This window comes from Lepidochelys kempii, chromosome 17, assembly GCF_965140285.1.
Source record: "Lepidochelys kempii isolate rLepKem1 chromosome 17, rLepKem1.hap1, whole genome shotgun sequence".
Taxonomy (NCBI): domain Eukaryota; kingdom Metazoa; phylum Chordata; order Testudines; family Cheloniidae; genus Lepidochelys; species Lepidochelys kempii.
The window spans coordinates 25376417-25518796 of NC_136396.1; the positions used below are offsets into that span (position 1 = coordinate 25376417).

The 142380-nt window shown below is 51.4% G+C and overlaps 2 protein-coding genes across 2 annotated transcripts; both read right to left on the reverse strand.

The window, feature by feature from the left end:
• Positions 1–5227: 5227 nt before the first annotated feature.
• Positions 5228–30836, reverse strand: TBL2 (transducin beta like 2). The gene is made up of 7 exons (XM_073316025.2): positions 30640–30836; positions 28000–28130; positions 19402–19586; positions 16293–16444; positions 7247–7373; positions 6378–6530; positions 5228–5800 (listed from the first exon to the last, which is right to left on the reverse strand). The coding sequence occupies exons 1-7, from the start codon at positions 30749–30751 to the stop codon at positions 5344–5346; spliced, it is 1317 nt and encodes a 438-aa protein (XP_073172126.1). The 5' UTR covers positions 30752–30836; the 3' UTR covers positions 5228–5343.
• Positions 30837–33955: 3119 nt separating this feature from the next.
• On the reverse strand, positions 33956–94652 carry MLXIPL (MLX interacting protein like). The gene is made up of 17 exons (XM_073315439.1): positions 94357–94652; positions 74038–74144; positions 73628–73710; positions 73078–73167; positions 71940–71984; positions 69608–69806; positions 67923–68003; positions 55918–56117; positions 55115–55685; positions 52480–52547; positions 45374–45548; positions 43380–43492; positions 42996–43115; positions 42373–42500; positions 40936–41059; positions 36693–36822; positions 33956–35751 (listed from the first exon to the last, which is right to left on the reverse strand). The coding sequence occupies exons 1-17, from the start codon at positions 94650–94652 to the stop codon at positions 35630–35632; spliced, it is 2652 nt and encodes an 883-aa protein (XP_073171540.1). The 3' UTR covers positions 33956–35629.
• Between the last annotated feature and the right edge of the window lie 47728 nt (positions 94653–142380).

The following is a 142380-nucleotide window of genomic DNA, read 5'->3' on the forward strand; positions in this document are numbered from 1 at the left end:
CCCTCACTCCTCCTCCTTCCCCCCCACCCCCCGAGCCTCCTGCACGCTGTGAAACAGCTGATTGTGACGGGTGGGAGGCAGAGGGAGTCGCTGATTGGTGGGGCTGCAGGCAGACAGGTGGCACTGGGGGCAGGAGGTGGGGAGCTGATGGGGGCTGCTGACATATTACTGTGGCTCTTTGGCAATGTACATTGGAAAATTCTGGCTCCTTCTCAGTCTCCAATTAGCCACCCCTGAACTAGATTAAGCAGTTTTTCTCACCCCACTGGATATTGCAGTCTTTAACATATAGGTTTGTTCCTTAAACCTGGGCCAGTCTCCTGTGTTGTCTTCTCAGTGTCTTGGTTGCTTGCAGTAGAGGTGGGGGAAGGAGAAGGGCCTTGTATGTGTCCAGTCTGTCTGTTTTATGCTCTCAGTCCACGTCCTTGTAGAACACAAGTCCAGGCATGTCTGTGGGGCATTGCTGAGTCTCTCCCAGCAAGGCTGAGCAATTCCCCTGATGGGGCTTCTTGCAGGTGAGTCATTGCACTGTAGCTCCCTTGCTGGACAATAGCTATTGATGGGCTGTGTCATAAATATAAAGGGAAGGGTAAACCCCTTTAAAATCCCTCCTGGCCAGAGGAAAAATCCTCTCACCTGTAAAGGGTTAAGAAGCTAAAGGTAACCTCGCTGGCACCTGACCAAAATGACCAATGAGGAGACAAGATACTTTGAAAAGCTGGGAGGAGGGAGAGAAACAAGGGTCTGTGTCTGTCTGTATGCTGCTTCTGTCCGGGACAGAACAGGAATGGAGTCTTAGAACTTTAGTAAGTAATCTAGCTAGGTATGTGTTAGATTATGATTTCTTTAAATGGCTGAGAAAAGAACTGTGCTGAATAGAATGATTATTCCTGTCTGTGTGTCTTTTTTGTAACTTAAGGTTTTGCCTAGAGGGATTCTCTATGTTTTGAATCTAATTACCCTGTAAGGTATCTACCATCCTGATTTTACAGAGGTGATTCCTTTACTTCTATTAAAAGTCTTCTTGTAAGAAAACTGAATGCTTTTTCATTGTTCTCAGATCCAAGGGTTTGGGTCTGTGGTCACCTACGCAAATTGGTAAGGATTTTTACCAAACCTTCCCCAGGAAGTGGGGTGCAAGGGTTGGGAGGATTTTGGGGGGAAAGACGTGTCCAAACTACGTTTCCCAGTAAACCCAGTTAGAGTTTGGTGGTGGCAGTGGAGATCCAGGGACAAAGGATAAAATTAATTTGTACCTTGGGGAAGTTTTAACCTAAGCTGGTGAAAGTAAGCTTAGGAGGTTTTCATGCAGGTCCCCACATCTGTACCCTAGAGTTCAGAGTGGGGGAGGAACGTTGACAGGCTGTTTCACACCTCACCTGGACATTGGTCACTTTCCTTAATGTTGCCTCTGGGGAGCTAATATCTTGCTGATTCCCCCAACTTACAGCATGTTTTGTTAACCATACTACACAATTCTCAACTTCATATGCGTTAATGATACACATACATGGATAGAGAAATGACTTTCAGCAAATCATAACCTTTCCCCTGATACATATAAAGCATGCCTTGTAAGATAAGATCACAATTATATGAAAATGAGGAATATGGGGTTACAGCATGCTCCCTCAAGGTATAGGTATTGAGCTCAGTGGTTTGAGCATTGGCCTGCTAAACCCAGGGTTGTGAGTTCAATCCTTGAGGGGGCCATTTAGGGATCTGGGGCAAAAATTGGGGATTGGTCCCGCTTTGAGCAGGGGGTTGGACTAGTTGACCTCCTGAGGTCCCTTCCAACCCTGATATTCTATGATTCTATGATAGTGGGTCACACCTCCCCCCTTAGTTTACTGCAAGAGGGTTAGTCACTGACTACTTTGAAGGCAGTTTGTTGTTATGGTTCTCTTAGCATCCAGCTATTAAGGCCATGAGGCAGTGTGCCTCAGTTTCTCCATTCACACTCAGCAAACCAGTTTTTTTTATGGTTCCTCTGCTGTGATAAGCTTTAAATCTGTTTACATGTATTAATTGAGAACTAGCGTTACCATAACATTTAACATCTGTGTCAAAATTCTTATCCCCAAAACTTAACATTAATATCAAAATTTTATCTTAGGGCTTGGCTACACTTGCAAGTTACAGTGTATTAAAGGAGCCTGGGTGCAATAGTTCATTACCTATCCACACTGACAAGACACCTAGAGCACTCTGTCTCAGCGGCTACAGTGCTGCTGGTATTCCACCTCAGCGAGTGGAATAACGTCTGCTGCGCCACCGCTGAAGCAGCGCGACGCCAGTGTGGATGCCCTGGTCTCTTGTTGTGCTGTGATCTGCCTCCAGAACTGTCCCACAATGCCTGTTCTAGCCACTCTGGTCATCACTTTGAACTCTACTGCCTTGTCCTCAGGTGACCAACCATCAGACCCGCCCTTTAAATTCTCTGGGAATTTTGAAAATCCCCTTCCTGTTTGCTCAGCCAGGTGTGGAGTGCTCTCAGCAAATCTTTCCAGGTGACCATGCCTCCATGCGCCAGGCGATCCCCAGTATGGAGCAGTGGCAAGGTGCTAGACTTCATCAGTGTTTGTGGGGAGGAAACTGTCCAGTCCCAGCTGCGCTCCAGCCATAGGAATTACAATACCTTTGAGCAGATATCAAGGGATGTGATGGAAAGGGGCCATGACTGGGATGCACTGCAGTGCAGGGTTAAAGTGAAGGAGCTGTGGAATGCCTACCAGAAAGCCCGCAAGGCAAACCGCCGCTCTGGTGCTGCCCCTGCGACCTGCCATTTCTACAAAGAACTGGATGCGATACTTGGGGCCGACCCCACCTCCAATCTGAGTACCACTGTCAAGGTTCCTTCCCCACCCTGAACTCTAGGGTACAGATGTGGGGACCTGCATGAAAACCCCCTAAGCTTATTTTTACCAGCTTAGGTTAAAACTTCCCCAAGGTACAAACTATTTTACCTTTTGCCCTTGGACTTTATTGCTGCCACCACCAAGCGTCTAACAAATATATAACAGGAAAAGAGCCTCCTTGGAAACGTCTTTCCCCCCAAAATCCTCCCCAAACCCAACACCCCCTTTCCTGGTGAAGGCTTGATAAAAATCCTCACCCATTTGCATAGGTGAACACAGACCCAAACCCTTGGATCTTAAGAACAATGAAAAAGCAATCAGGTTCTTAAAAGAAGAATTTTAATTGAAGAAAAAAAGTAAAAGAATCACCTGTGTAAAATCAGGATGGTAAATACCTTACAGGGTAATCAGATTCAAAACATAGAGAATCCCTCTAGGCAAAACTTTAAGTTATAAAAAGACACAAAAACAGGAATATACATTCCATTCAGCACAGCTTATTTTATGAGTCATTTAAACAAAACAGAATCCAACGCAAATCTAGCTAGATTACTTACTGAGTTCTAAGACTCCATTCCTTTTCTGTTCCCAGCAAAAGCATCACACAGACAGAGAGAACCTTTGTTTCTCCCCTGCTCCAGCTTTGGAAGTATCTTGACTCCTGATTGGTCATTTTGGTCAGGTGCCAGCAAGGTTATCCTAGTTTCTTAACCCTTTACAGATGAAAGGGTTTTTCCTCTGGCCAGGAGGATTTTAAAGGTGTTTACCCTTCCCTTTATATTTATGACAACCACCATGGACACTTCAGAGCCCAATTTAACAAGGCGGGAGGAGGAGGAGGAGAAGCAAAGCAGGTGCTGAGGTGGAGGAAGATACCCCAGAATCCCTAGATGCATGCAGCCTGGAGCTGTTCTCAAGCCAGGAGGAAGGTAGCCAGTCGTGGCGGCCGGTGTTTGGGGAAGGACAAACACCAGAGGAGGTTCCTGGTAAATGGCTTGTATTTTGGGAAGGAAGTTATTCGGTGCGGGCTTTTGGGGTGAGGAGGGTTAGGGCTGCATGCATGCCAGATGCGGAATAGGGCACTGATGTGCTCTCTCACATCGTGGTAATCGGCCTCAGTGATCTCTTCAAAAGTCTCATCCAGAACTTGGGCAATGCGCTTGCACAGGTTTCTCAGGAGAGCCACTGTGTTCTTTGTCCTGGTAAGGCTAACTTGTCTGCGCCACTGTGCTGTGAGGGGAGACCATTGCTGCAAACAGGCAAGCTGCATATGGGCCAGGGCGGAATCCGCATTGCTTCCCAGGTCACCCTTAGCAGTGAGTTATCTTCCAGGACTAACTCCTGTGGAAAATGTGGGGACAATTCAAGCTCAGCAGTTTCTCGTTGGAGTCTGTTTTTGAAGCTTTTCTGAAGCAAATACTCACCAGCAACCACACACCAAAAACACTAACCTAGGAACCTGTCCTTGCAACAAAGCCCAATCCCAACTCTGTCCACATATTTATTCAAGTGACACCATCATAGGATCTAATCACATTAGCCACGGCATCAGGGGCTCATTCACCTGCACATCTAGCAATGTGATCTATGCCATCATATGCTAGCAATGCCCCTCTGCCATGTACATTGGCCAAACCGGACAGTCTCTATGCAAAAGAATAAATAGACACAAATCTGACATCAGGAATCATAACATTAAAAAACCGGTAAGAGAACACTTCACCCTCTGTGGTCACTCAGTAAAAGATTTAAGAGTGGCAATTTTGCAACAGAAAAGCTTCAAAAACGGACTCCAACGAGAAACTGCTGAGCTTGAATTAATATGCAAACTAGATACCATTAACTTGGGTTTGAATAGAGACTGGGAGTGGCTGGGTCATTACACATATTGAATCTATTTCCTTAACTTAAGTATCCTCACACCTTCTTGTCAATTGTCTAAATGGGCCATCTTGATTATCACTTCAAAAGTTTTTTTGTCCTGCTGATAATAGCTCATCTTAACTAATTAGCCTCTCACAGTTTGTATGGGAACGTCCAACTTTTTTTCTTACTATATATTCCATTCTATGCATCCGATGAAGTGAGCTGTAGCTCACAAAAGCTTATGCTCTAATAAATTTGTTAGTCTCTAAGGTGCCACAAGTACTCCTGTTCTCATTTGGCACAAAATCTCTCATGCTGTGGCTCAGGCTTGAGGTGCAGTTTATCAGTAGTCTTCCTTCTCTCAGTTCTCCTCCCCAGGCAGCTAATTCCCAGTATGGAGCCCCACTAATCTCCCCAGCCAAAGTAAAAAGCAGCAGCCACTCAGCTCTGTAACTCTCCATTCAACACTGTACAGAAATGACAAAAGGCAACCGCAAGGTGGCTGAGGCTGTCAGTAAACTCATTTATTACAACTCATTCAGTTATTAAAAACCCACCACACAGAGCATGAGGCTCCCTGACCTGGAGGAGTCTGCACATACCCAGGTCCCAGAGGGATTTAGTCCTTCTTGGCATAGATACCATCCAGCGCATTCTGGGCATCTGTGATCTGCTGCTGCAGTCTCTCTCTGGTAGCCTCGTTAATAGCTTTTTTCAGCATGCCTTTCATTTCTTCCACGACAGCCCGGTAACCCGCCGTGTTGTGGAACACCCGGATGGCCCGATCCCCACACGACACAAGGTAGCGACTGTTAATGTCAAAGGCCAAGTCCGTGATGTACTCTCCATGGACGTTGACAAAGTGTTCCTCCTTCTCTCCCCTCCGGGTGTTGTACACAGTGATGCTGGTGCAGCTCGAGATGGCCAGCACACGAGCATCAGGGGACAGGGCAATGCGACAAGGCTCCATCACTTCACACTTCCCTGTCAGGAGCAGATAAGGATCCTGTTGCTTCTTGTATTCTACATCTGTGTCCCACAGCTTCCAGGTGCCATCCTTCGAAACAGTCGCCATCCTATGGCAGGAGAGAGCACACACATCACAGCTGCAAAGAGACGAGGCGGCACCATTCCTCTCTCCACCCCCACAAACCACAGCCCCTGGTATGGAATAGAAAGAAGAAACAACTCTCCTGAACAGTGCAAGTAGAGAGCAGCTGACCCCATTATCTGGGGAGAGGGGAAGGTTAGTGCTCATAAAAGCAATTCCCTTCAAACATGAGCATATGGGCCTGTCACCAATTGGGTCAAAACTGACGGAAAAGGAAATCTCAAATGTTAATATAAACACGAGTCTTCATTCTCCATCCAAGTGGGGAAGAATGGTTATGTACCAAGGTTAGCGCAATCTATCTGGAGTGGGGGAGGAAGAAGTGGGACCCTCCCTGGGTGAGCGCAGTCTCCATGCTGACTTAGAGATTTGCTTCCATGGATTTCTTTTCCCAAGCTTCCTATTGGTCAGGATGGACAGTTTTGGGGCACACTGCTGAGAAAGGGGAGTCCATACAGACTTACAGCTTCTAGACATTAGAAGGGGCCAGCTAACAAGCCACAAGGGAATGGGATACCGGTATTTTTCGGGTAGCTCCTTACCGTCTGGAGTCATTGGAGAAAGAGAAGAAGTACACACCAGCAGCATGGCCCTTCAGCTCAAATGCCCTGGTCACCTCCCGGAAGTCTCCTCCCTTGCCAAAGCACACCTCCCATACCTTCACATCAGGGGTGAAGCCACATGATGCTACAAACCTTGGGAGGGGAGAAAGAGCATGTATGTTCATCAATTATGCCAGCCCAGTCACTAAGCATCTCCCAGGCCTGTGACGGCGTCAGCCCTCAGGGGTCAGATCCTCTAGTGCCTAAGCTTGGAGCCTAATGAGCCCATGGTCTCACTGGTGAGAGATCATTACAGAGTGATCTTGGTTAGTGGACAACGTCCACTACGAAAATCACATTTCCATCAGAAGATTTGGTAAAAGTAACCCCTACAATATTCTTAAACTTGAAAAAACAAACACAGCTGCACCTCTAGCACAAGTCTAGTCAGTCTCAGATCTGATGACGTAAGCTCTTTCCCAGACTTCAGAAGAGTGGTTCGCAGTAACAGCAGCAGCAATGCTGAAGGTGAACAGGCAGCAAGCAGATGTAGAAAGGGAAGGAGAGATGAGCCAGAACATGCCTGGTGGTACCACTTTTAGACCTGCCCAAAGGCCCTTCTAAACAGGCAGGGGAACATAACCTTCCATAATTTCTCAAGGGCTTTTAGGGGTAGGATGTACTGTTTAAAAGGGGATCTTTGAAATTTTAAAAAAATCAATCAACTGCAAACAATTCGCGTTGATGCCCCTTTGGGAAAGGAGTGATGCTCCTGGCCCGTTCTATTTCTTTTGCCCCTCACACTCTCCGATGGGAGCAGATAGCATCCTAATCCCCCATCCCCTTGGCAGCTATCTTGGGTTCCTCACCGCCCACAAGGAGATACAGCTGCAAAGGCATTGTTCATCTGGTTAGTGTTGATGTTGGCCAGGACTTCACCCTTCAGGTCCCAGATCAGGATGGTTGTGTCGCTGGAAGCTGTCATGATGAACTTCCCTAGGGAATGAAGGACAAAGATTAGTAGTCTCCAAAGTCTTGTGTTAGTCTGGCCACACAGAAGAACATGCTAGCAGCCAAACAGTCAGATCACTCAAGCTTCCTATGGGCTGTCCCACCCACCGCCAGGAGAGGCATGTCTAGTCTAGAAAGTGATCCATTCCTAGACATCAGGGAGGGGAAGGAAAAAGCAAAAGAACCCCACAATTCTGAGTGCTGTGGGGTGGGGGAGAGATCCACTCTGAGCTCCCCTCTTCCTGGATGCAATAGCAGAGAGAGGCACAAGGCTAGCAAATGCTCATTAAGAGAAGGCAGTTTCAGCTGCCCTAGGACCAAAACTCTCCCCTCTGAGCAGGACCGCTGCACTTGACTGGGCTTAACATTTTTTGGAGGGGGGGAGGAGTTGTAAAGAAAAGGGCAGGAACTAAAGGTCCCAAATGCTTCTGTCCCGAGGCATGCTCCTTTTTGTAGCTAAGCAGACCATGGCCTTTCTGCATTCAGCCAGATAAACTTTCCAATAGTGCACAGAATATGCCAACCAGATTCTACAAGCTTCAGTGACATAAGGCTGTAAGTATGTCCTCCTTGCTCATCACAGTCTTGTGAAAAGCACTTGCAAGAAGGCTCAGTTCCTGAGTCTGCACTGATGCTCAGTCCCTTTAGTTTCCACAGGGTGCACCAGGCTAGGAATGGTTGACTTTGAAATAAGACAGTTACCTTTTTCCGTAACTGTTGTTCTTCGAGATGCACTGCTCATAGCCATTCATTCAACTTAGGTGCGTGTGCTTGCCACACGCACCGGTGCCGGAAGCTTTTCCCTCAGCAGTATCCATAGGGGACCAGCTCTGGTGCCCCTTGAAGTGGCGCGCACATGTCACAGCATATAGGGCACTGCCGGCCCCCTCCACCTTCAGTTCCTTCTTGCTGGAAACTCCAACAGTGGGGAAGGAGGGCGGGTCATTGAATGGACATGAGCAACACATCTCGAAGAACACCAGTTATGGAAAAAGGTAACTGTCTTTTCTTCTTTGAGTGATTGCTCATGTCCATTCAACTAAGGTGACTCCAAGCAGTACCCCGGATACAAGTAAGGAGTTCACGGACATGTAGATTACAACACAGCTCTGCTGAACCCAGCATCGTCCTTGGCCTGCTGCGTGATGGCATAGTGGGTAGTGAACATGTGAACCAAGGACCACATCATGGCTTTACAGATGTCCTGGATTGGAACATGTGCCAGGAAGGCTGCCGAGGATGCCTACGCCCTAGTTGAGTGGACACTTCCTGTTCTGCCTGGTGGTGAACAGATCCACTTGGGGAGATCCCCACCTCTGGAAGATCGCGCAGGCTACCTCTGGGTGAAGCACCCACTCGAGATGAGAGGAGAAGTCCCTGCTTAGGTGATCTGCTAACGTGTTCTTGACTCCTGGGAGGTGACATGCTTCTAGATGGATTCCGTGGTCGATGCAGAAATCCCAAAGACGGAGTGCCTCTTGGCATAGGGCTGAGGACTGAGCTTCCCTAGTGTGTTGATATAGAACATAGAGGCTGTGTTGTCTGTCAAGACTCTGATTGACAGGTGACAAAGGAAGACTGCGCAAACCCCGCAGACCACCCTGAGCTCTTTGACATTTATGTGTAACGTCATCTCTTCCGGGGACCACGTACCCTGGGTCTGGAGATCGCTGAGGTGTGCCCCAAACCAAGATCCGAGGCATCCGAGACCAACTTGACCAAGAAGGGAGTGCTGTCAAAGGGGACTCCTTCCAGGACATTCCAAGGGTTGGATCACCATTGGAGTGAGGTATCGTTGTGAAAACGGTGACAATCTTTTCCAGGTGGTGCCTGGACTGGGAGTAGACAGTTGCCAGCCATTGCTGCAGGGTTCACATCTGTAGCCTGGCATGGTACACAACATATATGCACACTGCTATGTGACCTAGGAGGTGCAGGCAAACCCTGGCCGTGGTCAGGGGAAATGCGGAGATTTCTGCGATGAGGTCTGCTAATGCCCTGAACCTATCCAGCAGCATGAACGCTCTGGCAGAGGCTGAGTCGAGCACCGCTCTGATTAACTGTATCCTCTGTACCTGAACCAATGTGGATTTTGTGTTGTTCACCAACAGTCAAGGCGATGGCATGTGCCCAACAGAACTGCAACATCCCCTTGGACCTGGAGTTGCCCTTGACGAGCCAGTCGTCGAGGTACGGGTAGATCTGGATACCCGGACATCTGAAGTAAGCCGCCACCACCAGCATGCACTTGGTAAATACCCATGGTGGTGTTGCTAGGCCAAATGGAAGGACCGCGAACTGACAGTGGTTGGGACCTACCTTGAACCAGAGGAAGCATCTGGGTCCCTCAGAGATGACGATGTGGAAGTATGCATCTTTCAGATAGAGGGCAGCGTACCAGTCTCCCAGGGAAGGGATGATGGAGGCCAGGGAGACCACGTGGAACTTCAGTTTCACTAAGTAGCGGTTCAAGCTCCACAGGTCTAGTATGGGCCACAGACCACCCTTGGCCTTGGGGATTAAAAAGTATCAGGAATAGAACCCCTTGTTCCTGTACTTCACAGGAACTACCTCCACCACACCCAGGTGCGGTAGACCCTCTGCCTCCTGCATGAGAATACTCTCGTGAGAATGATCCATGAAGAGGGACGGGGAGAGAGGGTAGAAAGTAACCGTAGGGTGTAACCCTGCACCACCATATTGAGAACCTGTCGGTCCGATGTTATAGACGCCCAGGAAGGAAGAAAGGTGATTGGCAAACACAGGGGAGGAAGGTAGTCTGCATTGTAGGTATCAGAGCTTATCCTGCAGCTAGGGAACCTCGCTCTGAACCCGAGCTAGAGCCCAAGTGATCTCTCCCCTGGGACCAAGATGGGGCTGAGAGGTGGGTCTGTCCTGATTGGTATACCAGTCACGCCTCCCGGAGTTGGATCTGGTTAACTTCAACGAGCGCCTGGATCGGGGCCTCAGTGACCAACGGCGCTCGGCAGATCCGCGACGGCTTTGGGCCAGCAATCTATGCCTCACGCTTAACGAATGGTACCAGGAACCAGAGCGGGCATGGCATCATGAAGATGAAGCTGCATGCGGTGATGCCGCCCTGGAGGATTGCTAATGGTCCAGAAAACGGTATCATCGGTTCCTCGACCTATCCCTGGAGTGGTACCAGTGCCGCGGAGATTCCAGGCACTAACTCCGAAACTCCTGCCAGGGGACGCGTGCCTCCAGAAGTCTGCACCCGGCAGAGCCACACCTCAAGTCTCTCTGCCCTTGTCCGAGGTCTGAAGACCAGATGGGGATGCGAAATTTCTCCCTATCATGGTCAGAAGCGTGTTGGCTGCGAGAGGGCGAGTGTTGGCAGGATGTCCCCAGTGACAGGGAGTATTGTCATAGAGGTGGAGACTGGGATGGTTCAAATGTGGGTTTACTCTGTGACTGGGACCCCACAGAAGCTGGAGTGGGAGGAACATAATCTCTTGCGCTGCTTGCAGGGCCTCCGGTGTGGACGGCACCTGGAGCTGACAAGGACCTCCATTGCTATCCGGGGTAGCCAGCGGGGAGAGGGCTGGGCAACACCGCTCAACGTGAGCTGGGGCCTGAGATCCTGAAAGGGATGAAGAGGTGCCCAAGACAGGGCCTTGATCCACCCCAGACTTGTCCTTTCCCTTGCGGGAAGCTGGAGACCTTCTTCACTCCGTCTTCTTGGCTAGTGCCACGTAAGGGGACCGGTGCCAGCTCACAGATGGTACTGACGGGGCACTGCGCACCGAGGTCACAGTGCTCGGCATCAAATCAGAGCGCGGTTCCGGCATCAGGGTAAGGGCAGACTCAATAAAGGAGTGCTTTCAAGCGAATGTCACGCTCCTTCTTCATCCTGGCTTGATTCTGCAGAACTTGCAGATTCTGCACGTATCACTAACGTGACCTTCACCCAAGCACTGTAAACAACTGTTATGTGGATGGCTAATGGGCATGGGCCTTTTACAGCAATCGCAGGGCTTCAAGCCTGGGGACCGGGACATGCCCAGTCCCGATGCAAAGTCCCATTCGGGACCGACTAAGTCTCTAACAAATAGGGAAACTAAAACTAGAGAGAAACTATATACAATAATATACAACAGGTAAATGGGTTTGAACAAATGAGACGCAACAGTGCTAGCTAAAGCAGCAACAGTTCTATGCACCGTCACTTGTAGCAAGAAGGAACTGAGAGTGGAGGGGGCCGGCGGTGCCCTATACGCCACGGCATACGCGCACCACTCCAGCGGGCACCAGAGCCGATCTGCTCCGGATACTGCTGAGGGAAAAACTTCCAGCACCTGTGCATGTGGCAAGCACACATACCTAAGTTGAATGGACATGAGCAATCACTGGAAGAAGCCAATGTACAGGCTGCCATCAGTCTGAATTCTGAGCACTGCCTGGGAAGTCACATCAGCTTCTTGGGCCTGGTGCCTCTCAGAATCCATTGTCAGAGTTGGAGTCTACAGAGGCGGCAGGATAACGATGCAGTTAAAAGACTTGACTCCCCACAAGAAACTCACCCCAACAGGTGCAGGTAATTGAAGGGACACTGCCCTCTTAAAAGTCATGGATAAAGAAACTGATTTGGTTACAACCCATGCTACTAATGCACTGCAGATTGCTGCTGATGCCATTTACTTCGTGTATTTCTCTCAGCTTGGACACAATGAATGTTTCCCATTTGTTCAGAGACAAAAGGTGGATGATGTAATGGCTTTTATTGGACCAACTTCCATTGGTGAGAGAAATAATCTTTTGAGCTTACACATAGCTCTTCTTCAGGTCTGGGAAACTTACTCAGGCCATGTCTGCACTTGGAACGCTGAATCAGCGCAGCTGCGCCACTTAAGTGAAGATGCTCCTACGCCAATCGGAAAGAGCTCTCCCATCGGTGTAGTTAAACCACCTCCCCGAGAGGAGGCAGCAACTCTCCCATCAACATAGCACTGTCTACATGGAGGATTAAGGTCAGTGTACCTATGTTGCTCAGGGGTGTGGATTTTTAACCCCCCTGAACAACTTAGTTATACTGACATAGCTCTGTAGCGTGGACCTGGCCTCAGAGTGTCACAGCTAAATACATGGTGAAACAAATTGTTTAGCGTTAAGTAGGTAGTTAACCCAAGGGACCATTCAAGGTGAAGTAGCCCATTAACACCCCTCCAATCACAGAGAGGAAAGGAAGGGTGGGAAGAGCAGTTGGGGGGCGGAGGGGGTGTGTTAGTGGGCTGGTTATAGATTGTTATAATAAGCCATAAATCCAGTGTTTATTCAGTCCATGATTCCTAGTATCTAGTAGAGTTGATTTTAAGCTCCCAAGCTTGTGTTTTGAAAGTGTTGCATAGGTTTCCTTTGAAGATGAGGACTGACAGGTCAGACAGAGTGACTGTTGTGGTGAGAGGGTCTTTTTGTCTGTTACCATTTTCCCATGTGAGTTTATTCAAAAGCATAGCGATTGTCTGCCTTCACCCACATAGTTGCTATTGGGGCACTTAGTGCACTGGATGAGGTACACTGCGTGTGGCGATAGGCATGTATAGGACCATGGATCTTGAAAGGTGTGTTGTGGGGGGCTGTTGATCGCTGTAGCAGTGGAGATAGGTCTGCAGGTTTTGCATCTGTTGTTCTGGCAGGGTCTGGCGCTGCTTTGCATTGGGAGTCCCCTGGGCTGTAGGGAGCTTGCTTCTGATGATAAGCTTGGAGACATTATCTGAAGGCTAGAGGAGGGGGTTCAGGAAAGATTTCTTTCAGGATGAGGTCCCCATCGAGTATGGGTTGTATTTGTTTGATGGTACCCCACATGGATTCCAGTGTGGAGTGGTAGATGACAAGTGGGGTATGTTGTCAGAGGCGGTTTTATTTCTGTATCGAAGCATGTTCTCTCAGGGTAGCTGGGTGGCCTGTTCCATGATGCGATCTATTTCTCTGGTGGAGCGTCTGTGTTTGGTGAAGGCAGTTTTGAGTGTATTATGGTGTATATCCTGGACTTCTGCCTGGGGAGCATTTTTTGTAGTACCTGAGTGCCTGATTGTAGATAACAGACCACTTCACCTGAATGGTCCCTTGAAATATGCGCTAACTACCTATGCTAAACAATCTGTTCCACCTAGTATTTAGCTCAGACACTCTGGGTATGGCTATGCAGCAATGTAAGCATAGGTCTACATTTAGAACTCCCCTTGCATCCACACACCAATTGTTAAGCTAAGGCTCAAACCTAGAGTCCCAGGACCCTGCAGGGCTAGAGTCTCCGAGCCCTACTGCTTTCCTGTGTGTACATGGCCCCAGCTTGCCATTTCTCAGGTCCCAGAGGTCCTCCGGATATACCCCAGAGTTCCATGGGGCAACTTCGTTAGTCCTCTTCATGCCATTGCACTCTATTGCAGCAGAAGCCACACCTCCCTCTGCAATTCAGATCACCGTTAACCCATTGTCTTCTGAACACTAGTCTGCAAGCACACTATCAGAGTGCCTGCACGGTTTTCAATGCAAAGAAACTTTTTGCAAAGAGAGCTGTTCCCTGGTCACAAGAACACAGCCAGATTTTGCATGCTCCCCAGGTGCCCTGCATACATAGTCCCTGCTCCACTCTCTGCCCCCCCCGCCCTTCCTGGGGCTAAGTGGCTGCATAGCAGTGACTGGATGCAGCAGAGCTCCCAGCTCAGCGGGGGGTGGGGAAGACCCCAACACCCTGTCCACTCCCCCTCCCTGCAGGGCAGCCCAGGTAGTGCGCACTGTGAGGGCGGTGAGTAGGAGCCAGCCCCAAAACCTCCCTGCAGCCTCCTGTGGCGGTGGCTCCAGCTTCTCCTCGCTGCTGCACAGAGCTTGCTCGGATCAGGGAGCAAAGCTGACAGGTGGGAGATGGCTCCCAGCTGCCAAGGTGTTGGGGGTCATCCGTCCCCCAGCATGCTCCCCTTTCCTGCAGGGGAGCTGCTTGGTGCCTCCTTGCTCCTGGGTCCCTCTACCCTCCCTGGGGCTGTGTCCAAGGGCACCCAGGCAGCATGCACTGTGAGGGCAGTGAGTGGGAGCCAGTCCCAAAACTTCCCCACAGCCTCCCGGGAATCCCTTATCCCTACCTCCCGGGGTGTGGCAGGAATAAGGGAACCCCATGGGGTACTGGAGCACACTGCACCCCAAACCCTGGGGAAGCCCTTCACCTCTCTGCAGCTGGCAGCGGAGAGGTGAAACATACATTTTATGTCAAACTTGAAGTAAAAAATAAATAAAAAGCTAACCAAACAAAAACAATTTAACTGGATATCCCATTTTAAAAAATAAGAATTGCAACGTTTCATTTTAATAGTTTGACAGCCCTGGAGACGGATGTGCTAACTATCCTCAGACAGAAAGAAAAGGAGTACTTGTGGCACCTTAGACACTAACAAATTTCTTTGAGCATGAGCTTTCTGTAGCTCACGAAAGCTTATCCTCAAATAAATTGGTTAGTCTCTAAGGTGCCACAAGTCCTCCTTTTCTTTTTGTGAATACAGACTAACACGGCTGCTACTCTGAAACCTATCCTCAGACAGGTGCACACAGGCATTTTCCTGCCAATGTGACTCAGTCTAGAGCTGGAAAGCCCAGGTCTCAGGTCAAACGGTAGTTCAGTATAAAGCCTTCTCCAACTGTAGTCATTCTAAGGAGACAGCCACCAAAGGAGCTAATTATGCAGTTATGAGCTTCTTATGGCACTAGAGTCCCAACAATAGCACCTCACAGTTGGGAAACAGGGTGGACAGTAGAGTTTTCCCACAGTAAAACACATTCATAGGGCTAGAGTGATGCTAGCCACTCTGGGATGAGGTTACTTTGACTTGGGTCTGTTCACTGCACAGCCCTCAGTTTGAGCATGGGACAGAAAATCCTTAGCTTAGGGTTAAAATGCAGTGTAGATGCTCAAGCCCAGAGTTCTCCGATACAGGTCAGCTGACTCGAATCCCACTAACCCTAGGCTTACATTGCTGTGTAGACATACCCTCTAAGTTTCCCAGACTTGAAGTAGAGCTCTGTATAAGCTTGAAAGCTTGCATCTCTCACTAACAGAAGTTGGCCAATGAAAGACATTACCTCACCCACCTTGTCTCTCTAACATCCTGGGACTGACACAGCTACAACATCCCATTTGTTCAGTCAGGTTTGCGCTCAGATTGTTTGCTGCAATACTTGGGATTCCAACATCACAGCCAAGTGCTGTATTAAAAACTAACATTTCTCCACAACTCTAAAAACAGAAATCCAGTGAAAACACTCATTTCACTCGGGAGTCACACACAGTTCAACAGTGTCCCTTGAAATGCTAAGGCTCCTACAAACAATGACGTGACCCCTCTTGCAGCCACAACTCTGAGCAGGGTCACAGTACGTTCAGAGGTAAGTCTTAATCCATCAGGACCTGTGTGTATTAACAGTACAACAGCTGAGTTCCCACCGTTGGGAACAATGTTTTGTTACATGGATCCCAGAAGCTCACGGTGAGCACCCCCTTCCTCATCCTATTAGCCTGCACTTGGAGATTCTTACCAGTTAAAACCACATCTGTGTGTCAGAATACAGCGTATACAGTTTGAGAGACCAGACCTCTTTGCAAGCAGAATCTCTGAAGAGTCAAGAAGAGAGAACATGTGCACTAGGAAGTGAATTTGAATGTTCCTGGTTCTTACAGGAAGAACTCTCTTTGTGGACATTAAATATAAGCACTTAACACATGAGAAGTGGAGACAGAAGCGTTAAGTGATTTCTCCAAGGTCACTCAGTCAGTTACTGAGCTGCAATTGGATCTGAGGTGTGACCAATGCTCAAACCAGCAGCTGCTGCTCTTCAGAAAGTACAAGGCAGATGGCTCACAAGCCCAGATGAAAGGGGGCAGCCCTGTCTCTGTACCTGTCTCGGCAATTCCGATGTTGATGATGGGGGCTTTGTGCTTCTTTGGGAAGTCTTCAAGGGCTGCAGTGAAAGTGAAGTTGCCATCCTCCTTCTTGGTCATTTTAAATACACGAATGGTCTCTCCGTTTGCCAGCCAGGTGATGAAGGCTCTGAATGAAGGAAGGACAGTCATTTCCTGGAGCCAACACAACGAACAAACCACTGCAGAATATCATAGACCACATGTAGGCGTGCTCATCTCACACTAAGTTTATTTTTGTGCACCTTGCTAGATTGCAAGGGATATAGCTGGGTGACTAGAGGCAACCAATCCAGGAACTTGCTTAGAGCTTTCCTAGCCTGTTTCCCATTTGCAATGGTCTGAGTGTAGCTCTTTATATAGAATTTAGTGCTGGTGAGAAGTGCTAGATGGCAACTCTGATGACTGAATCCGCAGTTTGTCCCCAGAGTATGTACAACATGGGCAGCAGCAGCAGGACAAGCTTCCCCATCACTACAGCTCTGAGATGCCTCTTCTCAGACACAGTCAAATAGGCCCCATAGCTCCTACTCCCTTTGTGAGAATGCCAAGTGTGACGCCTAGTGCCCATTTTGATGGTGGTTTTGATGATAACCCTAACCAAGACCCCCAGCTCACTCCATACAGGTCAAACAGTCATAGAATCATAGAATATCAGGGTTGGAAGGGACCTCAGGAGGTCATCTAGTCCAACCCCCTGCTCAAAGCAGGACCAATCCCCAACTAAATCATCCCAGCCAGGGCTTTGTCAAGCCTGACCTTAAAAATATCTAAGGAAGGAGATTCTACCACCTCCCTAGGTAACGCATTCCAGTGTTTCACCACCCTCCCAGTGAAAAAGTTTTTCCTAATATCCAGCCTAAACCTCCCCCACTGCAACTTGAGACCATTACTCCTTGTTCTGTCATCAGCTACCACTGAGAACAGTCTACATCCATCCAGTCTAGATCCATTCCTCTTCCATCCTGCGGAAGAGAAGAATGAGGTGGAATTTGATAGCTGCTTTCAACTACCTGAAAGGGGGTTCCAAAGAAGATGGCTCTAGACTGTTCTCAATGGTAGCAGATGACAGAACGAGGAATAATGGTCTCAAGTTGCAGTGGGGGAGGTTTAGATTGGATATTAGGAAAAACTTTTTCACTATGAGGGTGGTGAAACACTGGAATGCATTACCTAGGGAGGTGGTAGAATCTCCTTCCTTAGAGGTTTTTAAGGTCAGGCTTGACAAAGCCCTGGCTGGGATGATTTAACTGGGAATTGGTCCTGCTTCGAGCAGGGGGTTGGACTAGATGACCTTCTGGGGTCCCTTCCAACCCTGATATTCTATTCTATGATTCTTTGGAACCCTCTTTCAGGTAGTTGAAAGCAGCAAATCCCCCCTCATTCTTCTCTTCCGCAGACTAAACAATCCCAGTTCCCTCAGCCTCTCCTCATAAGTCATGTGTTCCAGTCCCCTAATCATTTTTGTTGCCCTCCGCTGGACGCTTTCCAATTTTTCCACATCTTCTTGTAGTGTGGGACCCAACACTGGACACAGTACTCCAGATGAGGCCTCACCAATGTCGAATAGAGGGGAACGATCACGTCTCTCGATCTGCTGGCAATGCCCCTACATATACATCCCAAAATGCCATTGGCCTTCTTGGCAACAAGGGCACACTGTTGACTCATATCCAGCTTCTCGTCCACTGTAACCCCAGGTCCTTTTCTGCAGGACTGCTGCCGAGCCATTCGGTCCCTAGTCTGTAGCGGTGCATGGGACTCTTCCTCCCTAAGTGCAGGACTCTGCACTTGTCCTTGTTGAACCTCATCAGATTTCTTTTGGCCCAATCCTTTAATTTGTCTAGGGCCCTCTGTATCCTATCCCTACCCTCCAGCGAACTCTCCTCCCAGTTTAGTGTCATCTGGAAACTTGCTGAGGGTGCAATCCATGCCATCCTCCAGATCATTAATGAAGATATTGAACAAAACCGGCCCCAGGACCGACCCTTGGGGCACTGCATTTGATACCGGCTGCCAACTAGACATGGAGCCATTGATCACTACCCGTTGAGCCTGACAATTTAGCCAACTTTCTATCCACCTTACAGCCCATACTTCTTTAACTTGCTGGCAAGAATACTGTGGGAGACCCTGTCAAAAGCTTTGCTAAAGTCAAGGAACACCACGTCCACTGCTTTCCCCTCATCCACAAAGCCAGTTATCTCGTCATAGAAGGCAATTAGATTAGTCAGGCATGACTTGCCCTGACTTGTTAGTCGACTTGTAGAGATAACTTTTGATTCCTACAATCTGTGCTGGATTCAAACCAATAAGGTACAGGGTTACAGCTACATGTGATCAGGCATAACCTAGGAAAGATGGCTGGGGTCATTACTACAGTTAAGGGGTTTGGCCATTTTTTATATTTAAAGACCACAGCTTATCATGCTGACCAATATTCTCGCATTGTTTCCTTGGGTACACAGAGATGGGAATACATCTCATGTCTCGTCTTGCACTTCAACTGTAAACCTCTTGAGGCAAAGATGGTCTTTTTGTTGTTTGTACAGCGCCCAGAACAATGGGGGCTGGGTCCATGGCTGGGGCTTCTAGGAGCTACATTAATACAGGTCATAAAACAAAGACTCCAGGATCATTTGCACTTTGTGTGATGTAAACATGCTGAGAAACAGCTGCAGCTCTGCTCACAGCACTGGCCTGAGAGTCTGGGAAGTGCTGCAGCTCGCCAGCCTGCATAGTTAACCTGTTGCCAGGCCCAGACAGTGGGGAGAGGGAAAAAAGCTGAAGTCAGAGCCCAGCTTCTGGGACACTGGAAGCCTGCAGGAGTAGGAACGGGCCAATTCTGAACTCACTAAACCCTGTGAAAAAAGAGGAACTAATTTTCAGGTAAGGGAATTTATTTGTTCAGATCAGCAAGGACCTAATAAATCTTCAGGGGCAGAGTGTGCTGGACAAGATCCTGCTCCCCCACTTAGGCCTTTGGTAATAAGAAGAGCTATCCTGTCAAGCTAGGAAAAGAAATCCCTTCCTTTTTAAGTCTCGTGCTTTGATTTCCCAGCCCCACCCACAGCAGTCACTTCTCACCTGGAATCTGGGCTGAAGCAGACCAGTGTAGCATGGTCCAGTTCCACATTGGCTCGCATGCAGCGGTGCTCACGCTCCAGGAAGTCTTTGGTGCTCCAGATCCGGACAGTGCGGTCATCAGCGCAGGACACCAAGTACTTGCCGTTGCTACTGAAGTTGAGGCAGGTTACACTCCCACTGTGACCCTGTGGAAAACAAGCATGATCAGCACCAGCTTTTTGCGTGATGAATGGAACAGGTAATCTGCCTGTTCCATCCCAGGGCTCCAAGGCCTGCTGAAAGGAAACGTGGGAAACAAGCAGAGAGAACTGGAAGTCCTGACACAGTCAAGGAATTATGAGGTGATTGGAATAACAGACTTGGTGAGATAATTCACATGACTGGAGTACTGTCATGGATGGATATAAACTGTTCAGGAAGGACAGGTGGGGCAGAAAAGGTGGGGGAGTTGCACCGTATGTAAGGGCATGGCTACACTTGCAGATGCGCAGTGCGTTAAACCCGCCTTCATACAGCGCAGTAGAGAAAGCGCTGCAGTCTGTCCACACTGACAGCTGCAAGTGCACTGGCGTGGCCACATTTGCAGCACTTGCAGCAGCACTGGGAGCGGTGCATTGTGGGCAGCTATCCCACAGAGCACCTCTTCCCATTCTGGCACTGTGGATTGTGGGAAGGGGGCAGGAAGTGCAGGGCATTCTGGGTCCTGTCCCAATGCCTCGTGATGCATCGGTTTGCATCCCAGCATTCCCTTTGCTTCTGTCCACATTTGGCGCCATCTTTCAATGGTTTTTGTATGGCGCGCTCTGTCTTCCCTTTCGGTCTGCGGGAATGGAGCCCGAACTGCTGAGGAATATGCTGACGAGTCTCACCAGCGTGTCACGTTTGGCAGTTGAGTTATTCCTTAAGATCCAAAGTGACAGTGAGGACTCTGACGAGGATATCGACTAGAGTAACGCAAACGACACAAGTTTGCTTGCGGCATTCACGGACATGCTCACCACCGTGGAACGCTGCTTTTGGGCTCAGGAAACAAGCACTGAGTGATGGGATCACAGCATCATGCAAGTCTGGGATGACGAGCAGTGGCTGCAGAACTTTTGGATGAGAAAAGCCACTTTCATGGGACTGTGTGAGGAGCTCGCCCCCACCCTGCAGTGCAAGGACACTAGATTGAGAGCTGCCCTGACAGTGGAGAAGTGGGTGGCTATTGCAATCTGGAAGCTGGCAACTCCAGACAGCTACCGATCAGTCGCTAACTAGCTTGGAGTGGGGAAGTCGACCGTTGGAATCATGTTGATGCAAGTTTGCAGTGCCATTAATCGCATCCTGCTCAAAAGAACCATGACTAAGTAACGTGCATGACATTGTGGCTGGCTTTGCACAAATGGGTTTCCCTAACTGCGGAGGGGCGATAGATGGCACACATATTCCAATTCTGGCACCAGCCCACCTAGCCTCCAAGTATGTTAATCGGAAAGGGTATTTCTCTATGGTTCTACAAGCGCTTGTGGATTACCATTGGCCTTTCATTGACATTAACGCAGGCTGGCCCAGAAAGGTGCATGACGCACTCATCTTTCAGAACATTGGCCTGTTCAAGAAGCTGCAGGCCGGGACTTTTTTCCCAGACCAGATCACCGTAGGGGGAAGTCGAAATGCCCCTTGCGATCCTTGGAGATCCCGCTTACCCTTTAATACTGTGGCTCATGAAACCCTACACAGGGAGTCTTGACAGCAGCAAGGAGTGGTTCAACAACAGGCTGAGCCAGTGCAGAATGACTGTGGAGTGTGCTTTTGGTCGTTTAAAGGGCTGCTGGCACTCTCTGTATGGGAAGCTGGACCTGGCTGACGACAGCATCCCTGCAGTTATATCCACGTGCTGTACCCGCCATAACATTTGTGAAGGGAAGGGTGAACAATTTGCTCAGGCATGGAACTTGGAGGTTCAACACCTGGAGACTGAATTTGAACAACCAGAGAGCAGGGCTATTAGAGGGGCCCAGTGCGGAGCTGCAAGGATTAGGGATGCCTTGAGGGAGCAATTTGAGGCTGAAAGCCAACAGTAATGTCTGGCGTGGTGCCCTGCATGGGAGTGAAGTGCGGTAGGAATCTGTGTTTGCTACGTATGATACACTGACTTGCAGTGCCTGTTGCTTTCCTGGGCTAAGGTTTCTTTTACATTATGCTATAATAAAGAAGGTTTTCAAAGCCAAAAAAAAAATCAAGAAACAAATGCTTGGGAAACAGAAAGGGCAAGGGGGTGGGGTAGGGAATGGTAAAATCACAGATTTGCGTATGGCCTGTCTGGAGTGCTGTGCAATGCAGGCTGCACTTCAGGATGGCTATACTGCATGATGATGGGGGTTGAGTGCTGTGGATAAAGGCTGTAGTTTTCAGGGCTGGGTGGTGAAGCTACAAGTGTTGGAGGCAGTGGGTGGAACCCAGATGTTGGGGAACATGCTGGCACCAGGGCTGCAGGGGGTGCAGGCGTGGTAGTGCTCTGCCTGCATGGCTATGAGCGCCTGGATCAAGTCTGCTTGGTGCTCCATGATGCTTATCAGCTGCTCTGTGCTTTGATGCCGGTGATCCGCATTCTGCTGGCATACCCTCCTTCCACTCTCCCGCCACTCCTGCACTTTATTTTATTTTCATTAGTTGAATGCTACATGACTTCATGTAGCATGTCCTCTTTGCTTCTATGTGGCCTCTTCCTGATTCTTTGCAGCCTCTTGGCCATTGATAACACGAACGGCTGAGATCTCAAGGCTGCATCTGTAAAGGTAAATGCAACACTTAACAGAGGCAACATTGTTCACACCAGACAGAGCAAGGATCCCCCAGTACTCAAGCGCAAGCACAGTCTACACAATAGCATAATTTGCTCGTCCCAAAGCAAGCGCACATAACCCACTGAAGCCCCAAAATGGAGAGTAAGCACAGGGGCAAGCGTGACTGATTGTTTCACGGCTGTACTGTCCTCTGGGCGTCTATGCCTTGGGGAGAGCCAACAGCGGCAGGGGGCCCCTAGATTGAACACTTTCCCCACATTTTTCACAGGAGTTCATCCTGGAAGAGATCTCGCTGCTAAGCGTGACCAGGGAAGCAAGGGAGGGTCTTCTACTGCAATGCGGATTCCGCCCTGGCTCATATGCAGCTTGCTTGTGTGCAGCAATGGTCCCCCCGCCCCTCATGGCACAGTGGCACGGACGAGTTAGCCTTACCGGGACGAGGACAACAGTGGCTCTCCCAAAAAACACATGCAAGCCATTGCCCAAGTTCTGGCAGAGATCTTTGAAGAGATCACTGAGGCCGATTACCGCGATGTGAGGGAGCACATCAACGCCCTATTCCGCTTCTAGGCATGCATGCAGCCCTAACCCTCCTCGCCCCAAGAGCCAGCACCAAATAACTTCCTTTCCAAAATAAAAGCCGCTTACCAGGAACCTCCTCTGGTGTTTGTCCCTCCCCAAGCACCGGCCGCCGCGACTGGCTACCTTCCTCCTGGCTTGAGAGCAGCTCCTGGCTGCATGCATCTAGGGATTCCAGGGTGTCTTCCTCCACTGGAGCACCCTCACTCCCACTTTGCTGCTCCTCCTCCCACCTTGTCGAACTGGGCTCTGAAGTTTCCATGGTGGTACTCAGAGTGGAGGTGGGGTCGGCCCCAAGTATCGCGTCCAGTTCTTTGTAGAAACGGCAGGTCACAGGGGCAGCATCAGAGTGGCAGTTTGCCTTGCGGGCTTTCCAGTAGGCATTCCACAGCTCCTTCACTTTAACGCTGCACTGCAGTGCGTCCTGGTCATGGCCCCTTTCCATCACATCCTTGATATCTGCTCGAAGGTACTGTAATTCCTATGGCTGGAGAGCAGGTGGGACTGGACAGCTTCTTCCCCACAAACACTGATGAGGTCCAGCACCTTGCCACTGCTCCATACTGGGGATCGCCTGGCGCATGGAGGCATGGTCACCTGGAAAGATTTGCAGAGAGCACTCCACGCCTGGCTGAGCAAACAGGAAGGGGATTTTCAAAATTCCCAGATAATTTAAAGGGCGGGTCTGACAGTTGGTCACCTGAGGGCTGGGCAGTAGAGTTCAAAGTGATGACCAGAGTGGCTAGAACAGGCATTGCAGGACACTTCTGGAGGCGGATCACAGCACAACAAGAGACCAGGGCGTCCAAACTGGCGCCGCGGTGGTCCAGCAGTGGCTCAGCAAACGTTATTCCACTTGACGAGGTGGAATACCAGCAGCACTGTAGCCGCGGAGACAGAGCACTCTAGGTGCCTTACCAGTGTGGACAGGTAGTGAGCTCGGGCGCCGAGGGCTCCTTTCTTGCGCTGTAACTTGCAAGTTTAGCCAAGCCCTAAGAGAGCAGTATGACTGCTCAGAGTTCCAGTATGAAGCTTCAGAAAAACCTGAGTCTCTGGATTAAGTTTAGAAGTATGAACAACAAGAGTGATATCGTTGTGGAAATCTGCTATAGACCACCGGACCAGGGGGATGAGGCTTTCTTCAGGCAATTAACAGAAGTTACTAGATTGCAGGCCCTGGTTCTCATGGGAGACTTCAATCACCCCGATATCTGCTGGGAGAACAATACAGCAGTGCACAGACAATCCAGGAAATTTTTGGAAAGTGTACGGAACAATTCCCTGGTGCAAGTGCTGGAGGAACCAACTAGGCATAGGTCTTCTCGACCTGCTGCTCACAAACAGGGAAGAATTAGTAGGGGAAGCAAAAGTGGAGGGGAACCTGGGAAGCAGTGACTTTGAGATGGTCGAGTTCAGGATCCTGACACAAGGAAGAAAGGAGAGCAGCAGAATACGGACTCTGGACTTCAGAAAAAGCAGACTGAGTCCCTCAGGGAGCTGATTGGCAGGATCCCCTGGGAGAATAACATGAGGGGGAAAGGAGTCCGGGAGAGATGGCTGTATTTTAAAGAATCCTTATTGAGGTTGCAGGAACAAGAAAGAATAATAAATATGGCAAGCGACCAGCTTGGCTTCACAGTGAAATCCTTGCTGATCTTGAACACAAGAAAGAAGCTTACAAGAAGTGGAAGATTGGACAAATGACCAGCGAGGAGTATAAAAATATTGCTCGTGGATGCAGGAGTGAAATCAGGAAGGCCAAATCACACTTGGAGTTGCAGCTAGCAAGAGATGTTAAGAGAAACAAGAAGGGTTTCTACCGGTATGTTAGCAACAAGAAGGTCAAGGAAAGTGTGGGCCCCTTACTGAATGGGGGAGGCAACCTAGTGACAGAGGATGTGGAAAAAGCTAAGGTACTCAATGCTCTTTTCGCCTGTCTTCACAAACAAGGTCAGCTCCCAGACTACTGCACTGGGCAGCACAGTAGGAGGAGGAGATGACCAGCCCTCTGTGGAGAAAGAAGTGGTTCAGGACTATTTAGAAAAGCTGGATGAGCACAAGTCCATGAGGCCGGATGCACTGAATCCGAGGGTGCTAAAGGAGCTGGCGGCTGTGATTGCAGAGCCATTGGCCATTATCTTTGAAAACTCATGGCGATCAGGCGAGGTCCTGGGTGACTGGAAAAAGACTAATGAAGTGCCCATCTTTAAAAAAGGGAAGGAGGAGGATCCAGGGAACTACAGGCTGGTCAGCCTCACCTCAGTCCCTGGAAAAATCATAGGGCAGGTTTCTCAAGGAATCAATTCTGAAGCACTTAGATGAGAGGAAAGTGATCAGGAACAGTCAGCATGGATTTACCAACGGCAAGTCATGCCTGACTAATCTAATTGCCTTCTATGACAAGATAACTGGCTCTGTGGACAAGGGGAAAGCAGTGGACGTGTTATTCCTTGACTTTAGCAAAGCTTTTGACACAGTCTCCCACAGTATTCTTGCCAGCAAGTTAAAGTAGTATGGGCTGGATGAATGGACTATAAAGTGGACAGAAAGCTGGCTAGATCGGGCAGCGATCAATGGCTCCATGTCTAGTTGGCAGCCAGTATCAAGCGAAGTGCCCCAAGGGTCGGTCCTGGGGCCTGTTCAGTATCTTCATTAATGATCTAGAGGATGGTGTGGATTGCACCCTCAGCAAGTTTGCAGATGACACTAAACTGAGAGGAGCAGTAGATACGCTGGAGGGTATGGATAGTGTACAGAGGGACCTAGACAAGTTAGAGGATTGGTCCAAAAGTTCAACAAGGACAAGTGCAGAGTCCTACACTTAGGAAGGAAGAATCCCATGCACTGCAACGGACTAGGGACCAAGTGGCTAGGCAGCAGTTCTGCAGAAAGGGACCTAGGGGTTACAGTGAACGAGAAGCTGGATATGAGTCAACAGTGCCCTTGCTGCCAAGAAGGCTAACGGCATTTTGGGCTGTATAAGAAGGAGCACTGGCAGCAGATCGAGGGACATGATCATTCCCCTCTATTCGGCATTGGTGAGGCCTCATCTGGAGTACTGTGTCCAGTTTTGGGCCCCACACTACAAGAAGGATGTGAAAAAATTGGAAAACATCCAGCAGAGGGCAATAAAAATGATTAGGGGGCTGGAGCACATGACTTATGAGGAGAGGCTGAGGGAACTGGGATTATTTAGTCTGCAGAAGAGAAGAATGAAGGGGGATTTGATAACTGCTTTCAACTACCTGAAAGGGGGTTCCAAAGAGGATGGATATAGACTGTTCTCAGTGGTAGCTGATGACAGAACAAGGAGTAATGGTCTCAAGTTGCAGTGGGGGAGGTTTAGGCTGGATATTAGGAAAAACTTTTTCACTGGGAGGGTGGTGAAACTCTGGAATGCGTTACCTAGGGAGGTGGTAGAATCTCCTTCCTTAGATATTTTTAAGGTCAGGCTTGACAAAGCCCTGGCTGGGATGATTTAATTGGGGATTGGTCCTGCTTTGAGAAGGGGGTTGGACTAGATGTCTTCCTGAGGTCCCTTCCAACCCTGATATTCTATTTCTATGGCCACAGCTGAGAGAGAGAGAAAAAACCATGTACATGAATCCCATCTGCTTCAAGGGCAAAAACCCACAGGACAGAGACCTTCTTCCCACCCAAGCATAGCAATGACCATCCCTTGGTCCTCACACCCATTCTCCTTCCTCCTGCTCTTCTTCTGTTCCAGGGCATACCTTTCATAGCTGATTCTCCAAGGCACTGGGCAAGTGAGACAGAGGGAATGGACACAGGATTGTGTGTGAAGAATGAGATGGGCTACAATAGGAAGAATAATTTCTAGCACTTACACAATGCTAGATCTCAGAGCACTTCAAAAAGGAGTTTGGGATAATTATCCCCATTTTACAGATGGGGAAACTTAGGTACAAGCAAGTCAAGGTCACTAAGCAGGCCAGTGTTAGAGCTGGAAACTGAACCCAGGTCTCCTGAGTCCCAATCCAGTGCCCTCTCCACTAGGCTACACTTCTTTCCAAAAATACCACCAAGCTGTTATGTAGCATTTTTCATATCATGTCATGCTACCCCTTGCCTGTGTGACTGCCTACAGCACCTCCTGCAGCTTGATTTCAGGAGGCAGCTGCTGACAAAACGAGACATATACCCATCATTAATGACAGGTTTCAGAGTAACAGCCATGTTAGTCTGTATTCGCAAAAAGAAAAGGAGTACTTGTGGCACCTTAGAGACTAACCAATTTATTTGAGCATGAGCTTTCGAGAGCTACAGCTCACTTCATCGGATGCATACCGTGGAAACTGCAGCAGACTTTATATACACACAGAGAATATGAAACAATACCTCCTCCCACCCCACTGTCCTGCTGGTAATAGCTTATCTAAAGTGATCATCAGGTGGGCCATTTCCAGCACAAATCCAGGTTTTCTCACCCTCCACCCCCCCACACAAATTCACTCTCCTGCTGGTGATAACCTGGATTTGTGCAGGAAATAGCCAGACTTGATTATCATGCACATTGTGTAAAGAGTTGTCACTTTGGATGGGCTATCACCAGCAGGAGAGTGAATTTGTGTGGGGGGGTGGAGGGTGAGAAAACCTGGATTTGTGCTGGAAATGGCCCACCTGATGATCACTTTAGATAAGCTATTACCAGCAGGACAGTGGGGTGGGAGGAGGTATTGTTTCATATTCTCTGTGTGTATATAAAGTCTGCTGCAGTTTCCACGGTATGCATCCGATGAAGTGAGCTGTAGCTCACGAAAGCTCATGCTCAAATAAATTGGTTAGTCTCTAAGGTGCCACAAGTACTCTTTTTCTTTTTACCCATCATTAAGGAACTCTCAGCATTTCAGTGGGGACTGAAGAGAAGAGAAGAGCCTAGCAGAGGAATGCAGAGGCAATGAGCTCTGTGAGGAGCTGCAGCAATCACAGACTGGGATGGGGACAGGGACGTGACAAGAAGTGTTCACTTTTCAAGTGCCCAGGAGGAGCTGCTGGGGGTCACAGACATTAAACGAAACAGTCCCAAAGAAGGCACATCCGGGAATGGGCAGGGAACTTGTGCCTCATACTTGAATGGCAGATCTCTGAGCAGGTGTGCACAGATGCATGGAAGTCTGTTGGTACCTGTCCCCGTGCATAACAGTAGGTCAATGTTTGTTGCCATGCAAAAAAACAGGTGCTGATGCTCACAAACTGATACGCCAGTTACCTTGAGAGCAGCAGCTAGGAGTGGATGTGTGAAGTTGTGTTGCTGGGGCTTATCCTTGCGGCTTCGTTGGTGCTGCTTCTGTCTCTTTGGTCCTGATGTCTTACTTACTGCTTCTCCATTTACTTTCTGGTCTAGAAAAAAACAAGAGGAGAGACAAGCATCAAGGTGATTTCCTGACATCTGTATCTCATTAGGAAACAAAGAGACACACAAATCGAGTAAACCAGAGCCACCATGCGCACCGGGACACACAAAAGAGTTATGAAGCAGCTCGGATGCTAAGACGTTCTCTAGAAAGCCTGCTCCCTCCTCTTTGCTAAGAGATTCCCACTTGATAGATGGCTTAGACAGCCCCTAAAATGATATTCTCACAGTAAAGTGAAATACATCAGTTGTTTTTGGGTAGGGTGTGAGAAATTAATTTCCCCCTTAACTTGCCCTGACTTATCTAGGTATGAAAGCTTGTACATAACATAAGGAGCAATTGCTTGCACCACTTACTGTTAGAAACATAAAACTGCAAATTATTCTCAGTAATTAACATACCATGCTATGGTATGCTAGAGTTCGGGTTGAGAGTTTTTAATCCGTAATTTGCAGATGCAAAGTTGTAGAAGAACATTGTAGTTATATGAAAAAAATCACCACTAGGAATTCAGCCTAGACTCCCCTTCCCAAGCTGACGGTATTCCACCAGTCATCCTGCACTCATATCCCTGTCCTTCTCCACATGTAGTATGAAAAAAAAAAAAAGGCTCTTGGATTTCCACTTGAAGCAAAAATGTGACTAAATAAGTCTACTGGTCTCTTTTTATCCTGGACACTAAGGCAGACAGGCTCCTGCCCTAAGCAAGGAGAGCAGAGTGTATTTACTGAAGAAAAGAACACAAAACAAGATTTTTCCAGAGGTAAAGAGAATAAGGTGATGTTAGCAAATTAAACACACACCACTATTCCGAAGAGTCACCTTGCTCCAGGGTGTGATGGAAACGATTTAACTCAGGTTTGCCTGGTACATTATCCTGCTCCACAAGCAGTGACTGAAGCTACATCAAGGTGGCGTACTGCACTATTAATGTCAGTCCTCCAGATTATGAGGACTGACATTAATATTCAATAGCTTCTGGGTCCCAGACCCAAAGAAACAGATAGAAGGCTTCTCTCCAGAAGGAAGAAAGCACTCACACCCTGGCAAGCAGATCTGGATCTTCCTAGAGGTGGGTCATGACACCCAGGGCCAGCCACCATCAGTTCTTGGCAAACATTTACTTTTTTAAGCAAAATAATCTGGCTAGCACCAGCAAAGCTACAAATTCCCACCAGAGCAAGAATGCATTTTTGGGGATCCCAGGAAAGGTACAGTCCTATTAAGAGTGTAATCAAGAGAGGGCAAAGGTACAGTGTAAGGTGGTGTCTCAGAGAAGGACTAAAACATCTGCACATGATGCCCTCTTGCTATGAGGCCTGTTAATTTAGTGGGTTTAGGCCTTGTCTACACTTAGAAGTTTTGCTGTTTTAACTGTAGTTAAGGCAGCAAACCCCCCGTAATGTAGATGCAGCTACACCACTGTAAAAGTACTTCTGGCAGTTAGTGGTATAGCTCATTTAGGTTTGGCAAAGTACCATATACCAGTATATCAGATCTACACTAGCGCTTTTATCAGTGTAACTACACTGGTTAAAAACAAAAAACAAAAACACAAAACGGCTTGCCTTGGTCTGAATGCTGCTGTTACCAATCAGGTGGACAACAGAAGGTGGATTTTTGAGTTCTGTCCTTCATCAAAACCTGCTATCCATTCTAGAGCAAGTGGTTTTCAAACTGTGGGTTACGATCCAGTACTCGCAAAAAGAAAAGGAGTACCTGTGGCACCTTAGAGACTAACCAATTTATCTGAGCATAAGCTTTCGTGAGCTACAGCTCACTTCATCGGATGCATTCAGTGGAAAAAACTTTCAACAATTTTCTTCAACTGGGTCGCCAGAAAAAAAGTCTGAAAACCACTGTTCTAGGCAGCTTTCCTGACCTGGAAAGCAGGCTTGTTTCACAGAGCAGGGTGATTTCGGGACTGTGGGTACACAGGCAGGCAGAACTTGGGGAGAAGGATGGCACTGGGGCTGAGGTACAGAATTAGGGGGTCGGAAACTCGGGTCTCCCAGTCCTGGGTGATTAGAAGAGCCCGAGTCTCTGGCTCCGGGCTGCAGGATACCCTGGCTCTGCCGGCCGGATGTCTGGGAAGCGCTGAGAGGAGCTAGCACCCTGGCTTTACCTCCAGGGGGCCTTCGCCTCTCTCCGTCCCCCTCGGGCTCTGCTCCCGAGCCGGAGGATCCCGCACCCCAGCCGGGCGCACCCAGCCACGTTTCCCGGGAACCGCATCCACCCCGGCAGCCCGCGTGCCCCTCAGTGGGGGCTGGCCTGGCTCCTCGGGGGTCGCCCGGTTCCGCTGGCTCCCTCGGCAGCGCCTGGTCCCCGCCGCTCTCGCAGGCGGCCCGCTGGGCTGGATGGTCCCAGCCTGGCTGGGCATGGAGCCGCCTCCACCAGCCCGCCCCAGGCCCGCGAGCTCCCAGCCTTGCCGGGCTGGCGCGTCCCGCCCCCTCCGCGCACGGGGCCCGATCGAGGGCGGCCGCGGCCCCGCTTACCGGCCGGCTCCCCGGTACCCGGCGGCGAGCCCCGGCCCAGCGCCGCCAGCAGCAGCAGGATCAGGGCGCCCAGGAACAGCGAGACCGCGATCAGCGCCTCCGCCGCCTCCATCTTCCCGCCACCGCCACCTCAGCGCGCGGGGCCGAGCACGGCGCGGCAGCAACGCGCACGCTGAGGCCACGCCGGGGGCATTGCGATCCAATGGGCAGGAAACGACCCGCGCACGCGCAGTTCCCGCATAGTCTGGAAAGAGGCTGTCATCACCAGCGGTTGTTTATACGCCTGCGCGGAGAGGCTACTGTGGGATGAGCCACTCCTCCGGACAAAGCGACCCGTGCGCAGCCAGTCCCCTTTGGGCATGCGCTCTGGAGGCAACGGGGGGACGCTTGGTGCGCGGCAAGGGTCCTGTGAGGAGCGAAGGCTGGAAACGGGGGTTCGGATACCAGCTCCGCCGCAGACTTCTGTGTGACCCTGGCAGGGTCTGTCCCGCATCTGCACCGGCGGGGAAGGGTGTCGTGTGGTTCTTGGTAGCAGTGCCCTGCGCCCTTCCCTCACCCTCCTACACAGCACCCTCCCCAGGAGGCTGGTTCCATTAGCCTTGTTTGGCAGAAGGGGAAACTGAGGCACAAAAATGATGACATGACCCGCCACGACTAGAACCCAGCACCCCTGTGTGCCAGACCAGTACCACCCTGGGCCACCAGAGCCGCTCTCCTACCTGCTGTTTTCTAGCTTCATGCCCTTCCCTCTGTGCACAGAGACAGTGGTAAAAACTTCAAACCCACTGTGACGTTGCACTCCATATGTTTTATGGAAATATGTTTATGTGTGAATATAATGTAACTGGAATATGCTTTATGCAAAAAGTCTTTTGTAAGGTATCATTACAAAGCTTATAATCTACTAAGTGTTTTCATCCTATTTGTATGAATGTATCATTCTTGTATCTAAAGCTAGAAATATGAAGTATTACTCTGAAGTCCTATTGTAACTATGCAAAGCGTGGGCCATTAATGCTGGCTTAGGATCTTGATGACTGCCATTGACTAGGACAATTGGTTGTGAATGGGTTTATTTACCTGCAAGCCTTCCTGTGTACCTGACATGTGTAATGAAGAGTGAGGTCCACATGATATTGGAATCCATCTTAAACCAAGTGCTTTTCCATTTAGAAGGAGGGGTGGGGACCCAGAGAGACCAAGGATTCCTGCCTTGTGCCAAAGCTATAAAGGGGGTGGAGCAGGACAAAGCGGTCCCAGTCATGAAAAAGCCCCTGCTTTTCACCTAAGATGCCTGCTGGAACTAACAAGGACTGTACCAGGGGAAAGGATTAGGCCCAGACTAGGAAGGAGTCTGGTCTGTGAAAGAAATTGGAAAATCTCTGAGGGTGAGATTTACCTGTATTCAGTTTCTTAATGTAGACGCAAAAAGAAAAGGAGTACTTGTGGCACCTTAAAGACTAACCAATATATTTGAGCATAAGCTTTCGTGAGCTACAGCTCACTTCATCGGATGTAGACGCTTACACTTGCGTGTTTTTGCTTTATTTTGCTTCGTGACTTACTTTGTTCTGTCTGTTATCATTTGAAACCACTTAAATCCTACTTTTTATACTTAATAAAATCAATTTTGTTTATTAACAAACCCAGAGTAAGTGATTAATACCTGGGGGAGCAAACAGCTGTGCATATCTCTCTATCAGTGTTATAGAGGGTGGACAATTCATGAGTTTACCCTGAATAAGCTTTATACAGAGTAAAACAGATTTATTTGGGGTTTGGATCCTACTGGGAACTGGGTGTCTGGGTGCTGGAGATAGGTAACCTGCTGAGTGGTTTTCAATTAAAGCCTGCAGCTTTGGGGACGTGGTTCAGATCTGGGTCTGTGTTGCAACAGGGTAGCGTGTCTTGCTCAACAAGGCAGGATTCTGGAGAGTCCCCAGCCATCAGGGAAAATGGGTTCAGAGGTAATTTCATTATGTCAGGTGACAGTCCCATGCGGGGTCTCTGTGACCGCGCCCATCACACCCACCCCGGGCTGTTCTCAGGAGACGCCATGGGGAAACACCAACCCTGTAGGCAGCAATGCCAAGCAAGGGGAGCTCTGGGGGCTCCAGCACATGGGTGGTGAGTGTGGGAAGGAGGCATGGGGAGGAAAAGGCACAGTCCAGGAAGGAGGGTGCAGGGGTGCATCACTACTGGCAGAAATGGCTCTGGTCTGGTGAGTGGCTTCCCTATCCTACTGCCCCGCGTGTGGCCTGCGTCCCTGGCTCCTCCTCTCCCAGAGCTATTATTATTCCCTGTAGTTGGACTTTCTCCTAATTTGTGATTCTTTTGCACCTTATATAATATGGGAGCATTTCCCCTGCTTCTTACATAGGTTGTGGCTCTAGCTCTTGGACCAGCAGGTCATATGCAGGCACAGTGTGCCCTTGTTGCCAAGAAAGCCAGTGGCATTTTGGGATGTATAAATAGGGGCATTGCCAGTAGATCGAGGGATGTGATCGTTCCCCTCTATTCGACACTGGTGAGGCCTCATCTGGAGTACTGTGTCCAGTTTTGGGCCCCACATTACAAGAAGGATGTGGAAAAATTGGAAAGAGTCCAGCGGAGGGCAACAAAAATGATTAGGGGACTGGAACACATGACTTATGAGGAGAGGCTGAGGGAACTGGGATTGTTTAGTCTGCGGAAGAGAAGAATGAGGGGGGATTTGATAGCTGCTTTCAACTACCTGAAAGGGGGTTCCAAAGAGGATATGATCTAGACTGTTCTCAGTGGTAGCTGATGACAGAACAAGGAGTAATGGTCTCAAATTGCAGTGGGGGAGATTTAGGTTGGATATTAGGAAAAACTTTTTCACTAGGAGGGTGGCGAAACACTGGAATGTGTTACCTAGGGAGGTGGTGGAATCTCCTTCCTTAGAAGTTTTTAAAGGTCAGGCTTGACAAAGCCCTGGCTGGGATGATTTAGTTGGTGTTGGTCCTGCTTTGAGCAGGGGGTTGGACTAGATGACCTCCTGAGGTCCCTTCCAACCCTGATATTCTATGATTCTATGACAGCAGATGGAGACACCTGCATAGTCATAAGCACCTGAAATCTGCCTGGGGCTGGTGCAGGGTTACTCTGCACGCTCCTTTGCAAATCATCTATTCACAGTATGTTCCACTTGGAGTATTACAGAGCCCAGGGAAAAGAGGAATCCTTTGTTGCGGGCTTTTGGCAGCAGGAGCCCCATTGCTCAGTTCTGTGTATTTTTCCAGAGGCAGCAACAGGGTGAGAAATGCTGAAAAACTTAAGAAACACACCACCAAAATGGGAAGGAACAAAGTCTCTTTATCACAAAGGATCTGCCATTGCTTACAGAGCCAGGGCACGCAGCATGGGATATAGGAACAGGACATTCCTTTGGCAACATGACATCAAACAACATTCATGGGAAAACTCCTGCATCCTAGAACATCCTAAAATTAAAAGACAAAGAACCTTTACTTGGGAAACACCCATGAAGGGGAAATCCAGCAGCTGCCTTTGAGCTACTGTTCCAGACATGAGAGACAAGAAGACACGTTGCTCACATTACAGGAAAAGGAGCGAAAGAGCAACAAAATGCAGCAGGAGACAACCGAGCAGCCCAATTAGTCAGCTTAGCACAACAACAATATGACCAAGAGCTTTCTGTTGATTTGTACAGTATTCTCCACTCCAGAAGCCAGCTTCTGAGTTCAAATTGGACTGAAAGGGAGGTGGGGATTGACCAGATGTGACCAGAACCACCACTGCTTAGAATTTAACACCCACCAGCCAGAGTCGCTCAGACCTAGTGTGGACATGGGAGCTATTAACAATGGGCCGGAGACTAAAGCAAACACACACAGACTCTGGATAGAGTTGGTTATCCAGAGTCTAGGCCCTCCCATACTGAATGGAAGCAGCCATATTTGTGAAGATAAGGCTTGGGCAATGAGAGATGCTGACCTTCTCATGGGGCATCCTCCATGGAACCACAAAGAACTTCATGCACTAGCCTCATCATCAGCAACTCTCCAGGGGCCCTTCCATCCCTAGGGCCAGTGGGGGATGAGGCACTAGCATCTTGCTGCTGAGGTGGGCTTTTCTGCAGCTCTTGTGGTCTCTCTGTCCCTTGATCTCTGGGGATGCAGTACCAGGTTCCATTGCTTGCTTCAGAAGGCGAGGCTTCAGGAAGACTGAAGGCCCAAATCTTTCTCCTCAGGAACCAGAGGCAGCCGAGTAATTCCCTCCCATGGTCAGCGGTTGCTGCCTCTAGAGCTGAGCAGTGAGTAGGGGAAGGTGCTCTCCTCTCAGTGGGCACCCTGGGCTCCTCTGAGCTCCTTGGGGCCCTGCTCTCACTGGTCATCATCATAGCTTGTCGCTCCAAAACTGCAGCCAAGACCTGGTGTTCTCACTAATCTCAAACAGTTCATTGGGAGTATAGGATGTTGCCAGGGCACTCCATCAGGCAGTGTTCAAATGTTTGCCTAAGCTCTCCACGTTCACATCTGGGGTCGTCCCTCAGCTTCCACTTGGTGATAGTCACCAGCCTTTGCCACTCCACCTCTTGTTCAAGTTAGAGTACACCAGTGTTTTTGTTCGAAGTCAGCACCTGGAGGGAGTTGTTGTGAAGGAACCAGGTTCTCCAAGATCGTCAGCATTTCCCATCATTTTGTTACTCTGTAGCCTTGCACGGTGCTATTTTCAGGTAAGGAATTTTCCGAGGGAAAGTTCTTCTGGACGTCAGCATCTTGGGTGGTGGAACGTGTCCATGCAGCAGGTGTCCTGGATCATGCACTGATTTTGTCTCTCCTTTTGCTGATGGCCTCCCGCCGCATGGATGGGGGTGCAGTCCCCGGGAGACAGGATGGCAATGGTGGGACCAAGACTGCAATAGGAGACTCTTGCTGGTGAAGGTGAATGGTTGTTCTGCAGAAATGAAGCATCTTACCATGTGTGAAGGGCCCCTCCCTTGTAACTAGGAGGAGTTGTTGCTGCGGTCTGTCCCCATCACTGCCTGGGTGGCCTGCTCGGGTACACATGCCGGGTCGGTCAGGATGGAGGTGGAAATGCTCAGCTGGCGGAGAGAGCTCAGGACAGCTGCGGAGACCAAACCAAATGGGACAAGTCAGTGTTCTCTGCTGATAGGCTCTGAGCTGCTTCAGGCAGTCTGTCTACTCACCACAGGGCCCGCCATGCCAGCCATCTAGCCCATATCCCAGCTCTCACACTGGCCTGGGCCAACTGCTGCACAGGAAGATCCCTGTTAATGGGCAGCTATGGCATAACCTGTCCCATGGGAGGTGTCCTCCCAACCCCTGGCAGGGCTTAAATCCTGTCCCATGTACTCATGGCTCTTCTCATTATCTGCACCTTTGTCCAATCCCCTAATTGAATCCTGCTAAGCTTGACCTTGGGGAGCTCATGTGGAAGGGAATTCCACAGGCTAATTGTGTGATGTGAAAAGTATTGCTCCTCCCTCTGGGTTTGCCATGTGCAGCCTTTCCCTTTGCCCACAGTATGAGACTGGAAAACCATTGATGTCTCTGTGCCATAGCTGCAGACCAGGAGACTGTACATCCAACAAGCCAGTCTTCCCTTCCCATCCTTCCAATCCTGACCTTGCTCCCGGAACCACATCCCAGTGTGGCAGGTCCCTGCTGCTGAACCCCAGCTAGAGTAGAGATTGAACCTCCCTCTGACCAAGCTCAGGAGCCGGAGAACCAGGGCTGAATGGAGCTAGGAAGTGAATCCCTTGCTGACCCCAAGGAAGGGGGGAAGAGCATTGCCAGAGCAGCTTTGGGCAGCCCCAGAGCTGGCCCTGAGAGCACCACGCCTCCAAGACAGCATCCCCCCCTCCATGCAAGCACAGCCCCCTCACATGTCCCCCTCACAGTGCAGTTCTTCTGACCACGGCACTTAGCCGACCTCCCACCCAGCTCAGGCACGAACAGCAGGGGTTGCAAGCTAGGAGCAGATGGCAGGCAGGGCCAGCCCCTGCCTTCTCCAGGGCAGGCAAGGGACAAAGTGGGACTACGTACTGGGCCGAAGTGCTGGGAGGGAGCAATACTGGTCCAGCCAGGCTAGTGATGTCTGGCTGAGGCTGTCCATGCTGGCTGTGGAGACCATGCCATTGAAGGACTCAAACAGAGGCCGGATGATGATGCTGAACTGATGCAAACAGAGCAGTTAAGGACTCCCCATCACAAGGCAGAACTGACTGACCAGCCCTCATGTCCCTCCCTCTGCTGCTGCCCCTTTCCTGCTGACTCCTGGCACTTGGGGAGTGACATGGCAGGCTGCAGAGTTAGTGCCACCCCGTGTGGTGCCAGACCAGGCCAAGGCTCATCTTGGGGGCAGGAACATGAGCTCTAAGCCCACAGCATCCTGCTGGGAACAAGAACAGGTGTCCTGAGACCAACACCGGGGGGGGGGGGGTGAACTACAGGGGATGTGGATACCAAGAGTGGGGTGGGGGGGGTCAGGTGATACCCTGTACCCCATGTTCACCACTTGTGTTCTGATACATTTTGTACAAAACATGCAGTGCAAGGTATCATTTGAAAACTCAGGATCTACTGACTATCGCTGTGCTGTTAAAATGCGTATCGTCATTGTGGAGCGAGGCATGAGATTTTGCTATATGTTTGTTACTGAAAAACACTGTGAGTCTGAAGAATGCCCACAGACTAGGTCCTTCAAAATAACGAAAGGGCTGTAAACAAAGGCCTTGCATGTCATCCCTGAAGACACTTCAAACGTCAAGAACACAGATGGTGTCAGCAAGAAATTTATAATTTACCTGAAAGGGGCTTCAAATCTCATGTACACCAGAGTGATGGTCTGCACCCCAGCTGGGGGTGGGTGTTCCTCACAGAGAGGAGGAGGGTATAAAATAAGACAATGGCTTCCCCATTACCTTTCCTCTCTCACCTCCGCACATGGAAGCCAGATCATTTGAAAGAGGGAGAGGGATCATTGAAGGGCGAAGGGGTCATAGGCACCAACTGCCTGGGTGCTCTGGGGCTGGAGCAGTGACGAGGCAGCCCCTCTACCAGAACCACCCACCCCAGCGCCTCCCACCCCCCGCCCGGCCTGTCCCTCAGCGTCTCCCGCTCCCTCCCAGGCCTCCCGGCCTCTCCCTCAGCGCCTCCCGCTCTCTCCCAGGCCTCCCGCCCGCCGGCCGGCCTCTCCCTCAGCGCCTCCCGCCCTCCCAGGCCTCCCGGCCTCTCCCTCAGCGCCTCCCGCTCCCTCCCAGGCCTCCCGGCCGGCCTGTCCCTCAGCGCCTCCCGCCCGCCCGCCCTCTCCCTCAGCGCCTCCCGCTCCCTCCCAGGCCTCCCGCCCGGCCTGTCCCTCAGTGCCTCCCGCCCGCCGGCCGGCCGGCCTGTCCCTCAGCGCCTCCCGCCCGCCTGCCGGCCGGCCTGTCCCTCAGCGCCTCCCGCCCTCCCAGGCCTCCCGCCCGCCGGCCGGCCTGCCTCTCCCTCAGCGCCTCCCGCCCTCCCAGGCCTCCCGCCCGCCCGCCCGGCCTCTCCCTCAGCGCCTCCCGCCCGCCCGCCCGGCCTCTCCCTCAGCGCCTCCCGCTCCCTCCCAGGCCTCCCGCCCGCCGGCCGGCCTCTCCCTCAGCGCCTCCCGCCGGCCGGCCTCTCCCTCAGCGCCTCCCGCTCCCTCCCAGGCCTCCCGCCCGCCGGCCTCTCCCTCAGCGCCTCCCGCTCCCTCCCAGGCCTCCCGCCCGCCGGCCTCTCCCTCAGCGCCTCCCGCTCCCTCCCAGGCCTCCCGCCCGCCGGCCTCTCCCTCAGCGCCTCCCGCTCCCTCCCAGGCCTCCCGCCCGCCGGCCGGCCTCCCCTCAGCGCCTCCCGCCCGCCGGCCTCTCCCTCAGCGCCTCCTGCTCCCTCCCAGGCCTCCCGCCCGGCCTCTCCCTCAGCGCCTCCCGCCCGCCGCCCGGCCTCTCCCTCAGCGCCTCCCGCTCCCTCCCAGGCCTCCCGGCCGGCCTCTCCCTCAGCGCCTCCCGCCCTCCCAGGCCTCCCGCCCGGCCTGTCCCTCAACGCCTCCCGCTCCCTCCCAGGCCTCCCGGCCTCTCCCTCAGCGCCTCCCGCCCTCCCAGGCCTCCCGCCCGGCCTCTCCCTCAGCGCCTCCCGCCCGCCGCGGATCAGCTGTTGGGCGGCGTCAGACTCCGCAGGCGTGGGGGGGAAGCAAGCGCAGCAGCGTCGGGGGCGGGTGGAACTGGGCACAGGCGGCAACTTTTTTCTGCGCCAGTGGGTGCTCGCCCTGCCCCCGCCCCAACTCCCCCCCCGCGGTCCCTATTGGACCCCTCCCCCAATCCCCGCCCCGGCCCCGCCTCCTCCCCCGAGCCTGCCGCGTTCCTCCTCCCAGGCGTGCCGCGCGCTCGGGGGAGGGGGCAGAGGTGAGCTGGGCCGGGGGGGAGCTCAGCACCCACCAATTTTTCCCCCGGGTGCTCCAGCCCCCGAGCACCCACGGAGTCGGCGCCCAGGGAACTGGGTGGGGTGAGGGCAGGGAGCGATGGGGCGGGCCAGAGGCGGGAAGGAGCCTTGGGGGAAGGATTAGGAGGGGGGCTGGGCGGAGCCAGGGAGAGCACCCCCCGCAGATTAGAAAGTGGGCGCCCCTGGCAGGATTGTCCCGGGCTGAGAGGAAACAGCCTGTGACATGTGTCGCAGTTTACGCTGGGACAAGCGGGTTTGCTTTTAGCTCTCTTGGCAGGGCCGGACTAAGGCAGGGGCTTAGGGGCCGCGGCTCAGAGCTGCGGCCTGCGGGGGCCCCGCAGGCAGATGCGGCCGCTGCTTCTTCCATTCGGCCCGCGGGAAGTCGGCGCGCTGGCTGCAGCCGCGAGCACCCACTCATCGCTACGTCCCTGCGGCCCCTAAGCGAGGGGCGTCCGGGGAGTCTCTGCGCGCTGCCCCCGCCGCCAGCACTGGCTCCGCAGCTCCCACTGGCCTGGTACCGCAGCCAAGGGGAGCTGCGTGGGGCGCCAGCGGGCACGGGCAGCGGGCACTGTGCAGAGTGGCCTGGCCCCCCCTGCAAAGGGACCAGACATGCCGGACATCTCGGGGAGCAGAGCAGCGCGGAGCCCGGACGGGCAGGGATCCTGCCTTAGCCCTGCTGCAATGCTGACCAGGAGCTGCCCAAACTAAGCGCCTCCCGGCCAGAGCCTAGATCCCACACCCCATCCTGCAGCCCAACCTCCTACCCCAGCCTGGAACCCCCGCCTGCACCCAAACTCCCTCCCAGAACCTGCACCATGAGCCTCCTGCTGAACCCCAACCCCCATCCCATCCCTGGCTCCACTCCAGAGCCCACCCCCATTCGAGCTGCACCCCCTCCTGCACCCCAACCCCCTGCCCTGAGCCCACTCCCCCACTCCAAACCCCCAGGGGCCCCACAAAATCTAATAGCCCCGGGCCCACAGGAGGATTAATCCAGTCCTGACTATTAGCTTACATTGGTCAAGGGGGTCTTGAGCAGTGCGAGATGCACATTTCTGAGGTGCAACGCTGGGGCTGGGGGATTTGCGGATGTCATCCTATATACAGTTAATGAGTGGCTGTGAGAGCATTCATGTAATTTGCTGGGTGTGCCTTCACATGCTTTTGGCTGTGTGAGTAGAGCCTGGATGGGCTGCTTTTCATCAGCAGAGCAGTGTAAGAGACACCCTGGGCTGGAGCAGTAAGGGCCTCATCCTCCCTGATTGAACTAACCTTGTTATCCCTAGCCTGATTCTTGCTTGCATATTTACACCTGCCTCTGGGAATTTCCACTACATGCATCCGACGAAGAGGGTATTCACCCACGAAAGCTTATGCTCCAATACGTCTGTTAGTCTATAAGGTGCCACAGGACTCTGCAGCTTTTAAGGGGACACTGCTGTTCAAAAGTCCAGCTTGGACCCTAGGTGATGTCACTGGGGCTGCAGAGGGGATCTGGAGACTAGCATAGGGGAGTGGGCTTCAAAGTCTTGAAAACCTCCAGCTGGCTCCAGGGAGCAGGCTGATACCTGTGGTCCCAGTGCGTGGGGTGCATGAGCGGGGCATAGAAGCCAGGGACTCAGAGCCATTTTCTAACACCCAGACTCTAGCAGGCACAGGGAACACAGGGCCCTGGTGTCTCCCCTCTAGAAGTGATGGAAGAGGGGAGGAGCTGTGAGGGGTCTGCCTCCAGGAGGCTGTCACCATGGTAACATCTTTGGCCCTCCTCAGCACCCTAAGAAGCTGCAGTGACCCCACATGTTTGGGCAGGGGGCAGCGGGGTGGGGCGCCCATCTCCAAAGGATACAACCCAGAACTTCCAGTTCTTCAGCGTGCAGGAGCGGACGTACTCATCAAACATGTCACGCATCTGGTCGAAGCGCTGGCGGGTGATGGGCACTCCTGTAGCAGGCAGCTGCTGCTGGCACAGGCTGCAGGGGCACAAGAAGATGGTGCCTGTCTGCCTCGGTTGACAGGCCCACACACAGAGAGATCGGCACTGGGGAGAACAGTCAACGTCCCGCCCCCAGGCCTAGCTCTCCAGCCACCCTCACCCCCTGCTGTGCTCCAGCCTCGTCCAGGAAGGATGCTGTGGCAGGGAGCGATTGACTGGCACCGTGCCCTAGGCATGGCCGAGCTGATCACCAGCGATTAGCAATTCCATGGCTGATGGTCACCTGGGGAAAGCCCCACTTCTGAGATGTGTCAGCAAGAAGTGGTGGTGGGCAGCACCCCCATTCCTGTGGCAGCAGGCGGCTCCTGCCCACCTCCCCGTGCACTTTCTCCCGCTGAGGGCTGCCCCATACTGATGGCCATGCCAGGCTCTCTAAGAGGTGCCAGGCTCCTGGTGCCACCCTCCACCTGGCCATGGGGGACAGGGCTATGGGGGTGGGGAGAGGGGGCTAATGCTTGCATCCGGGTGAAGCTGGCTGGGGCCCACCCATTGCTCCCCTTCCTGTACCTGCCTGTGCACAGCATCCTGCTCTCATCCTGCCCCTGGTACCTGGGGCCCACTGGGGTGGGCTGGTCAGGCTCCTCGGTTCCCCTCGGGGGGGGGTGATCCTTCCCAAGGCCCCTGTGTGTGGGCTCCAGGTTCTGCCCCTCTCTGGAAGGGCTGGCTCCCAGGGCCGTAGCAGAGGCAGCACCAAGCCCATTTCCTGCAGCCCCAGCCTCCCAGCATGACTACGTGGGGCATTTACAATAAAACCGGAGCAAATGAATTGTGGAGAGAGGAGCTGGGGTTGTATGGGGAGCTGTGCCCACACAGGCTAATCCACCCCGCATTGGCACCATGGCAGGTTGAGTGCTTCAGGGAAGGGGGCAGTGCACCTTGGCTCCATTAATAATAACCCTGCATTGCTGGGGCACTCTCCATCTCCGGGCCCCAAAATGCATTACAAACATAGTGGGAAACCTCCTCCCACATGACTGATGTGCCACCTTTTCTGGGGTGGAACACAGCAGCTGCTGATAGCACACACAGCACAGCAACACTGCACCGTCAGCTTCACAGGAAGGGCCCCCTTTTAGATGTGACATCTCATTCAGCAGACAGCAGCCTAGTACCCCTTTGCATCATGCTAGGGGATTAAGTTCAGCACTGACAAGGGAAGAGCACCCCCGATTGAGTGGTCACCCTTTGCAGCACACTCCTTGTCTGCTCCCCTCCCCAGCTTGGCTCCGTGCCCGTCTCTGCCCTTCCCGTCCCTTGGCCTGGCTCCCCTCCCTTCTCCCCCTATCCTACTTGATGGTTGTGTTGAGCTCCTCGATCTGCTCCCGCAACCGCTGCGTCTCATCCTGCAGGGCAGCCCTCTCCTGCTGCAACTTGTAGATGTACTCTGCTGTCTTCTGCAGCGTGGTGGCCTTGCTGACCTGAGGGGCCAGATGTGGGGGCTGAGTGACGCTGATCTCCTGTGGCTGTCTCTCAGCCCCCTCCCACCGCTCTGCCTCCCAGGAGGAAGGAGCTGCCCAGCAGGGTGCTGGGCCTTTCAGGGTTTTGGAGAGACATGGCCTCGCTCAGCCACCCCTACAGGGTCTCCGAGACCTAGGTGGTTGGACAGCACAGAAAGCCCCATTCCATGATGGGAGGGCCAAGGGACAGTCTATAGCTGGGGAAAGGTGCTGAGGGGAGCGGTTGGCTGGGGGCCTAGAGCTGCAGGGACACACAAGAGCTGCCTGGCCAGGGCAAAGCTGAATCACTGATGCAGCCCGAGCCTGGCACTCCCACTCCCAGCTCTGGGGACTCTCCTGGGGGTCTGGGGCACCGCAATTATGAGAGGTTTGGTACTTTGGGCACTGGGTGTCCCCTGGGGAGCTGCCAGTCCTGCCCTCAGTGCCCACTTTGGGGTTTGCTCCCCTCTCACTCACCTTGATGCTAGGCTGGGCACTCAAGGTGCTCACCAGCCCGTGGAGGGTGTCAAAGCCCAGCTTGATGTTGAAGCGTCTCTTCTGCTCGGCGGAGATGTGCGTGATGCGGCGGCTCTCTGTCTGCAGGGCAGGGGCAGAATCAGGCACCCCAAGGGGTGTGGGGGAGACCCCCAGAACCCCCAACCTGAGCCAAGGCCAGGACAGACCCATAGATGTTGCAACAGGGGGAGCGGGTGCGATGTGATGGGAGCACAAGGGATGTGAAGCAGGGCAATCTGGAGCCCTGAAGGGGCTGGGAGGAGAGGGCTGTGCCTGTCGGATGGGCAGAGAGGAGACACCCCCAGGGAGGGGCTGTCCCCCTGGGAGCCCTGGACTGTTGCGTACCTTGCTGGACTCCGGCCTGCCCTGGCTGGGGGTGGAATGATGCGGTGAGATCCTGGCAGTCAGCACTCCGACTGGCACCGGGGAGACTCGTCCAGGCTTCGGCCAGTCACTGGCTGGAAGATAAAACGAGACTGTTGGGCGGGGCTGAGTGGGCAGTGCCTACTGGCTCCAGGACCTGCCCCAGTGCAGGGGCTGAGATGGGGGCATGACTGCCTAGGCTGGGTCCTGCGAGCCTCCCGCACAGGCAGGCTCAGGGTCCCGTCCCACTGCGCAACAGAGACAGAAGGACAGGTGCCCTGGAGCAGACCGAGAGCCCCACTGGTGCAGCAGCCCGGCACTGACTGACCAATGCCAGGGGCTTCAGGGAAAGGGATCACCTCCCCATAATGCACCACACTGAGCAAGGTGGAGCTGGGGATGGGAGGCATTGCTTCCTGACCACGCAGTGATAGAGCAGTCTGTGCCCTGAAGCAAGGAGATGATGGCCCTTGACACTGATCCCAGACATTGTCCCTGCCAATCCTAGCCTCACTCAAGTCACAGTCTAATCACTGCTGAATCTCACAAAGCCATGCGCCTCCATAATGTCCTGCAGCAGTGAGTCCCACAGATTATACACTGCATCCAAAGAAAGGAGTCATTCTATCCATTCTATGGTGCCTCCTAGGTTCACCATGAGTCCCCGTGTTCCCATATTGGGGTGTGTGTGAATTCATTCCTCTCTCCATACCTCTGTCGAAGCTCCCTGTGCTCCTTTCTGATCCCAACAGGCCTTGTCTTTGACATGCTAACAGCACCGTATCCATCGGTAGTGCTTTCCATCAGAGGAACCTCAGTGCTTTTACCGACTCTTCTCAATCCCACCAGGAGGCAGGCATGAGCTATTCTCATTAGACAAGTTAAGTGATTTGCCCAAGTTCACACAGCAGGTCAGTAGCAGAGCCGGGAGAGATCCTACAAGCTCTGATGCTAACCAGTAGTGGTGCCCCTAGTACTTTTCATTGCCCCTTTCTGTTCTCGCTGTGATGGGTGATCCATTGTGGGCACAGGAACCCAGCAGGGGTGGGAGTGGGAAGATCACCACGAATTTCAGAGCTGCTTGAAAAATGCCTGTTATGTTCCCTGAGAAATTTTGAACTTTTGCGGGGTTTTTCCCCCAAAACTTTCAGCAAAAAATGTGGATTTTCAAAGAAAACCTGAAACCACCTAAAAAGGTTTGTTTTAAAAAATAACATTTCAGGCAAACGTTTTTGGTTTTTGAAAACTAAACATTGAATTACTTTTTCCAAAAAAACATACATTTTAACTCAAGTTGATATTTTTTGAAAGAATAGTGATTTCTTTTTTTTTTTTCCATTGTAAAAGCAGAACCTTTCAAGCAGAAGGAAGAGTTACTGCAAACATTTTCCATTTGGTGAAAGGCATATTTTTGCAGAAAAAATATTGAGAAAAAGACTCCAACCAGCTGCCCTGGGTTGCCCTGTTGGCGACCGACCCTCCAGCATTTTGCACCAGTTCCCCCTGGAACTGCCCACTGACCTTGCATGCAGTTGCCCACCAGGACCCTGTCAACTAAGTCAAGCTGATTCAAGTTGTCTGCATGGTTCTGCCACTCTAGGACAGCAGTATGGCAGCAAGGCTGGCTCTGGTGTCGTGTCCCTGGTGTGGCTCTGTGTCCTGGCTTTTCTGGGTCTCTCTTTTCTCACCTGCCTGCCTAGTCTCTGTTAACCCCAATCTCTCTGTATTGTCAACACCCACCCATCCATCTCCTGGGTTAATAAACAGAACTGAGGGGTGGGGTGGATCTTCAAGAGGATCTCAGGGGGGCAGCACCAGCAACCTGCTCAGCTCTGACTCTGGCGATACAGGGGGGAGCCTTCTTCAGCTGGATTTCCCCCACTGAAAGTTTGCTGAGCCTGCATGACCTGCATGACAGGGGTGTTTGCTCTTTCTGGTAATCAAAGAGAAGTTGTCAAAGACGCCGCACTGCTCACCACAGGCCGAAGGGGGGGAGAGCTGCTCCGTCTTGGGGACGAGCAGGGATCCCGGCTGTGCCACAGCCAGTATGATGGGGACAGACTGGGAAGGGCTGGAGCCAGGAGACAGCCCTGGACTCAGCTGGGCCATGCGGGGCAGGAAGTCAGAGGGGACTTCGGCAAGGCCCCCTTCCTGCGAAGAGAGAAGCCAGAGAGAAGGAGTTTGCACTTTGGGCTCCCTGGCTGAAAGTCTCAGGCCTGCGACCCACAAGGCCAAGGGCAAAAAGGGGCCAGGGCTTTTCCCCAACCAGCACACAGGAGACAGTCTTTGAAGTACCTACAGCAGCTTGACTCTTGTAGATAAGGAGAGCTGGTCACTGCCCGTGAGGCTCATGGTCAAACTAGACCTACTCCATGAAGGGGATGGCGAGAAGGAAGGGCCCCCAACCCCTCACAAGGTTACAGCAACATGGCATGAGCCCTGGGGCTCCCAGGGACTGGACAAAGATCAGGCCTTGAGAACCCCATGGTCGGAAAGCTGACTGTGTGGTGGGCTGGTGGTTGGGCACTGCATAACTGGTGCTGCTGGGGGAGCCCTCTCCAGGGGAGCAGCGCCATGTGAGACGGCCCCCATGGGCGGCCAAGGGACCCTTTGTCAGCCCTGAGCCAGGCAGGGGGAAATGGGATTTTCTTTAACCTGAGGAAATGCTCTCCACTTGGAAATACAGGGCATAAAATACCATCCTGAGTGCCCCCCGAGCTCTGCCAGTGCCCCTCACTCCTGGGCTGGTACACCGCGGGTTTGTCCAGTCCCCAGTGCCCCCCAAGCTCTGCTGATACCCCTCGCTCCTGCCCTGACACACCCCATGCTTGTCCATCCCCAATGTCCCCCCAGCTCTGTCAATGCCCCTCACTCTTGCCCTGACCCACCCCCTGCTTGTCCAGCCCCAATTCCCCCCAGCTCCACCAATGCCCCTCGCTCCTGCCCTGATGGTGTCACCGGGCACTTTGGTTTCCTCGATCATGGAATCCTGTTGTGAGAAGAAGGGCTGCTGAGCAGAGATGGGGGTCCACCTGTCTTGGAAGGGGAAGAGTGTCTTCAGATGCAGACTGGCTAAACTAGTGAGGGGGCTTTAAACTAGGTCCAACAGGGTTAGCAGACAAAAGCCCACAAGTAAATCTAGAACAAAGAGACTTGGGTGAAGCATCTGAATCTGGGGGGGAACATGGGAAATCACAGCATGGACAAAGGAGAGACCAGAGGGAATATAGAGGGGAAATGTACTAAACATGTCCATTGTCTGTATACTAATGCAAGAAGTATGGGGAATAAACAGGAAGAACTAGAAATACTAGTGAGTAATCATAAATAGAACAGAACTGGCATCACAGAAACTTGGTGGCATTAGTCACATGACTGAAATACTGGTATAGAAGGGTACAGTTTGTTCAGGAAGGCCAGGCAGGAGAGGAGTAGTTGCCTTGTATATCAAAGATATCTACACTTGCCCTGAGACTGAGACAACAGTGGGAGGCAGACCTGTTGAAAGTCTCCGAGAAAGGATAAAAGGGGTAAAAAACAAGGGTGATGTCATGGTAAGGAGTCTACCTGGAAGAAGAGGTGTATGACACTGTTTTTTAGACAACTAATAAAATCATCCAAAGCACAGGACTTGGTGGTGATGGGGGACTTCAGCTACTCAGATATCTGTTGGGAAAATAACACAGCAGGGCACAGATTATCCAATGGGTTCTTGGGATGCATTGGAGACAACTTTTTATTAGAGAAGGTGGAGAAAGCGACTAGGGGAGAGGCTGTTCTGGATTTGATTCTGACAAACAAGGAGGAACTAGCTGAGAATCTGAAGGTGGAAGGTAGCTTGGGTGAAGGTGACCATAAAATGACAGAGTTTGTGGTTCTAAGGCAGAGGTGGGCAAACTACGGCCCGTGGGCCACATCCGGCCCACGGAACCCTCCTGCCCAGTTCCTGAGCTCCTGGCCCCGGAGGCTCGCCCCCGGCCCCTCCCCCGCTGTCCCCCCTCCCCCACAGCCTCAGCGCACTGTGCTGCCAGTGCGATGCTCTGGGCGGGGGGGCTGTGAGCTCCTGGGGCAGCGCAGCTGCAGAGCCTGGCCTGACCCGGTCTCTGTGCCATGCAGCGCAGCTGCCTGACCCAGTCTCTGGGCTGTGCAGTGCGTGGCTGGCTGCAGCTGGGTACCGCGGCTGCCTGTCCTGGTGCAGCCACATCACCAGCCACCGGTGCTCCAGGCAGCATGGTAAGGGCGCAGGGAGTGGGGGAGGGGAGTTGGCTAGGGGGCAGGGGAGTTCGGGGTGGTGGTCAGGGGGCGGGGGTGTGAATAGGGGTCAGGGCTGTCAGAGGGCGGGGAACAGGGTGGTTGAATGGGGGCACGAGTCCTGGGGGTGGCAGTAAGGAAGGAGGGGGGTGTTGGATGGGGCAGTCAGGGGCGGAGGTTCCAGGGACGGTCAAGGAGAAGGGGTGGTTGGATGGGGCAGGGGTCCTGGGGGGCAGTCAGGAAGGAGAGGGGAGTTGGATGGGGCGGCAGGGGGCAGTTAGGGGTGGGGGGGTCTGGGGGCAGTCAGGGGACAGAGAGTGGGGGGTGGATGGGGCAGGGGTCCCTGGGGGGCCGTCAGGGAACAGGGGAGTTGGATGGGGCAGGAGTCCCAGGGGGCCGTCAGAGGACAAGAAGCACAGGGGGTCGGATAGGGGGCGGGGGCCAGGCCATGCCTGGCTGTTTGGAGAGGCACAGCCTCTCCTAACCGGCACTCCATACAATTTCAAAAAAAGAAAAGGAGTACTTGTGGCACCTTAGCGACTAACCAATTTATTTGAGCATAAGCTTTCGTGAGCTACAGCTCACTTCATCAGATACATTCAGTGGAAAATGAATGATGAAATCATTAGTTAGTCTCTAAGGTGCCACAAGTACTCCTTTTCTTTTTGCGAATACAGACTAACACGGCTGCTACTCTGAAACCATACAATTTCAGAAACCCGATGTGGCCCTCAGGCCAAAAAGTTTGCCCGTCCCTGTTCTAAGGAATGGTAGGAGGGAGAACAGCTGAATAAAGACAATGGACTTCAAGAAGGCAGACTTTACCAGACTCAGAGAACTGGTAGGTAAGATCCCATGGGAAGCCAGTCTAAGAGAAAAAAGAGTTCAAGAGAGTTCGCCGTTTTTCAAAGGGACATCATTAAGGTCACAAGAGCAAACTATTCCACTGCGTAGGAAAGATAGGAAGTATGATTAAGAGGCCACCCTGGCTTAACCAGGAGATCTGCAATGACCTGAAACTCAAAAAAGTGTCATACAAGAAGTGGAAACTCGGTAAAATTACAAAGGATGAATATAAACAAACAACACAAGCATATAGGGACAACATTATAAAGGCCAAGAAACAAAATAAGACTAAACTAGCTAGGGATATAAAGGGTAACAGGAAAGTATTTTACAAATACATGAGAAGCAACAGGAAGACCAGGGACAGGGTAGGCCCTTTATTAAATGAGGAAGGAAAGACAATAACAGAAAATGCAGCATTGGTTGAAGCGTTAAATGCCTTTTTATTTATAATGCATCCGATGAAGTGAGCTGTAGCTCACGAAAGCTTACGCTCAAATAAATTGGTTAGTCTCTAAGGTGCCACAAGTCCTCCTTTTCTTTTTGCGGATACAGACTAATATGGCTACTACTCTGAAACCTTTTTTATTTCAGTTTTCACCAAAAAAGTTAGCAATGATCAGACAACTAACATAGAGAACATCAGTGTAAATGGGGCAGGATCTGAGGCTAAAATAGGAAAAGAACAAGTTAAGAATTCCTTAGACAAGTTAGAAGTCTTCAAACTTGATGAAATACATCCTAGAATACTCAAAGAACTGACTGAAGAGATCTTTGAGCCATTAGCGATTATATTTGAGAACTCATGGAGGACGGGAGAGATCCCAGAGGACAGGAAAGGGCAAATATAGTATCTGTCTATAAAAAGGGGAATAAGAAAACCCAGGGAATCACAGATCAGTCAGTTTAACTTCTGTACCCGGAAAGATAATGGAGCAAATAATCAAACAATCAATTTGTTAAGCACCTAGAGGATAATAAGATGATAAGTAATAGTCAACATGGATTTGTCAAGAACAAATCATGTCAAACCAATATAATATCCTTCTTTGACATGGTAACAAGCCTTGTGGATGAGGGGAAATGATAGATGTGGTCTATCTTGACTTTAGTAAGGCTTTTGATACTGTCTCACATGACCTCATAAACAAACTAGGGAAATACAACCTAGATGAACCTACTATAAGGTGGGTGCACAACTGGCTGCAAAACTGCACATAGAGAGTGGTTATCAATGGCTCACAATCAAGCTGGAAGGGCATATCGAGTGTGGTCCCACAAGGATCTGTCCTGGGTCTGGTTCTAATCAATATCTTTACCAATGATTGCATACAGAGCACACTTATAAAGTTTGCGAATGATACTAAACTGGGAGGTGTTGCAAGTGCTTTGGAGGGTAGGATTATAATTCAAAATGTTCTGGACAAACTGGAGAAATGATCTAAAGTAAATAGGAGGAAATTCAATAAGGACAAATGCAAAGTTCTCCACTTAGGAAGGAATAAACAACTGCACAAATACAAAATGGAAAATGACTGCCTAGGAAGGAGTACTGCAGAAAAGGATCTGGGGGTTATAGTGGATCACAAATTGAATATGGATCAACAATGTAATACTTGTTACAAAAAAAGCAAACATTATTCTGGGCTGTATTAACTGGAGTGTTGTAAGCAAGACACAGGAAATAATTATTTCACTCTACTCTGCATTGATTAGTCCTCAGCTGAAGTATTGTGTCCAGTTCTGAGCACCATACTTTGGGAAAGATGTGGACAAACTGGAGAAAGTCTAGAGAAGAGCAACAAAAATGACTAAAGGTCTAGAAAACATGACCTATGTTTAAGAAGGATGAATTCAAACTGGAACAGGTACAGAGAAGGGCTAGTAGGATGATCCGAGGAATGGAAAACTTGTCTTATGAAAGGAGACTCAAGGAGCTTGGCTTGTTTAGCCTAACTAAAAGAAGGTTGAGGGGAGATATGATTGCTCTCTATAAATATATCAGAGGGATAAATACCGGAGAGGGAGAGGAATTATTTAAGCTCAGTACCAATGTGGACACAGGAACAAATGGATATAAACTGGCCACCAGGAAATTTAGACTAGAAATTAGACGAAGTTTTCTAATCATCAGAGGAGTGAAGTTTTGGAATAGCCTTCCAAGGGAAGCAGTGGGGGCAAAAGATCTATCTGGCTTTAAGATTAAACTCAATAAGTTTATGGAGGAGATGGTATGATGGGATAAGATGGTTTTGGTAATTAAATATTCATGGTAAATAGGCCCAATGGTCTGTGATGGGATATTAGATGGGGTGGGATCCAAGTTACAAAGGAAAGAATTTTCTGTAGTATCTGGCTGATGAATCTTGCCCATATGCTCAGGATTTAGCTGATTGCCATATTTGGGGTGGGGAAGGAATTTTCTTCCAGGGCAGATTGGAAGAGGGCCTGGAGGTTTTTCGCCTTCCTCTGTAGCATGGGGCATGGGTCACTTGCTGGAGGATTCTCTGCTCCTTGAAGTCTTTAAACTACGATTTGAGGACTTCAATAGCACAGGTATAGGTGTGAGGTTTTTTGCAGGAGTGGTGGGTGAAATTCTGTGGCCTGCGTTGTGCAGGAGGTCAGACTAGATGATCATAATGGTCCCTTCTGACCTAAATATCTATGAATCTAAGATTGAAAAAATTGGGTTTGTTTAGTCTGGAGAAGAGAAGACTGGGGGGTGGTGGTGTACTGAGACAAGGTGGGCGAGGTAATATCCTTTATTGGACCAACTTCTGTTGGTGAGAGAGACAAGCTTTTGAGACCTGCAGAGCTCTTCTTCAGGTCTGGCAATGGGGGACATGATAACAGTCTTCAGGTACCTAAAAGGTTGTCATAAACAGGAGGGTGATAAATTGTTCTCCTTAGCCACTGAAGACAGGAAAAGAAGCAATAGGATTAAATTGCAGCAAGTGAGGATTAGGTTGGACACTAGGAAGAATTTCCCGAATGTCAGGGGGGTTAAGCACTGGAATAAATTGCCTAGGGAGGTTGTGGAATCTCCATCATTGGAGGTTTTAAGATCAGATTAGACAAACACCTGTCAGGGACAGTCAAACTAATACTTAATCCTGCCTCAGTGCAGGGGACAGACTAGACAACATCTCAAGGTGCCTTCATGCCCTACATTTCTGTGATTTATGATCTGATGTCCCCCTTGTTCGCCCAGCCCAAATGTCCCCCAGCTCCACCAATGCTCCTTGCTCCTGCCCTGACCCACCCCCTCCTCATCCAGCCCCAATGACCCCCCAGCTCTGCCAATGCCCCTCACTCCTGCCCTGACGCACACCCTGCTCATCCAGCCCCAATGCCCCCAGCTCTGCCAATGCCCCTCACTCCTGCCCTGACACTCCCCTGCTCATCCAGCCCCAATGCCCCCAGCTCTGCCAATGGCCCTCGCTCCTGCCCTGAGACACCCCCTGCTCATCCAGCTCCAATGCCCCCCATCTCCACCAGTGCCCCTCACTCCTGCCCTGACCGACCCCTGGCTCATCCAGCCCCAATGCCCCTCACTCCTGCCCTGACCCACCCCAGGCTCATCCAGCCCCAATGCCCCCAGCTCTGCCAATGCCCCTCACTCCTGCCCTGACCCACCCCTGTTCATCCAGCCCCAATGCCCCCCATCTCCACCAGTGCCCCTCACTCCTGCCCTGACACCCCCGGGCTTATCCAGCGCCAATGCCCCCAGCTCTGCCAATGCCCCTCACTCCTGCCCTGACCCACCCCTGGCTCATCCAGCCCCAATGCCCCTCACTCCTGCCCTGACACCCCCGGCTCATCCAGCTCTGTCTGTCGTTAGGACTGAGGCACACAGAAGCGACCATCTCACTGCAGTCCCCTGCCCATTGTTGCTTGCCAGAGCACATGTCTGAACCCAGCATGTGGCAGTGAAAGGCCGATGCCCTTGGCTGCCCAGCAGATGGTGTTGCTGGTGAGCTCTTACCGGGGAGGCCAGCGACATGAGGGTGGTACTGGGAGTGGAGGGAGGGTCCAGGGCCAGCTCTGGTTTAGCTGCAAGACAGAAGGCAGCAGACGGTGAGCATGCAGAATGACAGCAAAGCCAGGCTGGGGCTCCCTTACGTCCCCTTCCACCAGAGTGAGCGGCCAGCATCAGGAAGCCTTGCAGGGAGATGCAGACTGACTCCTGCTGCCACCTCCTGGTTCTCAGGGTAGAGGGTCTGGGCCCAACAGCCCCAGGGAGGTGCTGCAGGGACTGACCAAGCCTGGGAAGTAGGGTAGGGCTGGAATGCAGATTCCAGCCTTTGTTTCTTTGCAAATCAAGCCAAACAGGGAAGGGGCAGGGGGCTGAGTGCTGACATGCCACAGCTGATCTGGACTGTGTTGACCTACTCACAGGTACTCCTGGGACCTGGGTACCTGGTGTTACAGAGACAGAGCTACAGGCCCAGGAAACTGCAGGATTTGTCAGTAGAATGAGGCACCACATCCAGGCAGGGCAGGGCTGGCAAGAGGTTTGAGGTGATCACCAAACGTGGCAATCCATGATCCCTCTGCATGCTGGCACAGACCTTGTCATGTGCTCACATTGACATTGGTTGCAGACCCCAAGGCTTGGCATGGAGCAGGTAGCAGGTTTAGAACAAACAAAAGGAATATTTCTTCACACAACGCGCAGTCAACCAAAGGAACTCTTTGCCAGAGGATGTTGTGAAGGCCAAGACTATGTAACAAGAAAAGAAGTACTTGTGGCACCTTAGAGACTAACAAATTTTGAACTATAGGGTACAGATGTGGGGACCCGCATGAAAGACCCCCTAAGCTTATTCTTACCAGCTTAGGTTAAAAACTTCCCCAAGGTACAAACTTTGCCTTGTCCTTGAACAGTATGCTGCCACCACCAAGCGTTTTAAACAAAGAACAGGGAAAGAGCCCACTTGGAGACGTCTTTCCCCAAAATATCCCCCTCCCCCAAGCCCTACACACCCCCTTTCCTGGGGAGGCTTGAAAATAATACCCTCACCAATTTGTCTCGGGCTGCCCCTTCTGCTATTCGCTCCAACTGCTACTCGTTTTTTTTCTTTTCTGCCACCTCCACCCATTTGGCTCCAACCTCTCCCGCCTCGATTACAGTTTTGGGCTTCCCATCTAGGATGTACTTTCTATTTCCTCAGGAACACCCTGCATGCATCCGATGAAGTGAGCTGTAGCTCACGAAAACTTATGCTCAAATAAATTTGTTAGTCTCTAAGGTGCCACAAGTACTCCTTTTATTTTTGCGGATACAGACTAACACGGCTGTTACTCTGAAACCTGTCAAGACTATAACAGTGTTCAAAGAAGAACTAGTTAAATTCATGGAGGACAGGTCCATCAATGGCTATAAGCCAGGGATGGTGTTCCTAGCCTCTGTCTGCCAGAAGCTGGCAATGGGCGACAGGGGATGGATCACTTGATGATGACCTGTTCTGTTTATTCCCTCTGGGGCACCAGTCTTTGACCACTGTTGGAAGACAAGACACTGGGCTAAATGGACCTTTGGTCTGACCCAGTATGACCATTCTTATGTTCTTATGAATGTCTGGCCCAGACTGTGCCTACTGAGGTACTGCAGCCATTGAGCTCCTCCTCTCTTCCGGGTGGTCACCCAGACCAGAGGGGCCACAGTACCCAGCCTGGGGCAGAGCAGCTCCCCCCATATTTCTCAGCATGCGGGGCCCCTGGCTCTCCCAAGAGGATGGGTTCCCTCACTGTCATGGGCTCCGGGGCAGGGCGCTGCACGGGGAGGTGAATGATCCCAGGCGGTGAAACAGCAGCGCTAACCAAGCTCCCAATCTGTGTGACTAGCATTGGGCCCAGGGTTCAGATCCTGCCCCACAGCTGGGCACTCACAGCACCCTATGGACAACTGTACCCGTCCTGCCCTCGCCAGGGTCGCCAATGGCCTCCTCCCAGCCAAGGCGGAGTCACCGCAGCCCTGCGCTCTTCTGGGTCTCCCTGCAGCCTTGGATACAGGTGCTGTGATCACCCGTCCTCACCTGCCTGCTGAGACACTGCTGCCCTGTCAGCACCCCGTGCCCTTAGCCAGCGGCTCAGGGCTCTCACTCCCAGTGCCTCCTGCAGGCAGCGATTCCCAAACTCAAGCTCCCGGGTGACTCCTCCTACAGTTCAGCCACCATCTCAGACTCATTTCTCTGTACTCCTCCTCCTCTGCCGAGCCTCCTGCTCCCCCCAGCTCTCTCCTGCCCTGGATGCTTCTTCCACATCATGGTAGCCTGTGGATCAGCGGGCCAGGGAAAGAGCGTTGCTGGCATGAACAGAGGAGGCCAGGTGCCTGCAGCAACGCAATGTCATGGAGTGGGGTGTGGCAGGGGAGTGGCATCAAATGAGATGAGTAATGAGCCCAAAGAAGGGGTGCTATCAGCCCATGCCCAGATATCAGTTCCCCTTCCCCTCTCTGGAAAGCAGGGTCAGCCCATCTGCCACCATCCTCCGGCCGAACAGCCTGGTACCAGCTTCCCACTCCATCTGAATGAAACCAGCTGGCCAGATGGGGGCAGTCAGACGCCCTGAGCCAGCGGCAAATGGCAACCCCCCAAAGCAATCCCCCACCCTGTTACCTGCAGTCAGGAGCTGGGTCAGGCAGGGGTTGGGCACAGCCATGCGTGGGGGCACAGGGAGTCCCATGGGTCTCTTTGTCTTGGGGCTAGCTGGCTTCACCATTGGCCTGCTGCCCCCAGGCGGCGACTGCTCTTTGGGGGTGGCAAACCTGGGGCCGCTCAGCATCACGGGGGGCAGGGGCTGGGCTCTGGACAGAGCAGGGTATGCTGTTGGCAGAAGGTCCACGCTGTAGCCCAGGCCTGGTGCGTGCTGGCTAGAGGATGGCGTGGAGAGCGAAGAGCCACTAATGGAGCCGGAGTAACGGAATTTGGATCTCGGTGCTGAAGCCGGTGAGTACAGGGGGTCCTGACCCAGCAGGAAGGCGCCTGGGGGGGCTGCTGGGGTGCAGTAGGAAGGGCCGAAGGGCTCCATGCTGAGACTGTTGCTGGGGAGCCCATAATGGAGCGGGGGCTTGTGCTTGAGGTCAGCGCACAGGCCGCTGCAGGGGTCCATGGGCTGCGGGGCTGGCTGGAAATCGGGGCTGAGGAAGGAGCCAGGCAGGCAGAGCTGGGAGGAGCAGTTGCTGCTAGACTGAAAGAGACAGAGGCAGATTACAGAGCATTTGCTCCTGGACTGCTGGATTGGACCAGGACCGAGAGGGGCAGGGATAACAGACTGCACGGGAGATGGGGACAGAGCCCGCTGTGCAGCAGCACGGCAGCCTGGCACCATTGCTCTGGTGAAGAAAACACAGAGGGCAGAGCAATCCCAGGGTCAGAGAGAAGCAGATCAGGACGTGATCCCTGCCTGGAGACCTGCTCACCTGTAGGTGGCCATTGGGTGGGACTGGGGCATCAACGTAGCTGGTAGGCAGGGCTCTGGAGGCCATCAGTGGGTTGGTGTGGCTGGCAGGTGGGACACTGCTGCTGCTGTATAGGGTGTCAGCCATGGGCGTGAAGCAGGGCTGCTCTTGGTAGTTCAGATGCATCTGTGAAGGCAGTGGGCGGTGGCCGGTGAAGAGATCTGCAAGGCAAAACAGAGATATGTAGACCCCCACCTCCTGAGGCAGCCCAAGCCCATGCTAGCCAGCCCCATGGGCAGGTACAGGGTTTACCCTTACAGCACAGTCCCAGCCAGAGCACTGGGCCACCCGAGCTGACAGCCTGCCTCCCGCAGCAGCCCACCCTGGTGCAGAGAAAATGTCCCATGAGCCTGAGCAGTTGTGCAAGAATCGACATGGGGAAAATCATTCCTCCCTGCCCCCTGCAGGGCAGCTCACCCCTGGCCCCCAGCCCCTGGCAAGGGACCATTATCCTTCTGTCAGAGACCAGCTCCACACATTTAAAGCCATGCAGGCCTCCAGCCCACCTTAACCCAGCTACAGTATGTACTCCCCAGGCTCCTGCCTGCCAAGGACCAGCCCCCTTCACCTCTCCTGTCTGAGAGTGGCACCCGGTGCTGGGGGGCGGTCTCAGGGGGAGGGGCTGCTTGGCTCACTCTCCCCTTCCCAGCATCATCCCTCCATCAGTCCCGCAAAGTGCCTCCTTCCCAGGCCCCATCAGCCTGGGCTTTGCACCCTTTCCTGGCCCAGGCAGCAGCACAGTGGGGCGGGGTGTTACTATCGCATGGGGGGAGCTCTCTGCGGGGATGCTGGGAGCGGGGAAGACACACTCCCTAAAGCAAGAGGCAAGGCTGGCGTGCTGGGCCAGGTCCTGCCAGATACGATCCGGCTTGTGGCAGGACTCCATGCTGAGCTCCCAACCAGTCCCGGTTAGCGTGCCTGGCCCAGGTTTGGCAGCACAGTCCAGACACTGCTGGGACTCACAGTCCAGGCCGGTCAGAGACAGCTGCTGCCCCACATGCCCAGACTGGACGAGCAGTGTGCCCACCTGCCCCATGCTCAGACAGGCACAGTGGGCTACGCCGACAGCTGCCTGTGCCCTGGCATTCCAAGCCTCCAATAACCAGGAGTTGTAATACCCGCCCCAGCCACCTTGGGCTTTTCTGCCCAGTGTCCCCACTGGGAGCAAGGACCAGCTGCCCTGCTTCTCACTCACCCCACAGAACTTTCCCAAATTCAGAAGCAGCCTCGCGTGCCCCCACCCCCACGTGGACAGGCCCATCAGAGGCATTTCAGCGTCTCCTCATGGCTGGGGGAGGCTTATGATGGCAGGGATGGAGGTCTTCCAGAGTAGCCATGGTTTTGCTCACCAATTTTTCTGCCTCTAGCTGAGGTGAAGGGGTGTCAGCATCCCCTGGCTCTCCCTCGTGGGTTCTGGGGGATCGGGGCAGTGGGGTGGGGCTAAGGGAGTTCCTAGCTCCCCATGCTCTATGTGGCAGCAGCAATTGTGAAATGCTGGAGTTTCTGGTGCAAAGAGGAAAGAGGCAGCTCTGTGCAGCCCCTACGCCAGGGGCCCAGCCGTGCTGCACACAGGGAGAGGTACACAGGAAAACCCTCCCATGCCACAGGGGAGCCACCGCCTGCAGCAGGGCGGGACCCTTCTTCCTCTCCCATCCGTCCAGCCATGGCAAGCATGGTCCTCGGGGCGAGGCCAGCCTGCAGCAGGGCTGAGCCCCTCTGGGCTTCATCCTGCACCAGCCTGAGCAGAGCGGGAAGCCCCTGGAGAACAGAAGGGAGATATCACCCAGCTCTGCAGCCCCAGCTCCAGCCTCCAATTCCACGGGCTGGTGGGATCAGCATGTGTGCTGCTGTGTGGGGTGTAACCAGCTCGGACAGCCCTGGGTCCCATGTGTGTCCACTCCCCCAGCCTTGGGTCCCAGGCATGTCCCCCTCCCCCAGCTCAGCCAACCCTGGGTCCCACATGTGTCATCTCCCCCAGCCCTGGGTCCCACATGTGCCCCTCCTCCAGCCTTGGGTCCCATGTGTGTCCCCTCCACCAGACCTGGGTCCCATGTGTGTCCCCTCCTCTGGCTTTGGGTCCCACATGTGTCCCTTCCCGCAGCTCGGCCAGCCCAGGTCCCTCATGTGCTGGGTGCCATGTTAACTCCTGCATACATTCCCCATCACCCTGGTGAGCTTTATCCCAGTGAGGCTCCTGGCCTAAGAGCGGTGCTGGGGGATAGGGCCCTGCCTAGCATGGCAGTGCCAGGCTAACGCCCCGCCGGCAGTCTGGGTGGAGATTTATTTTCATTGTAGGCTTTGAGTCCCCCATGTCCGTGCTGTAACCTTGCGTGTGGCCTGTGGCTAACCACATCCTGTGGCCTTCCCGAAGCCAGGCCCCGTGACCCTGCTGCGACTCTGCTCTCCCTTCCTGTCCCCATCCCCAAACCCGATACTTCCGCAGGCTCAGACAGGCACAGCACAAAGTGCTGGGCAGGCATTTTTGGGCCTGCCACCTCCATGCGGGGCATGACCTTCACCCTGTAACCCCCCTTCCCTCTGGGGCAGTGCCTGGTCTGCGGGGCTCCTGGGCTTCTAATGGGCCTGGCTGAGCACCTAGCTCCAGCCACTGATCATGCTAGTGCCTCAGACCCCTTTGGAAGGGGCCCTGTGCCACACGCTGCCCTCTGGGGCCCTGTTAGGGGCAGATCAGAGGAAGGAGGGCCAGGGCGGAGTTGGCCTGGGTTGTGCACTGTGCAAACCAGTGTGCTGAGGCCATGTGCTCAGGTCTCTGACAGGGGTCGGGGTGCTGCTAGCCCAACAACAGGTTTGCTGGAGAGGAGGCAGCCTCATGCTACGTGTGAAGGCAGGCATGCAAGGGCAGCCAGCTGCCCAAGCGGGGTTGTGCCCAGGCATCTGTACACATGGCACAGGGCCATGTCTGACACAAGCCCTGGCCGTGGGTCTCACTAAGATCAGCCTCTCCGGACAAGAGGGATTTGAGAGGCTTGGGCTCCATCATAGAATCATAGAATATCAGGGTTGGAAGGGACCTCAGGAGGTCATCTAGTCCAACCCCCTGCTCAAAAGCAGGACCAATCCCCAATTAAATCATCCCAGCCAAGGCTTTGTCAAGCCTGACCTTAAAAACTTCTAAGGAAGGAGATTCCACCACCTCCCTAGACAACGCATTCCAGTGTTTCACCACCCTCCTAGTGAAAAAGTTTTTCCTAATATCCAACCTAAACCTCCCCCACTGCAACTTGAGACCATTACTCCTTGCCTGTCCTCTTCCACCACTGAGAATAGTCTAGAACCATCCTCTCTGGAACCACCTCTCAGGTAGTTGAAAGCAGCTATCAAATCCCCCCTCATTCTTCTCTTCTGCAGACTAAACAATCCCAGTTCCCTCAGGCTCTACTCATAAGTCATGTGTTCCAGACCCCTAATCATTTTTGTTGCCCTTCGCTGGACACTTTCCAATTTATCCACATCCTTCTTGTAGTGTGGGGCCCAAAACTGGACACAGTACTCCAGATGAGGCCTCACCAATGTCGAATAGAGGGGGATGATCACGTCCCTCGATCTGCTCGCTATGCCCCTACTTATACATCCCAAAATGCCATTGGCCTTCTTGGCAACAAGGGCACACTGCTGACTCATATCCAGCTTCTCGTCCACTGTCACCCCTAGGTCCTTTTCCGCAGAACTGCTGCCTAACCATTCGGTCCCTAGTCTGTAGCTGTGCATTGGGTTCTTCCGTCTTAAGTGCAGGGCCCTGCACTTATCCTTATTGAACCTCATCAGATCTCTTTTGGCTCAATCCTCCAATTTGTCAAGGTCCCTCTGGATCCTATCCCTGCCCTCCAACGTATCTACCACTCCTCCCAGTTTAGTATCATCCACAAATTTGCTGAGAGTGCAATCCACACCATCCTCCAGATCATTTATGAAGATATTGAACAAAACCAGCCCCAGGACTGACCCCTGGGGCACTCCACTTGACACCGGCTGCCAACTAGACATGGAGCCATTGATCACTACCCGTTGAGCCCGACAATCTAGCCAACTTTCTACCCACCTTATAGTGCATTCATCCAGCCCATACTTCTTTAACTTGCTGACAAGAATACTACAACCATGACTGTACCTCGGTCCTACAGCCAAGTTGCTGTCCCCCTGGAAGCTGACCGTCTGCCCACCCAGCCTGGCAGAGATTTCCTCAGCCCCTTCACATGTACACCTGCAGCTCTCCAGCACCTGGTGCCCCTGGGCAGGCTGCTGGATATCTGCTGCCTGCTGCCTTCCCGCTTCCCCTTCCACTGCCCCATGAGTGCTGTTTATGGCACAGCACTGCCTAGCAAGAACCCTTGGCCAGGAGCCCAACCCCTGACCTTGTGTGGGTGCTGGTCCCCAGGAGCCTGCTGCAGGGTGTTCGCCATCTGCTGGATCCAGGGATGCCACAGGCTCCGTCAAAACCCAAGCCCCAGATCTCAGCACTGCCCTGGCTGAGAAGAGCTGACTGGTTCTCTCTAGGGTTCATCTACACTGCAATTCCCAGCTCAGGTAGATGTACATGGGCTAGCTCTGATGGAGCTGCCGTGCTGAGAACAGCAGCGTAGACAGTGCAGGCTGGCTGCCTGATGACAACCCGATCTCAGGTCTCAGGTACGTGCTCAGGTGGCTAGCCGCACTGCTGCTGCTACTCTGCTAGTCGTCTCATGCTAGCTCAGTCAAAGCACCAGTGCACATATGTCTGTCTGAGCTGGGACTTACACCTCCCCCTGCAGCAAAGCCGTACCCTAGAGACCAGAGGCACTGTGTCTAGCAGGGAATGCACTAAGGGACGGGGATCCCAGTAGAGCCAAGAGCTTGTTTTGGTACCAGCTACCCTAGGGGAACCCCGGCATTAACCAGTCACAGGCCAACCCCACCACTAACCATCCCACTCAGCCTCATGTCCATTGCAAACTCATCAGGGCAGCAGGGTCCTAGTCTCTACGGCTCAGCTCCCAGCAGCTGGGCAGATAGTTCTGGATGGGACTCCCGGGGCTCTGACATTTCCTCAGGCTGAGGCCATCTGGGGAGTGAGCCCTGTGGTACTGCCTCGGAAAATGCTTCTCTTCTCTACAGAGCTGGTAACCCCAGAGGCCCCACTTTCATTTGTATAAAGTTGCCTCCTTTAGGGACACACTGGTGGGTGTAGGGGCCCAAGGAGGAGAGAGGAGAGACCCAGCTCTGCCCTGCCCGCAGCGGATGTGCAAGGCAGCCATTCTGCACCCACTTTGCACAGGTGTAAGTAACTCAGAGTCAGGAGCCCAGCCCCAACCTGTGCCACTCAGCCATGTTCATGGGGGAGGTGCTGTGGTGGGCGTCTCGGGTTACTCGGCGCAGTATCCCAGGATCTCAGCCATACAAAGTGCGAAGCCCCATGATCACCCAGAGATGCCAAAGCCAGCCTCCCCTACCTGCTCTTCTCTGGCAGAGGGGCTGGGCTGTTCCCATGGCCAGGGGAATGAGCTGCCGGCACAGTGTATATTTTAGGCATTTCCCTGGTGCTCAATTCGATTCCTCAGGGGACCTCTCTGAGTGCACAACGGAGACAGGTAGCAAGCCCTGCCCAATTGCTTCTCAGTGCAGAGACGCTATGTGCCCCCTTATTCCCCAGGACAGACTAATACTCTCCCCAGACCCTTCTGTCCCAGTCACACCTCCCCTCCTTTCCTAGCACATGGTCCTGGGCACCGGCTGCTGTGTCCCCCTGGGCTGGTGAAGGTAACCATGATGGGCTGGAGTGCTAGCTTAGAGCAGGAGCTCATGCTGACAGCCCAATACCTGAGCTCCCAAGCCCTTTGCCCCAGTGGCAAGAGTACTGGGGCTGTCCTCAGTAGAGTCCTGGGGGCGGTACAGTTCCTTCTTGTGTCTTTTCCACCCTCCCCAGCTTCCAAATCAAAGCCTCTTCAGTGCCATCTCTGGGCTTTAACCCTCTCGCCCCCAGTCCATGGAGAACGGAGGGGCTGTCCTTCGGGAGAGCCGGGCTAGTCCAGCCCTGCAGCAGTCCCAAGAGCAAAGAGTGGGGTCCTACCTGAAGCAGGGTGCAGGCAGCAGTCAGACACCAGGCCCAGCTGCTCCCCTGGCTCTGCCATCAGGACTTCTCCATCTGACTCTGACCCCTCTCTCATACACCCTAAGGGCACGGGGTGGTTCCTCATTCCAGACTGGCTTCTGCTCCTTGACTGACAGGCACACAGCACCGTGACAGGGCCAGGGCTTATCCTCGGCTCAGGCTTTGTGACTCCCTCTTGGGCTTTGCTTGTTTTATTCCGCTGTGAGGTACTGACCGGCCTGATCCTAGCGGTGGTGCCAGCAACCCCCTGGGCCCACCTCACTCTCCCCATAGCCCGCATTCTGCGCATTTCGGTCTCCCAGCACTAGGATAGGCATTTCCCAGGAAACTCAGGGCCAGATTTCCAGAGCAGCTCAGCTCCCACTCAGTCTGCTCAGCCAAGTGGCCAGATTGTCAAAAGCAGTGGGCACCCAGCAGCTCCTGTTGAGAACAGTGCTGAGCACCTGGAATTTTGGCGCCAGAAGCCTTCCTGGCGACAGGGGTGTTGCGATGTCCCCTACCCCACCCTCCCCAACAGACACCTCTATGCAGCCCACCACACATACGCACTCACACTTCAGGTTTTTTCAGGGTCTGTGATCCTGGATTATAACCTTTTTGGGGCAAGGGATGCACCATTCCCTTGCACTGGGTACAGGACCGGCTCTAGGCACTAGCAAAGGAAGCAAGTGCTTGGGCAGTTGCGCTCTCTGAGCTTGGGGCGGCAAATTTTTTGCTGGGGAGGCAAAAAACCTAGAGCTGGCCCTGACTGGGTAGAGTCCTGGCTCTGAACAATTCTCTTCCTATTTGCATGCAGCGAGCTCCCGCACTACACCTTTGCCTCTCCCTCCATCCCAGGCCTCGTAGCACTGGCCAGGTGGCACTGGGCTTTTGTGCCCACTAGAAATATGGCCTAAGCCAGCCAGCCCCTCCCAGCAGGAGGGTATTTTCCTCTCTGACTGTACTCAGCAGAAATGCTACGACTTGCGACAGTCTCCGAGCAAAAGCAGCAGCAGCAGCACAAGCCCAGAGAGAGTGAGCATGAAGGGACCACACTGAACTGTTGCTTCAGCTCAGAGCCCTTGCTGGGCTGAGTGATCACTCTGCCTGTCCAGCACACCCAGCTCCCCCCAGGAAAGACAAGAAAGGAAACATCTTGGAGAGTGTTCCGTAGAGTCGTCCCTTCCCACACATCACTGCCCCTCAATCACATAACCTCCGCAGGGCAGCAGCAGAGAACAGGAAAGGGAGCTTGTTCTTCCATTCATGCATTTTAGCAGCTGGAAATACCACTTTCCAGCCTGCCCTCCACAGAGCCCAAGCCACATGTTCCACAGACCGCAGGCTAGGAATGGCTGATGTAGGCCACGGTTCAGGAGTGCTGGCTGTGGGGAGCTCCCAGCAGAGCGAGTTGGAAAATAGGGAAAGGGGTGAGGGGTCATGGAAAATTGAGTTTTCAGCCAAATATTAAACCAAAAAAGTGAAATATTCTGATTCAAACTATTGCCATGGTGCCTTATGGGAGTTGTAGTTTGGGTGCCTTATGCTAGAACCCCTTTCTCCCTCTTGGTAGGGCTGTCAAGGAAAATGCAGAAAAGGCAGAAGTGCTTAATATATATTGCTGTTCTGTATTTGGGAAAAAACACAGCCGGTGTAGTCATGTCAGAGATGATGATGAGGATGACGATTAAGACGAAATACTTTCCATTCCCATAGCAACACAAGAATATGTTTAACAGCAACTACTAAAGTCAGATATTTTTAAATCAGCAGGATTGGATAACATAATCCAAGAGTTTTAAAGGAGCAGGCCAAGAAACTCGCTGGACCATTAATGTTGATTTTCAATAACTCTAGGAGTCTTGGGGGAAGTTCCAGAGGACAGGAAGGAAGCACAGGTTTATGGAAAATAGCTCCCATCAAACTAATGATATCTTTTGATGAGATGACAAGTTTGGTCGATAAAAGTAATAGTGTTGATGTAATATACTTAGGCTCCTGTAAGGTGTTTGACTTGATACTGAAAAGCACTTTGATTAAAAAATCAGAATATACAAAATTAACATGGCACACATTAAATGGATTAAAAACTGGCTAATTGATAGGGCTCAAAATATAAATGTAAATGGGAAATCACCATTGAGCAGGTGTGTTTCCAGTGGGGTCCCACAGGGACCGATTCTTGGCCCTACACATTTTAACAGTTTTGTCAGTTACATGGAAGAAAACAAAATAATCCCTGATGAAGTTTGCAGACAACACAAAGATAGAGGGGATGGTAAAAAATTACCAGGACAGGTCACTGATACACAGTGATTTGAATCACTTGGTAAGCTGAATGCAGCAAACAATATGCAATTTAACTTGGCCAAATGTAAAGTCATACATCTAGGACTACAGAATGTAGACCATACTTACAGGACAGGGGACTCTGAGAAGCAGTGACTCTGAAAAAGATGTGGGGGTCATGGTGGATAATCACCTGAAGATGAGCTCCCAGTGTGACACTGTGGCCAAAAGGGCTAATGTGATCCGGAGATGTACAAACAGGGGAATCTCGAGTACAAGTAGAGAGGTTATTTTACCTCTGCATTTGGCAGTGGTGGAATACTGTGTCCAGTTCTGACATCTACCACTCAAGAAGGATGTTGATCATTTGGAGAGGATTCAGAGAAGAGCCATGAAAATGATTAAAGGTTTGGAAAACCTGCCTTCTAGTGACACATTCAAGGAGTTCAATCTATCTATTATAGTTTTTAGGTACTTCTATGGGGAATAAAACTTTGCCAGTGTGTTCTCCAATCTAGCAGACAAAGGCAGAACAAGATCAAATGGCTGGAGGTGGAAGCTAGACAAATTCAGTCTAGACATAAAGTGCAAATGTTTAACAATGAGGGTAATTAACCTTTGGAATAATTTACCGGGGGTAGTGGTGGATTCTCCAACACTCACAATTGGTACATCTGTTTTTTCTAAAAGCTCTGCTCTAGTTCAACCAGGAATTAATTCAGGGCAGGCCTCTGGCCTGCATTATACAGGTCAGATCCCAGGGATCACTTGTGGCCTTCTAATCTCGGAATCTCAGGTTCCCTGCCCATGGTGCAGCATGAGCGATGGAGTCAGACACCACGGCCCATGAAGGAGAATGGGCGCGTGAGGCATGCACGCAACAATTCCCATGAGGCACCATGGTGCCATGTGTGACAGAGGTAGCTCTGTTTCTCAGGGACGGGGGAATTTTCCATGGAAAGCAGACACTCTTTGGGAGCATTCTGCTGAAAATCCCATTTTCCATCGAAAAACAATTTCAGCAGAAAATTTCCCACCAGCCCTAGTTCCCAGCTGCAGGAGCCCTGGCCGTGGGGAGCTTCCAGCTGCTCCAGTCCTGGCCTCTCCCCTCAGGAGATGCTGTAGGAAACGAATTAGCGGGGGCTGGCCAGAGCTGGGGCACCCGCAGTGTCTCCAGCAAGTGGGGCTGCAGGAAGTGGTGTAAGAGCGCAGAATCTGCATTCACTTCCCCCATGTCTGGCTCGTCCAGAGGGTGCCCCAGGGCTGCACCTGCAGGCTGCACTCACGTCCGCCGTCCCAGCCTTGCTTTCTGCCAGCAACTGGTCTTGCATCAGCCAGCAGTCAAATGATGCAAGGTCACTTGTTTCCTCCCAAGGAGGAAAGTGGGAAGTGGATACTGGCAGCAGAGCTCCTGGAGGCCCAAGCCAATCAGCCTCCACAAAGGTCAGCCCTGAGCCCACAGGAAGCCGCAGACGCAAGAGCTGTGGCGATGCCCAGGCCATTCCACTAGGACAGGACTCCCAGCTGCCCCTGGTTTGTGAGATACAGTGCAGCCAAAATGTAGCCCTTTACATAGCTCCTTATGGACCTCTACCGAGCTCAGCAGGTTGTGCTGGCCGGGCACCTTCCAAGTTCATAGCTAGGGCATTTCCAGAGCTTCCCCCCTGGAGCTGAAGCCCAAAGCTACAGGTTGGTTTGGGGACAAGTTGGGCCCATCAATGGCAAGGAGCCATGCTGGAGCCTTGGGGTGGGGCTGCCCCATGGCTGAAAAAAGTGCAGAGGGACCTGAGCTGTATCTCTCATTTGTGTTCCTCCCCCTGGCTTCCTACCCCACTCTTCAGCGTTGCTCAGTGTCTCGCTCCAGCCCAGTTTGCAGGGCTGTGAGCAGGGATCTCTGCTCTCCCTGACCAGTCTCTAGAGCTGGGTTTCCTTTAGCCCAACTTTTATGGCTTGACTCTGTCCTGATTCCCGCCTGCAAACTCTTTCCCGCATATTCTCACTCCCCCACCCACGCGCTCTTAGCCTCCTCTGCAGCGTCTCTCCTCCGAGCCCCCCTCCAGCAGGGGAGGGAGAGGACCCCAGATGCTCACACTCCCGCCCCCCACCCGGTTGGGGCACCCCATGACTCCCACCCCTTAAAAGCCCTTGCACCCCTGCTCTCAGGTTGGGCTGTTCTCCTCTGCAGAGCTGGTGGCGTGAGCACCATGGGGCAGGGTCCACCATTTACTATTGCCCCATAGCTCAGTGGCCCAGTCTGGCCTCACTTTCCCTCCCTCTGGGGCAGAGTTGGAGGCTGAGCTGCTGGAGCGCAATGGAGAAGTCCAGCACCGAGTGGATGCGCTCCCTCCCCTTCCTTCCCCTCCCTTGCACAGGTGGCCCATGACCCGCCTGCAAGCCTAATCCCCGGATGACAAGGCTGGTTCTGTGAGCAGCACTTGTAGGACGGCATTGCCCAGGGGATGCAGGAACAGCCCCCTGCGGGGTCAGTCACCATATCCATATGCACTGCCCTCCCCTGGCAGCAAATCACTGCCTGGCCCCATCAGGACCTGATCCCCTGGGGACCACCATCAGGACCCCATTTCCTTTCCTCTCAGCTGCAAGGGGCAGCTGTCACAGGGCTGCACCTCTGTCCAGGCCCTGAACCATGCACGGTGACCAGGAGATCCCTGTTCCCTAAGGCCTGGTCCCCCCAGCCTGAGGGTCCTGCGCTCCCATGCAGCCAGACGCAGGCTGTTTCAATGGCCTAGGGGTGCGGGGGCAGATAGGGGAGTTCCAGGAGCAATGAGGGGACCCCTCCAAAAGCTCCCCCCCTACCCCACCCAGGCTCCTGCCCCCATCCTTCCCCCCAACCCCGGCAGCACAGCAGAAAGCTGCTCGCCCCCTCGAGATTTCCTCTTTCTTGTGGGGAGAAGGAAAAGGAGGACTTGTGGCACCTTAGAGACGAACCAATTTATTTGAGCATGAGCTTTCGTGAGCTACTGCTCGCTTCAGCGGATTTCGTAGCTGTAGCTCACAAAAGCTCATGCTCAAATAAATGGGTTAGTCTCTATGGTGCCACAAGTCCTCCTTTTCTTTTTGCAAATACAGACTAACACGGCTGCTACTCTGAAACTTGTGGGGAGAGTTTTCCTTCCTCTGTCTGCAGCCAAACCCCCTTGTGGTTTCACATTCCTGTAAAGAGAGCTACATTTGGAGAAATTCAGTTTCCCCAGGACCTGGCTTCCTGCCCTCCTGCCCCAGCACAGCTCGGCTCCCCAGAACCTGCTGTATGCTCCGTCCTTGCTCTGTTTGCAATTCCCCCCAGCTTAGTACCATCAGGGCATTTCACCACAGTGCCACTGCTTCCCTCCTTCAGTTCATTGGTGTGAAATCCCAGAGGCCCCGCTTCCCCCCCCCCGCCCCCCCCCATCAGCTCTACCCACTGCCATTTGTCAGCCCCCTCTGTTGCCAGGCCGGGGACAGCACTCAGCTCCAGCCCACTGAGGCTAAGCTCTCTGAGGCAGTGGGGAGATGGGGCATTTGTCCCCAACCCCGCTGCACAAATCCAGCTTCCGCAAATAGCTGGTCCCCTGCCAGGGCTGGCTCCTACCTGAGATTTCCATAAAATCATCAAGATTTGGCTGCAACGGGATCAAGCCTGGCTGGATCATGTCGGCATTCCCAGTGTAGGCTGCAAAAGGGCAGAACCAGCCCATCAGTTGCCCGTTCCCTTGGACCCCAATTCCTGCTCCCTGTAGTCCTCTACTTGTGTTCCACATTCCCTGGCTCACTGTTGCCAGCTTGTTAGCCCTCAAGGAGCCTCCTGCCCTGCCTCTCTACATCTGCCCCGTTATAGGGCTCTCCTGGGAGACCATTTGTCTCATGGCCTTGCAGAGAATGTATCTGTGCCACAAGCCAGTAGAAGGGGGGCAGCTGAGAACTCATCTGCTCCAGCACTAATGCTGGGCAGCCTCCCCACCGAGAATCCTCTGCTTTTCCCCCCATGGCCTGAAGCCACTATCATCTGCACAAGGGATGGGAGGGATTTCCCAGCCCTGGGTGCTGGATCCCCTCTTCCTGCTGGTTGAGGGAGACAGAAGCCCAGGAGGGGCTGCTGCATTCTGGTAGCAGGTTCTCCTTCCCTCAGGCAGGAGGGGACGGCTGAGAAGGCAGGGTCCCTGGAGCAGGAGGGAGAGGACCTGCCCTGCACAGACCAGGGTGGGCTCAGCCAGGCAGGAGTACGTGGCAGGGGAGAACTGTCCTGAAAGGGCAGATATTAACAATAAACTCCAGCCCCTATCCAGCACCTTTCAGTCACGGGTCTCAGCACATTGAAAAGGAGGCCAGTGTCATTATACCCATTTTATAGATGGGGAAACCGAGGCATGAGAAGGGACATGACTTGTCCATGGTCACTCAGCAGCAGAGGCGGGAGTAGCACCCAGGGGTCTTGAGTCCCAGCCTAGTGTGCCAGCTTCTAGGCCACACTGCCTCCCTACAGGGCCAGTAGTGACTTTGCTCCCCCATTGTAAAGCACTGGCAGCTTGAAGAACCTCCCTGGGCCTCTGCCCCACTGGGGCTCTTACAGCAGCTGCTAAAGAACACTCCTGTCTCAGCCTCACCTCTCCCACTGACCTCCTGAGACATGCCCATGGCCCTGGCCACTGGAGGGAGGGGGGGCTACCAAAGAGGCTACCAATCAGCACGTTAGCCTGCTCCCACTCCAGGCTTTACATGCGCCCACTTTCAGCAGGGCATGGCATTCTCTGCCTGCCATTCTAGTTTGCTATGCAGTGGTACACAAGGGCCATGTTCCACCCCAGAGGGGACTGCATGACTGTGGTGGCTGAGCGGAGCCCTGGGGTCCCCTGGCAGGAAGGTGCTCTGGAAGTGTATTCTGTTATTATTAGCACTGGGCCATTGCTCCTGGGACTAGCACCCCCCGTCTGTATTGTTTGCTCCGTTGCATGCATGGGAAGTGCTGCCCCTGCCCCACCTGAGTGGCTCCTGGGCTGCCGGGTGGGGGCAGGGCACTGAAGGAAAGGGAGTGGGCACTGCCTGTGGCATCTCATTAACCTGACCTTGCTGCTTTGGGAGGAGCCGCACTGGGGAGATCGCTCTGGAGACCAGGCCTGGCTAGTGCAGGACAGGACCAGAGCTCCTCGTTTGAGGGGGGGATGCTAAGAAAACGTGAAGAAGCTAATGCAACTAGGGCAGGACCCCGCCAGAACCCCTCAGCCACCCCCCACTACCCCAGTGAGGTTCATGGGTGAGAACGCAGTCTGAGGGACGTACCGTCTTCTGGGAGCGTCTGGTGGGAGCACAGGGGCTGCGTCATGGTAAAGAGCGTGTCTGAGATGTCCGAGAGGAAGCTGTCCAAGTCAAAGAGCTGCCGCCCTCCAGCCTCCTCATTCTCATCCCCCAGCAGCATGGGCACCACGCTGGAGAACAGCTGGTTGCACCATTTCTCCGATGGCTTCCACACACCCTCATCCTGCACAAGAGAGTTCATCAAAGGAGCCCCCCCAGATACCTCTCCCTGGGCAGAATCCAGGCACCTCTCCCTGGGCACCTCTCCCTGGGCACCCGCCCAGCCCCTCTCCTCTGGCAGCTCCCTGGCCCCTCTCCCCTGGCAGCCCCCGGCCTTCCCTGGTCCCTCTCCACCGGCAGTCTCTCCCCTGGCAGGCCCCCTCCTGCTCTGACAGAGCACCATCTCTATAGTGCTGGGTGGCTGGTGCTGGTTCCAGGTCCTCTGCCCTCGTAGCCATTGTAGTCATCAGGGAGTCTTTAATCTGGAGGACAGGGGGTTGTTAACCCCCCTGCCCTGGCCACACACTAACTCTGGCAAAGCCCTTCCATTGCTCTCCATCCCATCCCCCTGCAGTTTGATCTGACACCCATCCTGCCTGTCCCAGAGTGCTGTGGGGGCGTAGCTACGCAGGGGAACTGTTGCCCTCCCCTAGCCCAGAAGTGGCTGCATGTCATGATGGGAAATGATTCTTGTACTAGAGCCTTCCCCAGCAGGTTGGGCTGCCATAGCTCCTGTACCCCAGACCCCTCTTTGAAGAAAGTTTTCCTGGTTCATTCAAGATCACATCCCTTGTTTCAACCGAGAGAGTCTGGGATAGTCAAAGCAAAATGCATCCAGCTGGAATTTTTGAGCATTGGGGGAATTCCCTTCCCTTGTCTTAGTGGAGCCATCCAACGTGTGGGGCTGGCCAGCCATGGCCCTCCTGGAGGCAGCTGGGCTGCAGGGTGGGACAGGACAATCTGGACCTGCAGAGCTGGCCGCAGCGCCCTCTGAACCCAGAGGAATCAGTGCTGGAGTGAGGGTCACTTGACATTCGCCTGACTCCGGACACAGAAGGGCCCAAACTCAAACCACAGGGCCAAGTCCAGGAGACCTTGAAGCTCAGGCTCCGCTCTCATCCAACCATGGCAGCAAATGGAACAATATCACCCCTCTCCCTACCTCCCCAGCCCTTTGATTACGCACAAACATACAGTCTGTCCAACCCCACCCGACCACATTTACAGACACACATTTACAGACAAGGAACAGTCCCCTCTGACTCACAGCCAGCCAGTCTGGGGAGCATAATTAGCCTGTGTGTAGGGCTATACATCTGCATTTACCAACACAAGTCTCCCTTCATCCTGACAGCCCCACTTACAGATGGGGACGTGGCGGCCCAGAGAGACACTTGTTGAATGTCACTGTGTCTCCCAGTCACACACTCAGGCCTCAAGCTCTCTCTGACCCTGGCCTGAATCCCCTCTTTTGGGGGACAAGATGGGGGTCTGCCATAGTTCTACCACTTCTCTCTCCGCGGGACCAGTGCTCCAGCTCCCAGACCTGGCAGGTTTGTACAGCCAGCTGAGAGGCGTCTCTTCCCTGCTCTTGGTGGACGCAGCGTGGGGCAGGATGGCTGAAGTCTGAAACTGGACTCTTCTCTCCCTTTCAGGTCCCCTTTCTTGGAGCTGAATTCAGCCCAGGTGGTGAAGCAGTGCTCCAGCTGGGTCCCCGGGGGCATGCTGGCCAGGCTTCAAAACATTCCCAAAGGCAGCTCTGAAGCTGCAGAAATGCTTCCCCTGCCAGCACCCCTGTGCTGTGTAGGGGGCTTAGCCGATCACGCCAGTTTTAACCGAATGAATATTTACCTGCCCAGGACTTTATTTAACCCTTCATTTCCAGGATATTGCTCCTGTTAATTTCATACATTCCAACTGGGAAGATGAGGCTCCAGCATCTCCAGCCGCACGAACTCCAAAGAGTTGGGTCCCAAAAAATCATGAGTCTGGCTTAAAAGCCAGGAGCCCTTTAGAAAAGACCACTGCATGCGGGGCATGTGGTATTTGCGTTCTGGGATCTGAGCCTTCTGGAGGCACTTTCCAGCGTTTTCACACAGCCACGAGGGCTAGAAACGTACTTTTTAAAAGACACCAAAGCTGAGATGATAGAGTAATCACCAGACTCCAGCAGCTGGGGCTTTAAGAAAACACCAAGTATCATGAGACAAGTGATCAAACCATGAGAGCTGGCAATGCTTGGGATCTGGAGCGAGCGCCGCTCCTCCCACCACTTCCTCTTGCAGAAGGCCGCCCCTCACCCCTGTGGGGGACTCACCTGCTTTGAGCTGGAGATCTCACCCTCCCGGCTGGACTTTCGAAGCTGCATGGAAAACATGACCTGTCAGCCCCTTCTCCTGATAGGGGAGTCAAGCTGGGGCGAGGTTGGCAGTGCACCCCAAGCAGCCAACAAGGGAGGTGGAAAAGGGCACCATGGCTCTCCCCTTTGGGCAGGGCTGACGAGACTGCAGTGGTCTTCAGCCCAGGGGTGGGGTGCCCTGGGAGGGGGCAGTTCTGTATGGTGGCATCTGGACCCTGGCACCCCAAAGTAAACACTTTGGCCACCCTCAGCATGGATAACCTCCCATTACTGGCCAGGACCATGACCCCACGCACTGGCCAAGTGACAGTGTCATTTTTATTTGTATTTATTTTATAAAGACTCTGATCCTTCCTCCCAAAACCCCAGCAGGATCATGAGTGGGCTGCCCAGGGAATATAAGGGATATCACAGACACCTGGCAGCGCCCTCCCCTTGTCTTGCTGGAACGCTGGCTCCAGTAGGTAAGCAGCAGGGAATGAGAGATCCTTGCCCCTGCCCCTGGGAGAGCAGCTGCTCCTCCTGGCTTATGCAGCCAGCCACTGCTGCACTCCAAAATGGGAGACACTGGAGACAGGGCATGTGCCAGGAACCTTAAACAACCACTAGGTGGCATCACCACCCTGCCTGGCATCAGTAGATTTCCGCAGAACCCTTTGGTTGCTGATTTTCCCTCCTTCACTCTGTCCCAGGTCACCTGCTCCTGGGGTGGCTGATGGGGGCAATGGGGCCCATCAGCGCCCGGCAAAGCACAGCCCTGGGGATCCCGCTGCGGGCAGGCCAGTCCAGGCCATGTGGGGTCTGGGGGAGTGAGTTGTGCCAGGCTGCTGAGAAACCTGAGGCCTGCCCTCTATCAGAGACCAGGGGACATCTGCAATCCGCCCTACACAGTGATAGGTGCAGCCCTCAGCCTCCCAGCAAGCGGCCTTCACAGACAGTGTCCCTAAGCAAGGCCAGGAGCCCAGGGGCTGGCTCAGGATCTGTGCATGTCAAGCATGCCCAGAGCTGTAGTGTCTGGGCCCTGCCACCCACGAGTGCCCTGCTCTGGCCTCACAGCCCCAAAGCAATGAGCACTGCAGGGAAAGGAGACGCTGACCCGCTTCTTGTAGTAAATCCTCCACTTGTGATACTCCTTCATCACCACCTCGATCCGACGCTTCCAGTAGTTCCCCTCCAGCACAACAGCCTGGCAAGGACACAGCCAGCACACAGGTCACAGGCACCCTCAGCAAGCACCTGATCTTAGCGTCCCCCACAGCCCGCACCCCTGCACCCTCCCAACAGCACCCTCTGCTGGGAGAGGCTGGAACTGGCATAGCTGGGAGCTCCCACAACAGCCAACGCTCCTGCCCTGCTCCCCACAGCGCCCCCTGCTGGGTGAGGCATGACACACACATTTCCCTTTCCCCAGCTGCAGGAGTGCAATGTGGCTCCCACCTGGGCGCTTGGCCTCAGGGCTGGTTTTCCTCAGCCAAAAGAGAAGCCATTGAACCCTGGGAACTGCAGAAACAACCCCCACCACCCCATCACTGCCCCCAGCCTGTCAGAGCCAGACCAATAGAGACCTTCAGCCCAGACCCAGGCAACTGGCTGCAGATCTATCCCCCCGACCCCAATGTGGCTGGGAAGAGCCCTTGTGTACATACCTCGGGTTTCCGGTGCTCTTCCGCCTCGGAGCCCTCCAGGGGGGTCACAAACCCACACACGGGGCTCTTCCTCCTCTCCACATCTGCCCACAAGAGGCTAGAGTCAGGGTCTAGTCGCCCCTCCCCACACCATCCAGGGACAGGCCTTGCCCCCCCTGGGGACAGGACCTGCCTCCTCTACCACCTCATCCAGGGAGAGGACTTGCCCTTCTCACTCAGTCACCCACCCACTCTGAGTCTCTCCTCAGGGTGAAGATCTGCCCCTCCCTCACTGTGGGAGAGACTTCTCCCACTCCCCAGAGTCATTCCCCCAGCGTCCCCAGATGAGGGCCAGGTTCTCGGAGCCATAGGTCTGGCTGCAGGGGGAGGATTCAGGGCCCGGCCCAAGGGCAGCTGGGCCGTGTACTCACATTGGATGTACCAGGCTCTCCAGATAGCGTTGTTGAGGCGGATTTTATCCCGGCAAAGCAGCCTCAGACCCTTGAAATTCTTCCACTTTGGAGACACCAGCTTCCCACTGAAACATGCACAGGAGAGGGATGGGATGGGATTGGGAGAAGGCTGGTCCTAGTAGAATTGGCCATTGGAGGAGTTCCCAGGGCTTTATAAATGAGCAGTAATGGTGCCTCACAAACCCTGGGAGTTAGGTAAGGGATGCATAGTATCGCCTTCTCTGGCCCTGAAATGCAGCCACTTCTGGGGTGGGGCAAGGCAGCTGTTCACAGCTCCCAGGTACACTACTGCACAATGTGGGTACATAGCCAAAGGAAACTACAGGGCAGTCAGAGATCGTGTACTGCTCTGGGGCTGAACGCGGTGCTGGGCTGTGCCACATTCACCGCTGCTAAGGTCTGTGCAGCTCCATCTGTGGTGCTTTATGGCCATTACTTGAAAATCTGCAGGATTTTTCAAAAGCTCCCCCTCATCTCCGCCTCCCCTGAGTCTAGGCCTGCTCTCTGCCTCCCTGCTTCCAGGGCCTGGCCTGCACCCTTTCTCCCCGTATCCAGGCTCCCAAAGGCAGCCGTGTTTGTTTTACAGCTTGTTGTGGTGGCTGCGTGCCCCTAATGGGCCTGTAGTGCTGGCAGCCTCATTACACTAATCCATGCACCTGGGCTCAGGAGAGTACATCCATTTCCAGCCCAGAGAGCAGCTGGGCAGCCACAGCCCTGGGAGACCATGTCTGGCAGCAAAGTTCAGGGCGGTCACCCCAAGTGTAACTTCAGTCAGGGGCTTCCAGGCTGCTTGTGCACAGCAAGAGTGTGCCAAGACCCAGGGAGGGGCAGGCTCTGGGGCTGGGGATATGGGACTGCTGGAGCCCGGAATGGCGCAGGCTCCCAGGCTGGGGGGTATGGGACAACCAGGGCCTGGGGCAGGGCAGGCTCCCAGGCTGGGGGTATGGGACAGCTGCGGCCAGGGCTCATTAAATATGTCAGCCTTCCAAGTCACAGGCCCGGCTCACCAATGGCTTCTTGCTCCTCCCTCCAGAGGGCTCGGGGGAGCTGCTCGTTGGCAGGGGTCAAAGTAACACTCAACACTTAGTGGTATGGGGGCTGGCTCTGTCCTGCAGAAGTGGCGGGGCTGGGGGTCAGTGTCCCCCAGCCAGCCTGTCCAAACTCCCTGGCCCATGCCACCCAGGGCTCCAGCAGCGATTTAAAGGGCCCAGGGTTCCGGCCGCCACTAGTGCAGTAGCTGCAGTAGCAGCCAGAGACCCGGGCCCTTTTAAATCGCTGGCCCTGGGGCAGCTGCTTCTTTTGTCCCCGCTGTTGGCGGCCTGCGGGGGCAGAAGGGGCAACAACAGTAAAGCGCTGCCGCAGCAATGTTTTGCCGCGGCAGCGCTTTAACGTCGGCTGGTACCGGTGGCCACTGTTTACTGATACGTCGTACCGACGCACTTTCCCCCGGCTCATTGGCCACTTGAACCCTTGGCTGCAAGGAAAGTCTGGGGCCTGTTGGTGCTCAGCTCTGCAGCCCCTGCTTTGGGAGCCTGAAGTCTGCTGTGTCTCTCCTCCCCAAGCCTCGGAGACACAGAGCTGGCTGGGGCCAAGCGCACAGCATCCCCGCCTGGAGAGGATTGGAATGACGTAGGGCTTGGGGCGATGGTGGATGCATGGAGCAGCACAGCTGGAGAGCACCATGTCTGCCCCGGGTACTGTGCAGTTGTGCTGCCCTTTGCCAGAAGAGTTCACCCCTATCGGGTCTTAGTGGGTCCCTGGTTGCTCCTGGATTATCACTTAGCAGCAGTTCCCCATAGCTCCCTCCCAGCAACAGCTGCCCAACTGACTGATGCTTTGCACTCAATGCTGCACTCCATTGCCTTCTCTAGCTCCTGGCTGGGTCACTTTTGCACTGGCTTCAGTTTAGAATTCCCCTGGAAAATCAGCTAGTGCCCATCCTAAATGGAGCGAGCTGCAGTGAGCATGTGATGCCAGGGATCTGGAGTTCTTTTAGCTTCTGGATATCATTCAGGATTCTGGGTACAAGGCTAGGAAGGGTCCCTTGCAAGCAGGAGAGGCTATGTTTTGTCTGGCACTGGAGCAGGAATTCTACAGCCATCCCTTGGGAGTGGAGCTCGGTTTCTCCAGAGACTCCTCCTATGCACAGGATGTAGAAGCAGGAGGCATGGATCCTCTCTTTATACCGAGCAATGGGAGCAACACACCCTGCTGTTCCCAGCATTCCCCCAGCTTTCTAGAGTTGCCCCACATGCAGTGCCCTGACAGGTCCTGAGAAGGCGCCATCCTGGTGTGTCTCTATGGCAATGTCATGGGAGCAAAGTCTATCCCGCCAAGAACATGGGAGACCCGAGGCAGGCTGCTCCTGCAGCTCTCTCCTTTGTCCATTCAAATCTACGAAATTCTCCTCCTGCATGATCGCCCCTGAAATCTATTTCCTGTGACCTAGGCTCTTGGAGCTTAGTTTCAGAAGAGATCAGCATCCAGTGTGCACACACCATGCTGTGTCCTTAGAATCATAGAATATCAGGGTTGGAAGGGACCTCAGGAGGTCATCTAGTCCAACCCCTGCTCAAAGCAGGGCCAATCCCCAGCTAAATCATTCCAGCCAGGGCTTTGTCAAGCCTGACCTTAAAAATATCTAAGGAAGGAGATTCCACCACCTCCCTAGGTAACGCTTCTCATCCACTGTCACCCCTAGGTCCTTTTCTGCAGAACTGCTGCCTAGCCATTCGGTCCCTAGTCTGTAGCGGTGCCTGGGATTCTTCTGTCCTAAGTGCAGGACTCTGCACTTGTCTTTGTTGAACCTCATAAGATTTCTTTTGGCCCAGTCCTCTGAAGGTGTCCTTCTGAACACCTGGCCCATGGTGTCTATGGTCAGTTCTGCACAGCGTCCCCAGGGCCATTGGCTGTGTTGCTGACAGAGGATGTGACAGGATCCTGCAAGAACCACATGCATCTGGAACCACTTCCTGGAGGGAGGCCAAAAAACCCCTGGGATTTCTGAGGCTCCAGCACATGGAGCTCCTGGCGGTGCACCCTTGCTGGAAGGCAGGTACACTAGCATTGCGCAGTCTCTGCTCGCTGCATGGTGGGGCTGCTCCCCGTGATTCCCCCTCCTCAGGGATGCTGCCCAGTCCTGGCACAGTGAGGCGTCTGCTTGTGAGTCCCAGGAGTGTCTCTCACAATGGCCCCTGTTATAATATAGAGTTGAGAACCCCCTCTCACTCTCCATGAACACACTGGGGAAGGGGGGGTGTCTCTCCATGTTCCATGCTGCCCCTCACCACACAACAACAAAAGACAGTGAGAAAGCAAACAGCTTATGGCTGCCTCCAGCTCTGTCTGGGCCTTTCCTGGCCCAGGGTGTGATAAGCCTGGGCCCTGGCTGAGAAAGGGCAAGTGCACTGGGGAGGAGCAAATGGTCAGTGGCAGTGCGAAGCCGGAGGGCCCCGTGCAGTGGGGTTACACTCCGGGGCAGCTCCTGTGCCAATGGCACGAATGTCACCTGCTCACCAGAGTGCCCATCAAGGGCTGTGGAGAGGGAGAGGGGGATCAGGCAGACAGGAGTGAGGTACACAGAGGGGTATCTCTGCTATCACCAGGGAATTTGAACTTTCCCCAGAGCTACAAAGCAAACACCCTGCCAGTGCCAGGCGGGTGAGCCAATTGAGTTGCAGAATTTCCTGGGTGCTTGGCTAGTGCCAGCCGGCCAAGGTTACCCAGGCTCAGTCACTGCCAAAAGTGTTGAACTTTGACCCCTTAAAGAGACAGCAACTCACCCTTCCGCAAAAGGCTTTAAAGAATCCCCTATGCCCACACTGGACATGGTGCCAGCCTCTTTCCCCGTGGCACACGGAGCTCCCCTTAGAAGCATGGAGGCAAGAGGGAGATGGATTTAGAGCTTATTATCCTTATGTTGTTTCCCAACATTAATTATCATGTAATCATTTGTCAAGTTCATCAGGCTGATCTTTGCTCCCTGATTCACTCTTGAAGACGGCCTTACCCCTTCAGAAACAGCTCCTGGAGGAGAGCAAGGCTGAGCTGTGGAGCGGGACTTGAAGAGATAGATGGGCCACTGGGCTGGCCACCTGAAACTCAGAAAGGAAAAGCCCAGCTCCTGATCACAGGCATGTCATGGAGGGCCAGAGGCGGCTTCCCCTTCATGGACTGGGCCCGAGATGGGAAATGGTTGGGATTCTTTTCAAGCCAGACAGTCAGTTCCCCATGGTGTCATTACCTTGCATAGAGAGTGGGTTCAACCAAGCTGGGAAATGTATCTTGGTGCCTAGGAAGTGCCAGTCCCCAGAGAATAGGCACACCAATAAGGCCATAATGGAAAAGGGAAGGAACTGGAACACAGGACTCCTGGGTTCTATCCCTAGCTTTGCCATCAACTCACTGTGTAATGTAGGGCAAGTCACTTAACTTCTGTGCCTCAGTTTCCCACCTGTAAAATGGGGACCAACGTACTTACAGAGATTGGGAGCTTTGGGGTGGGGGGGGAATCTATGGTCAAAAAGTGCTAAGCCTGAAGATTATTCCTGAGTACAGCTCAGTGAAGGAGGATCCTGGGTGGGCACTAACTTCAGCTGTGCCCAGATCGATGCATGCACCCCTCCCACCCCGCAAAACACCCCCAACTGCACAAGCACAACAGCCACGCCACAGCGCTTTCCCAGGCTCACACAGAGAACGTTGGTGCCGACTACACAGCATGGGAGGCAGGAGCAACAGAGAGACCAGAAACAGGGTCAGGAAACAGAACGAGATCCATTGTGATAAACACGAGTGAATCCCCCAGTGCAAGGCTGTAACCAGAGGGAGAGAAATCCTGGCCTGAGAATACAGGGTGAGAGTGGAGAGTGATTAAAGGGAATGTAATCGTGACAGGCCCAGGGAAAGGGCTGGAGGCATCACGTCATAGACGAGGTAGGGGACAGGTCGGTGGTTCTCTTGGCTCTGGTTCAACTGCCCCTGGAACATCACATTCAAATCGGGACCTCCCAAAACTAGATAGATACAGACAACTGGGAGGGAGCTCTGAGAAGAAGCAACAAAAATGGAGGGAATGCAGGAAAAGTAAAAAACTAGATCTGCAGACTCAGCTAAATGACTTCACATGGGGTGGGGAATATGATCTAACCCTCTGTGCACACCTGACGGGGATAAATACCGGGAGTGGGGGGGCAGGAATTAATCAAGTTAGGGCTCAGGGCTGGACCAAGGAGAAGTGGGATGAAATGAAGAAAGGGAACGTTTAGGCTGAATATCAGGAAAATCTTCCTTCCTGTCAGTGAGATCCAGGGGCCTGGGGGAAGCAGGAGCCCCAGGACTTGAGCCATTTAAATAAGACCAGACAAAGCACCCAGCAATGCACCAATGAGACCATCCAGCTCTTGGGTCTCCGGGAGAATGGATGAGGTGGAGCTGCACAAGACTCCTTCAGGCCCTCCTGACTGTTTTCCTGGGATAAAACAGCACTTAAATTAAACATGATGCTAACCACACATACAGCCACCCCAGCCTTGTCTGGCAGTAATGAGAATGGCTGTCAGGTCACATGATAAATCCTTGGTCTCAGAATACAGCCTTCCACAGGCCTGTTCAACAGCTGAGCCTGATCCTTCACCTGAATCCTGTGTTTGTTGCTCCTGAACCAAAGACCCCGCCAGTGCATAACAAATGGGCACCCCTTCCATTAATACCCCATTTCCCCCTGCAGAGAGCTCTCACCATGCCCAGGGCTCACATCCTGGCACCAGGGCAAACACTCCTTAAGGCGCATTGGGAGACCCAGAAAGCTAATGGTTGCCCTCCCCATGCACCCGAGAGCGCAGGTTCCATGGTGCATTTAGAACCCTGAAATACCCTGTAACTATGTCAGTAAACTGTTAATGTTACTCATCGCGTCTCTGCCGGTGGCTCTCTGAGCTGCCTCTGCAGGTCTATCCCAGATCCTCGCCTCATCCTCTTTCCCTGCCATATCCTCCAGCTAAGATAAACATAGCCACAACCCTGCTTTGCATTGTTTCCCCTAAAACTCTCTATTCGCCATTGCCACAGCAGACACCATGCTCCCTGGTTCTCAGGCTCACAACCTTGGATTCATCTTCAAACCCCCTCCCTACGTACACACATCCTCACTGCATTTCCCTCCTTAATGTAGCAAAAATCTAGCCCTTTCTTCCTGTTCACACAGATACAACACATGTTCATGCCCTAGTTATCTTCTGCCGTGACTACCAGCTCTTCCTCCCTGGCCTCCTCAATGCTCACGTTTAGCATCCTACATAGAGAGGAAGTGTTAGGGCGCTAACCTGGGACTCAGAAGACCCATGTTGAATTCGCTGCACTGCCACAGACTTCCTGGGTGACCCTGGACAAGTTACTCAGGCCTGGTCTGCACTTAGAACTTAGTTTGCTGAAATCCACACCCCGAGTGCTGTAACTATACCGACGTAAACCCCAGAGAAGACACAGCTAGATTGATAGAAGAATCTGTCAAACTAGCTACAGTCACTTGGGGAGGTGGAGCTCCTAAAATGACGGAAAAACCCCTTCCTTGGCTGTAGTCTGTGTCTACACGACAGGGTTACAGAGGTATAGCTACAGCACTGTAGCTAGGCTGCTATAGCACCCCAGTGTATCATAGAATCATAGAATATTAGGGTTGGAAGGGACCTCAGGAGGTCATCTAGTCCAATCCCCTGCTCAAAGCAGGACCGACACCAACTAAATCACCCCAGCCAGGGCTTTGTCAAGCCAGGCCTTAAAAACCTCTAAGGATGGAGATTCCACCACCTCCCTAGGGAACCCATTCCAGTGCTTCACCACCCTCATAGTTATTCCTAATATCCAATCTAGACCTCCCGCACTGCACCGTGAGACCATTGCTTCTTGTTCTGTCATATGCCACCACTGAGAACAACCGAGCTCCATCCTCTTTGGAACCCCCCTTCAGGTAGCTGAAGGCTGCTATCAAATCCCCCCTCACTCTTCTCTTCTGCACAGTTCCCTCAGCCTCTCCTTGTAAGTCATGTGCCCCAGCCCCCTAATCATTTTCGTTGCCCTCCACTGAACTCTCTCCAATTTGTCCACATCCCTTCTGTAATCGGGGGACCAAAACTGGACGCAATACTCCAGGTGTGGCCTCACCAGTGCCGAATAGAGGGGAATAATCACTGCCCTCAATCTGCTGGCAATGCTCCTACTAATGCAGCCCAATATCATAGAATATCAGGGTTGGAAGGGACCTCAGGAGGTCATCTAGTCCAACCCCCTGCTCAAAGCAGGACCAATCCCCAATTAAATCATCCCAGCCAGGGTTTTGTCAAGCCTGACCTTAAAAACTTCTAAGGAAGGAGATTCCACCACCTCCCTAGACAACGCATTCCAGTGTTTCACCACCCTCCTAGTGAAAAAGTTTTTCCTAATATCCAACCTAAATCTCTCCCACTTGGCCAACTTGAGACCATTACTCCTTGTCCTGTCATCCGCTACCACTGAGAATAGTCTAGATCCATCCTCTTTGGAACCACCTTTCAGGAGGTTGAAAGCAGCTATCAAATAATATGCCGTTAGCCTTCTTGACAACAAGGGCACACTACTGACTCATATCCAGCTTCTCGTCCACTGTAATCCCTTGGTCCTTTTCTGCAGAACTGCTGCTTAGCCAGTTGGTCCCCAGCCTGTAGCGATGCATGGGATTCTTCCGTCCTAAGTGCAGGACTCTGCACTAGTCCTTGTTGAACCTCATCAGATTTCTTTTGGCCCAATTCTCCAATTTGTCTAGGTCACTCTGGACCCTATCCCTACCCTCCAGCGTATCTATCTCTCCCCCCAGCTTAGTGTCATCTGTGAACTTGCTGAGTGTGCAATGCATCCCATCATCCAGATCATTAATGAATTAATGTAGGCATGGGCTTAGTCTCTCTGCCTCCACGCCCCATCCGCTCTTCCCACCCTACTCTGTGTGTTAAAGATAGAGAGGTGCACAGAAACTATAATAATGGGGCCCATATAAGAACCTATGTATGCCAGAGCTTTCCCTCTCCCTCTACGTTGTACACATAGAGCAGTATGTTGTGTAAATATAGTTGGCCAAGCGAAGCGAGGTCTCACTCTCAATTCGATGGCATTTCTCTGTCTGAAATGTGATAACGTATGACCGCTGCATCCAATGCATTCCAACATTTCAGGGACTATTCTACGCATATAAGGGCAGAGCCCTAGTGATTGTGGTGAAAATCAGAAAACTAGAAGAGGGAATGGTGGGGACATATGGAGTCCATGGTGTCCGAGTTTCAGGGAAAGTGCACCTGTATTCCCAGATGGTGGGTGGCACAGATGGCAAATTATTTCTTTGCTTTAGGAGTGGGGTGACATGGGTGTGTTTCTAAATGCTTTTGAAGTGGGGTGTGAATAGAACAAAGTGGGGCAGAAGGACATGGTCTGGTATCTGGCTCCAGATCTTAGACATTTTCACCCTTATGGATAGAGAGGACTACATAGATTATGAGCAATGTAAACAAGCTCTGTTGCAGAAGTTTAAATTGACCCCTGAAGCATACAGGAAAAGGGAACCCAGGGAGCTGAGATGATTTTATTGCCACAAGTCTGGCCATAAGGCAACACACTGCCCGGTGCTAGGGAGACCAGGGGCTAGTGGTAACCCACAGCAGATCCAGGTAGCAGTGACCTCACCACTGATGGAACCAGCCCCAATGGTCCCAGCAGAAACCTGACGTTGTCAGACCCCAAAGGGGAATCAGCTTCCCGGTGGCAGTGGATGGGGAAAGGCCCAGTGATGGAGGGATGCTGGGGCCCAGGTAACTCTGGCTCACCAAAGGGTGCTGGCCCCTTGAGCATTATCCCCAATAGATTCCTGACCAGTCAGGGACTAGTGGGACCCCCTTTCCTTGGTGGTTCAGATACATCTGAAATGGGGTGCCAGTAAAGGGCCTAAGGATGTTGGGTTACACTCCCAACTGCTGGGAGAGGTCTTGCTGGGAAATGACGAACGGTCCTGGGCCCAGGCCACTTGTGTGGTCTCCTGGAGCCAAAAGCCAACATCTGCAGCCCTAGAGTCTGACGCTGAGCTGCATGCTGGCAGTTGAGGAGCAGCTCTGAGTGGCTGTCTGATAGTGTGAGTGTGTGGCCACGGCCATGTAGAGTCCTGCTGATACGCTGACCTGACCCCAGTCACCAGGCTGAGCAGAGAACCCCAGCTCCTGGTTTGGAATTGATTGCAAGTGATTGACCCCTCACTAGAAAAACCAAGGGCTTCAACAGACTCCCTTAGCAGCCCCTGACAGGAGAGCCCTTGGAAACGTTTTCTGGGTCTGCTCCTTAGAGATTGGATGCCCCCTGGGAAAGCTGAGCCATGGGGAATACGGAGACAACTGGTGGTACCACAAAAGTACTGCCTTAGATTACTCAGCCTGGCCCGTGATATACCCTTCTCAGGGCACATACGCAGAGCACCAAGCAGTGCTTACTACACATTTCCTACTGGCCTGGGGTTTGTGAGGCAGTGCAAAAATAGTGTAAGTCCTGTAACCCCTGCCAGAGGGTGGCAAAGGGCCAGGATACGGGCAAGACTGCCCTGATCCTCCTGCCCATCATAGTGGAACCTATTCAGAGGGTCATTGTGGGGCCCCTTAGAAAAGTTACCCAGTGGGAGAAAAGGCTATTCTGGCAGTAGTAGGTTACACTACCCTCTCTCCATATTGTCTCCATATTGTCCTGGTCTCCATATTGGAAGAGAAGATTGAAGGTCTGGAGCAACAGATAACAACCCTGCGTTGCATACGGGAAACTGAGGATTTCCTGGACGAAACTCAGGATAGGCTTCTAGGGGCACAAAGCTCTACAGATATAGAGCAGGTTGCACAGAGGAGCCAAGAGGCCAGTGAAGAAGCTTGGCAACATGTGACCTCCAGAAGAGGTAAGCGGAATGTCCGGGTTCCAGTAACACAGACACAGGTAACTAACCGCTTTCATGTTCTCTCCACAGGTATCGTTGCGGAGAGTGGACCAGATGATATGTCTGGGGCGAGAAAGCAGAAGGAGACTCCGCTGGTTGGAAGGCATGAGATGCGCTGTCCTGAGGTTGGGGGTTCCACGACCACCACCCCCAAGAGGAGAAGGCGGGTGGTGGTGGTCGGGGACTCTCTCCTCTGGGGGACTGAGTCATCTATCTGCCGCCCTGACCGGGAAAACCGAGAAGTCTGCTGCTTGCCAGGGGCTAAGATTCGTGATGTGATGGAGAGACTGCCGAGACTCATCAAGCCCTCGGATCGCTACCCCTTCCTGCTTCTCCACGTGGGCACCAATGATACTGCCAAGAATGACCTTGAGCGGATCACTGCGGACTATGTGGCTCTAGGAAGAAGAATAAAGGAGTTGGAGGCGCAAGTGGTGTTCTCGTCCATCCTCCCCGTGGAAGGAAAAGGCCTAGGTAGGGAGCGTCGAATCGTGGAAGTCAACGAATGGCTACGCAGATGGTGTCGGAGAGAAGGCTTTGGTTTCTTTGACCATGGGATGGTGTTCCATGAAGGAGGAGTGCTGGGTAGAGACGGGCTCCATCTTACGAAGAGAGGGAAGAGCATCTTTGCCAGCAGACTGGCTAACCTAGTGAGGAGGGCTTTAAACTAGGTTCACCGGGGGAAGGAGACCAAAGCCCTGAGGTAAGTGGGAAAGCAGGATACCGGGAGGAAGCACAGGCAGGAATGTCTGTGAGGGGAGGGCTCCTGCCTCATACTGGCAATGAGGGGCGATCAACAGGTTATCTCAAGTGCTTATATACAAATGCACAAAGCCTTGGAAACAAGCAGGGAGAACTGGAGGTCCTGGTGATGTCAAGGAACTATGACGTGATCGGAATAACAGAAACTTGGTGGGATAACTCATATGACTGGAGTACTGTCATGGATGGTTATAAACTGTTCAGGAAGGACAGGCAGGGCAGAAAAGGTGGGGGAGTAGCACTGTATGTAAGGGAGCAGTATGACTGCTCAGAGCTCCGGTACGAAACTGCAGAAAAACCTGAGTGTCTCTGGATTAAGTTTAGAAGTGTGTGCAACAAGAGTGATGTAGTGGTGGGAGTCTGCTATAGACCACCGGACCAGGGGGATGAGGTGGATGAGGCTTTCTTCCGGCAGCTCACGGAAGCTACTAGATCGCATGCCCTGATTCTCATGGGTGACTTTAATTTTCCTGATATCTGCTGGGAGAGCAATACAGCGGTGCATAGACAATCCAGAAAGTTTTTGGAAAGCGTAGGGGACAATTTCCTGGCGCAAGTGCTAGAGGAGCCAACTAGGGGGGGTGCTTTTCTTGACCTGCTGCTCACAAACCGGGTAGAATTAGTGGGGGAAGCAAAAGTGGATGGGAATCTGGGAGGCAGTGACCATGAGTTGGTTGAGTTCAGGATCCTGCCGCAGGGAACAAAGGTAAGCAGCAGGATACGGACCCTGGACTTCAGGAAAGCAGACTTCGACTCCCTCAGGGAACGGATGGCCAGGATCCCCTGGGGGACTAACTTGAAGGGGAAAGGAGTCCAGGAGAGCTGGCTGTATTTCAAGGAATCCCTGTTGAGGTTACAGGGACAAACCATCCCGATGAGTCGAAAGAATAGTAAATATGGCAGGCGACCAACTTGGCTTAATGGTGAAATCCTAGCGGATCTTAAACATAAAAAAGAAGCTTACAAGAAGTGGAAGGTTGGACATATGACCAGGGAAGAGTATAAAAATATTGCTCGGGCATGTAGGAATGTTATCAGGAGGGCCAAATCGCACCTGGAGCTGCAGCTAGCAAGAGATGTCAAGAGTAACAAGAAGGGTTTCTTCAGGTATGTTGGCAACAAGAAGAAAGCCAAGGAATGTGTGGGCCCCTTACTGAATGAGGGAGGCAATCTAGTGACAGAGGATGTGGAAAAAGCTAATGTACTCAATGCTTTTTTTGCCTCTGTTTTCACTAACAAGGTCAGCTCCCAGACTGCAGCGCTGGGCATCACAAAATGTGGAAGAGATGGCCAGCCCTCTGTGGAGATAGAGGCGGTTAGGGACTATTTAGAAAAGCTGGACGTGCACAAGTCCATGGGGCCGGACGAGTTGCATCCGAGAGTGCTGAAGGAATTGGCAGCTGTGATTGCAGAGCCACTGGCCATTATCTTTGAAAACTCGTGGCGAACCGGGGAAGTCCCGGATGACTGGAAAAAGGCTAATGTAGTGCCAATCTTTAAAAAAGGGAAGAAGGAAGATCCTGGGAACTACAGGCCAGTCAGCCTCACCTCAGTCCCTGGAAAAATCATGGAGCAGGTCCTCAAAGAATCAATCCTGAAGCACTTGCATGAGAGGAAAGTGATCAGGAACAGCCAGCATGGATTCACCAAGGGAAGGTCATGCCTGACTAATCTAATCGCCTTTTATGATGAGATTACTGGTTCTGTGGATGAAGGGAAAGCAGTGGATGTATTGTTTCTTGACTTTAGCAAAGCTTTTGACACGGTCTCCCATAGTATTCTTGTCAGCAAGTTAAGGAAGTATGGGCTGGATGAATGCACTATAAGGTGGGTAGAAAGCTGGCTAAATTGTCGGGCTCAACGGGTAGTGATCAATGGCTCCATGTCTAGTTGGCAGCCGGTATCAAGTGGAGTGCCCCAAGGGTCGGTCCTGGGGCCGGTTTTATTCAATATCTTCATAAATGATCTGGAGGATGGTGTGGATTGCACTCTCAGCAAATTTGCGGATGATACTAAACTGGGAGGAGTGGTAGATACGCTGGAGGGGAGGGATAGGATACAGAAGGACCTAGACCAATTGGAAGATTGGGCCAAAAGGAATCTGATGAGGTTCAATAAGGATAAGTGCAGGGTCCTGCACTTAGGACGGAAGAACCCAATGCACAGCTACAGACTAGGAACCGAATGGCTAGGCAGCAGTTCTGCAGAAAAGGACCTAGGGGTGACAGTGGACGAGAAGCTGGATATGAGTCAGCAGTGTGCCCTTGTTGCCAAGAAGGCCAATGGCATTTTGGGATGTATAAGTAGGGGCATAGCGAGCAGATCGAGGGACGTGATCGTTCCCCTCTATTCGACATTGGTGAGGCCTCATCTGGAGTACTGTGTCCAGTTTTGGGCCCCACACTTCAAGAAGGATGTGGATAAATTGGAGAGAGTCCAGCGAAGGGCAACAAAAATGATTAGGGGACTGGAACACATGACTTATGAGGAGAGGCTGAGGGAGCTGGGATTGTTTAGCCTGCAGAAGAGAAGAATGAGGGGGGATTTGATAGCTGCTTTCAACTACCTGAAAGGGGGTTCCAAAGAGGATGGCTCTAGACTGTTCTCAATGGTAGCAGATGACAGAACGAGGAGTAATGGTCTCAAGTTGCAGTGGGGGAGGTTTAGATTGGATATTAGGAAAAACTTTTTCACTAAGAGGGTGGTGAAACACTGGAATGCGTTACCTAGGGAGGTGGTAGAATCTCCTTCCTTAGAGGTTTTTAAGGTCAGGCTTGACAAAGCCCTGGCTGGGATGATTTAACTGGGAATTGGTCCTGCTTTGAGCAGGGGGTTGGACTAGATGACCTTCTGGGGTCCCTTCCAACCCTGATATTCTATGATTCTATGATTCTCTCCACAAGCAGCAGCTCTATTCTCCACAGAGGCAGACAAGTTGGCTGACACTTTGCTGGCGCTATTCATCTGGGCTGAATTTCTGCAGGAGGTTTTGACTGACCAGGAGGAAAACTTTATGTCTGCCCTGCATGTCAGTCTATTGGAGAAACATGGAGTTCAGCACTTCCCGTCACCTCACTATCAACTCAAGGCTAACGAGCTGCTTGAAAGACTTAATGGGCCCCTTAAAATGATGCTGAAAAGTTTTGTGGATCAGCCCCCTGTTGGCTGGAATAAAAGTGACCTTACCGGCTCTTTGCCTATTGGGAGGTTCCCCAGGAATCCGTAGGATTCTCCCTTTTGAACTGCTCTATAGGAGGAGAGTATGGGGGCCCCTGAACCTAATGAGGGAAGAGTGGGAAGGTACAGCCTCTCCCAAAGGGAGTCCTTGCTGCAGTATGTGTTGGCCTTCTGGGAGTACTCACGGAACCCCTGCGTTTTGCCCAGGAGAATCCAGCAGTGCTCAGGAGAAACAGACAGCTTGGTCTGACCACACCACATGTGTCTGGATGTATGGCACAGGGACCGAGTGCTGGTTCTCAACCCACTGTGGGGGAATAAACTCCAGACTGCCTGGGAAGGGCCCTTTAAAACCAAACAGCTCAATGAGGTGACCACTCCCACCTCCACCAAGGGTAGCATGGGAACATGATGAACCCCTGTTCTGACCGAGAGACTCCAGCGCTGGCCGGGTGTGAGCACTAGGAGGACAAGAGAGATGATTCCTTAAGAGATCTGGTGGCAGAAACGGGGGCCTGCCCCTCCCCTGACTCCACAGCCCTCTGTGATCACTGAACCCCACACAGGAAGCGGAGATCAGGGATGTGCTGCAGGGTTACCACCAGGTATTTTCCAGTAAGCCTGGACAGGCATTGCTTTGCTGCCCACCAGCCCCAGTTAAAAGTCCACCCTTTGGGGTTACTGGGAAAACAGAGCAGAGCCTGGAGAAGGAAATCACTGACATTCTAGAATTAGGGGTGATCCAACAGTCAGACACTCCGTGGGCATCCCCCTGTGCGTTGGTGCCTAAGGATGGGTCAGTCAGATACTGTGGGATTGTAGAAAGCGCGCTACTGTCATTGCTGTGGATGTGTACCCCATGCCTAGAATGGACTAGTGTCCTACCAGACCAGGTGGGAGGGGCCAATTCCTGACCACAAGGGAGCTCACCCAGGTGTCTTTGGACTCAGGTGCCAGGTTCAAATTGGCATTTGCCACCCCGACTGGGCTCCTTGAGTTCCTGGTGCTCTCTTTTGGCTTCAAGAGGACCCTGATTCCCTTCCAGCAGCTGGTGGATCAGTGACTGGAGAGGCTGGGGGAGTTTGGCCTGGCGTATATCAATGATGTTTGTGTTTTCACTCAGAGCCAGAAGGGCACAAGACCCAGGTCAGAACGGTGTTTCACAGCATTCAGACAGCAGGCCTGACTGTCAAGGCAGAGGAATGCAAGGTGGGGATGATGGCAGTGGGCTGTCCTGGCCATAGAGTGGGGAGCTGCTGTCTAAAACTAGAGCCTGCCAAAGCGTAGGGGATTACAGACTGGCCCGCTCCCCAGACAGGGAAACAGGTACCATCCTTTCCTGGCATAGCAGAGTGTCACTGGAGGTTTGTCCCTCCCACTGCCTGCTCCCCTCATTGATCTGTATAAAAATGGTCAGCCACACACAAGGGTCCAAACAGTGCCAACAGGCCTTCTGCAAAAGGAAGTGTCACCCACAAGCTCAGGGTCTAACTGGTTGCCATATCTGGGATCAGGAAGGAATTTTCCCCCAGGTCAGATTGGCAGAGACCCTGGGGGGTTTTCACCTTCCCTGCAGCCTGGGACATGGATCACTTGCAGTTTTAAATTAGTGTAAATGGTGTATTCTCTGTAACTTGAAGTCTTTAAACCATGATTTGAGGCCTTCAGTAACACAGCCAGAGGTTAGGGGTTGATGTGCAGGAGGTTAGACCAGATGATCACAATGGTCCCTCCTGGCCTTAAGGTCTATGAGTCTATGAAGGAGGCCCTGAGCACAGACTCTGTTCTAGTAAGCCCAAACTTTGACAAGCCTTTTGTGGTGTTCGCAGATGCCTCTGACACAGGGCTTGCAGCTGTGCTGATGCAAACTGGTGAAAAGGGGAGACACACCCCTTAGGCACCTGAGCAAGAAATTGCTTCCCCAAGAGAAAAATTAGATGACAGTGGAAAAATAATGTTTGGCCATGCTGTGATCACTCAGCAAATGATGGTCCTTGCTTACCATGTTCAGTTGCTTTACCATGTTCAGTGACCACTCCCCATGCACCCAGCTACAGCAAATGAAAGGGCCAGAGGCCAAACTGCTAAAATGGAGCCTAGTGCTTCAAGATTCTCTATGGATGTGACTCATGTTAAAGGGAATGCAAATTTGGTGCTGATGCTCTGTTCAGGAAACAAGTCAATGGGTCCTCCTATAATGCTGCACCCTATGACACTCATTTCTTTAGGCAGAGGTGAGACAGACATGGCAATATGCAGGATCTGATTGTATTAAGCATACATATTATTGTGGGCTGGGGTGTCTGTAACCTCTCTAGGGTGACAAATTTAAGATCTGAGAGTTCAAAAGGCTATACTGAAAATGTACCAGCCCAGAATGCAGGCTTTTCATCCCAAACTTGGAAAGCATCTGCTAAACTGCAGCTTGTCAGTGCAAAGCCTCGTCCTGGGGAACAGAACAAGCTTCTCTTAAAAACTTGTTTTGATAAAAAGTGCCGACCTTGACCCAGCATTGTGTTGTTTACTGAGTCCTTTCCTGGAAGTCACAGAGCTGAACTCTGGCAGCCTCGTTAGCAGAAGATGCTACACATGTATCTAGGTGAGACCTGTGCCTGTGCTGATGGGACTTAAAGGCATTAACGAAATGCATGTGAGAGATTAGGGAAACTCTATGGAAAAGGTTAGACACAAAGGCCTGACTCTCCAGTGCATGGCCCCTTGTACTGTCCTCACACAAGTGCAAAGGAAGTATAAAATGCTACCAGATCAGACTGGGAGCCCTTTACAGCCTGTGCTGGGCTATTTACCTCTCTCACCCTGTGAAAAAGAGTTAATATAGGCCTGAAAGGCCACTTAACCTGTCTTCCTGCGTCTGGAGGGTGGGCCAGGCCTCATTAGAAGTACAGTCCAGCTGGGACAGAGATGACTCTCCCCATGAAGAGCTGGAGAACCCAGCAGTAGGGAGGAGACCCAGAGGAGGTGAGGTAGATTGTTCTTCCGAGGTTCTCTAGGAGGCAGCCAGAAAGACAGATGAGAAGAGCAGACAGGCAGGCTGGCTCCTTCAGGGTGAGTGGGGCCCTGTAAAGCTGTAGCTGCCTGAACCCCTGAGTGAGGGGAGGGTGTGCCAGCCCCAGGAAGGGGCATTGATTGAAGCAGAGAACTCTGTGGGCACACAGGTGGAGAGTCTAGAGCAGCAGAGGTGCTCCCACCATGAGGTGACTGACAGCTGAGCGGAAGGTTTGATTTTGGTCAGGCTTTGAAGCCCCAGCAGGGGCAGGTGTCTGTAATGTGCTCTGGTGGGAGCACCAGGTTATTCCTGCCCTGGAGTCAGTATAGGAAGGTGGGAGAAACAGAGGCAAAAAGTGCTGCAATGCCACATCCAGCCAGGAGGGGTGTGTGTTGGGCAGTAAATTTGCCCCCCCGTACATATACACTCAAGGTGTAGGGCAACAGTGAATTGGACCCGATGAGTCTGGGCTCAGTTGCCCCCAGACGGTTGGCTGTCTCATTCACACCAGCACGTGCATTGAAGAATCATGTGGATTAAGCTCTCTTCTCTGACTGGGGGCTAGCTGAGCAGTGTAGTAGTGAGAGCAAGTTGCTCACCAGGAGGCTTGGTGCCCAGGCCCACTTGAACTAGCCCACACAGAGAGTGTTGTGAACAAGAGTGCCATACCTCTCCATAGCAACTAGGAGAAATAGCCAGGGCACCAGTAGGAAAGAGGAGCCGACCATGTGTTCTAAAAACAAAGGGACCAACACAAAGGATGAGGGAAGGGGACTGTGTCTTGGCAACAGGAGCAAATACTGAGTGGGTCTGTAACTGGGGTTTCTGCAAGTGCAATTGCCTGGGTGCAGTTCTCAACCCCTATGAAGGGAAACAGGATTTAGGACAGTTGTATAAACAGAAAATCACACCAGAAATCACAAAGTCTGCATCACCAGTTTCTCTTTTAATAAGAAACTGACCCATTGCAAAGCCACAGAATCTGCTACCACTCTGCTGGGGGCTAGGAGATCAGATTAGTACCAAACGAGCACATGGCAGCCTTAACATGCAAAGGTTTCTCCCTGCCAATTTCAACCTCGGTATGTTCAGTTGCAGGGCTCTTCTGCAAGAAAAACAAGGCGGCTGCTGGAGCTATTTTCTAATGGGAAAAGTGACTGTGGGGTGAACCATGGCCAAAAGCACCTGTACTAGTTGCGTTTTGGATAGAGATCCCCATAGACAATAGAGGTGCTTGATGCCTAAGACTGGGCCGTAGGCCAGGCTTACACAGAGTTTGCCTGGGTAGAGCTATTGTGGCTAGGGGTGTGATTTTTTTTTTTTAATTACATTACCAAAATAGAACAGGAGGACTTGTGGCACCTTAGAGACTAACCAATTTATTTGAGCATGAGCTTTCGTGAGCTACAGCTCACTTCATCGGATGCATGGTGATGCATCGACAGGGTGCATCCGATGGGTGAGCTGTAGCTCACCGACAGGGTGATGCATCCAATGAAGTGAGCTGTAGCTCACGAAAGCTCATGCTCAAATAAATGGGTTAGTCTCTAAGGTGTCACAAGTACTCCTTTTCTATTTTGGAAATACAGACTAACACGGCTGCTACTCTGAACCCTGTCATTACCAAAATAGTTATAGCAGTCCATCTGCCGGTGTGGCTGCAGGTATGCCCGTGTAAGGGTGCTGTGCATTGGTACAGGTCTTCCTGTGGAGACTAAGCGGAATTAGCCATACTGCTATAAGCACAGCAGTATCAATGTGTCTGCACTAAGGGGTTGTACCACTTTAACTCTAGGGGTGTAAGTAAAGCAATGAAGGTTGTGTGTAGACGAGGTGAGAGATGCACAGACAAGTGTGGGGAGAAGAAGAGGACATGCTGTGAATGGTCACTAATGTGGGTTACAGAAGCATCTGGGCTTGATAGGAGAACAGGAGTTGATTCTCGTCTCCTCCTGTAACCAGAGAGGAAAGCTGATCTCTGGGGTGGGAAAGGGTAGGAGTAAATAGGTGTCAGGTGTTCGCTTTTATCATCTTTGTTCTCTAATGTTTTGTTCCAGTTGCTAAGTAAAAATAATTCAAGAGACCGGTGGTCAGTGTCACTGATCGCAGATGTCCAAAACACAGTGGGACCTGCAGGGTAGTAATGGTTGGTGGACACGGGGTAAGGTACTTGTGTCCCGGTCTAAGAGCGGAAGAATTGCAAGATTCTGCCAAGCTGTAGCAACCCCTGCCGTGTAGTATATGGGCCCTGAGACAGGTAGGGGCAGGAGTCCTAAGATGTGAGGTGTGTGCACTGTTAGGGACAGAGGCATAACTAGCCCTGGAAAGGTGACAGTACTGGCTTCCCACTCTGCTTCTCAGATGCAGACAACTGGCTCCTCCTCAAAATGATCCAACACAAACAACCCCCCTGGGTCAGAGACCAGGCCTGGAAGTGCAGAGGGACTATAAACGGGGTTAGAATGGGAGATGGGCTAAAGCCTGAATAAGGCAAATGCAAAACAAGACCCAATTCTCCTCTGTCCCACTAGCCAGTGTGGGAAAGGGAGCAAGCCTGTTTGGTGTGGGTTTGTGGGGTGTCCAGCTGGCTGAGGGCAGAGAAGGGGAGGGGGAAAAAAAAGACACAGTAGAAACACTAGGGCTTTCTTTCCCCTGCCCCATGCTCAGACTCCAGCTGAGCTAGCGGGAGCCTCAGAGCCCAGTGTGAACGCTGGCTGAATTCAGTGCTGCGCAGAATTCACTCAGCTGTGCAGAGTGCAAGGCTGAAGCTTACTGCTCCAACCCAGAGCCACCAGGGCTCCATTCAGCCTCCTGCCCCAGGCACAGCTGAGGGCAGCCCTGAAATCTGCTGTACCCAGATTTCCACGGGTCCCTATGGAACTAGTGGCAGCCAGGCTGTAGTTGCCACAGCCATACCCTTTTCTGCCTCTGGAACGCTCCTCACTCACCTAGAATCTGCCCTAAGCCCAGGAGCCCTGTGGGGAGGTCCAGAGCTAGCAGAACCTGCTCTGCACTGGGCAGGGTGACCCTACTGCCCCTGGGGCATTCCCCAAGGGTCTGTGTGGCTGCTTTACAGGCATTAAGGAGCTGCAAAGGGCTTCAGGGTGACAGGGAATCTGGGCAGCCAAATGGGGCTTCCTGGGCCTTTGCTGTATCCTCTCTTTTGGTTAAGAGGGAGAAGGTCGGTGGGGGAAAATTCCTAAGCAGACTCCCTAGTCTGTCCCTCCTCCTCCGCAGCCCACGTATCCTGGGCCAGGAGGCTTATTCTGGGGGAGGGGGATCACTGATCCCAGGGGAGAGGGAAGCCAGGGGTCCCAGGCAAAAGGATCCTCAGACTTACCTGTAGGCCAGGCTCATGCACTCAAAGAGCCGGGTGAGGGTCAGGTCGATGGTGCGGGGATCAGCTGGCTCTGACTCAGTACCATGGTGGCGTCGGCGGGGCACCGAGTCGCTGTGCGGCGAGGAGACCATGAAGTGGCCACTGTGGATGACCTGTGAGTGGGACAGGGAGCCTGAGCCTGGCCCAGCACTGCCCAAGCCCAGACCCTCTGAGTCTGAATCAGAGTCAGAGTCAGGGCCTGACCCAACCTGCGGGTCTGGGAATGGTCCATGCAGCCCCACCTGTGTTCCAGCCATTGTGCCCAGTGTTGGTGGCAAGTAACCGCCTGCAAGTAAACCTGTCTGAGTACCTAGACAGCCCACATCACAGCAGCCCCACACATGCCAATTAGCATAATGTGTGCTCACCACACCCCCTGGTCAGCCTGTTGCTTCCACACCCTTTCTGTTGCTTGATCTGTCTCCTCTAAGACTCCCTGCTAAGCTTGCAGTTCCCCTGCTGTCTCCCAGTGAGTCCTATTTATAGGGTGTAACCCCCCCCCCCGCCTCAGTGCTCAGCCTAGCTTCTTTACCCCAGCCATGCCCTTGGGTGGGGCTAGGGGTGGGCACAGGAGTTGAGCAGGGAGTTAACTCCTTATCTGCTGTATCTTGGGAAAAGGTGGGGCCTCTGGGTCACATTAGATTTTATTTCCTTAACAAGCTGCCTAAATTTAAAGGAGAAGCTGCTCCAGCTTCCTCCTGTTCCCAACCCCCCTAGCTGGGAAGCCAGAGAAAGGACTCACAAGCAGCAGGTCCTCACCCTGCTGCTAGAGAGCTCAGTCAGCTTTGTTTACCTTGGCTCAGTGGCTGCTCTGCCTGCGTGTGGAAGAAAAATACATGGTATTTACCTACCGCCTCTGTACTAATGTATCCCCCAACACTTCCCGGGGAACAAATACAGATTAAGGGACAAAAACAGAGGAGATTATAGCAACCAGGGTCCAGCTCAGCACAAAGCAGGGAACAACTCACTGAGCCATGCCCCAGGGCCCTGGAAACAGGGTGAGAACCTGCTTTAAATTGGCTTCTCCAGGGTCTTCCTCTGAGCCAAGGAGAGAGCAGGGGCAAAGATACAGACAGGGTCTCCCTGGGGACCTCTGAGGAGGCAAGGACTCAGAGAAAGATCGGTAGACCTAGTCCATTCAGGGCCTGAAAAGTTAAAACAAAAAAGTCTTTGAAAATCTCCCCCTAAGATGGATCCTACCTGCTTCTGGCTTTCAGCGGGAGTCAGGCAGCCAGCTCCATGGGTGCCGTTGAGAATCTCCCCCTTAGACCCAGGAGGGGTCTACAGGGCAGCCAATGAAGGTAGCAGTGGGCAGGCAGGACCCTCTGCCCAAGTCTCCATGCTCTGTGTTGGCTGTGGATGATGGTCTGCATAGGGGGAAGTCTAAAGGGAGTGCAGTGCTGTAGCCAGACCTCAACTGAATAATTAATATTAATGAGAAGAATTGCCCTAGCATCACATTGCTGCCAACAGAAAAACAGCTAACAGGAGTTTGGAGGAGTGTAGAGAGAGGGAGTGGGAGAGGTTTTCCTTCCAGGTTCAGCATCACATGTGATATCAAAATGGCCAGCAATGGAACAGATCCCTATGGAACAGAATTCTATGAGATGTTAAGAGTAACAAGAAGGGTTTATTCAGGTATGTTAGCAACAAGAAAGTAGTCAAGGAAAGCGTGGGCCCCTTACTGAATGAGGGAGGCAACCTAGGGACAGAGGATGTGGAAAAAGCTAATGTACTCAATGCTTTTTTGCCTCTGTCTTCACGAAGCTCAGCTCCCAGACTACTACACTGGGTAGCACAGCACTGGGAGGAGGTGACCAGCCTTCTGTGGAGAAAGAAGTGGTTCAGGACTAATTTAGAAAAGCTGGACGAGCACAAGTCCATGGGGCCGGACGAGTTGCATCCGAGAGTGCTAAAGGAGTTGGCGGCTGTGATTGCAGAGCCATTGGCCATTATCTTTGAAAACTCCTGGCGATCGGGGGAAGTCCCAGACGACTGGAAAAAGGCTAATGTAGTGCCAATCTTTAAGAAAGGGAAGGAGGATGATCCTGGGAACTACAGGCCAGTCAGCCTCACCTCAGTCCCTGGAAAAATCATGGAGCAGGTCCTCAAGGAATCAATTCTGAAGCACTTACATGAGAGGAAAGTGATCAGGAACAGTCAGCATGGATTCACAAAGAGCAAGTCATGCCTGACTAATTGCCTTCTATGACGAGATAATTGGCTCTGTGGATGTGGGGAAAACAGTGGATGTGTTGTTTCTTGACTTTGGCAAAGCTCTTGATACAGTCTCCCACAGTATTCTTGCCAGCAAGTTATAGTCCATTCATCCAGCCCATACTACTCTAAGGTGGATAGAAAGCTGGCTAGATCATCGGGCTCAACGGGTAGTGATCAATGGCTCCATGTCTAGTTGGCAGCCGGTATCAAGTTGGAGTGCCCCCAAGTGTTGGTCCTGGGGCTGGTTTTGTTCAATATCTTCATTAATACCTTCATCTGGAGGATGGCATGGACTGCACCCTCAGCAAGTTTGCAGATGACACTAAACTGGGAGGACAGGTAGATATGCTGGAGGGTAGGATACAGAGGGCCCTAGACAAATTAGAGGATTGGGCCAAAAGAAATCTGAGGTTCAACAAGGACAAGTGCAGAGTTCTGCATTTAGGAAGGAAGAATCCCATGCACTGCTACAGACTAGGGACCAAATGGCTCGGCAGCAGTTCTGCAGAAGAGGACCTAGGGGCTACAGTGGATGAGAAGCTGGGTAGGAGTCAACAATTTGCCCTTGTTGTCAAGAAGGCCAATGGCATTTTGGGATGTATAAGTAGGGGCATTGCAAGCAGATTGATCATTCCCCTCTATTCCACATTGGTGAGGCCTCATCTGGAGTACTGTGTCCAGTGTTGGGCCCAACACTACAAGGAGGATGTGGAAAAATTGGAAAGCATCCAGCAGAGGACAAAAAAAGTGTTTAGGGGACTGGAACACATGACATATGAGGAGAGGCTGAGGGAACTGGGATTGTTTAGTCTGCAGAAGAGAAGAATGAGGGGGGGGATCTGATAGCTGCTTTCAACTTCCTGAAATGGGGTTCCAAAGAGGATGGATCTAGACTGTTCTCAGTGGAAGCAGATGACAAAACAAGGAGTAATGGTCTCAAGTTGCAGCGGGGGAGGTTTAGGTTGGATATTAGGAAAAACTTTTTCACTGGGAGGGTGGTGAAACACTGGAATGCGTTACCTAGGGAGGTGGTGGAATCTCCTTCCTTAGAAGTTTTTAAGGTTAGGTTTGACAGAGCCCTGATTTAGCTGGGGATTGGTCCTGCTTTGAGCATAGGGCTGGACTAGATGGCCTCCTGAGGTCCCTTCCAACCCTGATATTCTATGATTCTCTGTGCCTGCCATGCTTTCTTTCCTGTGCATGAAATGCAAGCTGGTGGCTGTCAAGGTTCCTCCCCCACTCTGAACTCTAGGGTACAGATGTGGGGACCTGCATGAAAAACCTCCTAAGCTTATCTTTACCAGCTTAGGTCAAAACTTCCCCAAGGTACAAAATATTCCACCCGTTGTCCTTGGATTGGCCGCTACCACCACCAAACTAATACTGGTTACTGGGGAAGAGCTGTTTGGACGCGTCTTTCCCCCCAAAATACTTCCCAAAACCTTGCACCCCACTTCCTGGACCAGGTTTGGTAAAAAGCCTCACCAATTTGTCTAGGTGACTACAGACCCAGACCCTTGGATCTTAAGAACAATGAAAAATCCTCCCAACACTTGCACCCCCCCTTTCCTGGGAAATGTTGGATAAAAAGCCTCACCAATTTGCATAGGTGACCACAGACCCAAACCCTTGGATCTGAGAACAATGAAAAAGCATTCAGTTTTCTTACAAGACAACTTTTAATAAAAATAGAAGTAAATAGAAATAAAGAAATCCCCCCTGTAAAATCAGGATGGTAGATATCTTACAGGGTAATTAGATTCAAAAACATAGAGAACCCCTCTAGGCAAAACCTTAAGTTACAAAAAAAAGATACACAGACAGAAATAGTTATTCTATTCAGCACAATTCTTTTCTCAGCCATTTAAAGAAATCATAATCTAAGACATACCTAGCTAGATTACTTACTAAAAGTTCTAAGACTCCATTCCTGGTCTATCCCCGGCAGAAACCAGCATATCGACAGACCCACAGACCCCTTGTTTCTCTCCCTCCTCCCAGCTTTTGAAAGTATCTTGTCTCCTCATTGGTCATTTTGGTCAGGTGCCAGCGAGGTTACCTTTAGCTTCTTAACCCTTTACATGTGAGAGGAGCTTTCCCCTGGCCAGGAGGGATTTCAAAGGGGTTTACCCTTCCCTTTATATTTATGACACGCCCCCCCAAATCTCAGCTAGGGGGGAACACTGGCTGGGATTTCTTCCTGGAGCTCTAGGAAAAACAGAGTTAAGAAGACACATGCATCTCTAAATATACTACCAAGTACATAAAGACTAACAATATTTTCCACATCTCAAGGACGATTTTAACCAGTTGATTCTGGGAAACTTCCACGGGAGAGTGCATCAGCCACTTTGTTAGGAGCTCCTGAGATGTGTTGGATGTCGAAATCAATCTTGGAGAGCTAAACTCCACCGAAGAAGTTTTTTGTTAGTTTCCTTGACGGTGTGAAGCCACTTCAGTGCAGCATGGTCGGTTTGCAGGTAGAAACGCCGTCCCCAAACATATGGGCGTAGCTTTTCCAGAGCGTAAACAATGGCGTAACATTCTTTTTCAGTGACTGACCAGTTGCTTTCCCTCTCAGACAGTTTTTTGCTGAAAAAAACACTACAGGGTGGAATTCTTGATCAGGTCCTTTCTGCATTAAAACTGCTCCCACACCACGCTCGGATGCATCTGTGGTTACTAGGAACGGTTTGTCAAAGTCTGGGGCCCTTAGGACAGGGTCAGACATGAGTGTCACTTTAAGCTTGTTAAAGGCCTTCTGACACTTTCCGGTCCACTGAACAGCATTTGGCTGTTTCTTTTTGGTTAGGTCTGTCAGTGGGGCAGCGATTTGGCTGTAGTGCGGTACAAATAGTCTGTAATAACCGGCCAAGCCTAAGAAGGATTGAACCTGTTTCTTTGACTTTGGGACAGGCCACTTTTGGATAGCATCCACTTTGGCCTGTAGGGGGCTGATAGTTCCTTGACCCACCTGGTGTCCAAGGTAAGTCACTCTGTTTAGGCCTATTTGACACTTCTTAGCCTTAACAGTTAGTCCTGCCTCCCTTATGCGCTCAAGGACTTTGTGTAGATGTTCCAGGTGGTCTGCCCAGAAATCCGAAAATATGGCCACATCGTCAAGGTAGGCGACTGCATATTCTCCTAATCCCGCTAGGAGACCATCTACAAGTCTTTGGAAAGTGGCGGGTGCATTTCGCAGCCCGAAAGGGAGTACATTAAATTCATACAGCCCGAGATGTGTGGTGAAGGCTGACCTTTCCTTGGCAGATTCATTTAGCGGTACCTGCCAGTACCCCTTGGTTAAGTCCAAGGTAGAGATGAACTGGGCCCGTCCCAGTTTCTCTAATCGTTCATCAGTGCGTGGCATTGGATAGTTGTCTGGGCGAGTTACAGCATTTAGCTTACGGTAGTCCACGCAAAAACGTATTTCCCCATCTGGTTTGGGAACTAGAACTACTGGAGATGCCCATGCACTTTCAGAGGGGCGGATTACACCCATCTGTAACATATCCTGGATCTCCCGTTCTATAGCAGTTTTAGCTTGAGGAGACACCCGGTAAGGTTGGACCCTAATTGGGTGAGCATTACCTGTGTCAATGGAGTGGTATGCCCGTTCAGTCAGTCCTGGGGTGGCTGAGAACGTTGGCGCGTAGCTAGTGCACAGCTCCTGGATCTGCTGTCGCTGCAGACGCCCAAGGGTCATGGAGAGGTTCACCTCTTCCACACCACCACCACATTTCCCTTCGTAGTAGACACCTTCAGGCCACTCAGCGTCGTCTCCTCCCTGGGCTGTAAACTGACAAACCTTTAATTCTCTGGAATAAAAGGGCTTTAGAGAATTAATATGGTACACCTTAGGCTTTCGGTTGGAGGTGGGGAATGCTATGAGATAATTAACAGCTCCCAGGCGCTCCTGGACCGTGAATGGCCCTTCCCACGATGCTTCCATTTTATGGGCCTGGAGCGCCTTTAAGACCATGACCTGTCTCCTACTTTGAAGGAACGCTCTCTGGCATGTTTATCATACCAGGCTTTTTGCTCTTTTTGAGCATCCTGTGAGTTTTCTCTAGCAAGGGCTAAAGAGGTTCGAAGGGTGTTTTGTAGGTTGGTTACAAAGTCCAGAATGTTAGTTCCTGGAGAAGGTGTAAATCCCTCCCATTGCTGCTTCACCAACTGCAATGGCCCCTTAACCTCACGGCCATATACAAGTTCAAATGGGGAAAACCCTAAACTGGGATGTGGTACAGCTCTGTAGGCAAAGAGCAACTGCTGCAACACTAGGTCCCAATCATTGGCATGCTCATTTACAAAGTTACATATCATGGCCCCCAAAGTTCCATTAAACTTCCCCACCATGCCATTTGTTTGATGGTGGTAAAGAGTGGCAACCAAGTGATTTACCCCATGAGCTTCCCAAAGGTTTTTCATAGTTCCTGCCAGGGAATTAGTCCCTGCATCTGTGAGGATGTCGGAGGGCCAACCTACCCTGGCAAAAATGTCTGCTAGTGCCTGGCACACACTTTTAGCCCTGGTGTTGCTTAGAGCTACTGCTTCCGGCCATCGGGTGGCAAAATCCATGAAAGTCAGTATGTACTGCTTTCCTCTGGCTGTCTTTTTCGGAAAAGGACCCAGAATATCCACAGATACTCGCTGAAATGGAACTTCAATGATGGGGAGTGGCTGGAGAGGGGCTTTGACCTGGTCTTGGGGTTTTCCCACTCTTTGGCACACCTCACAAGACTGGACATAGGTAGAAACATCCTTGCCCATTCCCTCCCAGTGGAATGACCCCCCCAAACGGTCTTTGGTCCTGTTCACCCCAGCATGGCCACTAGGGTGATCGTGGGCTAAGCTCAAGAGCTTGGCCCGGTATTTAGTTGGAACTACCAACTGTCTCTGAGGATGCCAGTCTTCCTGGTGTCCCCCAGAAAGAGTTTCCTTGTATAAAAGTCCTCTTTCTACAACAAACCTGGATCGATTAGAAGAGCTGAGAGGCGGTGAGTTGCTCCGTGCCGCCGTCCAAGCTCTCTGGAGGCTTTCATCTGCTTCCTGTTCGGTCTGGAACTGTTCCCTTGATGCTGGAGACATCAGTCCCTCATTGGATTGTGGACCTAGGCTTGGTCCCTCTGGAAGCGATATAGGGGATGGAGCTGTTTCTGTTGACTGTGAACCGCTCTCCGCTGGTGCACTATGTTGGGATTCAGGCTCCGGCTGAGCCTCTTGTGTAGGGTTATCGGCTGCTGCCAGTTCAGGTTCGGTGGGGCCCTCTGGTGTTGTGGTTGCAAGTACTGGATTCAGTGCTGACACGGGGTCTGGTGTTGGTTGTTCGGCTGGTTCCGGTTCTGGGACTGGTTCCGTCTGGGTCTCTGGGACTGGATCCACTACTGCTGTTGCAGACATTGGCCTGGGGTCCGGGTCCATCACCTCTGACCGGGTCCTGATAGAAGTTTCCGGAACAGAGCTAGGCCTCACAGCTTGTTTAGCCTGGCTGCGGGTGACCGTTCCCACCCTCTTGGCCTGCTTCACATGATTGGCCAAGTCTTCCCCCAACAGCATGGGGATGGGATAATCATCATAGACTGCAAAAGTCCCCATTCCTGACCAGCCCTTGTACTGGACAGGCAACTTGGCTGTAGGCAAATTGAAAGAGTTGGACTTGAAGGGTTGAATCGTCACTTGGATCTCTGGGTTGATTAAATTGGGGTCCACTAAGGAAGCATGGATAGCTGACACTTGTGCTCCGGTGTCCCTCCACGCGGTGACCTTCTTCCCGCCCACACTCACAGTTTCCCTCCGCTCCAAGGGTATCTGGGAGGTATCTGGGCCTGTGGACCTCTGGTGTGATTCCGGTGCAATGAACTGTAATCTGTTGGGGTTCTTGGGGCAGTTGGCCTTTACATGCCCCAGCTCGTTACATTTAAAACATTGTCCAGTTGACAGGTCACTGGGGTGAGGAGGGTTGCTGGAGAACGGGGTGGTGGGACGATAAGGGGTCTGGAGGGCTCTTTGGGAGGTAGGTGGGGCTTTGGGCGGCCCCTGGTAATAGGATGTGGTCTGGGGTGGTCCCTTCTGGTCTCCACTCCAACTGCGACCAGTTTTCTTCTTCTTCTCTGCCACCTCCACCCATCTGGCTCCAATCTCTCCTGCCTCGATTACAGTTTTGGGTTTCCCATCTAGGATGTATCTTTCTATTTCCTCAGGAACACCCTCTAAGAATTGTTCCATTTGCATTAGGAAGGGCAAATTTACTGGAGATTCAACACTTGCTCCTGATATCCAGGCATCCCAATGTGGTAGGCATGTCGGGTAGATGACATGTCTGGTTTCCACCTTAGGGCTCTGAACCTCCGACGAGACTGCTCGGGTATTATCCCCATTCTGACTCTCGCCTTGGATTTAAACAGTTCATACTTGTTCATGTGTTCTTTAGGCATTTCAGCTGCCACCTCAGCTAAGGGTCCACTGAGCTGCGGCCTCAGCTCTACCATGTATTGGTCAGTAGAGATGTTGTACCCAAGGCAGGCCCTTTCGAAGTTTTCTAGGAAGGCCTCAGTATCATCGCCTGCCTTGTAGGTGGGGAACTTTCTGGGATGGGAAGTGGTACTTGGAGAAGGATTACTAGGGTTTGTTGGGATATTCTGCTGAGCCTTTATCTTCTCCATCTCCTCCACATACTTCCTCTCTTTTTCCTTCTCCTCCAGTTCTTTGTCCCTTGCTTCCATAGCTCTCCTGTGAGCAGCCGCTTGGTGTTGTTCTGCTTCTCTCGCTGCCTCCCTTTCTTGTTCCTTCTTCAGCTGCATGAGTTCTATCTGTCTTTCATGTTCCCTTTGTCTTTCCTCAGCCTGAAATTTGGCTAATTCGAGCTGTAGTCGAGCCGCGAATTTTGTCATTCTAACCTCTCTGTTTTTAACTAACTTTACACCCGAGGTTTAGAAATAAACAAACAAAACTTGGCTGTAAAATTTTGCTGTGCTGGAATAGAATACCTATTCTCTGATAGTGATTGTCAGCTTACAGAAAAAGACAATTCCCTTGTCTCTGCTCTGGGCCCAAATTAAAGCAAAAAACCTCCAACTACTTGGAAACCTGCTTACCCAGCCCAAAGAAAAAGCAAATGGGTAGAACACACCCCCCCTATTTACTTTTAGGAAGAAAAGAAAAAAAAACCTCTGGGTTGGAAGACTGTGAATTTCCCTGCAGGAGTTAAGTACCCTGCCTCCAGGCAAAGAAAACCTGCAATTCACAAAGATAATCCCCTTTTGTCTCTGCTTGGCCACAAAGCAGAGAAAAAACGAGCTGCTTTCAGTTTCAGCTGCTTTCTGGACTTCCTTTCCAAAGGAAAAAAAAATTCCTTTTTAAAATCTGTATTTCTAGTTCAAAAAATCTCAACTGGATCTCAAAATGATTTCAGGTTAATCCCACCACTATGCCACCATGTCAAGGTTCCTCCCCCACTCTGAACTCTAGGGTACAGATGTGGGGACCTGCATGAAAAACCTCCTAAGCTTATCTTTACCAGCTTAGGTCAAAACTTCCCCAAGGTACAAAATATTCCACCCGTTGTCCTTGGACTGGCTGCTACCACCACCAAACTAATACTGGTTACTGGGGAAGAGCTGTTTGGACGCGTCCTTCCCCCCAAAACACTTCCCAAAACCTTGCACCCCACTTCCTGGACAAGGTTTGGTAAAAAGCCTCACCAATTTGCATAGGTGACCACAGACCCAAACCCTTGGATCTGAGAACAATGAAAAAGCATTCAGTTTCTTACAAGAAGACTTTTAATAAAAATAGAAGTAAATAGAAATAAAGAAATCCCCCCTGTAAAATCAGGATGGTAGATACCTTACAGGGTAATTAGATTCAAAACATTGAGAATCCCTCTAGGCAAAACCTTAAGTTACAAAAAAGATACACAGACAGAAATAGTTATTCTATTCAGCACAATTCTTTTCTCAGCCATTTAAAGAAATCATAATCTAACACGTACCTAGCTAGATTACTTACTAAAAGTTCTAAGACTCCATTCCTGGTCTATCCCTGACAAAGACCAGCATATAGACAGACCCCTTGTTTCTCTCCCTCCTCCCAGCTTTTGAAAGTATCTTGTCTCCTCATTGGTCATTTTGGTCAGGTGCCAGCGAGGTTACCTTTAGCTTCTTAACCCTTTACAGGTGAGAGGAGCTTTCCCCTGGCCAGGAAGGATTTCAAAGGGGTTTACCCTTCCCTTTATATTTATGACAGGCACACTACTGACTGGTCTTGTCAGCTCCTAATGTTTTTGGAGACTGGGCTGCAAGTATCAGAGCTGAGCGATATGTTGGACAGATCAGGAACAGCCCTTGGCTGCTGATGTGGATAGGGCGGCCAAGAGGGAGGTTCTTCTCCAGAATGAACGGCCCGTGTAGACGGCACGTGTGGTGATGATGATGGCACTACTGTTAAGAAGCCATCAGAAGGGATGGTCTGTGTGGCCCCGAGGTGCTGGGAGGAAGATGGCTAATGTAGTGCCAATCTTTAAAAAAGGGAAGAAGGAGGATCCTGGGAACTACAGGCCAGTCAGCCTCACCTCAGTCCCTGGAAAAATCATGGAGCAGGTCCTCAAAGAATCAATCCTGAAGCACTTGCATGAGAGGAAAGTGATCAGAAACAGCCAGCATGGATTCACCAAGGGAAGGTCATGCCTGACTAATCTAATCGCCTTCTATGATGAGATTACTGGTTCTGTGGATGAAGGGAAAGCAGTGGATGTATTGTTTCTTGACTTTAGCAAAGCTTTTGACATGGTCTCCCACAGTATTCTTGTCAGCATGTTAAGGCAGTATGGGCTGGATGAATGCACTATAAGGTGGGTAGAAAGCTGGCTAGATTGTCGGGCTCAACGGGTAGTGATCAATGGCTCCATGTCTAGTTGGCAGCCGGTATCAAGTGGAGTGCCCCAAGGGTCGGTCCTGGGGCCGGTTTTGTTCAATATCTTCATAAATGATCTGGAGGATGGTGTGGATTGCACTCTCAGCAAAATTGCAGATGATACTAAACTGGGAGGAGTGGTAGATACACTGGAGGGGAGGGATAGGATACAGAAGGACCTAGACAAATTGGAGGATTGGGCCAAAAGAAATCTGATGAGGTTCAATAAGGAGAAGTGCAGGGTTCTGCACTTAGGACGGAAGAACCCAATGCACAGCTACAGACTAGGGACCGAATGGCTAGGCAGCAGTTCTGCGGAAAAGGACCTAGGGGTGACAGTGGACGAGAAGCTGGATATGAGTCAGCAGTGTGCCCTTGTTGCCAAGAAGGCCAATGGCATTTTGGGATGTATAAGTAGGGGCATAGCGAGCAGATCGAGGGACGTGATCGTTCCCCTCTATTCGACATTGGTGAGGCCTCATCTGGAGTACTGTGTCCAGTTTTGGGCCCCACACTTCAAGAAGGATGTGGATAAATTGGAGAGAGTCCAGCGAAGGGCAACAAAAATGATTAGGGGACTGGAACACATGACTTATGAGGAGAGGCTGAGGGAGCTGGGATTGTTTAGCCTGCAGAAGAGAAGAATGAGGGGGGATTTGATAGCTGCTTTCAACTACCTGAAAGGGGGTTCCAAAGAGGATGGCTCTAGACTGTTCTCAATGGTAGCAGATGACAGAACGAGGAGTAATGGTCTCAAGTTGCAGTGGGGGAGGTTTAGATTGGATATTAGGAAAAACTTTTTCACTAAGAGGGTGGTGAAACACTGGAATGCGTTACCTAGGGAGGTGGTGGAATCTCCTTCCTTAGAGGTTTTTAAGGTCAGGCTTGACAAAGCCCTGGCTGGGATGATTTAACTGGGAATTGGTCGTGCTTCGAGCAGGGGGTTGGACTAGATGACCTTCTGGGGTCCCTTCCAACCCTGATATTCTATGATTCTATGATTCTATGGTGGTGGCCACTGCTTGTGTCCTGCTGGAGGCACAGCTCGCTGAGAAGCACTGTTAAAAAAATCCACAATGTCCTCGGCTGTCTCCTCCTTGCTCTCAGTCTTTACTAATTGGGGCTATAAAGGAGCTGAGGAGGTTGATGAGGTAGTTTGGATAGGGGGACATCAGGATGCCTTGCATTTAGTTTTTAAATCCTGCACTTGGGTTTTTAACTTTTCCTGGGAGTCCTTTAGACTACGCACTCAAGACTCATGGAGTCTCTTTGTGGCTTCCTGCCACCAATAGACAAATTGTTCCCACTGTATGTCAGGGATTTTTGGTAATTCAAGAGCTCCTCTGAGATGTATGATCTTATCTAAATTGAGGTTACCTTTTAGCGGAAATTGTTTTGATGGATTATCATGCGTGTAAAAATTCCAGTTATCTAGATACTTACAAGTCCTAGGACCATAATGCCCGTACATGTAGTACACATGGGTGCCTTTCAGTGGTGTGGGAATATTCTTAGACTGATCACTACTCATTTTTCAGGCACTCAGGGAATGCTCACTGGGCCACGGGGTTCGGCTGACTTCCCTTGCTTTCAGAACTCCCACATGGGGTAGTCTTGGGGCGGCTGAAGTCAGCTTAAGTCCCAGACCTGGTCAACAAATAAGTAAGGGAAGACTTTTGCTTTCTTGTGCTCTGGGGAAAGGGTCTACTGGGTCACAGGGTTCCACCGTTCAGCAGCTTGAGTCCGAGACCTGGTCAGCAGACTTGACAAGGGAAATCTTCTGCTGGGTCAGAAGATTCGGCTGACTCCTCCTGCATGGGGTAGTTCTGGGGCAGCTGGAGTCAGCTTAAGTCTTTAGACCTGGTCAGCGGCATTCACTCCTCACTCATTCACTCAGTCTTATTCATTCCTCCCATACCTGCATGCATCTCATTTAACCATAACCTTAATTCCTTACGTCCAGATTTATCACAACCCTTTCCTTATGTGAGGCAGCAATCTGCTCAGCACCGATATGCAGCTGCAACATGTCCCTTATTTGAGACAGCAATCTCCTGAGCACCGCTTTGCATCTGACCTTGTTGCAAATCAATAAGTTCGCATGGCGTAAGCCCAAGAGAGACAGACACCCCCACGGGCAGTCCTCCTCTGAACCCCATTAGAGATTTCAAAGGGTCTCTTACCGCTTGTCTGGTGCCTTGGGGTTCAAAGAGGAACGGTCTGTAGTGATTGCCGCTGTCTCAGGCGGGTGTTGCCATCCGAGTCACGGCACCAAATTGTGGAAGAAAACCAGTCCTCACTCTGCGTTTGTTAGCAACAAGTCAGAGACAGTTTGTTATGAGCAATTGCAAGGGAAGACTGTGGTCAGACAGGGGGGTCCCCTGACCTTAGGCAGATCTTCCCCCCTACAAGCAGTATAAGACAAGTATTTATACTTTCCCATTACATACATCAACGGCTAATGGTCATCCTTCGTTTATACAAATTCCCTCCAGACACTACCTTATCTTAAGGTTTCTGCTTAAGTCAGCATCTCATCCTTATCAACTAAAAGCAATGGTACCAGCATCTCTTATAACTCTCGCGTTGTTAGGGTTAGGGTTTCCTGTCACTCTATCCTTAAATTGACTAAGACATCTACCCCCAGATCCTCTAGTTTTGTTTTTTTCTTTTTCTGCTTCCACATCAAGAAGTCAAATACAGTCCCCTTTAAGCATTCCGACTCTTGATCCCCATCTAGACAGCCAAGTCTAATAGAGTGAGTGGTTACTGAAAACCAGATTCCTCTTATGTTCAGTCCACCAGTCCTAAATAACCAGACGCTGATCCCCAGCTCAATGTGCATCTGAGATCTTACCTAATAATCACACAGATGTCAACCCTTTAGTAACCAAAACTAGAAAGAAACAGAAAGAAGAGAGTTGCAGTGGTTAATAGATCAATATACATACAGTTATGGGGAAAGTCCTTAGGTCAGTTTCACAGCAGAGATCATAGAATCATAGAATCATAGAATACCAGGGTTGGAAGGAACCCCAGAAGGTCATCTAGTCCAACCCCCTGCTCAAAGCAGGACCAATTCCCAGTTAAATCATCCCAGCCAGGGCTTTGTCAAGCCTGACCTTAAAAACCTCTAAGGAAGGAGATTCCACCACCTCCCTAGGTAACGCATTCCAGTGTTTCACCACCCTCTTAGTGAAAAAGTTTTTCCTAATATCCAATCTAAACCTCCCCCACTGCAACTTGAGACCATTACTCCTCGTTCTGTCATCTGCTACCATTGAGAACAGTCTAGAGCCATCCTCTTTGGAACCCCCTTTCAGGTAGTTGAAAGCAGCTATCAAATCCCCCCTCATTCTTCTCTTCTGCATGCTAAACAATCCCAGCTCCCTCAGCCTCTCCTCATAAGTCATGTGTTCCAGTCCCCTAATCATTTTTGTTGCCCTTCGCTGGACTCTCTCCAATTTATCCACATCCTTCTTGAAGTGTGGGGCCCAAAACTGGACACAGTACTCCAGATGAGGCCTCACCAATGTCGAATAGAGGGGAACGATCACGTCCCTCGATCTGCTCGCTATGCCCCTACTTATACATCCCAAAATGCCATTGGCCTTCTTGGCAACAAGGGCACACTGCTGACTCATATCCAGCTTCTCGTCCACTGTCACCCCTAGGTCCTTTTCCGCAGAACTGCTGCCTATCCATTCGGTCCCTAGTCTGTAGCTGTGCATTGGGTTCTTCCGTCCTAAGTGCAGGACCCTGCACTTCTCCTTATTGAACCTCATCAGATTTCTTTTGGCCCAATCCTCCAATTTGTCTAGGTCTTTCTGTATCCTATCTCTCCCCTCCAGCGTATCTACAACTCCTCCCAGTTTAGTATCATCCGCAAATTTGCTGAGAGTGCAATCCACACCATCCTCCAGATCATTTATGAAGATATTGAACAAAACCGGCCCCAGGACCGACCCTTGGGGTACTCCACTTGATACCGGCTGCCAACTAGATATGGAGCCATTGATCACTACCCGTTGAGCCCGACAATCTAGCCAGCTTTCTACCCACCTTGTAGTGCATTCATCCAGCCCATACTTCCTTAACTTGCTGACAAGAATACTGTGGGAGACCGTGTCAAAAGCTTTGCTAAAGTCAAGAAACAATACATCCACTGCTTTCCCTTCATCCACAGAACCAGTAATTTCATCATAAAAGGCGATTAGATTAGTCAGGCATGACCTTCCCTTGGTGAATCCATGCTGGCTGTTCCTGATCACTTTCCTCTCATGCAAGTGCTTCAGGATTGATTCTTTGAGGACCTGCTCCATGATTTTTCCAGGGACTGAAGTGAGGCTGACTGGCCTGTAGTTCCCAGGATCCTCCTTCTTCCCTTTTTTAAAGATTGGCACTATATTAGCCTTTTTCCAGTCATCCGGGACTTCCCCGGTTCGCCACGAGTTTTCAAAGATAATGGCCAATGGCTCTGCAATCACAGCCGCCAATTCCTTCAGCACTCTCGGATGCAACTCATCCGGCCCCATGGACTTGTGCATGTCCAGCTTTTCTAAATAGTCCCTAACCACCTCTATCTCCACAGAGGGCTGGCCATCTCTTCCCCATTTTGTGATGCCCAGCATAGCAGTCTGGGAGCTGACCTTGTTAGTGAAAACAGAGGCAAAAAAAGCATTGAGTACATTAGCTTTTTCCACATCCTCTGTCACTAGGTTGCCTCCCTCATTCAGTAAGGGGCCCACACATTCCTTGGCTTTCTTCTTGTTGCCAACATACCTGAAGAAACCCTTCTTGTTACTCTTGACATCTCTGGCTAGCTGCAGCTCCAGGAGCGATTTGGCCCTCCTGATAACATTCCTACATGCCCGAGCAATATTTTTATACTCTTCCCTGGTCATATGTCCAACCTTCCACGTCTTGTAAGCTTCTTTTTTATGTTTCAGATCCGCTAGGATTTCACCATTAAGCCAAGCTGGTCACCTGCCATATTTACTATTCTTTCGACTCATTGGGATAGTTTGTCCCTGTAACCTTAACAGGGATTTCTTGAAATACAGCCAGCTCTCCTGGACTCCTTTCCCCTTCATGTTAGTCCCCCAGGGGATCCTGGCCATCCGTTCCCTGAGGGAGTCGAAGTCTGCTTTCCTGAAGTCCAGGGTCCGTATCCTGCTGCTTACCTTTCTTCCCTGCGTCAGGATCCTGAACTCAACCAACTCATGGTCACTGCCTCCCAGATTCCCATCCACTTTTGCTTCCCCCACTAATTCTACCCGGTTTGTGAGCAGCAGGTCAAGAAAAGCGCCCCCCCTAGTTGGCTCCTCTAGCACTTGCGCCAGGAAATTGTCCCCTATGCTTTCCAAAAACTTCCTGGATTGTCTATGCACCGCTGTATTGCTCTCCCAGCAGATATCAGGAAAATTAAAGTCACCCATGAGAATCAGGGCATGCGATCTAGTAGCTTCCGTGAGCTGCCGGAAGAAAGCCTCATCTACTTCATCCCCCTGGTCCGGTGGTCTATAGCAGACTCCCACCACTACATCACTCTTGTTGCACACACTTCTAAACTTAATCCAGAGACACTCAGGTTTTTCTGCAGTTTCGTACCAGAGCTCTGAGCAGTCATACTGCTCCCTTACATACAGTGCTACTCCCCCACCTTTTCTGCCCTGCCTGTCCTTCCTGAACAGTTTATAACCATCCATGACAGTACTCCAGTCATGTGAGTTATCCCACCAAGTCTCTGTTATTCCGATCACGTCATAGTTCCTTGACATCACCAGGACCTCCAGTTCTCCCTGCTTGTTTCCAAGGCTTTGTGCATTTGTATATAAGCACTTGAGATAACCTGTTGATCGCCCCTCATTGCCAGTATGAGGCAGGAGCCCTCCCCTCACAGACATTCCTGCCTGTGCTTCCTCCCGGTATCCCGCTTTCCCGCTTACCTCAGGGCTTTGGTCTCCTTCCCCAGGTGAACCTAGTTTAAAGCCCTCCTCACTAGGTTAGCCAGCCTGCTGGCAAAGATGCTCTTCCCTCTCTTCATAAGATGGAGCCCGTCTCTGCCCAGCACTCCTCCTTCATGGAACACCATCCCATGGTCAAAGAAACCAAAGCCTTCTCTCCGACACCACCTGCGTAGCCATTCGTTGACTTCCACGATTCGACGCTCCCTACCTAGGCCTTTTCCTTCCACGGGGAGGATGGACGAGAACACCACTTGCGCCTCCAACTCCTTTATCCTTCTTCCTAGAGATGGCAAGGCTACTGATTTATAACATCTCTCTGGAATCAATTTAAAAGGTTATACTCCAATAGGCAGTCCAAGTGTAGAGTTTGTTCAGATTCTTTCATGAGAATCCCAGGGTAAATCCAGAGTAAACCTGGAGACCTCAGTCTTGTGGCTTAGAGCATCCCTCTCAAAGTTTAAGCAGACCTGAGATAAAAGGAATCAGGCCCTGGGCTTTTTCTGTATAGTTTTCTAGCAAGCTGCTAAGCCTCTTGACAGCAATTGTCACAGCAGTACTTTCCTGGATGAAGAATAGGCAGCACATATTGCTGCTTAGAAGCTAAACTTTTATTTCCTATGCATATACAGATAAACTAGTGGCATTCATTTACATCAGGCAACTAGCCATTCAAACTATCAAGACAGTTGATTTTGCCTAGATAATTAAGCTGAAGACAAAGTGAATTATATTATTGATTCCTACAGTATCTTACACCTTTGATCTTAAGGTTAACTGAACCATCCACATGCATAATATAATGCCATTAAGACATGAAAGGGAATTAGATTCTATAAGCTGATCTGGTTACATTGTTGAACTTCCAAGAAGATACAGGTAAACACAGAAAAATACACTAAGCATCTACCCTGGATTTCTATCACTACAAATAAATGGGTTAATGACTTCTGGTTTAGTACACCTCTTTGAAATTCACATACAAGTAGATTGTCTTGATTAGATTTCAATGCCTGTTGTTAAGTTGTTATGGGTCACACCCAGTTGACCAGTCTGTCAGTGTCACACATCAACTTTGAGCACAGTCCTTCCTGTAATCAGTACAATAGGACTCTTCTATATCAGGGCTTGTCTAGTTCTTTCCTCCTAGGGCACTTACAGAGAAAGATCCCCAGGTGAACAGCTTCCTCCCAACCCACACTACATGCGTTTCGAAGTGTTTCAGTCTGCAAAGAACCAGGAAAGGCTCCATGGACCATAGTCTGGGAGCTGTGGTGGTAGAAGACTACCGATAAGTGCAATACCCTACGAGGAGAAACGGTTACTTACCTGATAGTAACTGTTGTTCTTGGAGATGTTTTGTTCGTGTGGCTCCCATACAGGGAGTGGCAGTGCCCCTTGTCCAGGAGTTCAGGAGTTCAAACAGCAGTTCATGCCCTTGCATCCCACCTCACAGGCATAAGGGGGCAGCATGACCCTTCACCCTCAGTTCCTTTGCTGTCCACAGTCTCCAGAGGAGTCTCTGAGCTGCAAGGATGGAGGATGGATGAGCACAGAACATCTCAAAGAGCAACAGTTTGTATAAGGTAAGTCATTGTTTCTTCCTCTTCTAGTTCCTGTCCATGTGCATGGGTGGTGAGTATAATAGGCCAGGGGAGGCTCTGCCTCCCCAGCACTGCTGCAGCAGCTGGACCCCCAGTGGCAGGGTTTTGGGGGGAGGGAAGTTTTTGTTTTATTATGCCCCATGCAGATTCTGGGGCAGCTGGGGAGTTGGTATGTGCTATTCATCTTCCTGGGTTCATCAATAACTTTCCTGGACTCCAGAGAGATTACTGAGGAACGCAGGAAGCAAATACCGCCTCCTCAGCCACCCTGGAACCTGCATGGGACATAGCAAAAGCATCTTCATGAGAGTGAGACGCTTTTCCCCAGGGCAGGTTGGGGTCTGGGGAGGGGAGGTGTGGCACGGCTGTGTTAGCCGACGGCCAAGGATGTTTGGTGAGGTGCCAGCTATGCCCGTTTATACCATCCGTGACTTTAACCGCTAGGACACACTGTCCCTTCGCGGCGGGCAGTCCGGGCTAGGCTGACGGATGCCCCAAGGTCCTAACCACCCGTGACTTTAACTGCTAGAGCTCAGAGCTCCTTCGCAGCGGGCAGTCAATACTGACTGACAGGTGCCCCAATGGCAGCACTAAGAGCCTCTCCACACCCGTGACTTTAACTGCTAGAGCTCAGAGCTCCTTCGCAGCGGGAGCCAGGATTGACTGACAGGTGCCCCAAGAGTTTGCCCCGTGGAGGCGGCACAACTCAACACTAGGCTCTTAGTACTCTCACCTAATGGCCAGGCTTTAGAGCCAAAACGGCTGAGGTTCTTTAATTGTGTTGGCTGCTTTACAGTAAACCAGAGAAAACAAGTCAGGCTTATGCATAAATGGTTACCAAAATTTATTAAGCTAGATTCTAATCATGTGGTTACAAAATTGCTAGTGCCTACTTATTTAAATGTAGAGATGTTACACACACAAACAAGTTACAAAACTGAAGCCACAATCCCAAAGAAAGAAAACAAAGTATAGAGCTCTATTTCAAAATATGTGTACACTAAAGATAGGAGATCAGGTGTGGGTGCTTCTTACCCTCCTTGCATCTCTCGATTCCAGCGGTGCCAAGCCAGGATCGGTCACTCAATTCCGCGGAAAGACGAATAAGGGACAAGGCGTAGGGACCCTCTTAGCTGCAGAAGCCTTGGGAGGCTGTCACTTATCTGACCAGCAGATAGATAGTGAAAAGCACTCAAAAATCATGGTGCTGTAGGTCCCCTACTTATACCTCTGTACTCCTTTATTCTCTTTCTCCTTTCTTATGCCAAATTGAGGCTGGTCTGTCGGGGTGACGCCAGCTTTTGCAAGAGTAGTTTACACTTGCAAAGGAGAGAAACAATAAGTTTCGACTACTGGACATTTCTTTTATCAGGGTAAATATTTTCCCACCTAGGATGTTGGTGTGTGTGCATCACGCTATTTAGTTGGGGCTAAGAGCCATGTCTGTCACAGGGCCTCTGCCTGCTGTGAGCTTAATCGTCGTATCTGTTCCCAGAGGCACATTGTAGCAGCACACTTGTGCTTTCACAGCTTCAAAGGCTGTGCTGGAATATATGTTAAGTGCCCTGTTCCTGCTTCCTCCTGTGTTTCCAGCAATGCTGGTCTGGGGGGGGGTGGGGCTGGCTGTCTGGCTACAGGCTGTGGCTGGCTTGGGGCTTCTTCAGGCAGGTGGGGGGGACTTGGGGCTTCAGCCAGCAGGGGCAGAGGGTCTCGGAGCACTGGCCCTGGGTGAAAGGGGCAGAGCCAGGGGCTATCCTCCCTGAAGGGGGGCTCCACCTGCCACCCATGTCTACATGTCACTCACTTATGGGGATTTACCAGCAGTTTGGTGAATTAGGTGGTGGGAGCTGGGAGCCCATCTGCACACGGATTGCAGAAGCTGAGTATCCACTCTAAATGCTGATACTGAAGAGTAAGGTTCTGTGGTATATACTGAGGACCATGTCACTGCTCTACAGATTTAGATGATTGGAAGTCTACTGAAGCCTGCTGCTGAGGTAACTTGGGCCTGGTAGAATAAGCAATTGCTTGATCTGGTATCTGGAACAAATTTTGAAAGAGAAAGTGGTTAAAGATGTAGAGGTAAACGGTAACTGGGATAAAATACAATAGGGTTTTACAAAAGATAGATCATGCCAGACCAACTTGATCTCCTTCTTTGAGAAGATAACCAATTTTTTTGACAAAGGAAATACAGTAGATCTAATCTACCTTGATTTCAATAAGGCCTTTGACACAATTCCACATGGGAAATTATTAGTTACATTGGAGAAGATGGGGATTGACATGAGAATTGAAAGGAGGATAAGGGACTGGTTAAAGGAACACTACAGTTGGTCATACTGAAAGGTCAACTGTCAGGCTGGAGGGAGGTCACTAGTGGAGTTCCTCAGGGATCTGGCTTGGGACCAATCTTATTTAACATTTTCATTCATGACCTTGGTACAGAAAGTGGGATTGCACTAAGAAAATTTGGGGATGAAACAAAGTTGGGAGGTATTGCCAATATGGAGGGGGACTAGAATATCGTACGAGAAGATCTGGATGACCTTGAAAACTGGAGTAATAGAACTGGGATGAAATTTAATAATGCAAAGTGCAAGATCATACACTTAGAGACTAACAACAAGAATTTTTTGCTGCAAGCTGGGGACATATCCGTTGAAAGTTACAGTGGAGGAGAAAGATCTGGGTGTATTGGTCATTCACAGGATGACTATGAGCTGCCAATGTGATGCGGCCTTGAAAAAGGATAATGCAGTCCAAGGATGCATCAGGTGAGGTAATTCCAGTAGAGACAGAGAAGTATTAGTATCGTTAAAAAGGCACTGGTGAGACCTCATCTGGAATACTGTGTGCAATTCTGTTCTCCTATGTTTAAGAAAGATGAATTCAGACTGGGACAGGTGTAGAGAAAGGCTTATAGGATGATTTGAGGAATGGAAAACCTACCTCACAGGAAGAGATTCAAAGAGCCTGGCTGGTTTAGCCTAACCAAACGAAGGCTGAGGGGAGATATGATTTCTCTCTATAAATACATCCAAGGATAAATACCAGGGATGGAGAAGAGTTAAGTGCCAATGTGGACACAAGAACAAATGGTTATAAAGTGGCCATCAACAAATTTAGGTTTGAAATTAGGCAAATGTTTCTAAGCAGCAGAGGAGTGAAATTCTGGAACAGCCTTCCAAGAGGGTAGTGGGGGTAAAAACCTAACTGGCTTCAAGACTGAGTTTGATAAGTTTATGGAGGGGCTTGTGTGATGAGACTGCCTACAATGGCATGTGGCCCATCTGTGACTGCTAGCAGCAAATATCTCCAGTGGCTTGTGATGGGACACTGGATGGGGAGGGCTCTGAGTTACTACAGAGAATTCTTTCTCAGGTTTCTGGCTGGTGGATCTTGCCCACATGCTCAAGGTCCTACTGATCACCATATTCGGGGTTCAGGAAAGAATTTCCGCCCGGGTCAGATTAACAGAGACCTTGGTGGTTTTTTGCCTTCCTTTGCAGCCTGGAGCCTGGGTCACTTGCAGCTTGAAACTAGTGTAACTGGTGGATTGTCCATAACTTGAAGTCTTTAAATAATGAATTGAGGACTTCAGTAACTCAGCCAGAGGTTAGGGGGTCTATCACAGGAGGGGTTAGTGAGGTTCTATGGCCTGCAGTGCGCACGATGATCCCTTCTGGCCTTAAAGTCTTAAAGTCTATGAGTTGTAATTTATTAATGATGTTAGAAATCTTGATGCAATCCACAGTCCATATGGATAAATCCTGAGAACAGGTTGGTTTACCCTTTAATGCACTGCCATATGCTGCAAAGAGTCTAGGAGATTTTCTAACCACTCTTATTCTAGGGTTGTCAAGGTTCCTTCCCCACTCTGAACTCTAGGGTACAGATGTGGGAACCTGCATGAAAACCTCCTAAGCTTACTTTTACCAGCTTAGGTTAAAACTTCCCCAAGGTACAAACTATTTTACCCTTTGCCATTGGACTTCCACTGCCACCACCAAACATTTATCCAGGTTTATTTTATTAGGAAAGCGTTGTTTGGAAATGTCTTTCCCCCCCAAATCCTCCCAACCCTTGCACCCCACTTCCTGGGGAAGGTTTGGTAAAAATCCTCACCAATTTGCATAGGTGATCACAGACCCAAACCCTTGGATCTTAAGAACAATTAAAAAAGCAATCAGTTCTTGAAAAGAAGAATTTTAATAGAAGAAACAGTAAAAAAGAATCACCTCTGTAAAATCAGGATGGTAAATACCTTACAGGGTAATTAGATTCAAAACATAGAGAATCCCTCTAGGCAAAACCTTAAGTTACAAAAAGACACACAGACAGGAATATCCATTCTATTCAGCACAGCTTATTTTCTCAGCCATTTAAAGAAATCATAATCTAACACATATCTAGCTAGATTACTTACTAAGTTCTAAGACTCCATTCCTGTTCTGTCCCCCGGCAAAAGCATCACACAGACAGACACAGACCCTTTGTTTTTCTCCCTCCTCCCAGCTTTTGAAAGTATCTTGTCTCCTCATTGGTCATTTTGGTCAGGTGCCAGCGAGGTTATCCTAGCTTCTTAACCCTTTACAGGTGAAAGGATTTTTCCTCTGGCCAGGAGGGATTTTAAAGGTGTTTACCCTTTCCTTTATATTTATAACAAGGGTGCATAACCTCATCTCATCCAGGGACAGGTGAGGCCTTGGACAAAATACCGGTAAGCAGTGGTGAGCTGGAGCCGGTTCACACTGGTTCACTGGAATGGGTTGTTAAATTTAGAAGCCCTTTTAGAACCAGACAACCAGTTCTAAAAGGGCTTCTAAATTTAACAACTGGCCAAAAGTGGCGCTTTAGGCCCCAACTCCGTGGGTGCTCTGGGGATGGAGCACCAACGGGGAAAATTTGGTGGGTGCAGAGCACCCACTGGCAGCTCCCTGCCCAGCCCCAGCTCACCTCACCTCCGCTCTGCCTCCACTCCTCCCCTGAACGCGCCACCCCGCCCTGCTTCTCCACACCCCCCCGATTTCCTGCGAATCAGCTGGCCGCGCGGGAAGCCTGGGAGGGCTGAGAAGCAAGCGGCAGCAGGCCCACAGAGGCGGAGGCAAGCTGGGGCAGGGAACAGTTCCCCTGCGTGCCCCCCTGGTTACCTGCTGCAGCACGGGCGGCCCTCCTCGCGTCCCCCCACCCCAACTCACCTCTGCTGTACTTCTGCCTCCCTGGGCCTTAGCGCAAAGCTGCCGCTTGCTTCTCACCTCCCTCCCCCCGGCTTCCTGCGCAAACAGCTGATTCACGGGAAGCCAGGGGGCAGAGAAGCAGAGTGGGGCGGCGCGTTCAGGGGAGGAGCTGGAGCCAGAGAGGAGGTGGGCTGGGGCCAGGCATGGGGCGGGGAGCTGCCGGTGGGGGCTCCATGGAGTCAGTGCCTAAGGTGCCACTTTTGATGTGATCAGTGGGGGGAGAAGCCACTCCCCCTGCTCCGCCCCTAGCTATTCTACCCCGCCCCTAGGAGCCAGAGGGACCTGCTGGATGCCTCCTGGGAGCCACCCCAGACAAGCACTGCTGGGACTCCCCACCTCACCCCCCGCAGGTCCCTCTGGCTCTTAGGGGCAGGGTGGGCACCCACTATGGTGGCCCACGAGACCCTCCTGCCCGGTTTTGGGAGTAGTCAGGGGACAGGGGAGGAGGGTGGATGGGGCAGGGGTCCCGGGGGGGGGCATCAAGGAATGTAGGGGGTTGGATGGGGCAGGAGTCCCAGGGGGTGGGGGCGGGGCACGACCCCCTCGTGGTGTGAGGAGGGAACTGGTTGTTAAGATTTTGGCAGCTCATCACTGCCTGTAAGTATATGTATCAATTAATATGAAAGTTTGAGACACTCTTAGGGATAACCTAGGGTGAGGTTACCTAGTTACTCTGTCTGCAAGGTATACTGCATATGGAGGAGCAGGCATAAATGCCTGGATCTCACTTATGGTACATGCCAAAATGATTGCCACCACAAATGCCATTTTAATTGGTAAGTGGCAATAAGAACAGCAGGCCAGAGCTTCCGAAGGGAGCTCCACAAGTGAAGGGAAAACTAAGTTTAAGTCCCAAGAAGGTGACATTTCTCTTATTGGCAGATACATGAGCAATAAATCCGTAAGGAATCCTATGACTGGTGCCTGAGAAAAACCCAAGGAATCTTGACTAGGAGGATAAAAGACCGAAATCTCAGGTAATTAAGCAAAAGTTCTGGCTGGTTTAGCAACAAAAGATCGTCCAGGATTTGTGGAATAGATGATTGAAGAGAAGCAGAATGCATCCATAGGGAAAAACTCCTCCATTTAGCCAAATCCGCTCCCTAGTCGAAGGCTTTCTACTTTCCATGATAATGCTCTGTATCTCATGAAAACAGCCTTTACCCAGTGATGATAACCAGAGAGTTCCCAGGCCCAGCGGTGAACAGGGGTGCAGAGGGACGTTGCACCCTGCGCAGTTAAGTCTGGCTGAGGCGGAAGAGTTACGAATTGATGATTGGATAGACGCAGTAGGTCTGGATAGCGGAAGTGATAAGGCCACGCTGGGGCCACCAGGATCAGCTGAGCCCTCTACAACCTCTCTGTCTGTAGCTTCCTGGGAATCTAAGATGTGGGTGAAATGTCAACCCTGAGGCCTGAAACCTACCACAGGAGGGAGGTATCGGTGAGCTCTCTGAGGACACCCATGGGAGAGCAAGGGGAGTTAGACGAGTGAGGCAGCGCCTCATTTAAATATCAGCTGTGTTCTCTAGTGCCATCTACTGGAGAGCACGGGGTTTGGACTGAGAGAGGCAGTACCTTATTTGCCTATTACTATAACTGTAGATAGTTTGGGGACATTGGGTATAATTGCATTAAGTTTTGTGTTTGGGGCCCATATTTTTGAGATGATTCTGTTGAGAACCCACCTGGGCAAAGCCTGGCCAATGACTGGGTGTGGGGTCACCCTGATGATTGCTGATGTTTGCCGAGAGGGAGGGTGGTAAGAGGCCCCAGACAAAGCTAGAGGGCAAAGAGTAGGAGTTTGCATCATTCTTGGGTTGTTGCTGGGAACACCTCTCGGGGGGGGGTGGTGGTGACAGGGACTCTGATGGGTGCCTAAGGCCACTGATCCCCTGTTATCTGAAAGAGCTGAGCTAAGCGCCATCCCTGCCGTATGCAGGCAGAGCTCCCCAGAGCGGCCAGTTGTCTAGCCAGCGGGACAGACGCCAGAGCCCAGCAGCAGTTCTGCTCACCTGAGCAGCAGGCAGAGCCAGGCAGCTGTTGGGCCCAACCGCAGCCCCCAGCAGGCAGCGCAAAGTGCAGTTGGATTCAGCCACAGGCCACAGCCTCCAACAGATGGAGCATCAGAGTGATAGCAGTTGGGTGCACTCCAGAGGGAGCAGAGAAATCCATAGCAACTGTCCACATCAGCCTAGCACTCTGGTGAGGCCTCCCTGTCCTAGCTGCTGACATAATTATAGCAGGGCAGGAGATAGATCCCCAGCTGTCTACAAAACCGGCCTCCTGATTTTCCTGGACTCTTGGAACCACAGACTATGAGTGCGGAAGTTGGGGGACCCACAAACTGAGAGTGGGAGGCCAAAAACTGCACCAGGGTCCAACTGTCTGGGACTGGCTTGTGCACCCTCAGGTAACTGGGGTGAAAAGTTATAAAGTGTAAATAGTTATAAAGTGTAAATAGGTGCACAGACAATCCAAGAAGTTTTTGGAAAGGGTAGGGGACAATTTCCTGGTGCAAGTGCAGGGGGAACCAACTAAGGGCAGAGCTCTTCTTGACCTGCTGCTCACAAACCGGGAAGAATTAGTAGGGGAAGCAAAAGTGGAGGGGAACCTGGGAGGCAGTGACCATGAGATGGTTGAGTTCAGGATCCTGACACAGGGAAGAAAGGAGAGCAGCAGAATACGGACCCTGGACTTCAGAAAAGCAGACTTTGACTCCCTCAAGGAACAGATGGGCAGGATCCTCTGGGAGAATAACATGAGGGGGAAAGGAGTCCAGGAGAGCTGGCTGTATTTTAAACAATCTTTATTGAGGTTACAGGGACAAACTATCCCGATGTGTAGAAAGAATAGTAAATATGGCAGGCGGCCAGCTTGGCTTAACAGTGAAATCCTTCCTGATCTTGAACACAAAAAAGAAGCTTACAAGAAGTGGAAGATTGGACAAATGACCAGGGAAGAGTATAAAAATATTGCTCGCGGATGCAGGAGAGAAATCAGGAAGGCCAAATCACACCTGGAGTTGCAGCTAGCAAGAGATGTTAAGAGTAACAAGAAGGGTTTCTTCAGGTATGTTGGCAACAAGAAGAAAGTCAAGGAAAGTGTGGGCCCCTTACTGAATGAGGGAGGCAACCTAGTGACAGAGGAAGTGGAAAAAGCTAATGTACTCAATGCTTTTTTTGCCTCTGTCTTCACGAACAAGGTCAGCTCCCAGACTACTGCACTGGGCAGCACAGCATGGGGAGGAGGTGACCAGCCCTCTGTGGAGAAAGAAGTGGTTCGGGACTATTTAGAAAAGCTGGACGAGCACAAGTCCATGGGGCCGGATGTGCTGCATCCGAGAGTGTTAAAGGAGTTGGAGGATGTGATTGCAGAGCCATTGGCCATTATCTTTGAAAACTCATGGCGATCGGGGGAAGTCCCGGACGACTGGAAAAAGGCTAATGTAGTGTCCATCTTAAAAAACGGGAAGAAGAAGGATCCTGGGAACTACAGGCCAGTCAGCCTCACCTCAGTCCCTGGAAAAATCATGGAGCAGGTCCTCAAAGAATCAATTCTGAAGCACTTAGAGGAGAGGAAAGTGATCAGGAACAGTCAGCATGGATTCACCAACGGCAAGTCATGCCTGACTAATCTAATTGCCTTCTATGATGAGATAACTGGCTCTGTGGATGAGGGAAAGCGGTGGACGTGTTGTTCCTTGACTTTAGCAAAGCTTTTGACAGGGTCTCCCACAGTATTCTTGCCAGCAAGTTAAAGAAGTGTGGGCTGGATGAATGGACTATAAGGTGGATAGAAAGTTGGCTAGATTGTCAGACTCAACGGGTAGTGATCAATGGCTCCATGTCTAGTTGGCAGCCGGTATCAAGTGGAGTGCCCCAAGGGTCGGTCCTGGGGCCAGTTTTGTTCAATATCTTCCTAAATGATCTGGAGGATGGTGTGGATTGCACCCTCAGCAAGTTTGCAGATGACACTAAAGTGGGAGGAGAGGTAGATACGCTGGAGGGTAGGGATAGGATACAGAGGGACCTAGACAAATTGGAGGATTGGCCCAAAAGAAATCTGATGAGGTTCAACAAGGACAAGTGCAGAGTCCTGCACTTAGGACGGAAGAACCCCATGCACCGCTACAGACTAGGGACCAAATGGCTCGGCAGCAGTTCTGCAGAAAAGGACCTAGGGGGTTACAGTGGACGAGAAGCTGGATATGAGTCAACAGTGTGCCCTTGTTGCCAAGAAGGCCAATGGCATTTTGGGATGTATACGTAGGGGCATTGCCAGCAGATCGAGGGACGTGATCGTTCCCCTCTATTTAACATTGGTGAGGCCTCATCTGGAGTAGTGTGTCCAGTTTTGGGCCTCACACCACAAGAAGGATGTGGAAAAATCGGAAAACGTCCAGCGGAGGGCAACAAAAATTATTAGGGGACTGGAACACATGACTTATGAGGAGAGGCTGAGGGAACTGGGATTGTTTAGTCTGCGGAAAAGAAGAATGAGGGGGGATTTGATCGCTGCTTTCAACTACCCGAAAGGGGGTTCCAAAGAGGATGGATCTAGACTGTTCTCAGTGGTAGCTGATGACAGAACAAGGAGTAATGGTCTCAAGTTGCAGTGGGGGAGGTTTAGGTTGGATATTAGAAAAAACTTTTTCACTAGGAGGGTGGTGAAACACTGGAATGCATTAGCTAGGGAGGTGGTGGAATCTCCTTCCTTAGATATTTTTAAGGTCAGGCTTGATAAAGCCCTGGCTGGGATTATTTATTTGGGGATTGGTCCTGCTTTGAGCAGAGGGTTGGACTAGATGACCTCCTGAGGTCCCTTCCAACCCTAATATTCTATGATTCTATGATTCTCCCAGGTCAGCCTGGCCTTTCCCTTTTCTTCCACCTATCCCAATAAAGTTTGTTTGTTTAAACCTCTGTGCTTGCGAGTGGGTATGGATTTGCAGAGGTCCCCAGAGTGGTTATCGGTTCCCAGATTACTGGGTGGGGACTCGAGTCAAAAAATGAAAAAATAGTAGTGAATCCCCTGGAATAAGGACCGTTGGCAGAAGGGTTACATACAGGCCAAGTGACTGAACAGGAGATTAGAAACACATCTGCTAGAGCTCCGTGACTCCAATCCCTGTGAGAGCAAAACAGGGGTATTTTTTGTTGTTGTTGGATGCAAATAGATCTGTTTTCAGAAATCCAGTGTTCAGGAGGTGTCCATCAGTGCTGACTCCTTCAGAGACCATTTGCAAGTGCAACAACTTCCCCTGCTTGGTTTATCTGCCAGAACCTTCGATTTCCTGGGAGATGGATCAGTATGGGATATATGTGGTGACTGACACACCGTTCCCAGAGTAGAATGACTTCTTGACAGAGGGGGTCTGATCTGCCTCCTCCCTGTCTCTTTATACAATACACTGCTGTGGTGTTGTCTGTTTAATATCCTCACTGCTTGGTTTCTCGACAGTGGTAGGAATGTTTTGCAGACATAACAAATCACCCTCGGCTCCAATACTGCGAGCTGATGGATCTGCAGAGGTCCACAGGCTGTGACTGTGGAATTGAGCCAGATATGCACCCCAGCTACTTGTGGATGCATTGGTGACTAGTGTCTGGGTGGGAGAGATCAGACAGCTGTTCCTTGACAAACGTAGTCCTAATCTAACCACCAACTGAGGAATCCCGATACATTGGTTCAGGCTCAGATGTTATCCAGGACTGAAGAGGTCTGTCTCAATCTGGCAAAGGGTGTCACCTGAGTGGAAGAGGCCATGCAACCTAGTAACCTCAAACCAGTTCTTATCAGTGTCTGTGGGTGTGAATGAAGATCAGATGGGATCCACTCTGAATTCTTTCTTGAGAGAGGTGAGCCCTTGTCAGCCTGGAATCCAGGAGAGTGCCTATAAACTCTATGGATTGGGATGGGCTCAAATGTGATTTCTTTAGGTTGATGTGATGGGGAGAGAATGATATGACATTGTCAGGTATACCCCTATTGAATGACCTGCAAGTCCCAATGATCTGAGATTCTTACAGTTCAGGCATCCCTAAAGAAAGGGGGGAACCAAATGGGCGTGGGATGGGATGGGGGAGAAAGGTGCAGATCCACATAGGCTGGCCTGGTATCCTCAACTGAAGCCTCAGATTTGTTGTTTCTGCAATTGGGATGCTTAAGAAGTAAATGGAGAAGCTGGTTTCCACATTAGGAACCTCTGTCTCTTCCTGAGCCGAACTCGTTTTGGTGATATCAGGAGGAAGATGAAAGAGATTGCTGTCAAGCGGTGTACTGAGGTTTATACTGTTTATTTTAAAGTTGGAAGGATAAAAGCCCAGAGATCAAAGCGTGGCCCAAGAATCTTTCGGGAGTGCAGCATGTCATCTGTTTTAGTACATAAAAACATAAGAGCATAAGAATGGCCATACTGGGTCAGACCAAGGTCCATCTAGCCCAGTATCCTGTCTTCCAACAGTGGTCAATGCCAGGAGCCCCAGAGGGAATGAACAGAACAGGTAATCATCAAGTGATGCATCCCTTGTCACCCATTACCTGCTTCTGGCAAACAGAGGCTAGGGACACCTTCCCTGCCCATCCTGGCTAATAGCTATTGATGGACCAATCCTTCATGAACTTATCTAGTTCTTTTTTGAACCCTGTTATAGTTTTGGCCTTCACAATGTCCTCTGGCAAAGAGTTCCACAGACTGGTAATCCGTGTGAAGAAATACTTCCTTTTGTTTGTTTTAAACCTGCTGCCTATTAATTTCATTTGGTGACCCCTAGTTCTTGTGTTATGAAAAGGAGTAAATAACACTTCCTTATTTCCTTTCTCCACACCAGTCATGATTTACTAGACCTCTACCCATATCCCACTGTGGTGGGACGGTGCCCCACCCCCGGGCCAGATTGGGCTATAGCAGGGCAGAGCAGCTGCGCGGACAGGCAGCCAATCAGAGAGGGCCTGTGGGGAGCCAATCAGGGCTGAGCAAGAGGCAGCGAATCAGGGCCAGACTAGGCCCTATATAAAGGCTGCTCAGGCGGGAGGCAGGGAGTCTCTTCAGAGAGTGAAGGTCTTTCTCCTGCTTGAGGAGACTAGCACCAGGGACAATGCAGTACTGGGCAGGCCGGGGGAGCAGAAGGGAACTCCAGCCCGGTACCTGCCAGGCTGCAGGCCCTGGGGAAAGGGCCTAGCTGGTGCAAAGGGGCCAAAGGGGAAATGGCCCAGGAGAGAGATGGACAAAGGGAGAGAAGGAGGGCAGGTAGGAAGGCTGCCGCAAAAGGGTCCCTGGGTCGGGACCCAGAGTAGAGGGCGGGCCTGGGTTCCCCCACTTCCCCCTTGCATTTACACCTGGCCATTAGGAGTGGCCATCACGGACTGCACCAGACCTCTGCCAAAAGGGGTTAGACTTTGGGGGTGTGGTTGGCCACGGTGGCTGGGATGAAGTGGAAGGATTGCTGTTAACCCCCCTCCTTCCCGGACGCCGCGAGAAAAGGGAGCAACGTAGGTCCAGATGCCAACAGAGGGCGAAAGACGGACGGGACACCACCAACAGAGGGCGCTCCACATGGACTGAGCTAATTCCCAGATGTACTAGTGGGAGGTGCTGCGGTGGTAAGTCCCCAACCCCGTCACACCCCCCTTCGTCATCTCTTTAGTAACCAAGTCTCTTCCATCAAACATTAAAACCTGTACCACATGCTGCAGCTCTTTTGATAATCCTGAAGTGGATAATCAAGAGCCTGTCCTTATGGCAATTCCAGTTGCCACTGATCAAGGCCCCGAATCAGCCGAGTCTAAGGCTATATCTACACTACAAAGTTAAGTCAATTTAAATTATGTCGACGTACAGCCACAACTGTAATTAAGCCGCTGTTGCATGTCCACACTAGCTCCTTGTGTTGACTGAGCGCATCCACAGTGGTAGCTCTTGCATGGACACAGAGAGCAGAGCACTGTGGGTAGCTATCCCACTGTGCAAGTGGCTGAAGGGTGCTTTGGGAAGGGTTTGCAATTCCTCATGGGGGTAGGTTCAGCGTCACATGATACAGGTTGCTCAATTCCGTTGTTCCATGGGCTTCCTACTAGGTTTCCAGCTGCTTTTCAACTGCTCTGGTAACCTGTGAGCCAGCCATCGGCGTCAGAAAGCATGGATCCTGCACTGCTCTTCAGTCTTGTGCTGTGTGTTATGAACACAAGGCTATAGGAGGAGCTCCGTGGGGGCATATTCGCCGCCACCCTGACCCCAACCCCTTCCTCGTAGAAGCGGCATGTCTGTGGCTCTGCACCACAGTGACTATTTGCCTCTCTTGCCTCCTGCTATGCCTGCCACAGCTATTTGAGTTTTACACGGCACGGCTGCGTGTCCCTAGCATAGCTCTTCCCCTCCATGCCCTGAGCAAGTCCCTGCAGCTGGAGTGGAGCTCTACCTGCACAGCCTCCTCTCCCCACAGACCCAGGAGATCCACCACCACCTCCCGTGTACTCCAGGCAGGAGCACGTTTGCTGCACGGAGCACAGGCTCAGCTGGGCAGTTGCAATGTGAGCTCGCTACATGGAGCAAACAGGAAGAGCAAGTTCAAAACTTCATAGGGCTTTAACAGGGAAGGGGCTGTGTACCTGCGTACCTAGCTTCTGGGCAGCGGAGTTTGAGCTGGTGACCAGACCGGTCACGGTGGGCATTGTGGGATACCTCCTGGAGGCCATTTAGGTCCACGTAAATAATGCAGGGTCTACACTGACACTGTGTCACTCTAACTATGTCGTCCTACGCTCTCTGCCTCTCTTTGAGGTGGTTTTACTATGTCAGCATAGCCAGCAGGAGGAGCACTGCAGTCTGTACAAGCTGCCTTATGTCAATGAAACTGTTTAGTGTGGACATGGCCTACAGCTGCCTGAAGAGAGGTTCTGGCAATGAGCTGACCTGAGCAAATTGCATTCAACTCATCCATTAAGTCAGGTGGCAGCTTGCTAGAAAAAGCTGCTGTTGTGTCCCACTGACTATAACCATATTTGGTCAGCATACAGCTTGCAATTCTAACTGGAAGAGAAGCTGAAGGATACACCTTATGACCCAAACATCTCATGCTTGTGGCTCTCTCTCGAGGGACAGATTTGTGAACTTGCTTGAGACGTTGGAATGCTTGGAATAACAGAGACTTGGTGGGATAACTCACGTGACTGGAGTACTGTCATGGATGGTTATAAACTGTTCAGGAAGGACAGGCAGGGCAGAAAAGGTGGGGGAGTAGCACTGTATGTAAGGGAGCAGTATGACTGCTCAGAGCTCCGGTACGAAACTGTAGAAAAACCTGAGTGTCTCTGGATTAAGTTTAGAAGTGTGTGCAACAAGAGTGATGTAGTGGTGGGAGTCTGCTATAGACCACCGGACCAGGGGGATGAGGTGGATGAGGCTTTCTTCCGGCAACTCGCAGAAGCTACTAGATCGCATGCCCTCGTTCTCATGGGTGACTTTAATTTTCCTGATATCTGCTGGGAAAGCAATACAGCGGTGCATAGACAATCCAGGAAGTTTTTGGAAAGCGTAGGGGACAATTTCCTGGTGCAAGTGCTAAAGGAGCCAACTGAGGGGGAGCTTTTCTTGACCTGCTGCTCACAAACCAGGAAGAATTAGTAGGGGAAGCAAAAGTGGATGCGAATCTGGGAGGCAGTGACCATGAGTAGGTTGAGTTCAGGATCCTGACACAGGGAAGAAAGGTAAGCAGCAGGATACGGACCCTGGACTTCAGGAAAACAGACTTCGACTCCCTCAGGGAACGGATGGGTAGGATCCCCTGGGGGACTAACATGAAGGGGAAAGGAGTCCAGGAGAGCTGGCTGTATTTCAAGGAATCCCTGTTGAGGTTACAGGGACAAACCATCCCGATGAGTCGAAAGAATAGTAAATATGGCAGGCAACCAGCTTGGCTTAACGATGAAATCCTAGCGAATCTAAAACATAAAAAAGCTTACAAGAAGTGGAAGGTTGGACATATGACCAGGGAAGAGTATAAAAATATTGCTCGGGCATGTAGGAATGAAATCAGGAGGGCCAAATCGCACCTGGAGCTGCAGCTAGCAAGAGATGTCAAGAGTAACAAGAAGGGTTTCTTCAGGTATATTGGCAACAAGAAGAAAGCCAAGGAAAGTGTGGGCCCCTTACTGAATAAGGGAGGCAACCTAGTGTCAGAGGATGTGGAAAAAGCTAATGTACTCAATGCTTTTTTTGCCTCTGTCTTCACTAACAAGGTCAGCTCCCAGACTGCTGCGTGGGGCATCACAACATAGGGAGTAGATGGCCAGCCCTCTGTGGAGAAAGAGGTGGTTAGGGACTATTTAGAAAAGCTGGACATCACAAGTTCATGGGGCCGGACGAGTTGCATCCGAGAGTGCTAAAGGAAATGGTGGCTGTGATTGCAGAGCCATTGGCCATTATCTTTGAAAACTCGTGGCGATCGGGGGAAGTCCCAGATGACTGGAAAAAGGCTAATGTAGTGCCAATCTTTAAAAAAGGGAAGAAGGAGGATCCTGGGAACTACAGGCCAGTCAGCCTCACCTCAGTCCCTGGAAAAATCATGGAGCAGGTCCTCAAAGAATCAATCCTGAAGCACTTACATGAGAGGAAAGTGATCAGGAACATTCAGCATGGATTCACCAAGGGAAGGTCATGCCTGACTAATCTAATCGCCTTCTATGATGAGATTACTGGTTCTGTGGATGAAGGGAAAGCAGTGGATGTATTGTTTCTTGACTTTAGCAAAGCTTTTGACACGGTCTCCCACAGTATTCTTGTCAGCAAGTTAAAGAAGTATGGGCTGGATGAATGCACTATAAGGTGGGTAGAAAGCTGGCTAGATTGTCGGGCTCAACGGGTAGTGATCAATGGCTCCATGTCTAGTTGGCAGCCAGTGTCAAGTGGAGTGCCCCAGGGGTCGGTCTTGGGGCCGGTTTTGTTCAATATCTTCATAAATGATCTGGAGGATGGTGTGCATTGCACCCTCAGCAAATTTGCGGATGATACTAAACTAGGAGGAGTGGTAGATACGCTGGACGGCAGGGATAGGATCCAGAGGGACCTAGACAAATTGGAGGATTGGGCCAAAAGAAATCTGATGAGGTTCAATAAGGATAAGTGCAGGGTCCTGCACTTAGGACGGAAGAACCCAATGCACAGCTACAAACTAGGGACCGAATGGCTAGGCAGCAGTTCTGCGGAAAAGGACCTAGGGGTGACAGTGGACGAGAAGCTGGATATGAGTCAGCAGTGTGCCCTTGTTGCCAAGAAGGCCAATGGCATTTTGGGATGTATAAGTAGGGGCATAGCGAGCAGATCGAGGGACGTGATCGTTCCCCTCTATTCGACATTGATGAGGCCTCATCTGGAGTACTGTGTCCAGTTTTGGGCCCCACACTTCAAGAAGGATGTGGATAAATTGGAGAGAGTCCAGCGAAGGGCAACAAAAATGATTAGGGGTCTGGAACACACGACTTATGAGGAGAGGCTGAGGGAACTGGGATTGTTTAGTCTGCAGAAGAGAAGAATGAGGGGGGATTTGATAGCTGCTTTCAACTACCTGAGAGGTGGATCCAGAGAGGATGGTTCTAGACTATTCTCAGTGGTAGAAGAGGACAGGACAAGGAGTAATGGTCTCAAGTTGCAGTTGGGGAGGTTTAGGTTGGATATTAGGAAAAACTTTTTCACTAAGAGGGTGGTGAAACACTGGAATGTGTTACCTAGGGAGGTGGTAGAATCTCCTTCCTTAGAAGTTTTTAAGGTCAGGCTTGACAAAGCCCTGGCTGGGATGATTTAATTGGGGATTGGTCCTGCTTTGAGCAGGGGGTTGGACTAGATGACCTCCTGAGGTCCCTTCCAACCCTGATATTCTATGATTCTATGATTCTATGTTCCTTCTCTGCAGTGTCCAGAGATGACCCTGCTGGGTCTTAGTAAAAATATTCATCCCCTTTAGGAGAGATCCACTATTTTCACTCAGTCCTTTTGAAGTTGCTGAGATCAATGCTGGAGCAGTCCACAGTTCTTCAGCTGGGTTGATTCCTTCATTAATTGGAAAGACTATTCTATTCTGTGTGCACGGTTATAGGATATCAAATAACTTGTACATCTTCCCCTGAACCGTCTCCAAAGGGACTTTTAGAGTCTCTGACATGCTCTTTAAAAGTTCCTGATATGGCTTAAACTCATCCCCTAGTGCAGGATCAGAGGTTTTGCTCTGTGGAGGTGTGGAGAAATTTACAGATGATTCTGTACTTCTCCTTCCTTGTCCACAGAGAATGAGATCCAATACTCTCCTGAGGCACCAGAAGAGATGCAGAGTGGGTGGTCAACTTAAGGAGGTTCTTGCATGGCAGTAGAATAATGACTTGGTGATCTTGAAGCTGGGTGGCCAAAAGGCCATTGCTGAAATTTCTATGTACAAGGCAAATGAGTCCAAGGTGGCAGTGCCCAGGGAGTAATGGCTGGCATCCGTGATGGGGCTCTAACTGTAGAGTCTCTTGGGGAACTTCCTTTGGAGTAGTCCCTGTGTAAAGAGGGAACTGACGAAGAAAGACAAGGCTCTGGAGACTAGTCCTTCATAGATGCCTGAGAAGAAGCTGGGTAAGAGGATGAGGAGAACTGGAAATTCAGATCTGTGCTTGCAGGTGCCACCAGATTGTGTTGGGTTTTGTAGGCAGTTTCATCAGCCTGTGACTGCTGGAGTCCAGAGAAATCCTTCCAGTGCTGCTCTCAGTAATTCTCTTGTTACCCACAGACCTGCCTTCCTCTTCCATGGTACTGGGGAAGGGGCACTCTTCCCAGATGACACTCTGCCAGAATGGCCCTTTGTTCTGTGGGCAGCAGACGTGCCTGATGCTCCAGTGAGTGAGCCTGGGAGGTCTTATGTTTCTTAGGGGGTAAAAGCTCAGCGTCGCCTCCCTTGTCTCTGGAGCACTGGCCGTCTGGGTCCCCAGCATTTGGTCAGAGGATCCCTGCTGCAACCGCGACCCATCAGAGTCTGACTGAGATCTCACAGGTGTCTCCATTGAAAGCCTCCGTCTCTGCTCTCTGGACCTCTGAGTGCATGTTTAAAGGCTCTGCAGAGGGTGCACTTTTTGGGGACCTGAGACTTCCCTAAGCAGACAAAGGTTGTTTCCATCTGTGGGGGGGACACAAACTTTTTATAGGATGGGCACGACCTGAAGCCAGGGGAGCAGGGCTCCGGCCTGAAGGCTGAAAGTGCCAAGGGTAACTGACTAGCCTGACAGACCACACTGAAAAAGTAACCTAAGTGATTAAAGACAGATAAAAATGAGTAACTTGGGACAGTAAGAGCAGAGCTTTACTCTGTCTCAAGGAAGACACAGAGTGTTCCAACTCACTGCTGAAGGGCTGGTAGAAGGGACTGAGGGGTGGCTGGGTTGTGCGGCCCCCTTTATGCTCGCAAGTGGAGCCTGATGGCATGAAGGGCACATGTGTGCGCCCTACTGCACACTGCTATTTGAACTCCTGTGCTGCCACCCCATAAGTGATCCAGATGCACAGGAAAATGAAAAAGAAATCTGGAGCCCAACAAGTGTGAGGAGTGGAATGGCAAGGAATGGAACAGGCAGCACAAATATACAATACAATATAGTCAGTGCATTTAAGCATGTACCCGAATATAATGAATACTGGGTTGGAACCTTCCTACCTTTGAGTACATATCTGAAAAAGCAGGCCAGGCAGGGAGGCTTTGTGTCCAAACCAGAGTAGTTCTTTTTGGCCTTAAAATCCATTGATTTATGAGTGAATCAGGAGAGCTGGATTCTGTTCTTGGCTTCGTTGCCATGTAACCTTGGGCAAGCCCCTTCCTTGCTCTGTATGTCCATGAAATACAGCTCCCCCTTGCCTACCTCACAGGGTGTCTGTGAGCCTAAATTAGTTAGCGTTTGTCAAGCGCTTTGAGATCCTCGCAGAGACAGGTGCTAAATACTATGAGGAGTTTTCCAAGCTGTCCAAAGGCAGATCCATGAACTGGGATATCTTCTTCTGTCCTTTATCCGGTACATGGGCACAGGCTACACCCGCCATGCTCACAGCTTCAGCAAACGTGAAGAATCACACATGTTCATTTCAGCCACAGTAGAAGAAGCTAGCAAGAAGCCCTTAGGAAACCCATCCCGCCTCTTCTATTCTTTACCCTGTTCTAACCGTGACTCCTTCTCCCTCATTTGCACTCACATCCCCCTGTCCCAGGGTTTACAGAATGCCTGGAGCTCAATCCTGACAGTCCAAAGCTCTGGAGGAGACCACAATGAGGCTGTCCCTTCCAGTGGATGTGTAGAGCTGAAACAAGAGCCAGTGCCAGACTCAGGAGAGCTGTGGTGTGCCGCTGCAGCTGCGCCTTCCCGCCTACTTCCCCTTCCGCGTGTTGAGGGGAGCAGCTGTTTGCAGAGAGAGTACCAGTTTTAACCAGCTGGGCAGCCGGGGCAAGAGCCAGACTTCCCCCTCACCCATGTGGAGGAGGTGCTGCCCCCCACGTGCCTGGGCTCTGTGGGGAGGGCTGCCAGGTGTCACACACCTTGCATGACAGTGACAAACTTGGCAGAGCTGTCATGCCAACCTGCTGCTCAGCCACCATTTCACTGCAGCATCCAGCTGCGCTGGGACAGGACCTAGAGGCTGCAAAGCCTGGCTTTGAACTGTCAGGACTCAGGCAGCCTGGTTGGCTCTCCTCTGGCTGCGCTCTCTGCTGGGCTAAAGCAGGGAAAAAGCAGTCGAGAGTGGGCGGGAGGTAGCCACACTGGCTAGTGGTTGGCAGGGAGGGCAATGAGGTGAGAGGGCTCAGTACTAGGAGTGGGTTCCCCCAGTCAGCCCCCCCCATGACCCCTGCTCCACCAATCTCCAGTGAGCTCCCTGCTTTCAGACAGACCCCCAAACCCACCTGCCCCCAGTCAGACCCCTAGCTAGACCCCTGACTCCCAGAGTTCTTCCAGACCTCTGCTTCCTAGCCAGATTCCCTGAGAGAACCCAGCCAGACCCCAAACCTCTACCACACAGAGACCCAGTCACATCCTAGTCCACTGCCCTCAGAAATGACCCCAGCTGCCCTCCCCACTTCATATACTCCAGCACCCATCCCAGCTAATACTGGCAGCATGCTGAGGCCTACACCCTCCCAGCTACCCCAGACACCCTCTGGCACCCCGCCAACCCAAGCACTCCAGAACCAACCCACCTAACCAAATACAAAAAGAAAAGGAGTACTTGTGGCACCTTAGAGACTAACCAATTTATTTGAGCATGAGCTTTCGTGAGCTACAGCTCACTTCATCGGATGCATACCGTGGAAACTGCAGCAGACTTTATATACACACAGAGATCATGAAACAATACCTCCTCCCACCCCTCTGTCCTGCTAGTAATAGCTTATCACTTTAGATACACCTCACCACCCATCTTCCTGCCTGCCCAAACATCAGAGCTGCTCTTCCCCCACCACTGCTTGAAAAGGGATGTATTGAACATTGCCTGAAGTCATATGGTCATATGCAACTGATCTGAAAATATGCATATTAGTACACTGAATAATATACATAAAGTGTCACATATGAGGCTGCACAAAACGTAGCAGCTGGCAGGGGTGGAGAGAGAAATAGAGGACACCTGCCAGCCATCTCCCGATTCAGGAGAAGGAGTCTGGTGGGTTGGGTCAGAGGAGATCTGGGGGAAGAAAGAGACTGGGAGGAGAGAGAGAGGTGGAGAAGACAAAGGTTTTGCTGGGGATAGGGTGGGGGCAGGTAGAGAAGACCTTGCGGTGGGAAGGTGGAAAAAGGCAGGGCAGAGGAGGCCAAGTATCAGTTTACTGGGCAGGGATGGGGGCATCCCCAAATAGGTCATTCCTTTGAAAGGGGTTACAAAAAAGATTGGGAGAGTCTGGTCTAACAGGAGGAGAGGGTACTGCACACCCCCAGCAGGGATGTTTCTAGTACCTAGGCTCATCCCTCTCCCTTGCCTCTTTGGCATCTCTCTTCTAAGCCTTGGCCAATAATGCCCAGGCCTGAGTCACTTTTCCATGAACCCCCCCAGGAGGCAGTAGCAGGCTGGCTTTGCACTTTTCTGGTGAACGGGGTATTGTCTGAGGGACCTGGGGGGGTACCTCAGTGAGGGAGGGGAGTGCTGGGAAGAACAGTGAGAAGCTAATAGCCACCTTGCCCATCATGACTCCAGAGCAGTGGGAGCTACAACCCTTTTGTATATTTCTCCTGGGATGGTCTCTTTCCCAATTAGCCAATGGAAACTGTTCCCACAGGGCAGTGCCATTGTCTGCTCCCTGCAGCGGAGGGGGCATGTGGTGAGCGTGCTAAAGAAGCATGAATTGACATTTTGGGCAGCACCTGTAGCACCCTGACCTAAAGGACAACACTCCCCCCTAGCACATTCATGTGTAAGCAGTGTCAGGATGAGCTCCACCCTGACATCTGGTGGTGAGGTGTGGCAAGTTGTGGAAAAGAACTTCAGGGGCCGATCTCATTTGCATAGGCACACCCACCACGCCTAGAATGAGGCCATAGCTGCCCAAATGGTCACTTTGGCTGCTGTGGGATCCCCAGTGTCTCTGTTATTGGGGCAGGAAGAATAAATTGTTATTACCCTGATTATGGGAACTGTGCTTGGAACTGTATGTGGCCTTTTGTTATGATGGAGGGACTCACCATCAACTAAGTAACACTCGCTAGGCGAGGGTCATGGGTTCCAAAACTCTGTGAATAGAGACAGGTTGGGGACAAGTATTAATGCTTGGTGGTATGGGCCCCCTGTTAAGGGCCTTACATGCTGATTGCATTTCCTCCTCTCTCCACTGTGGAATATCAGAGCTAATTCATTAGAAGTCTACTTACAGGCTGCTGAGCTCACTTTGGGCTAAGGGTGCACCAGCACTGAGGCTCCCCTACTACAAGCTGAATTCACCAAAGAGCTGAACTGACTAAGAGCTGAAATCGCTGAGCGTTGTGTTAAGCAGTGGGGGAGCCTGAAGATCTATTGTGGAGCAGTTTGCGGGAGGCTGGAGTGCCTTGTGGACAGGCTGGTGGAGCAGTTCATGGGACGGCGGGAGCTGCGTGTGGGCCGCAGAGCTGAGCGAAGCAGTTTGTGGGGTGGCTGGCAGACTGGAGCGAAGGCCTTTGGAGCTGTGGGGCGGTCAGCTTCAGATCATGTAAGGTGCCTCTTACCTCCACCCCCATCTCCACCCAGGTTGGGAGGTAAAACTCTGTAGATAAACTTTTGAACTCTGGGGCTGACCAGGGACAGAGACTTTTGGGTCATTGGACTTTTGGGACTTTGGGTGATTTGGGATTGCTGGACTCAAGAACAAAAGGGAAAGGGCATGCCTCAATTTGCTTGGGGAGGGTTTTTTGCTCATGGGTTGTGTTATGAATCCTGTTGGTGGTGTTTCCCCAACATAATGCCACATTGTTTCTCTCTGTTATTAAAAGGCTTTTTGCTACACTCAGACTAGGTGCTTGCGAGAGGGGAAGTATTGCCAATTGGAGGCACCCAGCGGGGGTGGTATATATTTGTCCCAGGTCACTGGGTGGGGGCTCGAGCCAGTTTGCATTGTGTTATTGGAATGGATCCCGTAGATATTGAACCCGGCCCTTGTTGCTGCCAACTCTGACGGGCAGAAGGGTTACACATGAGCAGCGTGAGGGGTCCGGGTTATCCCCCACAGGGTTAGCACAACCAAATGCTGCTAGACCAATCTTAGGACAAGATCGCCATCTAGAGGCCATTCATAGAATCATAGAATATCAGGGTTGGAAGGAGGTCGTATAATCCAACCCCCTGCTCAAAGCAGGACCAATCCCGAGCTAAATCATCCCAGCCAGGGCTTTATCAAGCCTGACCTTAAAAACTTCTAAGGAAGGAGATTCCGCCACCTCCCTAGGTAATGCATTCCAGTGTTTCACCACCCTCCTAGTGAAAAAGTTTTTCCTAATATCCAACCTAAACCTCCCCCACTGCAACTTGAGACCATTACTCCTCGTTCTGTCATCCGCTACCACTGAGAACAGTCTAGATCCATCCTCTTTGAAACTCCCTTTCAGGTAGTTGAAAGCAACTATCAAAACCCCCCTCATTACCAATGTAACCAGCATCAATCATATTTACAGATACAAGTTCCCTTGTGATTAGTTGCCTTTTTAAAGTAAAGTATGTGCTGGTGAGAGGTGCCAGCTTAATGGTTCTAGATGTAACCCTTCTGCCCGTCAGAGTTGGCAGCAACAAGGGCCGGGTTCAATATCTAGGGGTTCCATTCCAATAACACAATGCAAACCGGCTCGAGCCCCCACCCAGTGACCTGGGACCAATATATACCACCCCCGCTGGGCGCCTCCAAGAGGCAATACTTCCCCTCTCGCAAGCACATAGTCTGAGTGTAGCAAAAGTCTTTTAATAACAGAGAGAAACAATGTGGCATTATGTTGGGGAAACACCACCAACAGGATTCATAACACAACCCATGAGCAAAAACAACCCCACCCCAGGCAAATTGGGGCATGCCCTTTTCCCTTTGGTTCTTGAGTCCAGCAACCCCAAATCACCCAAAGTCCCAAAAGTCCAATGCCCCAAAAGTCTCTGTCCCTGGTCAGGGCAGCCCCAGAGTTCGAAAGTTTATCGGCGGAGCTTTACCTCCCAATCTGGGTGGAAATGGGACAGGGGTAAGAGGCACCTTACGTGATCTGAAGCTGACCGCCCCATAGCTCCATAGCGGCGCTCCGCTCCGCCAGCCGCCCCACGAACTCCTTCGCTCAGCTGCGCTCCGCTCCGCCAGCCGCCCCATGAACTCCTTCACTCAGCTGCGCTCCGCTCCGCCAGCCGCCCCACGAACTCCTTCACTCAGCTCCACGGCCCACAAGCAGCTCCTGCCATCCACACACTGCTCCGCGTCGAACTGCTTCACCAGCCGTCCCGCAAATTGCTCCACAATATATCTTCAGGCTCCCCCACTACTTAACACAACACTCAGTGATTTCAGCTCTTAGGTGAATTCAGCTTATAGTAGGGGAGCCCCAGTGCTGGTGCACTGTCAGCCCAAAGTGAGCTCAGCAGCCTATAACTAGACTTCAAATGAAATCAAAATTAGCTCTGATATTCCACAGTGGAGAGAGGAGGAAGTGCAATCAGCATGTAAGGCCCTCACCAAGGGGCCCATGCCACCAAGTATTAATACTTGTCCCCAGCCTCTCTCCATTCACACAGTTTTGGAACCCATGACCCTTGCCTAGCGAGTGCTACTTAGTTGATGGTGAATCCCTCCATCATAACAAAAGGCCACGTACAGTTCCAAGCACAGTTCCCATAATCAGGGTAATAGCAATTTATTCTTCCTGCCCCAATAACAGAGACACTGGGGATCCCACAGCAGCCAAAGTGACCATTTGGGCAGCTATGGTCTCATTCTAGGTGTGGTGGGTGTGCCTATGCAAATGAGATCGGCCCCTGAAGTTCTTTTCCACAACTTGCCACACCTCACCACCAGATGTCAGGGTGGAGCTCATCCTGACACTGCTTACATCCTCCCCCCAGCCGAGACTTTGTCGTCCCGACAAATCACACTCCCTTTATACCAACTCATTGGTTTCCTCCAAAGGGCCTCAGGAAGCCCACTTTAGCTTCCACAAGCCTGTGTGCTAAATGTATTGGCTCCTCACTAGTCACCCCAGGTGCATCATAAGTTAACCGTTTCACTGGTCTTATCACCCTGTCTCGTCTATTGAGAATCTCTGTTGCCGAAGTAAGGGGAACATCCTCTTGAGTGACGGATGGAGAGGCTTCCCTGGAGGGTCCCTCGGCTACTGGCGTAGGCCCCTGCACTCCTAGTTCTAACGCTGGAGGGTCCAAGGTGCCCAGGACATCCTCTACCTGTCTGTCCCCATTGTCCAATAACCTGTGTTTGTCATCACAGGGGGGTCTCATCAGCAGCACCGGGGTATCAGAAAGGGGCCTAAATAGTTCCGCCAATGGGTTTATGGCGGAAAAGGGAGAACTCTCGTTTGGTTCAGCTGATCGAGACTGAAATCTTGTCTCCATCCCAGGATACACCAGGGTTGTGTCTTCCTCCTCAGACTCACTCTCAGATGTGCAGAATAGGGGTAAGTTAGCTGCAGGGGGCCCACTGTCTGTGTTGGATGGCGGCTTTGGTCTAGCACCTCTGTTCTGCCCGGCGGCCCTGCCGTGGCCCATCTCACAAGGGGTGCTTACCAATTCCCCCACAGGGAGCAAAAGGTTTCTATGCACCGTCTTTATTTGCCCTGGACCGTCTTCAGGTTTGATCTTGTAGACCGGCAGATCTCCCAGCTTTTCCATCACCAGGTAAGGTATTGCCTTCCATCTGTCAGCTATCTTGTGTTTGCCAGCAATACCCAAATTTCGCAGCAGGACTCTGTCCCCCGGCTGGAGCTCCTGCGAACGCACTCTAGCATCATATCGATGTTTGTTGCGGTCTGCGTTCTTCCGAGCCGCAGCGGTAGCTAAGCGATAAGCATCCCGCAGCTTTTCTCTTAGTCGGGATACATATTGCTGATGAGTTTCATAGCTATCTCCATCCTCTGATACACCAAAGCACAAGTCTATGGGTAATCTTGGTTCTCGCCCAAACATCAAGAGATATGGGGTGACTCCCGTAGCATCGTTCTTTGTGGCATTGTAGGCATGCACCAGAAATGCGACATGCTGGCTCCAGGTTGCCTTCTGCTCTGGTCGCAAAGTTCCCAACATATCTAATAGGGTTCGATTGAACCTCTCTGGCTGAGGATCACCTTGGGGGTGATAAGGCGTTGTCCTAGACTTTTTAATTCCTGCTATCTTCAGCACCTCCTTCAGAAGGTGACTCTCAAAATCCCGCCCCTGATCAGAGTGTATCCGAGCCGGGAATCCATAGACTGAGAAATATTTGTCCCACAATACTCGAGCAACGGTGGTGGCCCTCTGATCACGTGTGGGATATGCTTGTGCATACCGTGTAAAATGGTCAGTCACTACTAGAATGTTTCCAACATTCCTCTTGTCTACCTCTACAGACAAGAAATCAATGCATACCAACTCCAAAGGTTTGTTGCTGGTGATGTTCTTGAGATATGCAGCCCTCGTGGGCAGAGTTTTCCTTTGAACACATCGAGCGCAAGTCTCACATTTCCTGCGAACATCTTCAGCCATTCGGGGCCAATAGAACCTACTACGAATAAGTTCCAGGGTCCTCTCCATCCCTAAATGCCCAAAGTCATCATGCAGGGCCCTCATGGCCAGGGCTCTGTACTTTTTTGGCAGTACTAGTTGTGCTCGTTGTTTTTGTAAAGGGTCAGTGGTCATTCGGTGTAGCACTCCCTGAATCAGTTTTAGTTTGGTCCATTCTCTCAATAGTAGTTTACCCTCCGGGTTAGGTGGGACAACCGCAGTTGGGCTTCGCCCCTCCCTTTTGGCAAGTAGTGTATCACGAATGTCAATATCTTGCCGCTGGGCTTCTTGCCAGTCAGCCGCATTGAGCATGGGCAAAGGAGATTGGTCTAATGCAATATAGTTCACCGAAGCAGAAGGCATGCATTCAGGGGGCAGGCCCAAAGCTTCTGCAACACATCCCTGAAAGTCTTCACGGGCCTCTGGCTCTCGGCGACTCACACTGCAAATAGCTCTCACTCCATCTGTGGGTATCACAGCAACTTCTGGAGCCTGCGGACGCCTGGACAATGCATCTGCATCTACATTGCTTCTCCCTGATCGGTACTGAATGCTGAACTCATAGCTAGCCAAGGCGGCCACCCATCTCTGCCCTGTAGCATCCAGCTTAGCACTTGTTAACACATAAGTCAGTGGATTGTTATCTGTCCACACCTGGAACTGAGCACCATACAAGTAGTCTCGAAATTTCTCAGTGATGGCCCATTTCAAGGCCAAAAACTCCAGCTTGTGGGTGGGATAGCGAGTTTCACTATCAGACAATCCTCGGCTGGCAAAGGCTACAGGTTTACATTTGTTTACATTTACTTCCACTTCCTGGTACAGGACTGCTCCCAGACCCTCCAAACTGGCATCAGTATGCAGGATAAATGGTTTGCTTGGGTCAGCAAAAACTAGGACTGGAGCATGAGTTAGGCAAGTAATGATTTCTTGAAAAGCCCTTTCACATCTCTCATCCCACCGTGGCCCAAATGGTGCAAAGGGGCCATTGTGTCTCTGCACAGGAGGCTTTGGGGACCTCCCCTTATTCTTGGACTTAGATTTGTTCTTGCTGAACTGATGTCCCCTGGTAAGATCATTCAGAGGCTTTACAATCGTAGCATAGTTTTTCACAAATCTGCGGTAGTAGCCACTAAATCCAAGGAAGGTCTTGAGTTCTCTGTAGTTACTTGGACGTGGCCATGTAGTGAGTGCTTCTATTTTATCAGGATCGGTACTCACACCTTCTTGGGACACAATGTGACCCACATACTTCACTGAGGTTCTGCAGAACTGGCATTTGTCAATTGAAAGCTTCAGACCATAATCCTCCAACCTATCAAGCACTTTAAGAAGTCTTTCTTCATGCTCCTCTAAGGTTCTTCCAAACACAATCAGGTCATCCAAATAAACTAACACTTGCAGTAAATTCATGTCTCCCACAACTTTCTCCATGAGACGTTGAAAGGTGGCAGGTGCTCCAGAAATCCCTTGGGGCATGCGTTCAAACTCATAAAACCCTAATGGGCAGATGAAGGCTGTCTTCTCCTTATCTTCTTCTCCCAGAGGGATCTGGTAGTATCCACTTCGAAGATCCAACACAGAGAACCACTGGCTTCCCAGCAAACAGTCTAAGGCGTCTTGCACTCGAGGCATAGTGTACTGGTCGACCACAGTACGGCTGTTTAGGGTGCGGTAGTCAATACACATCCGGATTTTCCCATTCTTTTTGCGGACTACCACAATGGGTGAGGCGTATGGGCTGCGGGACTCTGTAATGATGCCATTCGCAGCCAGCTCCTGAAGATGATGTCGCACATCTTCCATCTCAGAGAGAGCAATCTTCCTAGATCTCTCCCTGAAAGGTCGAGAGTCATGTAGTCTGATATTGTGCTCTACTCCTTTTGCACATCCCACATCCCACTCATGCAGTGAGAACACCTTGGATCTTTCACAAAGTTTCTTCCTCAGGCGATCTTTCCAGTCCTCGGACACTGGTGAATCTCCAAAGTCAAACTTTGCTGGGTCTATTGCCGAAACTGGAGTTTCATACTGGGGTTTTACAATCGACTCAGGCTCAAAGAGGTCTGCTATCTTTTGTCCTTGCTTCACAAAAATATCACGACTCGTTTCATTAGCAATCAATATAGTCACCCTTTCCTGGGCTTCAGCAGGTAGGGTTATGACTCCACTGGGGACCAGCACTCCTTCAGGGAGCTCTCCTCCCATCGGCTGCTCTATCATTGCTAACGTCCCTTTACTGCCTTTCAGACAGGTACTCATGACAAGCACTTCTTGCTCCGTCCTTGCAGGCACTACTAAGGGGGTTGTGCCCGCGTACTTCAGTGCCCCAAGCGGTAGCTCAGATGTGTCCCTTTTAGCGCTCTCAATTTTCCTATAGGCTTCAGCACAAAGCGTATGGATCATCAGGGTATTCAGGTACTGGTCCCCAGCCCGCCTTCTGCAGTAATCCGCGAGTACCTTGAAGAGACTGGAGTTGGTCCCTATCAGCACAGACACATCAGAAATCCCTTTAGGGTCAGGGCATATTAAGGCAGCTGTGTCTACCTCTTCTCTTACCCCAGCAACCTCCTCTGGGAATTCCAGGTGCACTATGACATACCCTTGATAGGGGTATTCATCCATGCTGAGGCCACATAGGCCAAGGCCAGTCAGTGGCTGTATAGGCAGGTGCCTAAGCATCTGTTGGTAGAATGACTGAAATATAATAGTCACTTGAGATCCAGTGTCAAGCACTGCTTTACACTCCACCCCTTCGATCCTCACCATGACCTCTGCTCGAGGCCCTATCAGTCCTGCAGGGATCCCAGCTGGACAGTCTTTTCTGGGGGAAT

Bases quoted from the DNA above. Each gene is read 5' to 3' on its own strand.
- TBL2 (XM_073316025.2), bottom strand. From the start codon at position 30,751: ATGGAGGCGGCGGAGGCGCTGATCGCGGTCTCGCTGTTCCTGGGCGCC. The intron at 16,445-19,401 runs GTGAGAAGTGAC...TCCTTCATTCAG, and splicing joins TGCTTCAGCCCAGATTCCAG to AGCCTTCATCACCTGGCTGG. The intron at 6,531-7,246 runs GTGAGGAACCCA...TCCCCTCCCAAG, and splicing joins GCTGTATCTCCTTGTGGGCG to GTTTGTAGCATCATGTGGCT.
- MLXIPL (XM_073315439.1), bottom strand. From the start codon at position 94,652: ATGGCTGGAACACAGGTGGGGCTGCATGGACCATTCCCAGACCCGCAG. The intron at 73,711-74,037 runs GTGAGTACACGG...TCTTGTGGGCAG, and splicing joins GAGAGCCTGGTACATCCAAT to ATGTGGAGAGGAGGAAGAGC. The intron at 43,116-43,379 runs GTACGCAACAGT...CCTGCCCTGCAG, and splicing joins GCAGGCCGGAGTCCAGCAAG to ACAGAGAGCCGCCGCATCAC.